Raw genomic sequence first — 122550 nt, forward strand, 5'->3', positions numbered from 1 at the left:
ATATTGCTGCTACTTCTTTGTCTTGTCTTTGCACAATGTCTTGTCTTGTTTGTGTTTTAATTTTAAATTTAAATTTTAATTCTATTTTTAATTTATTATTTGCACATCATGTTGTTACACTGTGGACCCTGAGATTCGCAATTTCGTCTATCTGTATACTTGTATATGGTTGAGATGACAATAAAGTTCACTTTGACTTTGACTTTGAAGTAATTTAACTGTATTCTATATTTTATGAAGAAATAATTTTCATATTTTATATCACTTCTGAAGTGTAGGTGGTAGGGCTACTGGCTATTTTAGGCCTGTCTAGGCCAAAACCTGCAGGGAGCAACTGGGCAATTAGCTGACTTGAGGTGATCCTCTTCTGAACTGGCCAGTGAAGGTTCAGGTCTGCTTTATGGATCTTTTGTAACCTTACATAAATGCCAAGGAATGGACAGGTGATATTTTTTACTAAGCTATCTGGAAGAAGCCTGATTAAAAAAAATGAAACCAAAACAAATAAAAATAAACCTTGCTTCCAAATCCTAGTGACAGACAAGAACAAAAGTTGAGAATGCAGGCAAAGATGTCAAAGCAAACAAAGCTTGCAAGAAGTACCTAAGCAAATAATGCTTCACTTTTTTAAAAGTTTGTAGCCACAGATCAGATAGTGAAAGGAGCCCATGGCCTAAATTCACTGTGTTGGCATTCCTAGTGAATGTCATAGTGTGAACAAGTCAAGTTCTTCTTTAACAACTGTTCATTCTCCCAGATTGCAGATCTTGTCATATGAGAATAAAGTCAACCAATGTCTTGTTGCCCTTTTGCTCATTACATACAGTAAGTATATCTAATTTAAATGTATTTTATATTTTAACCAGTAAGGAGACAAGGGTTCACTTCCCGGGTCCTCCTGGCGTGGAATTTGCATGTTCTCCCCGTGTCTGCATGGGTTTAATCCCACAGTCCAAAGACATGCAGATTAGGTGCATTGGTGATACTAAATTGTCACTGGTGTGTGCTTGGTGTGTGTGTGTGCGTGTGTGTGCCCTGTGGTAGGATGGCACCCTGCCTGGGGTTTGTTTCCTGCCTTGCGCCCTGTGTTGGCTGAGATTGGCTCCAGCAAACCCCTGTGACCCTGTGTTAAGATATAGCGGGTTGGATAATGACTGACTGACTGACTATAATTTTTCATAATTTATTTAATTTCTGAAGTGTAGGTGGTATGCCTGCTGGCTATTTTAGGCCTGTCTAGGCCAAAACCTGCAGGGAGCAATTGGGCAACTAGCTGGCTTGAGGTGATCCACTCCTGAACTGGCCAGAGAAGGTTCAGGTCTGGTTTATGGATCTTTTGTAACCGTACATAAATGTCAAGGAACGGACAGGTGATTTGTTTTACTGAGCTATCTGGAAGAAGCGTGATTAAAAAAATAAAAATAAAACCGAAACAAATAAAAATAAGCCTAGCTACCAAATGCCAATGACAGACAAGAATAGAAGTCAAGAAAATAGGCGAAGAGGTCAAACCAAATGAAACTTGCGAGAAGCACAAAAGCAAAGTCCCTGGCTGACCTTTTATCCTGTCACACCGATGTCATGACCCATGAAACCACACCCGGAGAAATGTGAATTTCTCTGCTAACAATGCTCTCAAATTTACAGTGATAGAAGGACCTGAAAATAGCAGTCATTTCATTAGAATTTACAAAATAAAATCACACAAACCCAATTATGACACTCACAACACCGTAGTCATCTCCCAATTCTAGTTCCTTTCCTCTCACTGCCATCTATTCTCGTGAAGTGTGTGCATTAGTATGTTTGCTAATGGACCGGCGTCCAGTCCAGGACTGTTCATCACCTTGTACCCTATAACCTCCATCTCATGGTCATCCTCTTCAGAAATAAATGAATAGATACTAAAGTGTAATTTGTAACAATCAGAAAGTCTGAGCTACTGCTTGATGGACTGCCCACCTACGGTCCTAAGAAAAGTCTTCTATAAAAGGCCCGACCGCACTAAATCCAGCAGTGTGTTCAGCATTAATCATGGCTTTAAAAGCGTTTATTAATGCCTTGTCAATTGTTTGTACCAAAATAAAAATGGGGCTCTCAGTTTCCTCTGCAAACCAAAGAGATGTGCAAACCATGGTGATTAAGCAGCAGATTAAACATTTTCATTAATAATTAAAAGGGCTGTTTTTGAAAGTTTCCTGTCCTTTTGCACTAATAGCCCCATTAAAACCTGTTTACTAGCCAGTGGTGAGAGTTACTGCGTGCACTTAAAAAATGAGCGCCTTCCCCAGGAGAAGCACTCTGGTCACGTGTGCGTGGCATCAGATCAATAGGCTTCCTAAAGTAAGACTGTCTGTGTAAACCCAGTGGAAACTTATCTAATAATAAAGACATAAGGAACTGGCTCAGGCCCAACTTATTAATTAAGGAGGTACAAGATAGGGGAGCACAATGAGCCGTACTCCAAATCCACAGTGACTGCATCAGTGAAACCAACTTTTCCTGCAGACGTAAACCAATTAGACTTTTTTTTTTTTCTTCCTGCCTTTGACATGAAACAAAGCAGCTTTTTAATTCTAAATGTCCGGGCTGCACAAAGCATAACAAAGACAATTAAAGCATGAAAAAAAAAAGAAATGGATACGTGGGACGTGAATTTGAATTAAAGGCTTCTGTCAACCTAATAATTCAGCATGTGTCTTCATCGGAAGCTGAAAACATTTTTTGTACTCAATTTATAAACTGTTCTGTTTTATCGTTTAACTCAATGGCTCAGCTTATTTAGAGAAGCTCTGTCTTCAAGTGAGTTTTCAACTCTTTTCTTCATCTAGTCTCCAGCATGTGGACCCATAAGAAAAATGTGTTGCTCAAAGGTTGACCTTTGATTGCTCATCAGACTTAAAAAAGATTCCCAGTTATATTTCATTTAAGAATCAGCTGTATCACGGATGTAATCCTAAAATTACTTAGCAGAAATATCTTTAGGCCCTGTCTACACGGGCGTTCAAATCGTGGTTAAATGAATGCGTTCCGAGTGACCAAGACGTTGAACTTGTATTTTGTAGTGGTGCGTAACTGACTTCAATATGATGTTACAGTTGTGTTCATTTGCCTGTGTTAAACGTCAACCTGCAGTCTATATTATAGTTTTGTGTGTTTACCTTTGGGCAGAGTGTTTTTAACCTGTGGGGTTTGAGCTTCATCCTTCATTGGATTCACGTAATTTGGCTTTATTAGACAGATAGATAGATAGATAGATTTGAAAGGCACTATGAGATAGATAGATAGATAGATAGATAGATAGATAGATAGATAGATAGATAGATAGATAGATAGATAGATAGATAGATAGATAGATAGATAGATAGATAGATAGATAGATAGATAGATAGATAGATAGATAGATAGTGCCTTTCAAATCTATCTTTCTATCTATGTGATAGATAGATAGATAGATAGATAGATAGATAGATAGATAGATAGATAGATAGATAGATAGATAGATAGATAGATAGATAGATAGATAGATAGATAGATAGATAGATAGATAGATAGATAGATAGTGCCTTTCAAATCTATCTTTCTATCTATGTGATAGATAGATAGATAGATAGATAGATAGATAGATAGATAGATAGATAGATAGATAGATAGATAGATAGATAGATAGATAGATAGATAGATAGATAGATAGAAAGACACTATAAGATAGATAGATAGATAGATAGATAGATAGATAGATAGATAGATAGATAGATAGATAGATAGATAGATAGATAGATAGATAGATAGATAGATAGATAGATAGATAGATAGATAGATAGATAGATACTTTATTAATCCCAAGGGGAAATTCGCCTACTCCAGCAGCAGCATAGTGATAAAAAACAATATTAAATTAAAGAGTGATAACAATGCAGGTATAACAGACAGTAACTTTGTATAATGTTAACGTTTACCCCCCCAGGTGGAATTCAAGAGTCGCATAGCGTGGGGGAGGAACGATCTCCTCAGTCTGTCAGTGGAGCAGGACGGTGACAGCAGTCTGTCGCTGAAGCTGCTCTTCTGTCTGGAGATGATCCTGTTCAGTGGATGCAGTGGATTCTCCATGATTGACAGGAGTCTGCTCAGTGCCCGTCACTCTGTCACAGATGTCAAACTGTCCAGCTCCGTGCCTACAATAGAGCCTGCCTTCCTCACCAGTGTGTCCAGGTGTGAGGCGTCCTTCTTCGTTATGCTGCCTCCCCAGCACACCGCTGCATAGAAGAGGGCACTCTTAGACCTGAACCTTGACCTCCTTGTGTTAAAAATTCTCCTGATATGGCAACGTAGGCAAAGAAAACATCGCTGCCACTACTGGGATCACCCTCTGACTGCACAGCGTGTGAAGAAAGGAACCTTTTGTGTAATCTATGAAGAAACACAATGATTTTCTCAAATATTGCTGAATGTCACTTTCAAGTTTTGATTGCTTGCTGCAGGTGGTACAACACCATATTACACACCGGTCAACCAATATGTGAGTCAGTGTCAGCCCTGGAGGGTGGCTACTTGTCACCTTGAGGTAAACAATATACAAACAATACTCACATTTGCACTCACCCACCAGCATTAATAATCCATAGTAGCTAAAGTTGCGTCATTAGCACAAACCTACAAACTGTTTTGAATTCTCCCTTATTATTAGTAAGTATGTACTGTACAATACTTATTCCCTGTGTCAATCCATTTTATTACACATAATTTATGGACATTTTTGTTTTGATTTCTGTGAATGTGTGGATTACTTAGGTTGTTACTGACATGTGGTGAAAATTTAATATCAATAGCCCCATTAGGAATATATTTACTAAGAAAAACGTTGACACATTCAATACTTATTGTCCCCACTGTGTGTGTGTATGTATATATATATATATATATATATATATATATATATATATATATATATATATATATATATATATATATATATATATATATATATATATATTTGACAGTAAAACTATATAACATTCTATGATCTGCTTTTCGCGACTGAGAGGGCGTGGCGGACTTTTGCCGACTTGCAGACCAACCCATGGCCCCCACAAGTGGGGGGCTGACAGGGCTCTAGCCAGGGGGCCCGGGATCACAGGGGCCCGGTGCGGGATGAGTGGATATTATGCACAAACAAAACGTATGAAAAGAAACCAAGAATTGATCCTACAGTGTTGAGTGTCAACTTCAGCATAAAATATTTTGAAAACTAAAAACAATATCAAAAAAAGTTTCAGATAAAAAAATTTCTACATACATTTTTCTACAACTTTCTCGCTTTGACATTTTATGAATCCAAATAAAACGTAGACCTCTCCACTGGTTGAAAATTTTGATATTAATTGCTGATTTGGTGTCATATAGTTTTATATATAAACTTCAAGGTATATTTGCCAATATCCGTCTCGCTATTAAATTGTTTTGTACAGTCCCAGTTACTGTTTTTTCAGCAGAAAGATCGTTTAGCAGATTGGCAAATTCATTAAAAACATGGCAAAGAAGTACAACTAGTCAAAAATGACTTAATCATCTAGCGATTCTGTGTATCGAAAATGACTTAGCTAAACATGTTGATTTTAGTGAGGTCATTGAAAATTTTGCATCAAAGAAAGCTAGAAAACAGATTTTGCAATAATTTTTTATACTATTGTAAGTTTTTCATTAGGATCTTTACTTTATAAATATATTCAATAAATGTGCATAATACTTCTTATGTTTTCGCATCCTTAACCTCGCTTATTTTATTTTAAATCCTATTGGGTATCACGTTTTGCTTAACCCCAGGTGAAGGGCCTGCCAGAGATACTGGCCTAGGGGCCCACGTTAGAATGTGGGGTCCATGGACCAACCACATGCGTTACCTTGTAGGTAACCACCCATACAATCAGATCGTGTTTCAGACTACAAATGCTATGAATGTACATACATACAGTAGAACCTCGGGTCACGAACGTCTCGGAACACGTACAAATCGGGTTACAACCAAAATGTTCGCCAAACTTTTGCATCTGTTCACGACCACACACTCGGGTGATGAACAAGTCAGTTTCCCTTTCCGGTTCGTATGCGCCGATGATTTCCGCACATGTTCAGTCTCTCCTTGTACAATGTTCTCGGTTGCACGTGCATGCATTCACTGTGAACTCTTTGTGCTCTATTTTGTGTGCTTTTGCATTCATTTTGCAATTAACCATGGCCTCTAAGCAAGTGAAGAGTGGTAGTGTTGGTGAGAAGAAAGGTTTGAAGAAAATTGAAATTGAATTAAACAAAAGAAATTATTGAAAAGTATGAGCGTGGCCAGTGGCGTAGCGTAGTGGGGGCGGCAGGGGCGGCCTGCCCCGGGCGGCACTTTTAGGGGGCGGCAAAATTTCACAATAAATAATAATAATATCTTGTAAAAATTTGAACCATACCTAAATAAGGGGGCAGCAGAATTTTCCTCCGCCCCGGGCGGCTGACACCCACGCTACGTTACTGAGCGTGGCGTTCGTGTTACTGATCTTGCTGCCGAGGACAAGAAGTCAAAATCTATGATTTTGACTATTGTAAAGCAGAAAGAGGCCATTAAAGCAGCTGATGTTGCAAAAGAAGTTACAGTGTTAAAAGAGCAGAGGCGTCAAGTGCTGGAAGAGGTGGAAAAACTGTTGCTAGTGTGGTTGAACGAGAAGCAACTTGCAGGGGGATAGCATAAGCGAGGTGACGTTATGCAAGAAAGCCAGGAAGATTCAAGGCGATTTGCTGCAAAACTATCCTTCTACGAGTGGCTAGTTCTTCCTCCTCACTTCCTTCATGCCAGAACTCGACTCATGCAAAGTTAGTTTTCTTGGTTGTTTATGGTTAGTTTTTGTATAAATTAAGGATTTTTCAAATTTTCATTTTTTTCCCTGTGCTTAAAACTCATTAAAAAAGTGTTTACAGTGAGCGGTTCGTAAGGCTGTAGTGTGAACTCTTGCAATGTTAGTTTTCTCTGTTCAAGGTTTTCTCAGTGTTATTCAATGTTTTTACATTTAGTTTACTATTACACTGTGCATTCTATGGTATAATTAACTATTTTTGTGCTTAAGAATCTTTAAAAATATATATATTTACACACAGTTCGTATGGTCTGGAATGGATTAATTATATTTATATACAATCCTATGGGGGAAATTAGTTCGGGTCATGACCAAATCGAGTTGCGACCAGAGTTTTGGAACGAATTACTGTCGTGACCCGAGTTTCCACTGTATATATTCATTTTTGCTTTGCGCCCTGCCCCACCTATCATCTATAGAGGAGGAGTGAAAGCTTTAGATTCATCAAAAAAATTTTGATCTCCGGTTTTCAAAGGATCTCGACGTTTTAGGGTCCCCTGATACTGAAAACATCGATATATCTCAATGATGGTTGTGTGTCTTTCTCTGTGTGTCACAGTTTCTTGAGGATGATCTAGAGCTAAAACAGCTGGACTGTAAAATACCAAACTTGAAACTTAAGCCTGTTATGAGATGACGATTTACTGATTAGTGTTTGAGCCAAACCGTGCCAGAGAAAAAGGGAAAATTAGAGGAACCCTCAAATACCATAATTCTGCAAGTAATTATGAATTCTTCTCGTCAGTTGCTATCGTAAAGACCTATTTTATGATCAGAAAGATCAGCATCAGAGTGGTAAATAATTACTGAAATGTTATAGAGTAGTTCAGGTAACTTGGTTCCTAGGGCACAAAGTCTACTGATGTTCAGATCCAAAATTTCTTTTTTCTCTGTTTCTATTATTTTTATTATTTGGCAGCTGGGGAATCTTTTTCTTCCTTACATGGAAAGTCCACCATTCAGAGAATTGTGCATGAAACATATTGTGTGCTATGGGAATGTCTCCATCCTCTTGTCATGCCAGAGCCAACAGAACAGCAATGGACTGACATTGCTGAAGGATTCTACCAGAGATCCCGGTTCCCTACTTGCCTTGGAGCCTTGGATATCCAGTTCTCCAGAACATTAACATGAACGAAATGTAAACGCGGTAAAGACATTTTCTTCGCGATCATCGGAATTTTGGCAGAAATTGACACTAAGAAAAAGCTGCATGTAATGTTTTTTTGATGCCATCCTAACACAAATCCATCTGAAAGCAAGGAGTGAAAGCCAGTGTGGATGCTCTGATTTGTTGTAATGAGCAGTAAAACGCTAGGCATTCGATACATGCTACAGATGGCAGAAAAACTCTCAGTTTGGACGTCCGTGTGAAACATGAGACTCAACTAAACAGCTTTAGACAAAAATGAGACAAGAGATACAATTGAGGTCAAAGGAGTCCAAATTGAGAATCTGGTTTGAAAAGCATGATACATTTTGTGAAATTATTTTCTCGCCTTGTTTTAATCTCTTTCAAGACTTTATATTGTTTACTTATTATTGGATTGATCTCTTTATCCAAAATGGCTTACAGTATATCATAAAAGAAATGATTGGTTGCATTTCTTTCCTTGGAGCACAGGCAGATGAAGTGCTTTTCCTGTAGCCAAATGGTGTCAGCAGTGGGATTTGAATGCACAACCTCAGGGTTTGAAGATCAAAATCTTAAACACTATGCCACACTGCAAGTGTTTTCTTCTAGAATGAGTGTGTTTTAATTGGAGCGCACCAGTATAAATTAGAGCAACTAATCATATTATTCAGGCACAATGACTACAGTTTTCTAATCGTAGTAAAGTGTTTTATTACCACAAACAACTGTCCATACATTTCACCATATATTACTGAGTGCAAAATGGAAATACTTTCAAATTGTTTCAAAAAAAAAAAAAGTCAAAACATTATTTAGAAAATCTGAGCCCCTTGTGTGACTTTGCTGAGATCGCCGATTAAACTTGAGAGAAGATATTTGTGAGACCACTGTGTTAAGAAAAAATCTGAGAAGCACGAGACAAAAGACAATGTCTCCAATTTATTTCTTTCTGATCTCATTGTTGTCCAGGAGAAACTAAAAAGATATTAAGGAGATCTCTTTTTTGAAAATTCGTTCCTATGGGAAAGTTGATCCTAAAACAAAAAAAAAATGGAAAAAATGTGATTGTCGTACAGCGTTCATGCAACATTAATTACAGATGACAGGAGACACCGTCAGCAACCGTTCAATCTGTTCCCTCCACAGCTCCAAGAAGACAGCCAATGAGGGCATATGAGCCGCCCACATCGCCCAGAGAAGGCCCCGCCCCTTCTGGTAGGAGCCTTATAAGAGCAGACATCCCAAAAAGGAGGCCTGGAATTTGAACCTTAGCCTGTTACAGGGTGAAGCTCCCAACCTGACCTGCCCAGACAACTCAGTCCCTAAAGCAGCCATTGTTTTATGTTTAGCCATCGTGCACTTGTTTTTTTTTTTGTTTTTTTTTTATTACCACATATACTCACGTTTAAGTTCTCCCACATATAAGTTGGGACTTGATTTTACCATGTAATTTCTGGTATTTTATAGTGTCGGTTGTATAAGTCGAATGCGGAAAGCTCACGCTATTGGTCCAAGAGATTATGATATGCTTACGTCCATCTGAGAGAGTAACCATGGAGCACATGGCCTTTTTTTTCCTATGTATTGTGCCTACGTGACCACAGGGTAACTGAACTATTCCAAAGCGACATTATCATAAGAACATCCCTTATCCACGATGGAGTGTTCGATCAGAAGACAATATGAAGCTGGTTTTAAATTAAAAGTCATTGAAGTGGCGAAAGAAATTGGTAACTGAGCTGCTGCAACAAAATTCGATGTGTCTGAGAAACTGATGAGAGATTGGAAGAAGCAATAAGATATAAAATAAAAAAAAATTTAAGTGTCGTATTTTTGAACAGGCGTATAAGTCCGGGTCTGATTTTATGATCGATTTTTCTGGTTTCAAGAACCGACTTATACTCGAGTATATACGGTATTTTATTGGAACAAAATAACATTAGATACAATCAAATCAAACTTAAACAACAAACTAGAAAAATAAAATCAAAACATCAGAAAGTTAAAACAAGAAAGCAGGAACAAAAAGAGGCGAAACCTAACAAAGCAGGATTCAACCTCCAACCAGGTGGCTTCAAATTAAACACGGAGGCCAAGTTGGTTCTCCAACCATTCTGCTGCATTCCGAGAGCAGGCCATTCAGCCCAACAAAGTTTGCCAGTCCTATCCACGTATTTCTTCCAAAAAAATATCAAGTTGAGTTTTGAAAGTCCCTAAAGTCTTATTGTTTACCATACTACTTGGTCGCTTATACCAAGTGTCTATCATTCTTTGTGTAAAGAAAAACTTCCTAATGTTTGTGCGAAATTTACCCTTAACAAGTTGCCAACTTTGTCCCCGTGTTCTTGATGAACTCATTTCAAAATAACAGTCTCGATCCACTGGACTAATAATTTTAAACACTTCAATCATGTCACCTCTTAATCTACTTTTGCTTAAACTGTAAAGGCTCAGCTCTTTTAATCTTTCCTCATAATTCATCCCCTGTAGCCCTGGACTCACCCTAGTCGCTCTTCTCTGGACCTTTTCTAGTGCTGCTATGTCCTTTTTGTAGCCTAGAGACCAAAACTGCACCCAGTACTCCAGATGAGGCCTCACCAGTGTGTTATAAAGGTTGAGCAGAACCTCCTGTGACTTGAACTCCACACATCAAGGCGCTATATAACCTGACATTCTGTTAGCCTTCTTAATGGCTTCTGAACACTGTCTGGCAATTGATAGCACAGAGTCCACTATGACTCCTAAATACTTCTCATAAGGTGTACTCTCGATTTTCTGACCGCCCATTGTGGATTCAAACCTCACATTTTTACTTTCTATGTGTAATTCTTTACATTTACTGACATTAAATTTCATCTGCCACAAATCTGCCCAAGCCTGTCTGCTGTCCAAGTCTTTCTGAAGTGATATAACGGATTCCAGATTTTCTGCTAATCCACCTATCTTGGTATCATCTGCAAATTAACCAGCTTGTTACTTATATTCCTATCTAAATCATTTCTATATATTAAGAAATGCACTGCACTCACCTCTGTGGAACACCACTCTTAACATCGACCAATTCTGATGAGGTTTCTCACACCATCACCCTCTGCTTCCTGTGTCTGAGCCAATTCTGCACCCATCTAAAAACATCACCCTGAATTCACACTTCTTTTAATTTGATGCCCAACCTCTCATGTGGCACCTTATTAAATGCTTTCTGAAAGTCAAGATAAATAATATCATATGCTCCACTTTGATCATATCCTTTTGTTGCCTACTCGGATGAATACAACAGAATTTGAAAATGTATGCTGTGTCACGTTTATGTGCCAGAGGGCTCCCAGACCAGCTCGGCTTGGGTAAGTAGTTCCACTCTCGGGTGAGAGGGGGCGCTGTCCTTAATTGTCTCCTCTCCTTTTTCCACAGCCCAGAAAACACACCCAGTGAGTGCAGTCTTCTTCTTCTTTTGGCTGCTCCCATTAGGGGTTGCCACATCAGATCATCTTCTTCCATATCTTTCTGTCCTCTGCATCTTGTTCTGTTACCCCCATCAACTGCATATCCTCTCTCAGCACATCCATAAACCTTCTCTTAGGCCTTCCTCCTTTCCTCTTCCCTGGCAGCTCTATCCTTAACATCCCTCTCCCAATATACCCAGCATCTCTCCTCGGCACATGTCCAAACCAACGCAATCTCGCCTCTCTGACTTTGTCTCTCAACCATCCAACCTGAGCTGACCCTCTAATGTCCTCATTTCTAATCCTGTCTATCCTTGTCATACCCAATGCAAATCTTAGCATCTTTAACTCTGCCACCTCCAGCTCTGTCTCCTGCTTTCTGGTCAGTGCCACCGTCTCCAACCCATTTACAGTAACATAGCTGGTCTCACTACCGTCCTGTAGACCTTCCCTTTCACTTTTGCTGATACCCGTCTGTCACAAATTACTCCTGACCCTCTTCTCCACCCACTCCACCCTGCCTACACTCTTCTTCACCTCTCTTCCACAATCCCCATTACTCTGTACTGTTGATCCCAAGTATTTAAACTCATCCACCTTCTCCAACTCTACTCCCTGCTTCCTCACCATTCCACTGACCTCCCTCTCATTCACACACATGTATTCTGCCTTGTTCCTACTGACCTTCATTCCTCTCCTCTCTAGAGCAGATCTCCACCTCTCCAGGGTCTCCTCAACCTGCTCCCTACTCTCACTACAGATCACAATGTCATCAGCAAACATCATTGTCCACGGGGACTCCTGTCTAATCTCGTCTGTCAACCTGTCCATCACCATTGCAAATAAGAAAGGGCTCAGAGTCGATCCCTGATGTAATCCCACCTCCATCACTCCTACCGCAGACCTGACCACTGTCGCACTTCCCTCGTACATATCCTGTACAACTCTTACGTACTTCTCTGCCACTCCCGACTTCCTCATACAATACCACAGCTCCTCCTTCCTATCCTAAAAAGCAGAACCCTTGGGACGGTGGTGTCATCTTGAGAGGATCACGGAGGAGAGAGAGGAGCTCACAAGAACAATTATGTGCATTATAGTAGTAGTGGTAGACCAGTAACAGCGCACTGCGCGATAACGTGCAGTGAATACACTTGACTTGAGCATTCCTAGTTTTCATCCTCTTTCTCTGTACGTTTACTATTCGTTCGCTCAGAGGTTGATGTGCTTGTACTTTCTGAGCAGCTCTTCTTTACTCCACCCTAGCGGCCCACTTCTTCTCGTCTTCCGTTCAGCATCTTTTGAGCGTTAAAACTGATTAAGTCAGTGTTTGTGTTGTGATTCCTTAATTTTTCACATAAGCTGTCACTTAAGTCTTCAATCTGCCTCAAGAATGATTTAAGATATGAAGAGGTAGGGGAAGTGACACGAAGGTGGTAGGGATGAGAACAGCGCCCATACGCATGTGCCGCACGCCTGCCCTGCTGCCCGCTGCCAATAGTTGATTCTACAATAAAATAAAATAAACCTAATAAGAGGAATAACCTTTGAGGTCAATCATCACCCCAAAAGTGGATTGTAGACGTCACGTAGTATATGTTTACCAAATTTCAGGTCAATAGGTCAAATGGTTTGCAAGCTACAGGTGATTTAAAATCCTGGACAGACAAAAGAACAGCCATGGTTGTGTATTATATAAGAAGATTTACTTTGATTATTTTTTAGTTCTTTGAAGCCAGGATTGTTTTAACGTCAGGACTGTTACTGTTGACGTTTTCACCTTTTTTTGTTTTTCAGTTCAGAAGTAAATGAGGTTACTGGAATGGTACCCCAGATTTTCACGTTGTCTCTCCTGTTTCCTGATCACTGGTCATATCTATGCACTTAATTTCCTCACCCTGTCAGAGTTTGCATGTTTTCCAAGTTTACGCGTGGCTTTTATTCCCACATCCCAAAGACATGAGAGATTTAATTGATTGTCAACCCAAATTTGGCCCCGATGTCAGTGAATGTGTCACTTCTTCACAATAAGTAGAAAAGGGAAGCTCAGAAGAAGGAAGATTTACTTGACACGATTTACTTACAAAATATCAGCTGGAAAAAAAAAAAACGGAACCCACCAGTGCTCTTTTATCAATAGAATTATAGCTAAAGTAACATACTTTCATTTCTTCCTCCGTGTCTGGGGACATTATTATTCTGCAGGGTTGTAACTATGGTTAGGCCAAAAGTAGGTGCTGCCTTATGACCTTAACATAATGAGACTAGTAAAAATGCTGGAGGGCGTACTTTGCCTTCGCTGAAGATAAATTTCAATCTGCTTTAACAGCGGCACATTTTTTTCATGCTGGAGGTCTCCGAAAGTTAAATCCCTGACTGCGATGTAATATACAAACCAGATGTTTAACGGGGACAAGTGACCTTCTATTGACAGATACTATTCTAGGTTAATTGGTGACTTTAAATGGACCGGCTATGAATGAGTGTGGTCTACACACTCAGGCTTGCGTTGGTTGTACCCTAAGATGCTGAGTTAGTTTTTCCACAGCACCTAAAATGATAAATCAGAATCACTTTATTGCTAGCATGTGAAAGAAACGTACCAGAAATAACGTTGGTTGGGTGGCAAACATGGGAAACAAGCCATAACCAAGTCAAGACAGCACCATTTCAACCCACCATTGACCTGGCACTGTGCAAACCACTACACAAATACAGCAATTTCTCGAACAAACAAACTTCAATAGCTAACTCAGATAGATAGAAAAACTATACAAAATAATACAGATACCAAATAGTGCAAGTTGAGCAAGTATGACGTACAGTGCATCTGGAAAGTATTCACAGTGCATCACTTTTTCCACATTTTGTTATGTTACAGCCTTATTCCAAAATGGATTAAATTAATTTTTTTCCTCAGAATTCTACACACAACACCGTGAAAAAAGTTTATTTTTGCAAATTTATTAAAAATAAAAAAATTGAGAAAGCACATGTACATAAGTATTCACAGCCTTTGCCATGAAGCTCAAAATTGAGCTCAGGTGCCTCCTGTTTCCCCTGATCATCCTTGAGATGTTTCTGCAGCTTCATTGGAGTTCACCTGTGGTAAATTCAGTTGACTGGACATGATTTGGAAAGGCACACACCTGTCTATATAAGGTCCCACAGTTGACAGTTCATGTCAGAGCACAAACCAAGCATTAAGTCAAAGGAATTGTCTGTAGACCACCGAGACAGGATTGTCTCGAGGCACAAATCTGGGGAAGGTTACAGAAAAATGTCTGCTGCTTTGAAGGTCCCAATGAGCACAGTGGCCTCCATCATCTGTAAGTGGAAGAAGTTTGAAACCACCAGGACTCTTCCTAGAGCTGGCCGGCCATCTAAACTGAGCGATCGGGAGAGAAGGGCCTTAGTCAGGGAGGTGACCAAGAACCCGATGGTCACTCTGTCAGAGCTCCAGAGGTCCTCTGTGGAGAGAGGAGAACCTTCCAGAAGGACAACCATCTCTGCAGCAATCCACCAATCAGGCCTGTATGGTAGAGTGGCCAGACGGAAGCCACTCCTTAGTAAAAAGCACATGGCAGCCCGCCTGGAGTTTGCCAAAAGGCACCTGAAGGACTCTCAGACCATGAGAAAGAAAATTCTCTGTTCTGATAAGACAAAGATTGAACTCTTTGGTGTGAATGCCTGGCGTCACGTTTGGAGGAAACCAGGCACCGCTCATCACCAGGCCAATACCATCCCTACAGTGAAGCATGGTGGTGGCAGCATCATGCTGTGGGGATGTTTTTCAGTGGCAGGGACTGGGAGACTAGTCAGGGTAAAGGGAAAGATGACTGCAGCAATGTACAGAGACATTCTGGATGAAAACCTGCTCCAGAGCGCTCTTGACCTTAGACTGGGGCGACGGTTCATCGTTCAGCAGGACAATGACCCTAAGCACACAGCCAAGATATCAAATGAGTGGCTTCAGGACAACTCTGTGAATGTCCTTGAGTGGCCCAACCAGAGCCCAGACTTGAATCCGATTGAACATCTCTGGAGAGATCTTAAAATGGCTGTGCACCGACGCTTCCCATCCAACCTGATGGAGCTTGAGAGGTGCTGCAAAGAGGAATGGGCGAAACTGGCCAAGGATAGGTGTGCCAAGCTTGTGGCATCATATTCAAAAAGACTTGAGGCTGGAATTGCTGCCAAAGGGGCATCGACAAAGTATTGAGCAAAGGCTGTGAATACTTATGTACATGGGATTTCTCAGTTTATTTATTTTTAATAAATTTGCAAAAAACCTCAAGTAAACTTTTTTTACGTTGTCATTATGGGGTGTTGTGTGTAGAATTCTGAGGAATGAATTTAATCCATTTTGCAATAAGGTTGTAACATAACAAAATGTGGAAAAAGTGATGCGCTGTGAATACTTTCCGGATGCACTGTATTTACTGTGAAACACCAGGGGCGCTCCAGCTGCCCCAACCCCGACACAGACAGGCAGAGACACAAGTGCAGCACACAACACACTTTTATTTCCGTGGTGAAGCGCTTTCCCTCGCTCCCTATAGCAGCAAAGTCCAGTCCTTTTCTTCTCTCCTCTTTCTCCACCTCCACTCCTCTCCTGGCCAGCGTCGTCCACCTCCTCCCGACTCTGGCTCCCCGACTAGTGGTGACTAGCTTCTTTTATAGGACACTCAGAAACACTTCAGCTGTCCAACGAGTTCCAACTGGTGTGGAGGAAGTACTACCAAACAGGGATTGGCTAACATCCAGGTGCCCCCCTGATGGTGGCTATGGGCCCCAGCAGGGTAGAGTTTCCACCCTCCAAACCCGTGGCCCCCACTGCAAGCCAGGGGGGGCTGCCCTCTAGTGTTTCGGGGGAGATAATGTCCAGAATAAGCCATCTTCCCAGGTCCTTCCATTATTGAGGCATCCCAGCCAGGTAAAGGACCCGGCGGTCCACCCCATTATGAAGATACAAACAGCACAGTTACCAGTTATATGTTGCCAAAACAGTTAGGAGTAACGCCATGTAAGTTTATTTAGGATCTGAATACTTTGAGGAGATAGAGTGTAGTTCGGGTCACAATAGACTCGTACCTCCTCTGTAACAGACTGAGAAAATGATTGAATGGGTGGATGGAATCTCAGTAAATCTAATACAAGAATGAGCCATTTAGAAATTTTAACAAATGTTTTGTTAATTAATTGAGTGGAAACATTAATGGTATGAAAGATGGCTCACTAGAATAGCCTCCTCTGAGAGAGAGAGAGAGCCAGCCTAGCAGTTTTATGAAGGGCTCATAAAGTAGAAATAGTCTGGTCTCGTGGTTTCCTTCTTCTTGAAACTTCTTTTCAGATGATTAAATTGCTTAGTAATTTAAGAATAATAATATTTAAGAATATTTAATAAGAATATTTAAGAATAAGGGGGATGTGCAGGACTGCAGTAACTACAAGGGGATAAAATTGATGAGCCACAGCATGAAGTTATGGGAAAGAGTAGTGGAAACTCGGTTAAGAAGGAAGGTGATGATTAGTGAGCAGCAGGATGGTTTCATGCCAAGAAAGAGCACCACAGATGCAATGTTTGCTCTGAGGATGTTGATGGAGAAGTGGAGAGGTCAGAAGGAGTTGCATTGTGTCTTTGTGGACCTGAAGAAAGCATATGACAGGGTGCCTCGAGATGAGCTGTGGTATTATATGAGGAAGTCGGGAGTGGCAGAGAAGTATGTAAGAGTTGTACAGGATATGTACGAGAGAAGTGTGACAGTGGTGAGGTCTGCGGTAGGAGTGACGAAGGTGGGATTACATCAGGGATCGGCTCTGAGCCCTTTCTTATTTGCAATGGTGATGGACAGGTTGACAGACAAGATTAGACAGGAGTCCCCCTGGACTGTGATGTTTGCTGATGACATTGTGATCTGTAGCGATAGAAGGGAGCAGGTTGAGGAGACCCTGGAGAGGTGGAGATATGCACTGGAGAAGAGAGGAATGAAGGTCAGTAGGAACAAGACAGAATACATGTGTGTGAATGAGAGGGAGGTCAGTGGAATGGTGAAGAAGCAGGGAGTAGAGTTGGTGAAGGTGGATGAGTTTAAATACTTGGGATCAACAGTACAGAGTAATGAGGATTGTGGAAGAGAGGTGAAGAAGAGAATGCAGGCAGGGTGGAATGGGTGGAGAAGAGTGTCAGGAGTGATTTGTGACAGACGGGTATCAGGAAGAGTGAAAGGGAAGGTCTACAGGATGGTAGTGAGACCAGCTATGTTATATGGGCTGGAGACGGTGGCATTGACCAGAAAGCAGGAGACAGAGCTGGAGGTGTAAGAGTTACAGATGTTAAGATTTGCATTGGGTGTGACGAGGATGGACAGGATTAGAAATGAGGACATTAAAGGGTCAGCTCAGGTGGGATGGCTGAGAGACAAAGTCAGAGAGGTAAGATTGTGTTGGTTTGGACATGTGGAGAGGAGAGATGCTGGGTATATTGGGAGAACGATATAAAGGATAGAGCTTCCAGGCAAGAGGAAAAGAGGAAGGCCTATGAGAAGGTTTATGGATGTGCTGAGAGAGGACATGCAGGTGATGGGTGTAACAGAACAAGATGCAAAGGACAGAAAGAAATGGAAGAAGATGATCCGCTGTGGCGACCCCTAACGGGAGCAACCGAAAGAAGAAGAAGAAGAAGAAGAAGAAGAAGAAGAAATTGCTTAATTATGCTTCTCATGTTTTGGTCATTCTATGCTTATAATATTGTTTTTATTATCAGATCATTTATTAGTTGCTAATGACCATGCAGACATAACTTGGCATTTATTTGTCATACTTTAAGCAGTAGTAGTAGTGATGGTGGGGTTCAAGAAAAGCCCTATTTGGACAGGAGACGTTTTCAGGACATACACTACCCGTCAAAAGTTTGGGCACACTTGCAAATTTTCATGCTTTTGATAGATTTATAATTTATCAAGATACCACTAGATTGATTTTAAAATATAGCTAGGACATTATTATTGTTGCTAATGACTATTCCCACTTGAAATGACTCATTTTGTATTTAATATTTTCATACAACTGCAAAGCCCCATTTTCAGTAGCCAGTCCTTCAGTGTCATAATGGTCAACTCCCTTAGCTTATCCTTAATTCATCATGTTTACATGTTAATTAGCTATTAGAGAAACCTCTGTAATTGTATTAGCACCGCTGAAATCTGTTATTCTCTTCACTTGCGTTACAAGGCTCTGCCATTCCTAAATAACATGTCAGTCTATTGTTTTTGCATAATGAAAGTTAGGATCTGTCAGGACAGAAGACAATGAACTGAATCTGACAAGGATTGAAAAAGAGGGGGAAGGCCCAGATGGACAACAGCATAAGAGAAGGAGGACATCAGAGTGTGTAGTGTGAGAAACAGACACCTTATAGGTCCTCAGTTGGCTTCTTCTACAAATGCACTCCAAATGCAAGTTATCTGATATGTTATTTTCAAATAACTACTTCTATAATTTAATTTTAATTATGCTAATGGATATTCCCGCTTGAAATGACTCATTTTTAATTTATTATTCTCATACGACTACAAAGCCCCATTTTCAATAGCCAGACCTTCAGTGACATAATGGTCAACTCCCTTAGCTTATCCTTAATTTGTCATGTTTTCATGTTAATTGGCTATTAGAGAAACCTCTGTAATTGTATTAGCACCGCTGAAATCTGTTATTCTCTTCACTATTCGTAAGTTACATGTCAGTCTATTGTTTTTTTTTTTCATAATGAAGCTTGTTTCCTGTGATAGATTGCCAAAAAAATGAAGACTTCATACAAAGGTATCCATTGCTGTCAGGACAGAAGACAATGAACTGAATCTGACCAGGATAGAAAAAGAGGGGGAAGGCCCAGAAGGACAACAGCATAAGAGAAGAAGGACATCAGAGTGTGTAGTGTGAGAAACAAGCATGGGTCCTCAGTTGGCTTCTTCTTCAAATGCACTCCAAATGCAAGTCATCTGGTATGTTATTTACATATAAGTACTTTTATAATTTAATTTTAAGTATACTTTTCATAATTTTGCATGGTGCAGACATAAGACTTACTGGTCTGAAATTGCCAGGATCCATTTTGTTTCACTAATTGAAGACTGGAGTCACATTAGCAACTTTCCAATCTTCAGTTACTTCTCCTTTCTCAATTGACTGCTCCAATATGTCTAATGTAAATTTATAGATGATGTTTTACAATTTTTTTCACTTTATTTAAATATTATACTATTTTTTACAGACCCCCGTGACCCTGTGTTAGGATATAGCGGGTTGGATAATGGATGGATGGATGGATATTATTTTTTATTTAAATTTACTCACAATGTAGTAGGCTGGAGCCTATCAGAAGAGCACAGGAATAGAGATGCTAGGAAAGGCCACTAGGACCATTTCAGCTGTTTTGAAATATTACACTAGCTTTGCTACCTATCCAAGATTAGTTGAAATCTAAGTAATCACTTTAAACCTCACTGTTAACTTTGCAGTGCACTATCTATTGGAATGTACTTTGCAATGCATGAAGTAATAAAAGGCACTGCATTTGTCATTCTAACAGATGGCGCATCACAAATATTTGCAAATATAAGATGCATTACTGCAAATATTTGTGATGTGCCATCTGTTGGAATAACAAATGCAATGCATATGTCTCTGTTATATGCTATTTGGTATGGAATTCATAAAAGCAGTGCCAATGTTTGTGATGTGCTATTTGTTGAAATGATACATGCAATGCATATGTCTCAATTATATGCTATTTTGTATGGGATTCATAAAAACAGCCTTAATGTTTGCATAGTGCCTTCTGTTTGATTGACAGAGACAGGCACACAGATAAATAGACACACAGGCATTTACTGTAACTTTTAACTAAGGTGAATAATACTAGCTATGCTACCTGCCTAAGACAGGTTGAAATCTAAATAATCAACGCAGACCTTAGCCTTAATGTTTGCAGTGCACTATCTATCTAGATAGATAGATAGATAGATAGATAGATAGATAGATAGATAGATAGATAGATAGATAGATAGATAGATAGATAGATAGATAGATAGATAGATAGATAGATAGATAGATAGATAGATAGATAGATAGATAGATAGATAGATAGATAGATAGATAGATACTTTATTAATCCCAATGGGAAATTCACAATCTATTGGAATGTTGTAAAAATTCGTCCCACACGCTAACACGAGACGATTGATACCACTAAAATGTCCTAGGTGATGGCAGATGATAAAAGGATAGGCCAATATCACACCCCAATAAATTTCCCATATACCCTTTATTCTACACGGTTCAGTCCCAAATGCTGATGCATTTATAGCCCATAAAAAACTAATAGTCAATATCTATCACCACATTACGTAAAATAAAAAAAAAATACAATCCCTTACACATGCACCCCCCCCCCCCTAAATAACCCTTATATTGTAGAGCTACAAATAAATACATATATATATATATATACAATAACAATATTCCTTCCCCCAGTTCCCCTTCCAGAGATGGTAAATAGATCCACAGTTGTCCACAATTCTGCCCCACTGATGCTGACAGGCAAAACGAGGAGTTCTGACAGTTGCGGACTCCTAGCAAAATCACATCTTCGTCATAAAAAACATACAGTCAGTCTTGCGCCATGATACAATACAATAAGTCCTTTGATATAGCTCACCCAAGTCCATAGGAAATAGCAGAATGTTCAATTCACAGATCAAAAGAATCACTTCCACCTTCTGACAGGACTGTAGGAGCTCCTGGACTTCTTACATGGCCCGTGCAGTAGCTGATCTGTTTTTTATTCTCCGATTCTCTTTTTTCTTCCCTTCCTCTTCTCCCTTCTCTCTTTATAACAGCGCACTTTATACAAATCACTCCCCGAAAGAAACAGTAAAACCGGAAGTTCCACTTCTGGGGCACTGCTGGCAATCTCCGGATGTAAGAATGATCCCTACAACACCCGATCAACAGCAGAAAACATATCATCTTTATGTGACAGCGCTACAATGTGTTTTATAATGCACTGCATTTCTCATCCCAACAGATGGCTCATCACATTTATAGCAATAAAATGTATTACTACAAATGGTTGCCATCTGTAGGAAGGACAAATGCAGAGCATATGTGTCTGTTATATGCCATTTGGTATGGGATTCATAAAAACAGTATTAATGCTTGGGATGCACCATCTGTTGGAATGACAAAGGCAATGCATATGTCTCTCTTATATGCCATTTGGTATGGGATTCATAAAAGCAGTGTTAATGTTTGTGATGTGGCATTTGTTGAAATGACTCACTCATCCATTGCCCACCATGTCCATCAGTCATTACCATTACAGCTATAAACTCTCATTCATGTGGCCAGAGTGGAAGCAAGAACATCGCTTTCATGTTGCTTGTTTGCTGGTGTATAATGTCGATTAACAGATAAGACCGATTTTATATTTGAACACTTTATTTAGTATTTTGTTTCCTCCCACAATCCAAAGACATGCAGGTTAGGTGGATTGGCGATTCTAAATTGGCCCTAGTGTGTGTTTGGTGTGTGGGTGTGTTTGTGTGTGTCCTGCGGTGGGTTGGCACCCTGCCTGGGATTGGTTCCCTGCCTTGTGCCCTGCGTTGGCTGGGATTGGCTCCAGCAGACCCCCGTGACCCTGTTTGGATTCAGCGGGTTGGAAAATGGATGGATGGATTTAGTATTTTTATTATCATTTTTTTTGTCCGGACGGACACAGAGATACACAGACACTTGTCCTTTTCATGTTCTGGTGGTTAAGACTTTAGACATCAAACCCCGAAGTTGTGAGTTCAAATCCCACTACTGACACCACTGTGTGACCATGAGCAAGTCACATGACCGGCCTGTGCTCCAAGTGGAAAACCAAAAGAAATGTCACCAATTGTGTCATCAATGTTGTACGTTGGCTTGGATAAAGGCGTCAGCCAAATTAGTAAATGTAACGTAATGTAATAATAATTAAGATGCATTATAAAAAATTCTATTCTATTCAATTCTATCCCTACAGGACACATCCATGTCATAAACCTGTGGCAATAATAAATATAACATCACACTAACATAACACAAAAAGTTTTTTTTTTCTTACCTAGATTATATTAATGCTGCGGTGGGTTGGCACCCTGCCCGGGATTGGTTCCTGCCTTGTGGCCTGTGTTGGCTGGGATTGGCTCCAGAAGACCCCCGTGACCCTGTGTTTGGATTCAGTGGGTTGGAAAATGGATGGATGGATGGATGGATGGATTATATTAATGGGTGGCACGGTGGCACAGTGGGTAGCGCTGCTGCCTCGCAGTATGGAGCCCTGGGTTCGCTTCCTGGGTCTTCCCTGTGTGGAGTTTGCATGTTCTCCCCGTGTCTGCGTGGGTTTCCTCCCACAGTCCAAAGACATGCAGGTTAGGTGCATTGGCGATTCTACATTGTTCCTAGTGTGTTCTTGGTGTGTGGGTGTGTGTGCCCAGCGGTAGGCTGGCACCCTGCCCGGGATTTGTTCCTGCCTTGCGCCCTGTGCTGGCTGGGATTGGCTCCAGCAGACCCCCATGACCCTGTGTTAGGATATAGCAGGTTGGACAATGGATGAATGGATAGATTATTAATATTAACATTCATTAATATTACTTTAACAGCCTTAGTAAAGGCTTCAATGTTATGTGTATTTCCTTGCTTAATTAGTTATTCTTTTTTTTCCCTTGAGAATTATTTTTAATCAGGGAGTTAAATAGTGCAGTGTGTTTTACTATCAACACCATATTATTATTAAAGATTGAAAAACCCTCTAAATTGATTCTCTGGGTGATGGCACTGAGGTGAGGAGCAATCCGCTCTACTTTCACAAACACCCACATTGTTTAACAGTTTGTAAATTAAAATAAAGACAAAGAGAAGTTCACGGATATTAATAATAATAATAATAATAATAATAATAATACTGCGGTGGGTTGGTATCCTGCCCAGGATTGTTTCCTGCCTTGTGCCCTGTGTTGGCTGGGATTGGCTCCAGCAGACCCCCGTGACCCTGTGTTCGGATTCAGCGGGTTGGAAAATGGATGGATGGATGGATAATAATAATAATTCTTTGCATTTAGATAAGTGCAGAACGTCTTTCCACTTTTACATTTAATTTTAACAGCTTACTTTCTCCCAGTCAGAAAATTTGGGAAAGCACATAAGATGTCAGCCCTTCACCAGGCTCACTCTCCGCATGCAGTTGAAGACCCTCCATGAACTGAATGCCTTTGGATTGTATCAGGAAAGCCACGAGCACAAAGGGCTAAGATGAAAACCCAACTCAGAAAGAACTCGCTGACAGACATAATAACTTATTTTGATTCAATCCCGAGTGTTTTCTTGCCTTACATCTCTCTATCCAGCCACTTTCTGAAGCCCGAAAAGTTAGTTGAGTGAGCTTCCTAATAGGCAGAAGTCCAAAAGAAAATCCGACACCACACAATTTGGTGATACTTTCTGTTGTCCGTTTTTAGTTTTATGATATTTAATGCAAAGAAATTTAGGTTGCTTACCTTCCATTGATACATTTTTCTGAAACCATTTCAACCACACATTAGAGCGAGGGTGGTCAACACCAGTCCTGGAGGGCCACAGTGGCTGCAGGTTTTTGTCCCAAAACAGTTGATAAATTAGAAAACAATCCTTCCTAATAACAGATCTTATTTAATATCACAACTTGTTAGTGTTTTAACTCTGTCTTGTCAGGTCATTCTGCACTTGTAGATTTATTTTCCTTTCTAATGATATCTCAAATGATTTGAAGCTGAAAATGGATGAGTAATTCTCAGTTCTTCACTTTCCCTTCGTTTCTTCATTTCAAGTGGGTCCAGATGGAGTATCGCCACGACTGCTGAAAGTCTGTGCGTCGGAGCTGGGGAGTCCACTACAGCGCATCTTCAACCTGAGCCTGGAACAGGGGAGAGTCCCGAGGCTATGGAAAACATCTTGCATCACCCCAGTCCCAAAGGTATCACGTCCTAGTGAGCTGAACGACTTCCGGCTTGTCGCTCTAACGTCGCATGTGATGAAGAGCATGGAGAGGCTGCTGCTTCACAACCTGAGGCCACAGGTCTGTCATGCCCTCGACCCTCTGCAGTTCGCATACCAGGAGAAGGTGGGAGCGGAGGATGCCATCATCTATATGCTACACCGATCCCTCTCCCACTTGGACAGAGGCAGTGGTGCTGTAAGAATTATGTTTCTGGACTTCTCTAGCGCCTTCAACACAATCCAACCTCTGCTCCTTAGGGACAAGCTGACAGAGATGGGAGTAGATTCATACCTGGTGGCATGGATCGTGGACTATCTTAAACACAGACCTCAGTATGTGCGTCTTGGGAACTGCACGTCTGACATTGTGGTCAGCAACACAGGAGCGCCGCAGGGGACTGTACTTTCTCCGGTCCTGTTCAGCCTATATACATCAGACTTCCAATACAACTCGGAGTCCTGCCATGTGCAAAAGTTCGCTGACGACACTGCTATCGTGGGCTGCATCAGGAGTGGGCAGGAAGAGGAGTACAGGAACCTCATCAAGGACTTTGTTAAATGGTGCGACTCAAACCACCTACACCTGAACACCACCAAAACCAAGGAGCTGGCCCAGACCCCTCATAGACCCTGTGATCATCAGAGGTGACTGTGTGCAGAGGGTGCAGACCTTTAAATACCTGGGAGTGCAGCTGGATGATAAATTAGACTGGACTGACAATACTGATGCTCTGTGCAAGAGAGGACAGAGCCAACTATACTTCCTTAGAAGGCTGGCGTCCTTCAACATCTGCAATAAGATGCTGCAGATGTTCTATCAGACGGTTGTGGCGAGCGCCCTCTTCTACACGGTAGTGTGCTGGGGAGGCAGCATAAAGAAGAGGGACGCCTCACGCCTGGACAAACTGGTGAGGAAGGCAGGCTCTATTGTTGGCATGGAGCTGGACAGTTTGACATCTGTGGCAGAGCGATGGGCGCTGAGCAGACTCCTGTCAATTATGGAGAATCCACTGCATCCACTGAACAGGATCATCTCCAGACAGAGGAGCATCTATCTATCTATCTATCTATCTATCTATCTATCTATCTATCTATCTATCTATCTATCTATCTATCTATCTATCTATCTATCTATCTATCTATCTATCTATCTATCTATCTATCTATCTATCTATCTATCTATTTTTATTAAATCGAATTGTGCACAATGAACACACACAGGCATAAATGGATACACGCTAGATGGAGAACTGCTGATTCCTTTGTCATTTGCTTCTTATTGCTAATAAGGAACTATTAAAAGCAGTGAAGACTAAAATAAGCAGTTACGGGTTTTGAAATTTTAACAAGCAAGACCATTAAAATGAAACAAAAAAATGCCACTTGAGCAATTAAGTGTTTCATCTGCAACAAGTGGCTTCTCGATAAATGATGGGGTTGGAACAAAAACCTGCAGACCATTGCGGCCCTCCAGCACCACCAACATTAGTCACCCCTTATTTAAAGGGTTTGAGTCTTAAACAGCAAATCAATTCAATTCAATTCAATTGATTTTCTAATTAAAATAGGGTTGCCAGATTAGAAAATTGGAAATACGGGACACCCTTAAAATCTCTCTCTATATTACTTTGTACAGTATATAAATTAGGGCGGCACGGTGGCGCAGTGGGTAGCGCTGCTGTCTCGCAGTTAGGAGACCTGGGTTCACTTCCCGGGTTCTCCCTGCGTGGAGTTTGCATGTTCTCCCCGTGTCTGCATGGGTTTCCTCCTGGTGCTCCAGTTTCCTGCCACAGTCCAAAGACATGCAGGTTAGGTGCATTGGCGACTCTAAATTGTCCCGTGTGTGTGTGAGTGTGTGTACGCGCCCGGGGTTTGTTTCCTGCCTTGCGCCCTGTGTTGGCTGGGATTGGCTCCAGCAGACCCTCGTGACCCTGTGTTAGGATATAGCGGGTTGGATAATGGATGGATGGATGTATATAAATTTGTACATGCCCCCTACACACCCAGACCAATATATTATATAAAAGTAGAGACATAAGTTAAAAACATAAAGCAAGGATTTTAATGGGTTATGAGGAAAACAAAAGTAAAATCCTTTGAGAATTATTTAATACAAGCTAAAAAAAATTCTGCAAAAGTGAAATCATTTGAAAATATTTATTTAATACAGACAACAGATAAATAATATTATTATTTAATATAGGCAGTTAGAAAATAAGTCGGCCATGGCAAGTAGTAACAGCACACTTTGTTGACCCCGTATGTTGCAATGCTGATCCAGAACTGCACAGCAGCGCGGCTGGAGAGCAAAACGCTAAGAGTGTCGCTGTCCTCAGACAACCACAGCAACTGAACAAATTGCAAACAGGCAGCAAACACTCGTTTCCTCGTTACATTTGGGTTATTTTCATCAAGAGAATCTGAGAAAAGAAGTATAATTACTTATAAAGTTACAACCAAGTACGGTAAGAAGGCAGTAAAAATAAATTTTCATTACGAAATTTGAAAATGAACTAAATACGGGATATTTGGGTGTTCCTGAAAGGTCAGTATGGGACCAGGGACAAAATTATCAAATATGGGACATGTCCTGTATATAAGGGACGTCTGGCATCCCTAAATTAAAAGTTAATTAACAACACAAACTGGTCCCTAATTAAGAAAATGGTTAGAATGAAAACCTGTAGTCACTGTGGCCTAGCATGATCGGAGTTGGACACCCTGGCATTAGAGGAAGAAAAACTGACGTTGATTGTAATGTATATAGCAGGGGTCTCCAACTCCAGTCCTGGAGAGCTACTGTGGCTGCAGGTTTTCATTCGAACCATTTTCTTAATTAGTGACCAGATTTTGCTGCTATTTAACTCTTTGCCTTACTTTTAATTAATGCACATCTTAAGACTCAGGCCCCTTAATTATTTATTTTTTCCTTAATTAGCAACCAAACAATATTAAGACCCAAAATGAACCAACACATAAACAACAACCTGCGTCCATCACACAGTAAATGAAAATAAAGAAAGGTGAAGGCCTCAGTAAAGTTGATCTTCTCAGGTCCACAAAACATTTTGACAGCGCTCCTAAAAAAGAAAATCAACAGTTTTGGAAATGTCTGCCATGGCAGTATGAGCGCCATGGAATTAAATAACGGGTTTAAATAGCAACGAGAATTGGCTTCAAATTAAGAAACTGAATGAAGTGAAGTTGGTTGGAGTTTGAGGCCCCAGTTTGGTTGGTCATCTGTTGGCTCACTTGACATCAAATTTATGTTTCGGTGCCGTTTAAGGAACAAAAGAATCAATTCAGCAGTCAGAGTCTCAAGAAAAGTCAATTAAAATAAAGGGAAATAGTTAATTAGAAGTAAAAACTGGTCACTAATTAAGAAAAGAGTTAGAATGAAAACTTGCAGCCACAGTAGCTCTCCAGGACTGGAGTTGCAGACCCCTGCTATATAGATGTATAAAATTCAAGATTTGTCTTTCTGTCTGTATTAGGGAATCCATTCCCGGACGGGTTTATCCATTCGGGAATCCCACATTTTATTCCTGGGAATCCCGGGCTCCCGGGGATGACACAGTGCACGGGCATCTCACATGTGAACGGTTTTAGAACGAGCGACACTTATTTTTAATAAAACTACTGCAATATGCTGACACCAATAAAAGACTAACCTTATCAACAAGCAGTTCATGCTGTCATATAAGTACCTGTATCTTTAGTTGCGGTAATAAGAGCGTAGAAAGCACAACGTGTCCAGCGTGCAGTCATTCGTGCGAGAGCGCACCTTCGTGCAGAGTACGTCAGCCGCTGAGAAAGCACGCTCTGCCTCCACTGAAGTAGGCGGCACAGTCATCAGATACTGATACACTTGTTCTAAACAACGCCCGCGCTTGCCGTTGCTCCGAAACACCGCCATTTCAGCTTTTACTGATGCATCCAGTTTCTTGTCATCATTCTGTGATGGCAAGTTTCTTGGCACAGATAATGCGGATGCAACAGACTGACGCATTGCAATTTCAAGTTGCTGTTCAAAACTGTTGTCTGATGAAGTGCAAGCTGCAGCAATGGCGCCTCCTTAATTATTTTCAACTATAACTCTGTTATTTCTTGATCAATTTTTACACATTTACACGCTATACATGCGGGCTTGGCCGTTCCCGTTTTCCCGGGAATTACAGCAGTTTCATTCCCGGGAATGCGGGAGTGAAAAATGTCCGGTCACGATCACTGGGAGCCCAGGAATGGACTCCCTAGTCTGTATGTCTGCCCGCTTTTCCTGAGAGAACTACTTAACAGATTTAGATCATGTTTGTTTTCGATACTTGTGTACTAAGCGGATGGCATGGACGGCAGTTTCTACCCATTCTAGTGTTGGGCTCCGTCAGGGAGTCACCCCAGTTGCTTAATTTTTGGAGCTGAAATTATTAGACTGACCTACCCCAACCACAAATACTAAAGTTGGAGCATAATTGCCTATAGGTCCCTAAGGTTAATGTCCCCTTTGGGTGCCTAATGTTAAAAACGAAAATCTGATTTGAGTCACGATAATAGAAAAGGGTACTAGCCATCCATGCCATCTGTTTAGTACACAACTATCTTTTTTTTTATAATTTGCTTGATCATTCCAGCTGATTTTACGACTTCCCTCATCGTGCTAAGTATCATAGTTCACTTGTGGTACTAATTTATTTGCGCAAACAATCCGAGAGAGAGGCTGCGGGCCGAGGCAAGGGGCACCAGCCTCCATTCAAGTCACTCTACCTCTCGCCATGTGTTGGAGCGTAGCTTGCCTCTGCTTAGCTAGTGATACCTGTTTGTTCAGCAGACATTATCATCTAGAGATTGTTAAGGAGTAACGTTTGACATTTTTGAGAGAGAGAGAGATCAGAGTTACGTGTGTTTTAGAGAGTAGCTGCTGATTGCCAGAGATATCATGGCCGTGTGCTTTTCTCCCCACACGGTGGACGCTCTCTTGTCAGAGCTGAACACGATCAGATACAGTGTCGACTGCTTGGCCAGAATTAAATTTTTTTTTAATTGATTTTTAAAGTTTGTCCAGTTTCACTACTATGTGGGTGGAGTCGCGGGGGACTGCTAGTTTAATTCAAAAAAGAAAATTGACTGTTGACTGTGAAACTCATTCGACTTGAGTGAGTGTAGGGAAATGCATGATTGTGCCTGTTGATGATCCGGCCTTCTGTCCAGAGATGACAATTTGAGATCTATGGTTTCAGGAAAGGTTTCATATTTTGTGGCTTGCATGGATGTTCCTGTACATGGCATGAGCGAAGCTACAAAGGGGGCCTGAGGACAGGGCTGTTTTAGTGTATGGGCATGATCAGCACCAGAAGCATAGGGGACCACAATGTTTCTGATACCTAAGTATGTTACTATCAAAACAGGGGCCCCAGTCCACTACTTTGTCTGGGGGGTCTATGATGCTGTTAAGAAGGCCCTGCCTGAGGTGGCCACCCAGAAGACAGCTTCCCCCTGCTTCTGTTTGATTTATGTTAATCATAGGTTGTCTATCATTTGAGCTACTCAATTCAAAACTTTAAATCAATTGGCAAAGATTCCAGCCATGCTACATATTAAGGGTAGACCCCAACTCCTCAAAGTCACCTCCAGTCCACAATACGTTTTAGAATTTTAAAACACCTTATGGCTTGCCCACTCAGTTATTACTTGGCTCACCAACTTTGCAATTTCTAGTCTGGCTGCTGGTATGTGGGTGTATTACGTTGTTCTTCGTGTTGTTATTGTTGTTTTTGTCATTTGGTTTGCAAACAATTGCTACGATGAAGAGTCAGCCACATCAAACAAATCATTTACTTACAGGACCCCATGATCTGAAATGATCTGCCTGCGTATGTTCTGCTTTCACTCTAAGCCATTAAATCAGGCTGAACACTCATACCTGATTAAAGATGCTGATTAGCTAGATGTACATAATGCATCTGTTTGTCAGTCATTTCTATAAAAATACAAGTAATACAATAATTATGAACCTTTCCTAATCCTCCAATATTCTGTTTCTCTTTCTTGGTATCCTGATATGGTACTTGGTGCCACTGCTCTACTGTCAAGCTGTCCTCCTGCCAATGGAAAAGTCATCTGAGAAACTGGGAGCCTTCGAATTAATTGATGGAAGAATTCTGTCATTAGAATGGATGACCCAGCATGGACACCACTATAGAATGACCCTTTGGGGCAGCTGACCAAGGCCTTCAGGACTTTGACTGTGTTTGACTTTGTCGTTCTCTTTGTCATGTGGGACTACCTGATTGCCACCTACACTCTTAAAAATAGTGGCTCCTTGATGGCACTTTACTAGGTTGTGTGGCTCCTTGTAGAACCTTTGCTTGGCAAAGAACCATTTAAACCTGGTAAAAGTTCTTTGCATATATGAAATTGGTTGTTTAGGCTTTGAAAAGGTTCATAGCTATCCATCAATCCATCCATTAATTTTCCCAACTCTTTTATCCTGAGTAAGGCTGTGGGGAAACTGCAGCCTATCGGCACAAGCACTGGGCGCAAGGCAGGAACAAAACATGGACTAAAATGACAGAAATCTTTCATGTAGGCTTTAAGGTAACCAAAACTTTTTCCCTCTACAGCACTGCTCTAAAGAACTACTTTGGCACCTTTTTTTTAAATGTACAACCCTATTATTGACAGCAGTAGCAGTTCTTTATTATCCAAGCTGGGACATGTAATTTTTTTTGTATGTATATATATATATATATATATATATATATATATATATATATATATATATATATATATATATACTAGACAAAGAGCCCGTTTCGACAACGTAAGATGAAATGGACACGAGTAGAATAGTAATAGGTATAAGCACCACAAACCTGATATAGGTGTATTGAATGAATGCGTAATTAGGCCTCAAGCTGTAGTCGAAATCGCCTTTCAGGCCTCTAGAGCTTTAATCGAAGTTGCCTTTCTCTTTGAATTTTTGCGGCTGTAAATCCGCCACCTGCCGCGATGTTGGGGTTGGATGTAGTTCGAAGTCGCCTTTCTCTTTGAATTTTCGCGGCCGTAAATCCGACACCTGCCGCGATTTCGGTCTCGTAAGGTTTTTCGGGCAGCTGTGCAGAAGGCGACTGCGCATTCAGCTTCGGATGGATGTGAGTGAGTGAGTGAGTGAGTGAGTGAGTGAGTGAGTGAGTGAGTGAGTGAGTGAGTGAGTGAGTGAGTGAGTGAGTGAGTGAGTGAGTAGGCTGGCGAATTATATATAAGATATATATATATTTTTTTTTTTTTTTCATTGCATTCATAGTCTGAGTCTCGACGACCTGAATTGTGTGGGTGGTAACCTACCAGGTAATGCTTGTGGTTGGTCAATATATATCTATTGTAAGAAGAACGACCATAAGACATTCCAAAGGTTTGGGGCGGCCACCCGTATAATTTATCCCAGCTGCAAAATTGATGCTAAAACACAGACATGTTCATACAACAGAGTCCAAAACAGAACTGACTAACTGGGAGCAAGATGGTGGCTTTAAAGGCCAGTGGAGGAAGTGATGTCATCAGGACTGGAACCGGAAGTGACGTTGTTGGCTGCCCCTAAGCCAGGAGGGATTTCCCTAGAATGGTCTGCAAAAGATCGAGAGGGAGAATTAATTCACTTCGCCACCCCCTGGTCCGGCATGGAATTACATGTACTCAAGCCCTTTAGTTGTCTCCTAAATATGTGTGTGTGACAATATATATAAATATATATGGTTGAAATAGTTTACTGTCAAATAAATGCAAAGAGTACGCGACACGTGTTTCGCCCTCATACTGGGCTCATCAAGCGTACACACTCCACTGCACTCCCTCTCGGGAATTGAACCTCGGACGTCAGCACTAGAGGCGATGCCCCTAATGTTGCGCCATGGCGTGTGGTTCGTTTATTTGACAGCATGTAGATCGGGGTAATTACATTCACGGCATTCGAAGTCTGTGTCACAATCTGATTGTATGGGTGGTTACCTACCAGGTAACGCTTGTGGTTGGCCAGCAATCTGTATTTGACAGTAAACTATTTCAACCATTCTATGATCAGCTCCTCACAAACTGAGGGCACCGTGGCGGATGTTAGCAGATTGCTGGCCAACCACAAGCGTTACCTGGTAGGTAACCACCCACACAATCAGATTGTGACACAGACTTCGAATGCCGTGAATATATATATATATATACTATATATACTGTATATATATATATATATATATATATATATATACTGTATATTTAGCCAGCTACAGTATACCTGTTTGTTTATTGATTTTTAAAGTTTGTCCTGTTTTAATACTACACAGGCTAGTAATGAAACAGGACAAATTTTAAAAATCAATAAACAAACAGGTATAGCTAGCTAAGCGGAGGTAAGGTGCACTTCAAAATGTGGCAACGGGTAGACTGACTCGAATGGTGGATGGCACATGAGTGAGGAGGGCCCTGCCTGGCTCCCTACTCTTGATGTCATGTTTTCCCCTCCCCTCGGCCCTCAGCCTCTGTCTCAGATTAGCGCAAATAAATCGCTCCTGCAAGCAAACTATGATTCTTAGCACGATGAAAGAAGTCGCAAACACAACCGGAATGTTCAAACAAATTCATAATAAAAACTGGATCTAAATCCATTAAGTAGTCATTATCCAACCCTCTGTATCCTAACACAGGGTCACAGGGGTCTGCTGGAACCAATCCCAGACAACACAGGGTGCAAGGTAGGAATATATCCCGGGCAGGGTGCCAGCCCACACACCCACAAGCACAATTTAGGATCACCAATGCACCTAACCTGCATGTCTTTGGACTGTGGCAGGAAACCGGAGCACCCGGAGAAAACCCATGCAGACACAGGGAGAACATGCAAACTCCATGCAGGGAGGACCCAAGAAGCGAATCCAGGTCTTCTTACTGCGAGGCAGCAGCACCACCGTGCCGCCCCCATTAAGTAGTTCTCTCGTGAAAAGTTGACAGACAGATGTTGAAATTTATATATAAAGATACACACACACACACATACTGTATATATAAATAAAATATTATATAAAATTATATAAAATTAAAAGCAAAATAAAGAGTCATTGAGCTTCGTTGCTGTGTTCTTTCTAGAAGTCACAATATAAGAGCACCGTCCTGCAGTGTGCTTTGCTCACACAGTGACACCTCCTTCTGGCAACCCCGTGATTTATAGTTAGTAGATCAGAAGGGGCGGAGTCAGTAGCCCTCACTGGGCCTCTTCTTGGCACTTTTGAGTGAATGGAAGAGGACATGATTAGCACCAGAGGCCCCTTTCATGCTGGAGTGGTATTACAGTATGTACCTCAGAGGAGCTCGGAGGGTGATCCACTGACTCGCACGTGCATATACTGTATATATTATATATTTTGAGCTTATATACACCCCTTGGGGCCAAATTAGAATATCTATCTATCTATCTATCTATCTATCTATCTATCTATCTATCTATCTATCTATCTATCTTAACATAAATGTGCCTTTATATGCACTTATTCTGCATTTAGTAATTTGTACAATTTTACACATGCATTTTTCCTGAGAACCTATTACAGTTTTGTGGGTCTGCACTGAAGAGCGCTATACAAAAACGAACTGAATAAAATCGAGTTTTTGAAAAACAAACCAGGAACCGAACTTCATAATTTTAAGGTACCGTGAAAGAAACTTACCGATGCGTGTTAATTAAATGGGTTAACTAAACGTCAGTCGTATTGCTAATCTGAGCTTTCTGCTAAGGTAACCAAAAGCAGCTGGCATGCACCAACAACAGAAAGGTAACGGTCTTGGAAGAATCGACCCTCCGATCAAATGATCAGCTCCACTTTAATTTTAAGCTCGCCACACAACATGCATAATTCATGGCGGAGCAGGTGCGCGCCTTCTTTAAGCCAACCAAACCCCCCACCCACCCAACAAGGTGTTGCTCACACACAGCATTTGGCCGTTTCTCTGTGCGTTATATGAGACATCAGAGGGTTATATTTGTTGCTAGAAAGAAAGAGTCATTCTCTGGAAATAAAGGGGAAACACCGTTATTCCAAAAATTAATTACTGACGATTATACCCTAAGAGCTATTAAATTAAGATCTGACTGAGCGTTTCTTTATTAGTTTATTTAAGATGATTCGCAATATTGCTTTATTTTATTTATTATCAAAACTGTGGTTTCTAAAACAATAGTAAAAGATTCTGTATGTACTAAAGACAGGCTAAATTACCGCGAGATTTGCTGAAAACAGTGCTTGAAGTGGACCGGTTACGACCGCTACTCCAAACCGTCATATCTCCCTTCTGCCCGGCACTTACTGTTTATGCGTATAGACTACTGTCACAAAAAGCAACCCGAATTTTAACAAAACCCGTAATTTCAATGACCTTTCGTACTTACAAGAAAGACTCCTCCTAATCCTCCCAGTTACCAATCTTCGTTATCTTATCTGTATATCAGCGCGCAATCGGACCTCCACGTGGGACCCCCAATTGTTTAATTACTTCAGCCAAAAAAAAAAAAAAAAATGAGTACCGCCACTTCTTTATTTCCTCTTCAACCATTGACTGCTAGCAACATAATAATAATAATAATAATAATAATAATAATAATAATAATAATAATAATAATAGAAAGTGGGGCATAGTGGTTGAGGCTTTGGACTTCAAACCCTGAGGTTGTCGGTTCAGATCTCCTTCTGGCACTGTTTGACCATGAGCAAGTCACTTCACGTGCCACTGTTCCAATTGGAAAAACAAAAGAAATGTAACCAGTTGTATCACAAATATTTTAAGTCAACTTGGAGAAAGGAGTCAGAACAATAATAAATAATTATCATCCCATCCATCTATCCATTTTCAAACTGAGCAGGGCCGCAGATGAACTGAAGCCTATTCTGTCAATGAAAGGGCTCAAGACAGGAAAAATCCCTGGACAATGCTATTATTATTATTATTATTATTATTATTATTATTATTATTATTATTATTATTATTATGTGGGTTTAAGCAATAGATGTGGTTTTATTATATCGACCCATTTTCCAAGTCCGTTTCTTCTTTTGTGCGTCCGCAAGCGTTGAAGCGCCTCTTGGCTTCAGTCTGTTTTCTAAAGCCGGGAGACCATGCCAATCCTGGACTCATTCAGCATAGCGCAGGAACCTGAAAAATACCATTAGAGTGCAAATGCGATAATATTTGTCAGGTACCTGTAACACATTTTCACTTTAGTGTTTAGTTATTAGTATTTTTTAATGGATTAATTTAAAGAAAAAGTTACATAAATTATGAAAAATATGACCATCTGTCCCTACTCTTGTTTACATATGCACGGAAATTCGCGCGTTTCAATAGGCATCATGAGCAGAGCATCTTTATTTTTTTCATACCAGATGTTTGATCCTCTCTCACTACCCTGCATTGGACTAAGACGGTATGAAAATGAACAAATCGAATGACTGAACGAGTGATCCCGGGTCACTATACTGCATTGTTAAAGAGGTGCGTTAGTTGTCTTCTGCGGGAGAGGAAACGAACGACTTGGAAAAGTTGAAAGCAGGACGGGACACAATTAAGCGGCGGTGTCGCTGGTTTTTTTTTTTTCTTGCGCGAGCGGTATAGTCGTCAGTATTTTTTTTTTTTTTTGTGAGTCGCTAGTGTGGTGGAAGGCGCTGTGGCGTCCGGCCAAGTCTGCAGTGTTGATTACGAGGATGCGCACGCCGTAACAGGTGAGCAGCTTCACTTTGTTCGATGTTAAAGTGGATTTCCGGAAAAAAAAGTTGCTGCGGGGGTGGGGGTGGGGATGTAGATGGTGGTGAGACTTTTTAATTTGTTAAGCATATTTATTTCTTAGAAGAGAGCTTTGGACCGATCACCTGAGCCCAGCCACCTTGGACGATGTAATCGGTGTCAATCGGGCTGATGCAGTTTTTCGAGTTCCGGATATGTATAACGCACAGCTTAATTGCGGCGAGGGTGTTTGTTAAAATTTCGTTATTAATTATTATTATTATTATTATTATTATTATTATTATTATTACACTCGAGTCGCATACACACACACACACTCATTCACAGATCGCCGATCGGAAGGGTTTGTGCTGCAAACGAACACGTCTGTGTGTTGTGTTGACATCATTAAGGAACAACAGAGTGCGCAGCACACAGCTGCGTTACGGGGCACCGCGACAGACATTACATTGCCGGTGCGGGGAAGGCGATTTAAATCACCTTCACTCTGATGAATAGGGCCCATTATAGAATGGAAATTGGCTTTTGGTGCCCAGTGTTCAATGCTCACATGAAAACGAACCTAGGAATTTGCATTGCTTGCGGGGGTTTGTGCAATTTAATTTAATTTTTGGTTGGTTTATTGAGATAGGGATCCATTTACTCTTTTTTTTTTTCTTTCCAAAGAAAGAAACCGTTTAATGATGATACGGGCACCCTTTTTTTGTATGAGAGCAACTCAAAGCAGGGAATTTGTGCATTTGTCACACGCTACATTAGAGTTGCTGGAAGCGAACAGGCAGTGTGTTCAGTTTTATTGTATTCGGTTTGATTCCCGGGAGAGAGCGAAAGATGCAGTCGTGCGACTGTTTGTGATTGGCGTCTCAGGACAGGCGAGAGCGAGCCGCACTCCGAGTCGCACTCCGTGATTGCAAACTTTACTTCTCTGACCAAAGACCGTCCGCGGCCTTTCAAGCTTCGGAAAGGACGTGAAAGGAAAACAATAAAGGTGAAAACAAACAAACAAGAAAAAAAAAAACTTGAATTATGAAATGTAAGGTTGCTGTACAGGATCGTTTTCCAACTGAGAACTCGATTAATGATGTGTGCGAAGACAGAGCTGGAGGTCATATACGTTAGAAGGCCACGTAAATTGAATTAACTGCTATTTTTGTTTGAAATTTTGAGAACAGTGTCACAGTAATTTCATCATGTTTTTGTTTTTTCTTTTTTTTTAAAAAAGGTGAATATCAATATTTAGTGTTTATAATTCATTTTGCTACGATATATGGAAAAGGGGGTCCGCTCATTCTGTTCATTTTTTAAAATATTTCTTTTAAAGAATCAACTTGTTTTAAGACGCAATACTGAAGCTTTGTTTTAACTTCTGCATAACAGATAACTTGATTAAAAATAAATACACATTTGTTTTCTGGTGATTGTGATTTTCCTGCATGGTGCACTTAGTTCTTTATGGAACTTTATGGCTCTTTACTGGGTTGTGTGGTTTCTCGTATATAGAACTATTGCTTGACAAAGAATCTTTTCATTCTGGTCAGGGTTCCTTGCATATAAAGCTGGTTCTCTGTGCTTCCAAAAACTTCCTAAAATGTAGAAAAGAAACGAAATCTTTAATGTGGGCTACCTATAGCAGGACACCGGTTAAAAAAGCCTGCGCCGAGAATCCTTTTAAAATCATTGCCCATTGGTATTTTACAAATCTGTGGCCATCTATTCATGGTTATTGTCTGCATGGAGTCTGTTACAGATCTAAATAAATAAATGGTTCTTTCTGGAGTCTTCACGTGGAATGGTCTACCGGGAACTTTAAAGGGTTCCCATATGGCATCACTCTGAAGATCCCAATACCTTTATTTTTTAAGTGTGCACTGAAAATATTTCAAAATACAAAAGTCATTGCAAAGATTTTTTTAAAGGAAAGCTGAATTACTTGGCATGTACTGTTCATTTACAATATTCCTTCATTCATGCATACACAGTCCGTAAGGACTCATTAAAGTTTGCATTTTCTGTGTTTAATAATTGCTACGTAATAAGACAGCTGCTTTGTGTTTTTTGAGGTTTTTATTTTGTTAAAGTGCTCATATACTAATAATGACAAACTGATCTCAAAGTGTGCCTATTAATAACGTACAACAGCTCTGCTGTTCTTTACCTCGGAGAAAGTAAAAGAATTAGGATTGTATTGGTACGTTAACTCCAGATTACAGTGCTTCTCTTATATTTACTACACAGTATCTGAAAACGGAGTCCAAGTTTCATGAGAAGCGATCAGCAACCTCTCCATTATGCGTAAAACACACCTCTGTGCCACGATCACAGCAGTACAACACCCGCTTAAGGGTTTGCATCATTCAGTTTACGTGTTTAATGTCATACCTATGCTAGCAGAATTGCAGGAATAAAAAACAAAGTTCCAAAAAAATGTGAATTAAACATTTTCTAAATTCACACTTTCTCACACTTTTAAATGTTTTAATATTACATTATCAGAACACATTGAAACATGGACTGTTGTTAGTAAATAGTTAGAAACAATTTAATTATCATCGAACTATTCACTTAATCTTCTTCTTCTTCTTTCGGCTGCTCCCGTTAGGTGTTGCCACAGCGGATCATCTTCTTCCAAATCTTTCTGTCCTCTGCATCTTGATAATAATAATTAATAGATAGATAGATAGATAGATAGATAGATAGATAGATAGATAGATAGATAGATAGATAGATAGATAGATAGATAGATAGATAGATAGATAGATATGAAAGGCACTATATAATAGATATGAAAAGCATTATATGATAGATAGATAGATAGATAGATAGATAGATAGATAGATAGATAGATAGATAGATAGATAGATAGATAGATAGATAGATAGATATGAAAGGCACTATATAATAGATAGATATAAAAAGATATAAAAAGCACTATATAGATAGATAGATAGATAGATAGATAGATAGATAGATAGATAGATAGATAGATAGATAGATAGATAGATAGATAGATAGATAGATAGATATAAAAAGCATTATATGACAGAGAGATAGATAGATAGATAGATAGATAGATAGATAGATAGATAGATAGATAGATAGATAGATAGATATGAAAGGCACTATATAATAGATAGATATAAAAAGCATTATATGACAGATAGATAGATAGATAGATAGATAGATAGATAGATAGATAGATAGATAGATAGATAGATAGATAGATAGATAGATAGATAGATAGATAGATATGAAAGGCACTATATAATAGATAGATATAAAAAGCATTATATGACAGATAGATAGATAGATAGATAGATAGATAGATAGATAGATAGATAGATAGATAGATAGATAGATAGATAGATAGATAGATAGATAGATAGATATGAAAGGCACTATATAATAGATATGAAAAGCACTATATGATAGATAGATAGATAGATAGATAGATAGATAGATAGATAGATAGATAGATAGATAGATAGATAGATAGATAGATAGATATGAAAAGCACTATATAATAGATAGATATAAAAAGCATTATATGACAGATAGATAGATAGATAGATAGATAGATAGATAGATAGATAGATAGATAGATAGATAGATAGATAGATAGATAGATAGATAGATAGATAGATATGAAAGGCACTATATAATAGATATGAAAAGCACAATAGATAGATAGATAGATAGATAGATAGATAGATAGATAGATAGATAGATAGATAGATAGATAGATAGATAGATAGATAGATAGATAGATAGATAGATAGATAGATAGATAGATAGATAGATAGATTGTCCTCAAGCAGAAATTTAAACTTGTTTAGAAACAAGTGTTAAAGAACAAGTGAAGAGCTCATAACACAATGAAAGCAAGCTACAAAACCAAACAGACAGAAATGTACTCAACAACAGTCCTTAGAGTCTTTACATATATATGGGTTTGCTTTTTTGCCTTTCCTGTAACAAAGTATTTTCAACACAAATATCTATCTATCTATCTATCTATCTATCTATCTATCTATCTATCTATCTATCTATCTATCTATCTATCTATCTATCTATCTATCTATCTATCTATCTATCTATCTATCTATCTATCTATCTATTATGAAGGAGCTGAGTGGTATTTCACAAATCTGTCGTCGTCTATTCTTGGATATTAATTAAACCTGTTACAAATCTAAAATTAAATAACAGAAGTGGTCTTACTGGATCTTTAATAGAATGGTTTTTGGGATCCAAAATGATTTGTCTATAGCATCTTTCTGCATAACCACCTTAGCACCTTTATTTGTAAGAGAGTATATTATCATTTGGTGCAGGCCTGGCTCCAGGGGCGTCACTTAGCCAAGCCAAGCCAGTCCCCCAGTCTCACATCAAGCCACTCACCCACAGTGTCCAGTATAACTGTTACTTTTTGGTTTACTGTTTGCCTGGCAGAAATAACCTGCATCTGCTAAAGCAATGGAAGTAAATAATTAGACTATGTTATGACATGCATTGTATAAAGTTGCGTCAAACACTATATGCATTATTGTGTGTGTGTGATCAACTTTTTATTAAATAAAGAGTACTGAAAATTCTTGTAATGCTCATATGCCTTAGATTATAAGTATGGACCAATCTTATCACATGGATGACTACAACTGGTTGTATTTCTTTTGTTTTTCTAGTTGGAACCTGGGCAGGTGAAGTGACTGGCTTGTGGTCATGTGGTGTCAGTAGTGGGATACTCACTGCCTCAAGGTGTGAAAACCAAAGCCTTAACCACAATGCTACACTGCCTATCACTATTTGGGCTGCACAATGTCCCATTAAACGCTGCTGCCTCCTGAGCTTGTAAGTTTTTCAACAGATTCCTCATTAAGTTAATTCCGCAGACTCATAATAAGATAACATTTGACCCCCTTCAAGCACAGGCTTTGAAGTCTAAAGCCTTAAGCACTACACCTCAGGTGTACTGCAGCAAATGAAAAGACCCATTTGTTGTCATCTTCTGTGAGTAACATAACACGTGCATATGAGAAACAGCTTAGCACCGTTTGAACATTTGGAAATTAATTTATTAATCAAATTTCATTCTTTTTTTCCCCCCAGAGATAATTTGTGCTTTACTTAAACAAACTAGGCATGACAAATGTGCATTGTCAACTTGGTTGTAGGTTACTTTTTAACAATGTGTTGTTTTCTAATGAGCCAAGATGTTTCACCTTCATCCTTTTTAATGTTCTCCGCACACTGGCACGATTGAAAATCGCGTTTATTTCTTCTTTAAGGTCACTTCTACCTGGCGGCCACTTAAAACCCTCCCTAATGTTAATAAGCATACATTTTATTTTGGTATTTCATTTTTATTATCTGCTTTGCAAAACAATAAGCTTAAGTTATTAGAGTGTTCTGATTTTCAGAATTTTTTTTATAAAAAGGGAAAATGATTGAACACTTAACTTCAAATGTTGATCTTTTTAATACGCATAAACAAAATTCAGTTGAAACAGCCTGTTGGAAATACGTGTGATCTTTAATTACAAACTAACTTTTTGTTAAAATATTTTTTTTTAGTTTCTTTGGACAAAACTTGAGTGTTTGGCTTTTTTTAATTAACTCAATCTTTCGTCTATTTCAGGACCCTCTGATTCTAACGGAGGGTCGCATAAAGCTATGCTCGGCACCACCACCGTATAGCTGGAATAAGGGCGACGGGGCGCCGCACATTGACTGCAGGACAGCGACTGCATCCCCAGTAGGTGGCGCTACTGCGTCACAGCTCCTGAAGCCTACCTTTGAAGTAAGGCGACGATTTGCGTCTGTGGTTGGCGTTTACCTATTGTGCCACCTTCCTTCTCAGATTTCCACTGGAGGTTAGGTTGAAATTCGTCTGTATGGGAATCCAACACAAGTAAGCGTGAGTATGTCAGCTTTAGTATGCCTTCCATGGACTGGTTTCAATCCAACGCCCGACGCTTCTGGAAGAGGGCTATTCGGTTTTAGGAAATTAAAGAGCTCATATAAATATGCCTGCAGATAAAGACATGAAACTGTTGCCAATATAAAGATATTCTGTATAAATTTATTTAATATGGAGGTAATAAGTAATTACGGTGCGGAAAATCGCATGCGCACTTTACTGCTTTAATTCAGACATACAGCATACCACCTCCGTCAATCAATCAATCAATCAATCAATACACGTTTACAGTATTGTAAATAAACGAAAAAAGGTTGTTCATACTTTGCCTCTTTTTGTAACAATATACTTAAGTCACTTGATTGGAAACTCTGGAAGATGCCTACTAAGTACCGTCACCTTAGAACACGAGTGAAGAGCCATTTATATTTAGTGTGCGCTCTTCCAGTGAAATGTGCGTCTCGTCTCATTCACAATACATGAGCAGTCGGAGGTGAGACGAACAGTTCGACCTCGCAGAGGGTCTGCTAATTGCTTCTCGTCATTTCCTCGGGTTTGCTAAATTAGCCTGATGGGAACGCCAAGCTCCTGAACCACTTGTTGGTAAAGCTTTCAGGTGCATGAATTAAGGTATCCTGTCCGTGTAATGTCTTTCATAAAAAGAAAAGACACCTTTTATAGAAAGGTGCTAGCAAAAAATCAATAAGTAAAGGGATTTGTAATAAATCTTTCTTCTTCTTCTTCTTCTTCTTCTTCTTCTTCTTCTTCTTCTTCGGTTTCGGCGTGAGAAGGATGTGTTCTAATAAACCGTACTAATTTATGAATATAAATATTTTTGTGTCATCAATTTTTTTTTAAGTAAAGGCTAATTTACATGATATATCAATAAACAGACATGGCACACAAAGTAACCCAACCTACTAATTTATAAATATTTAGGTTATTACATTTCGCCCCTAACCTGTCCCGGCTCCAGACCAAAACGATTATTGGCGGGTTTTGAAATATTTGAGGTCCCAGTAATCCATAAAGTAATAGTTACAGCATATTGGACAGCGTGAGTGAGGGAGCTTTATGTAAGATGGTGGTTTCAGCCTGTCCATTACGGTATGGACATTTAAAAATAAAGGTACCAGAAGTGGTTCTTCAGAGCGATGCCGCATACGATGTTTAGATCACAAAAAGGCTACGTAAATAGCCATGAAACAGTTGATGGGTTCATGATTTTAAATGTGCTTTGCTGCATACAACAACACGGGGAAAGTGCAGGTGCTCTTGTCAGTATCCTTCCATACTATATAAGTTAATAATTTCTGTTTTGTCCACATATTGCTTTTCAAAGCCCAAACAATTGTAACAATTGTTCCAAAACCCAGTAAATGCCCGTATGGAACATTCATTTTTAAAAGTGTCATCATCCCGTTATACAATAAAACTGTGCCTAGACCAGTGGCTCTGCTGCCCAATGGATATCGCGCCCGTCTGTTATCTATGTCGAATTAATACCTACCCACAATGCACGCGTGTAGGTTTTCCTCAGGTTTAACCACATTTCTCCCTTCGCTGTCAAGTACGTGCAGGTTTAATTCAGTGGCTATGGCAAATGTGTGTGTGAATGAATATGCCCTGCTATGGTGCGACGTCATGCCCACTGCTCTTTTCCTGCCCATGCTGAAGTGGATTAAGCGAATTTGAGAATGTTACGTGTCCCGATAAAAATCGATTTACTTTATTGTTCTGAGCGGAATGACTGGAGTTAATTGTTTCTGTATGCATCGCAAAACGCTTTAAGACCGCCGTTAATTTCACGTGTGTGATCCTGACGCCGTAAATTACCAAATTTGTTACCTACAGAGACCCACAAGGTTTGTGTAAACTTGTGTGTTAATTATATTAGGTGCGCATTATTCAACATCAGCCTAGTAGCTTATATCTCAATTACTCGGAGCTCAGCAACAATAAAACAATAGGTGGGCATCAAGAACTGATGGATAGCAGAAGCCTTTCTTAATTGTTTTCATTGCATGACTGAAAAATGGCTGAAAGACTTACTACATGCACACGTTTATTTATGACTATTACTTATTATATAGATAAAACCATTTACACTGCGATAGTTTAAAATTCAGGCACACTTTCACTTTTAAAATGCAACAAAGGTAAAGTTTGTATCTTAAATGGAAAACGAACGAGTCTGTTCAGATATACCACAGATGTAGCCTTTGGCTGCAATCTTTAAACTAACGGTTCTTTAATGGCAGAATCATTGCTTGAGAAAGAACCACTTCAAACTTATTTATTTATATATTAAAGTTGTTAGTTTGGGCTTTGAAAAGATTTCTAGAAAAAACATAATATATAGCAAGCTAAATAGCTGGGTAAGTGGCCGATCAACACAACCCGAACTTAGCCATGTTACTGTATGCAGTAAGAGTCTTCTAAAAATTGTGAACCTGTTGGTGTTTCCCAAATCTGTTAGCATCTATTGATGGTTGCTTTTATAAAAGCTCTTTCTGGCATTTTCGTGTGGATGGTTCTTTTCGGTACCAAAAATGGTTCCCCAATGGCCGCTCTGAAGAACTACTTTGTCCCTTTTTATTTTTAAGGGTGTAGTAATATTTCCGAAAACGTTCGGTTTTTGCTGCTGGAGTATGTGAATTTCCCCCTGGGATTAATAAAGTATCTATCTATCTATCTATCTATCTATCTATCTATCTATCTATCTATCTATCTATCTATCTATCTATCTATCTATCTATAAAATAATAATAAAAATTGACAAAGAGAAGACTCTCAACTTAGGCGTTACACAATGTAGCACAATATTTGAAATTACACCTCCACCACTTAAACTGAGCTAATACCTGGACTGACGTCAACTACTGGAATGAGTCCGGCTAACGGAACTCACGAATAGTTGAGAGTCGGTTAGGGTTGCTGCTTTACACATTCATGGCATCTGCGTGGTATATTTGCATGTGCACCTGGTGTGTAAGTATTACTCCAGTTGTCCGATTATTCTGATTATTGTCTGTAAATAGCTCCAGGCAGGGTATGTGTGTCTTACAATAGGCCTGCCTTGATCCCGACATTTGCTCTGTGTCCCTGAATGGGTTAAGAAAATAGACGGAAATAATCGGGAGAAAGCGGCTTCATTACTGGTTTTTCCGCTGTTATAACATGAAGATGCTGAATGTGTAATTGGATACGATGTTAAAATATAAAAAAGCTACATTGCCAACATTTTACTTTTGAAACTAAAACAAAATTATTAACTAAAATTACGTTAGTTATACAAAAATCATCAGAATGTGCTTCAGTTAAATTTGACTTGTAATTTAGGAAAGATAATTGTCAACGATCGCACCGCATAACCCGCTTAATCCCGTGCAGGGTCGCCTGGCCGGCGTCTATACCTTTGGACTCAGGTGCACCGCACGGTACGAAACAGCTGTGAATGCGGCGCCAGTCCATCGCAGGGCCCCCTCGAGTGCACTGGACCGAATTACCGCTAACTAACCGAACATGTGTTATGTGCGGGGGTGTGGGCGAATTGTCACGTGGAGAAAAACCCCGCACAGGCGCGGGAGAGATGATGGGGTCCGTGAGGCAGCTGCGTTAACTACCCGGGGGCACAATATTGAGGGGCTTTAAAGTTTTAACTAATTGTTAGTTATTTTTGTTTAAAGTAATTTCATCAATTTTTTTAACAAATAAAAACTAGTTTACAAACAGTTTTACTTTTCTTCTGGCAGAAAAACGTTGATTGTTGAAAGGTCAATTGTACCTCAGTGTCCAGTTAATCTGTAAAGGCTGACAGGGAGTTCATTTATATGTTTTAATATGTCTGCGTGCATGATGAGTCATTATGTGGTGTGAAAAGTCAGTCACCAAGTGATACTTTAGGGTTATACTGGGTTCATGCATGACGTCTTCCCCAAAACCTGAACGACTGCAGGCATTGTGTTGTGATTAACAGCGCATTTATACACAAACACACACTCACGAACATAACTTCATATTAATTATAGTTTAATTCTAATATACCTTATCTACAATTAGACAATTTATTGACAAATATTCTCAAAACTGCTAAATCCAAATAACAGTATAAAGGTGTACCTCATCCCGGCCGTGTCGCACATAAAGTAAGAAATATTACAGGGCTTACTCATGGACGTCCATACACAGAGTAATTTGGAATTGTCAGTGAACCGAAACCGCACGTTTGTAAGAATATGAGAGGTACTGGAGCGGCGCGAGGAAAGCCCACGAACACACGGGCAAACCACCGCGCCACCGTGCCTCCCATTTCGACATACAATCGAACACTGTCTGTCAGTCTGTCTGATCGTCTGTCTAATATTGTGCTTATCTATCTATGTAGTATATAGTACATTTCACACCTCTAGATAGATAGATAGATAGATAGATAGATAGATAGATAGATAGATAGATAGATAGATAGATAGATAGATAGATAGATATGAAAGGCATTATAAAATAGATAGATTATGTATACTCTTCAGTACGATTCCATAAAGGCTCCCAAATGAAGCGTTCTGAAAGTTCCAAAAATGACCTTTTATTTAAGATCCGTGACAGGTTCGGAAAATAACCATGGTATTTTTTTGAAATATCAATGGGTTCCTGAATTTAAAAGGAATCTTGCTGCATACAATAAGACATGATAAGTTAAGGGTTTGTTGATCTGTCAGTAGATCAGTAGAAAGAAAGAAAGAAAGAAAGAAAGAAAGAAAGAAAGAAAGAAAGAAAGAAAGAAAGAAAGAAAGAAAGAAAGAAAGAAAGAATATAATAGAAAGACAGACAGACAGACAGACAGACAGACAGAAAGAAAGAAAGAAAGAAAGAAAAGCACTATATAACAGAAAGAAAGAAACTATATAATAGAAAGAAAGAAAGAAAGAAAGAAAGAAAGAAAGAAAAGGCACTATATAATAGAAAGAAAGAACGAAACTTTATAATAGAAAGAAAGAAAGAAAGAAAGAAAGAAGGCACTATATAATAGAAAGAAAGAAAGTATATAATAGAAAGACAGACCGACAGACAGAAAGAAAGAAAGAAAGAAAGAAAGAAAGAAAGAAAGAAAGACAGACAGACAGACAGACAGAAAGACAGACAGACAGACAGACAGACAGACAGAAAGAAAGAAAGAAAGAAAGAAAGAAAGAAAGAAAGAAAGAAAGAAAGAAAGAAAGAAAGAAAAGCACTACATAATAGAAAGAAAGAAACTATATAATAGAAAGAAAGAAAAGGCACTATATAATAGAAAGAATGAAACTATATAATAGATAGAAAGACAGACAGACAGACAGAAAGAAAGAAAGAAAGAAAGAAAGAAAGAAAGAAAGAAAGAAAGAAAGAAAGAAAGAAAGAAGGCACTATATAATAGAAAGAAAGAAAGAAAGAAAGAAAGAAAGAAAGAAAGAAAGAAAGAAAGAAAGAAAGAAAGAAAGAAAGAAAGAAAAGGCACTATATAATAGAAAGAAAGAAAGAAAGAAAGAAAGAAAGAAAGAAAGAGAAAGAAAGAAAGAAAAACGATAGATAGATAGATAGATAGATAGATAGATAGATAGATAGATAGATAGATAGATAGATAGATAGATAGATAGATAGATAGCATTTGTGTTAAACGAAAATGTATTGTAGAGTAAATTCAAGACGAGGTATGTAAAGTAAGGTAATATTGTTTTTGCTAACAGTTTAATCATTTCCCAGAGAAAACAAACCCAAGCCAAAAGAGAACTAAAACTCTCCCTGATTAGGACATTCTGGCCGCCTAACTCCGCTCTGGCCGAGTATTTTACCCTCCATTGGTTAAAGTCCAGTTCTCGTCTGCATCGCCAGGTTCGCTCGGATGCATCCGCAGGGTTTTTTTCCCCACACTGATGTCGAAGGTCTCCTTTAGATCCAGTTGTATAGGAAGAATGAGCCTATTCTATCGTGCGGACTTTTTAACAGTGTGCTTAATTTGTGACGTTAAACGTGTGTGAATGCAAAAACATTACAGATAATCTGGCATTATGTATTTTTTCTTTATAGCATCTGACACAATGACTTGACTTCAGTATTACAGTGACGTGTTTTAATGAGCAGGGTGATGGCCGTCTTTTCTTGATTTTACTTGTGGTTGATATTTTAAACTTTTAATACATGACAATTGACTGATATGTCAATAAGTTAAATTACATCGATTAGTTACGTTTGTTGTTAGATGCTATTGGCTTTACATTCATTTGCACCAACGCGTACTTTTAATTATTATTACCTTACTGAAACGTTAAAAAAAGCCTACAAAAATCCTTGACACGCGCGTGCTGAATTACGACAGCGTGCACACATCGACATAATGAATCATTTCGTCTGAGTGAATGGGGGGGCCGTTGGGGAGAGAGGGCGTTGTGATATTTAAAAATTCAAATGAATGGCCTGAAGCATATTTGATTTTTTGTTGTCTGCTTTTAACTAAACGCACCACAGTTTAGTCTCATTCAGCTTTTGCATTAGAATGGGCTTCATTCATTCGTGTGTCTGTATTTTTTTTTCGGCCCAAATAAAGGACCTTACTGCATTTTAATGTCTGCTAACACGTGCATTCCAAATTATTCCGAGTTATTCGCACATAGACTCTATTATCACAAGCAGCATGAATTATTTTTGCGATTTGGTGTAATAATAATTTGGTGTAATTATTATTTTTTCACAATCTGAATCCAATTATTTCCTTGTTCCTTATAGTAAAACGGTATTTTCCGTATGTGTGTGTGTGTGTGTGTGTGTGCTTGTGACTGAATAATTTGCTTTGCAATAAGAAGCGAAGTAAAATCCCTAGAAAGCCCCATGGCTCAGCCGGCGATGTTTACAACAAATGAAAAATAAGTACACCGCATGTGCAGTGTTTATTTCCATTTATCTACGCGCACAATGGGTGTGCATTAGTGTATCTTTTCAGCAAGTGAAACTTAAACCAAAATGGTACTGTGACGGGATGCTTAGCAAAAAAGCATAGACAAAAGCATAAGTGATATGCTCTAAATGAGCCGGGGGACTTTCCAGATGGGACCCTCTTTGCTCTGCCGGCAGTACCCTTTGGCTTTCAAAAGAGCCAACATTTTCTCTTCATTTCGCCGTTGTTTTGTCTTGTTCTCTGTAACGGAGTGTTTATCGCTCTTAAAAAACAAAAAACTAAAAAAAAAACAAAAAACGGGAAGAGTCTCACTCTCGGACGAATGGTGACATCTGTCGCATCCCAAATTAATATCCTTTATTTTGTTTCATTTTATTTTATTACTACATGGGTTCGAATGTTTTGTTATCAGGGCGTATTACATATGGTTTAAATCTACAAAACGTGGTAGCATGGAATAAGCGTACTGTCGAATACAAATTCTGCAGAAATTTCCAGAAAGGAGCAAATTAGAAAGGCGTTTTCCATTGGCGTTCATCACCTCTTCATTATGCAACACTGACAACCAAAACTGGTTTGAGAAAAACAAGGCAGGTTTAGGTTTGTTTTAGGCACTGCATGTGTCCGTGTTTGTCTGCGGTCTTAGATTAATTATTATTATTATTATTATTAGTAGTAGTAGTAGTAGTAGTAGTAGTAGTAGTAGTAGTAGTAGTAGTAGTAGTATTACTGTTGTTAGTGATGGTTTTGGAGTTGTTGTCGCTTACAAATATTCTAATGTGAGAAATTAAACGCCCTATAGCAGCCTTTAAATAGAGTCAAATAATAAAAACGATCAAGTAATTCAGAAATTCGTGCAATGTATAAACATAATCATAATTGTAATACAGAATCCGTCAAATTGAACTAATGAAAACACGGATGATTAACTGATTTCTTGATTGGATTAGGAAATTAACTGGCACTTTGCTTGATCGGATCCTTGTATGTCATTGGGAATTACTGTATTTGCCGCAAGAAACGGAACTCTTACATGATAACAATTTAAAAAGTACATATTTATTAACGATTTCCATTATTATGACGAATCTATGAAAGGTTTTGCTCACACGATATGTTCCCTTTAAAAGGAAATATTAAAGGAGAGCACATGTACACGCTCTCATTGAAATGATCAGTTGTATTATTATTACACAGAACTTCATCAAAAGTGTACGCAAAGCAGCACCAAACTTCACACAGGCTTTACAGACTCAAGGCTCAAATTTTAGGTGGACAATTAACGAAACCAGGAATTTTCGGAAAAACTTGCCAGCTCCGCGAAGGCACTGGTGAGGTCAGGAGTTGAACTCGGGATACAGTATAGCGCTTAACGGGACGTCCGAATGGTAGGGTGTGGCGTAGTGGTTAAGGCTTTGGACTTCAACCCCTGGAGTTGTGACGCTAGTGACAGTGAGTGACCATGAACAGCTCACTTCATCTGACTGTGTTTCAACTAGAAAACAATTTATAGTCCTCAAATACTGCAAGTCGAGTTGGATAAAAGGCGCCAGTCAAGTGATAATAATACCTATATGCATTAGGGCAATATATGAGCATATTGAGAACCTTTATGCATAGTCTCATTTGGTACATCCCATTGAACCCTAAGATACAAACCCTTTTGTTATCATTCCATTCAGGAACACGCGTTAGTGTCGCAACTTAGTGTAGCAGAGAGACGGAATCCACCCTGATAAAAGGACGGGTCGCAAATCAAAAACAAAAGAGCGAACAGAACGACTGTCACATATTCAAGTACAGTCCTAAGCCAAGCCGGTTATGTGTTGCCTAACAACATTTTAAGAAAATTACACGAACACACAGGGAGAGCACGCACACTCCACGCACAGCGCTTGGAAATCCGAGGGTTCTGACGCTGTACGGCGTGTAGGACTTATAAAAGATGACGTGGTGGTGCAAATTTGGGATTCGGGAGTCATCATCAATAAATCATGCCGCTAAGAAAATATCGTAAAGAATAAAAAAAAAATACATACAAAAATACAAAGGTTTTGATATAATTACAGAAGAAGGTGTCATGGCTAGGCAGCTTAATCATCGCGCCGCACTGTAACCTGTCTCCCAGTGGCACCCACAATTGTATCATGACAGCAAGCCAAACAAAAGTAATTGTATGGTTCACTTTTAATTATACATGTGCATTTAGTTTGCTAAGTGATGTCTTTCTCCGCTCCGCTTTATCACAGCCCGGTTTTCTTTCGCATCTGCTGTGCCTTTTGGGCATACCCGTGACTTCACTTTGCTTGAACCCCAAGTCACAAATGATGCATTTTTCACAAATGGTATATATTTCGATCTAAATTATCGGGAATCGCTCTGCACGCAAAATAATGTTCTTATAAGCGAGCCTTCTAATGTGTTGTTACAACGCGACCGCTAAATTAAATTGCATATTTGAATTATACGTTAATAGTTTAGAATAATGTGGCCATGTCACTGTGTATACAACTGATAATAAAAGCCACCCGTCACTAAAATATACATACAATGGGCAATAACACTCAAAAATGAATGACAGGTTACCGTAATAACAAATGTGTTCGTTTAGGTTGTCCTTGAATATTTAGCAAATGAGGCTGGACTGAAAGGGGGGTAAGCAATATACAAAAAGGTGCAAGTTTGAAATATGTCCATTCCATTTCTTCCTCACAAAAAAAAGCACACTCTTATATGAGCCAGTAGTGGCAGCTCATTTCAAAGCAGTTCCTTTGCTTAGTATTTTTTTTTTATCTTTTCCACACTTAAAACCATTTTGGGTTGTTATTTTTATCTGCAGACAAACTGACGGCCATCACCCGCACATATTCACTTCACTCTAGAGCGCTTTCTCTGCTTCCAGCTGTTTATGTTAATGACTCAATTGAAGTTATTTGACGCTTAACGATTTTAATTATTTTTAGGATATTGCAATCTGTAGACATTAACAAAAACTACTTTAAAACACAATTAACCAGGCTATATGAAACCGAAAGTTTATTTTATGTATCCAGCGGGCTTATTAATAACACGGGGTGGGCAGAAAACAGGCATTTTACTTTGCGAAGCTGTCTAATACAGTAATTGCTGTAAGTTTAAGAAAGAGATGTGATGAGCAAGTCCGCAGGTCGTTCCATCATTTACTTAAATGGATAGCGGATACGACGGTTCACTTGGGTAGTATTCAAAAATGCCGATCTGTTTGCGGTCTGTCACAACAATGGTATAATATCAAAACAAAAACGTAACAAATCGAAATCAACCTGCAAGAGACGGAGGACTTCGTGCTAAAAGAGCACCGTCCCCTGTCCTTCCATCCTTCCTTTTTTCTACGTTACGAAAACCATGCCTCGAATGCTCGTTGGCTTTTCAGTTGTAACTCTTCTATGGTGCATGGCAAACGTGGTCCGGCTTGTGTCCTGAATCCGCCCAGCACCACCTGGTGTGTCCCTCTAGTGCCGAAGACGAAACGCGAGAGGCTGAAGTACCGAGAGACGTCACTGCCTGAGCAAAGAAACCGCTCTGCTGCGAACCAATCATCGACGCGCAGCCGGCCGAGCGGACCATTCAGATTCCTCAGCAGTCTGCAGCCGCTGCACAGACTAGAGGGTTAACTGGACAGGTGCGGCTGCCAAAACATCGCGTCAAGCTGAGGCAAGTCAGGGATCTCGCCGCGATTCGGACATGTGCAGCGGGCGGCTTTCTTAAAGGATACCCATCGCAGTTCCCGCTGGAGGTACGGTCACTGCACTTATTTGTATCAGATTGCTGGAATTGAAATCGCTTAAGTGGAATCCGACAAACATTGTCTGGGGGCATCCTGTGTTTTTATCGGACAAGTCATAAGTACCCAACGGCAGCTGACCAAGTTGAAACATCAGATCATGGGTGACAGTGCATAAGTGTGCTTTTTTATTTAATTTTATTTAATACAATATGTATCAATGGTGTTGTTTTGTTAACGAGTATCAAAATGTGAAATATTAATGTTGGTTTGGCTTCTAGCGGTAACTTACATTTCTTTTCTTGTTTTGATCAAATGAGCATTTGTTTTGAAGGTTTGATTATTAAATGCTATTTAAAGTAAATGTTTTTTTTACTACAGCGTGTTTATCTTTCTTTAAATGTAGCGAGTATGTTTCGTAAATTAAGTAATAAATATACAGTAGTTATAACTGACGTTCTAGATCAAGTGTCCTCGTTTCGCTAAAAAAAAGTGCTCTGTTTAAAATAGTTACGCAGCCTTCAAACCCGGCGTGTTTAAATATAAATACATTTTAACAATGCTTTATATTTTTATATCCGAGATAATTGTCTTAAATGAACCAAGCCTTATGGTATATATTATTGCAAAATTGACTTTACTTTTCACTAACGCATTGCACAATTTACAAAAAGCAACCTTTCATTGCATTTCTTAAGAATAATCTGCAAAAATCATTTGTAATACATTAAATATCACTTAAAGGTCACCTTAAAATTTATTTTCACTGCAATTAAAAGATTTGAAAGCAGGCATTTAAAATGTTTGAAATTAGCTAATTAGTAACTTTCATTTGCTACATCACGAATAACGTTTATTTCTTGCTATTTTTAGTTACATGTATAAAAATAAAATATCGGCAAATTATATGGTTTAGTTGATCGATCTATCTATCTATCTATCTATCTATCTATCTATCTATAGTAAAGTTACATTTTAAGCAGAAATTTACACAATTATTTATTTTGTTAGTAAATACTGCACGTGTCAATATTACAGTACCTTAGTTGTTTTTTCTCTATAACAATCAATTTGTTATGTAATCTATCTAATGATGTGTTATATAGTGCGCTATCTATCTATCTATCTATCTAACCAGTCAAACATCACAAATATTAGGCAATGCGTTGTTGCATTTTTATCAATTGTTTTAAAATTAATTTGATTATTTAAGTTCAAATTTATTGCTACATGTGTAGAGCATAACATAATTCCTACTTAATACAGTTATCTATTATACAGTGCTTTACATATCTATCTATCTATCTATCTATCTATCTATCTATCTATCTATGCAAGATTTTTCATTTTATTGGTAAATATTGCATGAGTCAATATTAGCTTTAACGTTATTTTGTAATTATTATTTCAAAGATCTGCGCGCCGTAAAACTTTTGCTTAACAAGAAAACCAGCAATCCCGTAATATGTTAGTTTTCTTACGTTTTAGTTATTTTTCCCTCTGAATGTTATTAATACGTACCAACTGTCGGAAGCAATGTGTAAAAGAAATTTATATGTTTTATTTATTCTAATATGAATTAATATTTTGTAAAAGAAATGGTCATGTACGAAAAGACAGGAAAATCCCATCGTCTGATATACTGGGTTTTTTACCATGCGAATTTGTTTTATTTTTATCACATTCTACTTTATCTGCTGTTTATCTTTATTTGGATGTTTACCTGTAAAAGTATCAAAAAGGTTTCCAGAGCAGGAGTATTAAATAAGGAAAAATTTCAAAAGGCGTTCGCTCTGTAATAGTTGGCTGGCATTCCAAATTATACATCGTTGCTTGCAAAGCAGAAGTTAACTTAGCAGAATAAATTCGACACTTATAATTACAAATCTATGTACGCGTGTAGCCGTAATAATTAGATCTGATAAATGGTTCCGCGCGGATTCTACAGTTCCGTGAAAAGGTGTGTGTGTGTGTGAGAGAGAGAGAGTGAGTTTATTTTGAACGTGTTAACAAGTCGCCTTTACCTTCAACAATTAATCCAGCAGTGATAAAAAGCGCGACGGACACTTCAGTAGAAGCAGACGTCACTTACCTCGTGGCGTATTCTCAGGTTTAACTGTTATCTTTGTATTTCTCGATGTGTCTCACAACAATGGGCTGCTTGTAATCTAAAAACTGAATCAACTTGGGCGCCATTCTTTTTGAAACTTGGAAATCTGCATGCACCTCTCATTTTGTGTTCGCGAATATGCCATGTAAATCATTTCAAATCTGTCAATTTCATACGTGAACGAAGAAAGACAATATCACTGGCAAAAATGTCTCGTCTGGCTATTGCTGGAAACGAATTTTCAGTGCCTCGATCGTTTGCCTTGTTAACAGTTACGATTAAGACTTCGTGGCACTTGGATTAAGAAGGTCTGAGCTTGTCATTTTACACAGAATGAAATGGGATTCTTGATAAAATGTTAATACACGAATTGGTGTCTTTTAAAGTTTCTTATTACAGTTATGAACAATGGGAGCCGGATAGGTTTTAACAGTGCTTTAATATACCTGTTCATTTCATTGTATGTTTATTATTCATCATTTTAATACAATTTATATGTTGCTTTTACAGGAAAGAAAACCAAAGACTTCATTTCTACCAATTTACGGAGATGGAAAAGACCCCACTCCCTGGACCAAACGATATTGTAATGACAGCAGTAGCAAACACCTATCCACAAGAACCTATAACTCCACCAAGAACGAACCATTCCTCTCTGAAGCCCAACCAAGTGGGTCAGGTTATACTGTACGGAGTTCCAATTGTGTCGTTAGTGATTGACAGTCAAGAGAGATTGTGCCTAGCGCAGATCTCCAACACTCTCCTGAAGAACTACAGCTACAATGAGATCCATAACAGGAGGGTGGCTTTGGGCATCACTTGTGTTCAGTGCACGCCGGTACAGCTGGAAATTCTGCGGAGAGCGGGCGCCATGCCCATCTCCTCGAGGAGATGCGGCATGATCACGAAAAGAGAAGCCGAGAGACTTTGCAAGTCATTCTTAGGGGAGAACTCACCTCCAAAACTCCCTGATAATTTTGCTTTTGATGTGAGCCATGAATGTGCTTGGGGATGTAGAGGAAGCTTTATTCCAGCTCGATACAACAGCTCTCGGGCAAAGTGCATCAAGTGCTCCTACTGCAATATGTACTTTTCTCCAAATAAATTCATCTTCCACTCTCATCGCACCCCAGAAGCTAAATATACTCAGCCCGATGCTGCTAATTTCAATTCTTGGAGGCGTCACCTCAAATTAACAGATAAAACTCCACCTGACGATTTGGCTTTTGCTTGGGAGGATGTGAAGGCCATGTTTAATGGAGGTAGTCGGAAGCGGGCCCTGCCCCAGGGGCAATGTTCTTCTTTGAGCCAGGTTAAGGCTGTGGGTAGTGTACTACCACATATGATAGCCCCTGATTTGGCTCAGAAAAGGGCCAGGTTTGAAGAGGATGAAGATGTCAATGGAACTAGTTTATCTCCTCGGAAAAATCCCCGTAATTACCCAGTCATACCAGTTCCAAGCAAAAGCTTTGGAATGTTACAGAAGTTTCCTGCAACGTCCTTATTCCCGAACCCTTACACATTTCCTGCTTTTAGTTTATGTCAGAAAAAAGATGACGGGGAAAGTGGTAATGGACAGAAGCCAAGTGGACTATCGGGACTTCTTTGGCCTGGGAGAAAGGATGCTTTCTACCCACCCTTTTGTATGTTTTGGCCACCTCGGACTCCCGGTGGTATTCCTGTCCCTACTTACCTTCAGCCTCAACCCAACGCACTCACATCTCTTACAGAAAATGCCACTTTGAGGCAGGCGTTCCTTGACCTCTCTGACCAAAGTGATGCAGTCAATATAGGCAATCCCAGGGGAAACCTGTTTGAAAGTGACTGTCCTCCAGCAAACGCCGAAGTCAGGACATCTTCAGATGGACGATTGAAGCTCCTGGACATGTCCTCCTTCCAAACAAGAAAGCCAAGTTATCACTCTGCTTTTAGACCGGTGGTTAAAGATGCAGAAAGCATTGCCAAACTTCATGGTAACCTTGAGGAATTTGGACCAGATAGGCACCTGTCCCCTGGCACCAGTTGTAGTTACCAGAGTGACAGTGCAGATAGTGACGAGGAGCAGGAGGTGGACGTAGAGACCAACAAGCAGCAAGAAGAGGAGGACGACTTTGGCAGTGGCCAGTGCACCCAGGTTAGACTTCCTCCAGAAAGCAGGGACCAGAGGAGCAAAGAAAGGGTTCACTTTCCTGGTGCTACCGATGAAAGCAATGAAGACAAAACTGTCAACAGAGAGAATTCACCGGCTAGCTTAAAAGACTCGGAAAGTCCTATTCACGCCTCAGTGGAGGAGCCGAGCTACAAAGATGTAAATATTCCCTTTAGGCCATTTAGCTAATTATTATTTAAATGCTGCTTTAGGCTCAGTTGATATATATGCATAATAGGACTGATAAGAGGGGGCTCCCTGCAGAAATGAAATATTCAGCAATCTTTGATTTCCCCTAATAAGCTGAACTGCATATTGTTTAACAGTTTGATTTGATTTGGTTATTCTTCGGTATTACTCCCGATTAGCTTTCTTCATTTTCAAATATTGTTTCCCTAAATAAAGGCTGTAATTGTATTTATAGTTGTCTTGATAACATGAATTGTTGCTTTAGAATGTAATGTCACTTTAGATGTTTAACATCTGAAGATAACTAGCCAGATAGAAAATAAATGGACTTTATATATTTAAGACTTTAACTATTTCTGTACATACTGTTCCTGTATAATTACATATATATTTTAGATTCTTGCTCATGCAGGCCTTCTATGCAGTAGCTCATTTACAGTATGGAATACATAAATTGTGGAAGTATCAGTACAATTAGTATGAATAGATAGATAGATAGATAGATAGATAGATAGATGATGCTATATGAAACTAATAAAATAATCATAATAACAATAATAATGGAAAAAGATAAGAAATATTTATGCTTTTCTATGCTAATAGATAGACAGATGCTATATGAAACCAATACCATAATAATAATAATAACAATAATATAATAATAATAATAATAATTGGGAGAGGAAATATTTACACTTTTCTATGCATAGATACAAAAGGCGCTATATAATAAATAGACAGATAGTCTATGAAACTAATATAATAATAATAATAATAATAATAATAATAATAATAATAATGGAGAAAGAAAATATTTACACTTATAGATAGATAGATAGATAGATAGATAGATAGATAGATAGATAGATAGATAGATAGTATATTAAACTAATATAATAATAATAATAATAGAGAAAGGAAATATTTACACTTTTCTATGCATAGATACAAAAGGTGCTATATAATAAATAGATAGTATAAGAAACTAATAGAACAATAATAATAATAGAGGAAGGAAATATTTACACTTTTAGAGATAGATAGATAGATAGATAGATAGATAGATAGATAGATAGATAGTATATGAAACTAATAATAATAATAATAATAATAGAGAAAGGAAATATTTACAGTTGTCTATGCATAGATACAAAAGGCACTATATAACAGATAGATAGACAGATAGATAGCTTTATGAAGCACATAGAGCCACAACAACAGTAATAATAATAATAATAATAATAATAATAATACTGTAATAATAATAATGAAGAGGTAAAATATTTACACATAGATAGATAGATAGATAGATAGATAGATAGATAGATAGATAGATAGAAAGTAATAAGAAGACAATAACTCACAGAAAAGAAGAATACCTTTGTTAGCCTTTGTCCTTGGCAGCTTTAATGTAATGTCTGAAGTTGATTTGGTTTTTTTTATTTAATTTTATTTATATTTTTATTTATTTTTTTCTATCAGAGTCATAAAATCAGAGGGAATACTCAAGCAGTTTTCACAACCAAAGAGAATAGCAACTATTCAGGTAACAACAATATTCTTTTATTGTCTTTATAATGATTATTTGACATTATTTAGAACATAATACAGTACATCTGATATGTGAAGAGGGTGGCCTTTAATCATATTTCATCTGCAGATCATAAAAGATTTGGTTGCATGTTTGAAAATATCCCAAAATGGGTGCTGCCTTTAAGTACGAGAAACCAGAATCATGTTATAAGATGATAATGATGATGATTATTATTCTGAATCATTATAATTATTTCTGTCTTGAGATTATAATTATTGTTACTCAAAGTACTTGAAGACACAGGGTAGTTGTATGTGTCGTGTATATACTTTAGGGTATATATCTTTTTTGGTTACATTTAGAAATTTCATAAATATGTGACTGCTTTACTGCGGTGGGTTGGCACCCTGCCCAGGATTGTTTCCTGCCTTGTGCCCTGTGTTGGCTGGGATTGGCTCCGGCAGACCCCCGTGACCCTGTGTTCGGAGTCAGCGGGTTGGAAAATGGATGGATGGATGGATGTGACTGCTTTAAAAAAATGTAGAAATGCAATATTATATTATATTATATTATATTATATTATATTATATTATATTATATTATATTATATTATATTATATTATATTATATTTGAGCGCTGCTGCCTCGCAGTAAGTAGACCCGGGTTCGCTTCCCGGGTCTTGCCTGGATGGAGTTTGCATGTTCTCCCCATGTCTGTGTGGGTTTCCTCCGGGTCCTCCGGTTTCCTCCCACAGTCCAAAGACATGCTGGTTAGGTGCATGGGTGATCCTAAATTGTCCCTAGTGTGTGCTTGGTGTGTGGGTATTTGTGTGCCCTGCGGTGAGCTGGCGCCCTGCCCGGGGTTTGTTTCCTGCCTTGCACCCTGTGCTGGCTGGGATTGGCTCCAGCAGACCCCATGACCCTGTGTTAGGATATAGTGGATTGGATAATGGATGGATGGAAGGGTATTATATTTGACGCTGTGTTGGACTGGCACCCAGTGTAGGGATTGTTCCTGCCTTGAGCCTGCTGTTCCTTGGGGTCGGCTCCAGCTTCCTCACGATGCTGCTCAGTATAAGCAGATTTAAAAATGGATGGATGGATGATGAACTATTATTATTATTATTATTATTATTATTATTATTATTATCTCATCATCTTAAAGTGCTTTTCCTGAGGAGGGTTACAGTGTTTTATTATTATTATTACAATTCCATTTTAGTATTAATTTAAATACTTAAGTATAATAAAAATGATGCATTGATAGTTTTCTTTTCTTCTAGAAGAATCTAAAGAGCAGAATACTTTCTTCATTACAGACACTGAGACATCTGGACCTGAATTCTGGAGAGATACATCAGGTATCATTTTTGAACTCTGTTATGTAATTTAAACCCTTATATTAAATGAGAACATTAAATTGAAATTCAAATAAAGATGTAACAGCATATTTGCTGATACCATACACAAAAAAAAAAAAAAAAAAAAACATTGTCCAAGGGTATTAAAAGGAAATGCATCCAAATGAAAATAAATAAACAAATGCAGAACATGACCAAATCTGTTCTATTACATCAAAATTCTATTGGGACACATAATGGTTCAAAAAGAATATCAGCTAACACAATAATGGTAATCAGAGTTTGAATGATATAAAATGGAAATAATTGCATTTTCCTCTAAGAAACCTTCCATTAAAAAGATCACAGCTTATTGCTTTTAATATGTGTCAGAAAGACATTAAAAGTGTTTTATGACATCTATGCCAACATTTATATTATCTACACGATAATGATCTCTTCACATAATGTATAATACATTTTAAAAATTACATGAAACAAATTAAATGAAACCACCTTTCCCTGATTGCTAAATGTCTCCAAGGGCTAAGGGAGGACGTGATTAGAAGTTTTGATTCCAAAGTGTCTATTGCAATGTCTTAAGGAGAGTTCTGTTTCTTGGGAGAAAAGAATCTAATTTTCCATTTATGTAATGCAAACTGCTTTGGCTTTGACTATTCACGGTTAATTGACTGTCAAACGAGGTTGTTATCCTCAGGCAATGTCTGCAAATTTGCCTGTCAAATGAGACAGAGAGAGGAAGAGAGCAGGAACGCTGGGGTTTGAAATGAAGAAAACGTTAGAGGCTTAAGCAGGAGGAAGGAGTGGGGTGGGCTGGGGGGGGGGGGTGACAAAGGCTTCGAATTAGCAGTGTACATCAATACTGGGGGCTTCTCGTTATTTTGTGGTCCGTATAAACAAATCAGGAATAGCAATGAGAGAGAGTGCAAACTATGAATTTGAAGAATTACCTGAAACTAAAGCTGCAGTTGTATCGGCACCAACACAAAACATCACCAATTAATACAAATTAAACGAACATGTGGGAGGCGTTACAAAGCCATACTTAATATATTATTTTGTATTAATTTGTATATGGAGTCACTGTAAATTAAGTTCTACTATTTTTATCTTTTATTGAAAATGACTTTGTGTGGGAAAGTAACATTTTCTTTTTTTCCAACTGAAATGTTATGGAGCAAAATATTCATTAGAAAATTGACATAACATCATGTTATTTGATATGCGTCCTGTGCTTTGGATGAACGTTTTAAGTGCGCGTTTTAGATGATTTCTTTTGAATGAATTGATAAACTTACATTAATTGAGTGAAAAATGACAATCATGCATTGTTTTTACCTTCACTTTTTCAAGTATAAAATTAAAAGGTCATTTGCATTGGAAAATATTATTTAAAATGCAGCACAGTAGCGTTCATTCTCAAAGTTACGGCATACCTGTTTGGTCATAACAAGCGGCAGCACATTGTTTTACTTCTGTTTATTTGGCTGACGTCTTTATCCAAGGCGACCTACAACATTTGAGATACAATCTGGTGCCTTTCTTTTTTAATTTTAACAACTGGAGCACAGACAGATGAAGTGACTTGGTGTCAGAAGTGGGATTTGAGCCTACCCATTCAGGTTATCAAAATCACGATGCCACACTGCCAATTGCTACTCAGGCTGCACAATGTCCCGTTAAAACAATACTGCCACCTCCTAAGCTTGCAAATCTTTCCGAAAATTCCCAATTTCATTAGTTACGCCAACTCGTAATGATATCATTTTATTTTCAGGTGACTCAGGCCAAGAAGAGCACCCACCAGTTTCACTAAAAAAAGACGTGGAGAACATGGAAAAAGGTAAAACATGCATTTATATCTCAACAAACATACATGTGGCTGACAGTGGGCAATATCTAGGGGTCTTCTTAACTGTTTAATAATTGAAATATAATATTTTGTAAGATTTTTGTGCAGCTCTCCACATTATCTGCATAGACGTCCTACTGGTACATAACGGCTCCCCCAAGCTGGGTCTTGTAAATACATAAATGACAAAACATTTATGCGCCCTAATAAAACATTATGATAATATGTGAAGTCCTCGTGTAATATATAATTGAGACAAATACGTTAATGTCACGCGTGTTATTGTCATTCACTCGCTGATCTGGCACTTTATTACCTTGAATCAATAATATATTGCGCTGATTTTTTATTCATAGACTTGCAGTCAGTGTTGTTTATTATTCTGTCACCAGTCGAGGTTTCAGGTGATCAGTTTGTTCTTGTCTTCAATTTGTTTTATTTATTTCTTACAGCACATTTATATACATTACATTTTCTTTTTCTTTCTTTTGTTTTTCAGAACAGCTCCAGAAAGTGTTATTAGAGCAGATAGACTTACGAAGGAGGCTGGAGCAGGAATTTCATGTACTTAAGGGCTCGGCCACATTTCCAGTTTTCAGTAAGTTATCCTTTTTATTGAAGTTTGAATCATTCGTCATTCGACTTTATTTTTTTCAAAATGGAGTTTTATTTTAGTTTTTTGGAGTTACTTGGTCTTTCCTCATGTTATAAGGTAGTGGTGATGGCCAAAATACTGTATGTCTTCATTCCAGTCATAGCACGATGGAAGACACTAATATGTGCACAGTATTTTACAAAGTGCAAGACAAAAACCTAGCAATGGCACTGACTAATGAGGAAACACCACCTACCAATGAAAACGTTGGATTAGGATCACGTGATTTAAATGCTGCGACTGCGTGATTTAAATGGCAGGTGTTGTTGACTCTTATAAAAAAATAATATTGTGTATGTGAAGTTCAGGAAAAATTAAATCTAGAGATTGTTAATTATAGCGGCGACATCATTTTGTCAATTTGCTGAAAACTAGCCATTTTCTTAATGAGGCTTAATTCAATATAGAGCCATGTAGAGATGGTGAGGCACTGGTCTTAAAGCTGACACTAAGACTGCACTGGACACCAGTCCACCAAGGGGCACTCGAAGTCACATCTGATGACACCATGATGGTGGGACGCATATCTGGAGAAGATGAAAGCCATTACGTAAATCATTCGGACTGTGCGAAAAGAACTGTCTTACTCTGCATGTCAAAGAGACCAAAGAGATGATATGTGACTTTAAGACGAAAAAAATCTGCAGGTTTTCCCATCATTGGTCTGGGGGAGAAGGTAGAAATAATAACTGAATATAAATACTTAGGAGATATCCTAGGGACAAAACTCAATTGGAATATCATATCATGTCATCCATGACATCCAGGCCAGGGTTGTAGGAGGTGCCGGAGCCTGTCCTAGCTAGCATAGAACACAGCGCAGGATCAAACTCTGTACAGGGCACCAGTCCATCATGGTGCGAACACACACACACACACACACACACACACACACACACACACACACACACACACACACACACCCAAACACACACTAGGGCCAATTTAGCATCGCCAGATCAACTAACCTGCATGTTTTCAGACTGTTGAGAACACCAGAACACCTGGAGAACCCCCACATAGACACACAGAGAACATGGCAAAGGTATATGAACCATGGTCTCCTCACTGCAAGGCAGATGCCAACCTAATTGGAATATAAATGAAAAAAAAAAAAAAAACAGTCTAAATGCAATCGGCACTCATTCTCCTCTGTAATCTCCAACTATTAAAAAGTGGATGATGACCTCATGTTGTCCTTTTATCGCAGTGTGATCCAGTCTGTCATCACTTCCAACTTCATTGCCTGGTTTAGTAGTCGGACAAGCCAAAATCTTTAAAAAGCTCCAGCAGTTTACCAAACTGACTGACGCAGATAATTTGCTAAGTGTGTTCCACAGGCCAGTGCTGAAAAAAATGGAAATCATCTTAACTGATGACGGAGACCCATTACACGTCAAACTTAACTTCAGTAAATCAAGGAGGAAAGACGCTTTAAAGACCAACACAATTTCCTTCATCCCAGTGCCATGCATTTTTTTCATAAAGAATATCCAAAATAATAAAAATACCCGGAAGTGTAGAGTTTTTTGCATGTATCAACCGAAACCTTCAGGAAGCAGAGGGTGTTGATGGGAGGAACCTTATCAGAATTAGCTGACATTATGAGTGGTGTCCAGCAGGGCCACTTCTATTTTCAACATATAAAATGATTTGGATCGGAGTATAAGTAACAAGCTGGTTAAGTTTGTAGATGATACCAAGCTAGGTAGATTGGCAGATAATCTCGAATCCGTTTTATCATCACGGAGGGACTTGGACAGGAGACAGGCTTGGGAGGATTTGTGGCCAATGAAATATAATGACAGTAAATACATGTAGGAAGTAAAAATGTGAGGTGTGAATACACAATGGGTGGTCTGAAAATCAAAATTACTCCTTAAAAGAAAGACTTAGGAGTCATATTGGACTCGACACAATCAACTGCCGGACAAATTCATAAGCCATTAAGAAGACTAACCGACTATTATGTTATATAGTGCCCTGATGTGTGGAGTACAAGTCCAAGGAGGTCATGCTGAAGCTTTTTAACACACTGGTGAGGCCTCATCTGGAGTACTGGGGGCAGTTTTGGTCTCCAGGCTACAAAATGGACATAACAGCACCAGAAAAAGTCCCAGAGAAGATGGATGAGGCAGATTCAGGGTCTACAGCTGATGAATTGTGAGGAAGAATTAAAAGAGCTGAGCCTTTACAGTTTAAGCAAAAGAAGATTAAGAGGAGACCTGATTGAAGTGTTTAAAATTATGAAGGGAATTAGTGCAGTGGATCGAGACGGTTATTTTAAAATGAGTTCATCAAGAACACGGGGACACAGTTGGAAACTTGTGAAGGGTAAATTTAGCACAAACATTAGGAAGTTTTTCTTTATACAGAGAGAGCCATAGACAGTTGGAATAAGTGACCAAGTAGTGTGGTAGACAGTAGGCCTGCACCACCATTAAGGTGAATTATTCATTCGTCTGGGGTGCAGATTATAATAGGGGGAAAAACCCAGCCGCACAGGTTAGCCACCGAACGGTCAGTTCTCAGGTTCATTTTAGGGAGCAAAATAACGTAACAGCAGCTCTGGGTAGACAGTAGAACTTTAGGGACCTTCAAGACTCAACTTGATGTTATTTTGGAGGAATTAAGTGGATAGGACTGGTGTGTTTTGTTTGGCTGAATGGCCTGTTCTCGTCTTACTTGTTCAAATGCTCTAATGTAATTATTTGTTATAAAAATGCACAATCCAACTGCTAGAAGTGATTAGCAAACAATCTGTTTTCAAGTGATGTGAATATTTTAGGATTTCTGTGTTAAGTTTTAACCCATCTTGTCTGCTTATTTTATCTTACTTTATTTCTGTCTGTTATTGGATGCAACTGAGAAGGCAAATTTCATGTTTTCGCCTGTAAATGGAATTAAATTAAAACACTGAACGTTGAAAATTACTAGTTAAGGTCATAGGCACAGGTTCAGGATGGGAGATGAAATTGGAAAAAGTCCGCACAGACATGGGGGGAACATGCAAACTCCACACAGGCCCCGGTCAGGCTGAGGGTTTACCTGAGTCTAGTGATGCGATTAGGCAGCAATGATCTCCACTGCATTATTAAAACATCAGTATGGGACAGTCCGTACAGGAATTCCATGTAAATTACACTTCATCTCAAAAAGTACTCACGCAAAAATTTTGCAAATCAAAAGGCCTGGTCCTATAACTGAATAGAGCAGACTGCAAAAAAATCCTGGTTAAATTAGGCAATCCCTGTGGCAGGTATCACTGAACTTTGGTCAAACTGTTTTTGAAAGATATATAGGAATAAGAACCGAACCAAACTAGACCAAGAAACAATAGGCCCGGAGCCTGTAACAGGACAACTATAATGCAACTTGTTTGAAGAACATTGGTCCATTTTTCCAAAACTTAGCTTAACTTTAGCATTTAGGGCAGATATCTTGGACACCACACGTTGTCAATTTTTTTGTATCTGTTAGGATGTAGTCTTCCAGGAGCTCTGGATTCTGATGATTGCTCACGTTAAATGGAATAACCTAGTAACTGCCATTTTTTTCAAAATTGAGTTTTATTTTAGTTTTTGGAGTTACTCGGTCTTTCCTGAAGTTATAAGGTAGTGGTGATGGCCAACTATGTCTTCATTCCAGTCATGGCATGATAGAAGAAGCTAATATGTGCACTATATTTTATAAAGTGCAAGACAAAAACCTAGCAATGCCACTGACCAATAAGGAAAGACCGCCTACCAATGAAAACGTCAGATTACGATCACGTGATTTAAATGCTGCAACTGCATGATTTAAATGGCTGGTGTTGTTGATTCATATGAAAAGAAATAATATTGTGTATGTGAATCTCAGGAAGAATGAAATCTAGAGATTGTTAATTATAGGGGCAACATCATTTTGTCAATTTGCTGAAAACTAGCCATTTTCTTAATGAGGCTTAATTGAATATAGAGCCATGTAGAGATGGTGAGGCACTGATCTTAAAGCTGAAACTAAGACTGCACTGGACACCAGTCCACCAAGGGGCACTCTAAGTCACATCTGATGACACCATGATGGTGGGACGCATATCTATATATTATAGGGGTGACATCATTTTCTCAATTTGCCGAAAACTTGAAAGATGTGACCTACTAGGTTTATCGTTGTTGGTGAGAATGTTGCAATTTTAAGATTTGAAAATCTATTTTTATCTTCCACAGATAACACATACACACACCTTGCTAATATCAGCCTTTTCTCGATTCTTCGTAGAATCAGCCTTCAGGGAGGATATCTTGTATGTGTGATATGATGTAGACATCCAGAAGCCTGACTCAATATAAAAAAGCATGATTTTCCCCACAAAATTGTAATTTGAATCTGTGAAAAATTAGTCCCAGTTTTACAGAGGCACGCATACAGGCAACATTCTGAAATTAACGTTTCTCAACATTTTTTTTTTTTTTTGTTCTTTATTTCATCTTATACAATTTTTTGCATCAGGAACTTGTCAGTTTTTGCATAACCCTTGGGCTCAGAGCACAGGGTCAGCCATTGTACATCACCCCTGGAGCAACTGCAGGTTAAGGGCCATGCTCAAGGGCCCAGCAGTGTAGGATCCCATTTGGCAGTAATGAGAATTTGAACCAGCAACCTTCCGGATACTGGCACAGATTTTTAGCCTCATAGTCACCACATCATAAAATCAGAATCTTAACTTAACCTGATAGAAAATTTTTGACCCCCTCACCAAACTTCTATTTACATCAGGGGATTCCAACTCCAGTCCAGGAGTGCTGCTGTGGCTGCAGGTTTAATAGTCTTGTGGGGCCAGACGTCATTCTCAAACGTATGGCTTCAGTGAGACTACAGGTTTTCATTCTAACTCCTTCCTTAATCAGTAATCAGCTTTTGCTGCTATTATCTTATTTTGCCTTCATTTTAATTGACTTGCCATTTAACACTCAGACTTCTTATTTATTTTTTCTATTATTAGCAGCCAAACAATAATGAGATACAAAACAAGATAACACATGGCCAGCAACCTGTGTCCACCTTACAATGTCTGAAAATAAAGAAAGGTGAAGGTCCCGGGAATTTTGATCTGCTCAGGTCGACAACACATTTAATGGTGCCCTTAAGAAAAAGAAAATCAGCAGCTGTGGAAATGCCTGCTGTGGCAGAATGGGAGCCCCAGCAAACCATAGAACTAAATAATGGACTTAATTAACAATAAGAATCGGCTTCTCATTGACAAACTGGTTAGAGTGAAATTGGAGTTTGAGGCTCCGACCTTGAGTTACTTCACATCTCATTTCAGTTTGGATAAAATTTAAGAAAAAATAAAACATGAAGCAATTCAGAGGACTGAATCTTAAAAACAGCATGCAATTAAAATGAAGGGTAAAGAAGTTAGCAGCAAAAACTGATCACTAATGAAAAGAACAGTTAGAATGAAAACCTGCAGCCACAGTAGAGTTCCAGGACTGATGGTAATTAACTGAAAGTGCTGATTTGCAACATACTGTGCATATTGCTATATTTTATATATAAAGTGAATAGATAGATAGATAGATAGATAGATAGATAGATAGATAGATAGATAGATAGATAGATAGATAGATAGATAGATAGATAGATAGATAGATACTTTATTAATCCCAATGGGAAATTCACATTCTCCAGCAGCAGCATAATGATACAATAAATAATATTAAATTAAAGAATTATAATAATGCAGGTGAAAAACAGACAATAACTATGTATAATGTTAAATGTTAACGTTTACACCCCCGGGTGGAATTGAAGAGTCGCATAGTGTGGGAGAGGAACGATCTCCTCAGTCTGTCAGTGGAGCAGGATGGTAACAGCAGTCTGTCGCTGAAGCTGCTCCTCTGTCTGGAGATGACACTGTTTAGTGGATGCAGTGGATTCTCCATGATTGACAGGAGCCTGCTGAGTGCCCGTCGCTCTGCCACAGATGTTAAACTGTCCAGCTTCATGCTAACAATAGAGCCTGCCTTGAATATAAAGTTCAAATGAAGTTGTTTTATTAAAGTTACTATGTAATACAGATAGATAGAAAGATAGATAGAATTTAAATTTAATGTTCTCATTTAATATAAGGGTTTAAATTACATAACAGAGTTCAAAAATGATACCTGATGTATCTCTCCAGAATTCAGGTCCAGATGTCTCAGTGTCTGTAATGAAAAAAGTATTCTGCTCTTTAGATTCTTCTAGAAGAAAAGAAAACTATCAATGCATCATTTTTATTATACTTAAGTATTTCAATTAATACTAAAATGGAATTGTAATAATAATAATAAAACACTGCAACCCTCCCCAGGAAAAGCACTTTAAGATGATGAGATAATAATAATAATAATAATAATAATAATAATAATTCATCATCCATCCATTTTTAAATTTGCTTATACAGAGCAGCATCGTGAGGAAGCTGGAGCCGACCCCAAGGAACAACAGGCTCAAGGCAGGAGCAATCCCTACACTGGGTGCCAGTCCATCACAGAGTCAAATATAATATCCATCCATCCATCAATTATCCAACCCACTATATCCTAACTACAGGGTCACGGGGGTCTGCTGGAGCCAATCCCAGCCAACACAGGGTGCAAGGCAGGAAACAAACCCTGGGCAGGGCGCCAGCCCACCACAGGGCACGCGCACACACACACACACACACACACACACACACACACACCAAGCACACACTAAGGACAATTTAGAATCACCAATGCACCTAACCTGCATGTCTTTGGACTGTGGGAGGAAATCGGAGCACCCGGAGGAAACCCACGCAGACACGGGGAGAACATGCAAACTCCACGCAGGGAGGACCAGGGAAGCAAACCCGGGTTTCCTAATTGTGTGGCAGCAGCGCCACCCACTGCACTACCGTGCCACCCTCAGTAGAAAATCAATAGTTCTATAAAAAGAGAAACATAATAATGTAGAAGACATTTTACAATATACAGTTAGATAAAAAAGGAACAGACAGACAGACAGACAGACAGACAGACAGACAGACAGACAGACAGACAGACAGACAGACAGATAGATAGATAGATAGATAGATAGATAGATAGATAGATAGATAGATAGATAGATAGATAGATAGATAGCCATGAAAAAGTATTTGCCCCTTCCCAGTTTCCTCTATTTTTGCTTATTCGTAATACTTAATTGTTTCTGATCTCTAAACAAATTTAGTATAATACTTATGTAGAGAGTTAGATAGGAAAGACATAGCATAATAGGTGATATGTAATAGATAGATCTATATTAAGACATAGATATTATTAATTTCCCGCATTTTTCTTTTGTTTTGTGCTTCCTGACGATCTGAATAGTTTCACTTTACTTAACCAAAAGCGAACTAACACAAAGGTGCAAAAGACAAAGTAGCCAACGGACCTGTGTTTTAACGTAAAAAACAGGAGAGAATAAAGTTGAAGAAGATTAAGGACTAAATGTTAGCTCCAAAACAAGTATTGTCTAGGATATGTATTGGAAAAATTTGCGATGCCTCGGCTAGAGCGTAGTAACAAGCTCTTTAATGAAATGACATTCCATTAACAGAAAGAAATTTGTTAGATGCGTTACAGCCTGTGCAGCCCCTCAAGACCAAATATGCAGTACGTCACTTTACTTTAATGAACCTATAGTGTTATTTAATAAAGCAAAAGAAAAAAAAGTAATAAAAGTTTATGTTTTATCATAACAATAATAATATCAATATTTTAGTAACAAATAATAATAACAGATTTTTTAATAAAGCAAAAGAAAATAAAAAAGGTCATGTTTAATCATAACAATAATAATATCAATATTTTAGAAACAACAACAACAAATAATAATAATAACAATAATAATAATAATAGGTGCAAAACTAAAATAAATATCAATTTATGCAAATCAATATCAAACATTAAACACTACATAATGCCTGTTAATTATATTATATATTAATACATGAAACACAAGGATTTGACTAATAAAATAAGCAGGAATAAAATATGCACAAACACACCTTGTTAAAAGAAAACCATGAACAAACAGCATCATTTGTGTAAGCTAAAATGAAGGAACATTAAACCACCCGTAACAATGAAAACTGCCTGTGAAAGAAAACTTCGCCGAGTTCGCCATTCGCTATTTTCCGGTGTTTATGCGCTGATATGTTTGTCACTACTGCTGGGGCCCCTAAAAATTTAGTTTTTCTTTTTTCTTTTGCTTTAAAGAAATAAGATGGAAAAACAGACAATTAAATATTAAGTAAAACAATGTAGTGTCTTTGGCGGAGTCACGCAGATCCACGTCGCCTTTTAAAGTGCAATGTGCATAAATGCAGCAACAGCGACATCCAGTGGAAATAAAAACGACATTAAAATTTGTGCCTGAGAATGTTCTTCAAGTGTGTGATGCTTTTTAGCCACGTTTTTCATAGAGCCATTTTAGTAAAGCAATACTATAATACTCCATAGCAGAAAATTCAAAAGATGCATAAATATTCCAGAACTATTCACATAAAATATGCAAATACTTAGCGTTATAAACTGGCAAATTAAAGACTTCCATCTATGCTCTAAAATTCACATTACATATACTTATTCCACTGATAATGTCTGTCCATGGAGATTGCATGGCTATGTGCTGATTTTATGGACCTATTAACATTGAAACATCATAATTCAATAATTTGGAGGGGGCATTCATGTACTTGTGGCCAAATACAGTTGATGCACGCAAAGTAAATGCCAAATCATTTAAGCTTCTTCATATTTCATGGCCTTTACAAAGCACCGATACTTTGGCTGAAGAAAAAACTCACAAGCAGGCTTCAACAACATGCTGCGACCTCAGCCTTTGAATTCATTTGGTGGCTGACAGTAAGACAGGGCTGGCACTCTATGCTGTATAGAACATAAAACAGATTTATGGATGGCAGTTTACGAATTGAGCTTTGAGAAGCATTTTTTTTTTATCACTCATGAATCTTTTTGTTCTAACAGATAACTTCCAAGACCAAATGAAGAGGGAGCTGGCATACAGAGAAGAGATGGTACAGCAACTGCAAATGGTAAATAGCAAGCATGGCATCATCTTTATTGTACTTATGTATTACAAGTAATGTAGTGTTGTGAATCAAATTCCTTATCAATTACTACACACTGCTACAAAAATAATTGCAAATCTAAGTTATTGAAAAAGATCTCAGCAGGAGATTTATATAATTGTCAGTCTTTTTTATTCAAAGGGCCTCAGAAATGACAAAAGCAGTGTAAGGGAAAATATTTCGAATCTAAATATGCATAACACCTTCCATTATATGTCATATAGTGCCTTTCATTATCTGCTCAATTGCAAGGGGAAAATTATGAACTCATAGTTTGAGTCAGATTTGGATTTTATTATGAGTCACTTTTATATAAGGGAGGTAGTAAGGAGACCAGGTTTCGAGTCTCAGGTCCTCCCTGTGTGGAGTTTCCATGTTCTCCCCGTGTCTATGTGGGTTTCCTCCGGTTGCTCCGGCTTCCTCCCACAGTTTAAAGACATGCAGGTTAGGTGAATGGGCCCATGTTTGTGTGTGGTGGGTGTGTGTGTTTGCCCTGTGATGGACTGGTGCCCTCTCCAGGGTTTATTCCTTCCTTGCAGCAGCAGACCCATGCGACCCTGATCAGGACTAAGTGGAATGACTAACTGACTTTTAATATAAGTTAACATACTCTTACTCTTAAATATCTGTTAAGCTGTCAACGTGCCTATGATAACTAAGCAACAAACTGTTATCACCACTTAAGGATCACCATATGTCTTTTTTTTTTTTTTGATATACTTAAGTAATCCCTGAGGAGAAATTGTCTGTTCATATGGCCTTTGGAGGTCAGAGTGTAGGGACAGCCATTGTACAATGCCCTTCGAGCAATTTTCAGACTAGACCCAGAGAAGGATCGCTTCTAGTAGTAATAGGATTTGCACCGACAACCTTCCAGATACCAGCACAGATTGTCAGCCTCACAGCCGCCAGCACCACCTCCGGCCTACACTCTTAAAAACACTGCTTCTTTAACTCTTTCAGGGCTGATGTTGACTTTTGTCCAAAGGAGGAGTTGATGATGGTAATCACCTGTAAACTGTGGCCAAAACCCACCATTACATTTTAGTTGGACTCTCGTTGCTAGAAAGAAAGTTAGATTCATTCGTTTGACCGAGATTCCCTGCACTCTCATGAGTAGCAAGGCGCACACAATGGCAAAAATGGTGCTGACATTTGGTGAGAGATTAAAGCGAATGTGTAAAGCAAAATACTCTGTGGACGACATTGTTGCCTAGTATCTCTGAACTGGACTATGACTTGCTGGACTCAAGTGTTTGATTGAAGCGATCGAAGATGAATGTGAGGTTCCAGCTTCAGCTGATCAGTTCCCAGCTAGTCGTGGTACTAAGAATGTCCGCTAGGGAGAACTTATCACTTAACAATGATAAGAGGTAGAAACCAGATTGTAATGCACTGTGACCATGTCCCAGCCATGCAAAGACAGCCTGGCAGCAAGCAAGCCGCTCATTCTTGGCAATCTGATAGCCACAGCATGCAGCAACCGACGTTTTATGTTGACTTCTGAGTGAAACCATTGCTTTTGGGAAAAAATATTCAGTCCTCAAAGAGTTGATGGCACTATTTGGTTATTTCCTGGGTTGTGTCATCCCTCATAGAGCCGTTGCTTGACAATGACCCATTTCATTCTCAGATGGGTTCTTTGCATATGAAGCTGGTTCTTTATGCTTTGAAAAACTTCTTAATATGCAGAAAAAAATTAAAAATCTTGAATGTATGAAAGGCTACCTAGCAGGACTCTAACAGATTAAGAAAACATGGACTTAGTCTGGGTGACTGTATGCAGCGTATTTCACAAATGTGTGACCATCTAGTCTTTGTTGTTTACTATATGGAGCCTGTTGCAAGTTTAAATAATTCAAGGTTCTTTCTGGAACCTTCATGTGAGTGACTCTTTTGGGAACTGAAAATGCTTCCCCTATGGCATCGCTCTGAAGAACCACTCTGGCAACTTTATTTTTAAGAGTTGTAAAAGCTATCCCGGCCACAGACAGACACGACAATGCAGTGTCCAACACACACACATTTATTTACAGCAATTATATGCAATATTTACAGTTCACAATCCTTGGCTCCTTTGGCCGCCTCCACTCCTGTCCTGCAAGCTCCGTCCTTCTTCCACCCGATTCCAGCTCCCCGAATGGAGTTAGGCGGCCCCTTTTATTCAGCCCCGGATGTGCTCCAGGTGCCTGATGACCGACTTCCGGCAGCACTCCCCAGAGTGTGGCGGAAGTGATGCCCTTGCACCCGGAAGCACTCCGGGCATAAACCATCTCTGGTTTGTCAGCACTTCCTGGTGTCCCGGAAGTGCTGTGCCCCAGGGATCAAGTACCGGCCAGGTACCCAGGGAAAAGAAGTGCCGCTCTCCCGGTTCCTCCTTCCTCCAGGCATCCCGGCGGGGCAGAGTTCCTGGCCTTCTATCACAGAGTGTACTTGCCAATACATAAAGAGTGATCTGGCTTTTTCAAGTTAGAAAGACAAGAAAAGCATAAGTGATGTGCTGCACGCTTACTTCTTGTCACACGTATATATGGGTTTCTTTTGAAGATTTATCTTTTGTTGTTGTTTAAAGATAAGAAACCCATACAAAAGAATTAAAGTATGTGGTCATTCGAGGGAATAACAGGCTCAAACAAAAATATATTTTGGGGTGCGAAAAAAAAATGGCGAAAAAGGAAACCAAACAAACACTACGGCCACCAGAATAACATGGCTGGTGCTATGATGGCTTCCTCGTCTGCCGTCTGAAGGTTATGGAGCTCCTTAGCTCTGGTCGGCCTGGAGAGAAGTGACACCTCCTTTTGGGTGGTCGTGTTTTTATAGCCCAGGGACCCAAAGAGGTGGAGTCATTTGTTCTCATTGGTTGGTGGGGGATGAAAAAGACATAACAGTTAACGGCAGCGCCCCCTCTCAGCCAGAGGTGGTATATCATACCTGGGTAGAACATGGAGGGTGATCTTCTGACGTGCATGCAGGACAGGTTATATTAACATATTAACAGACCCATTGTGAAACCCCCAATCAGAATTGTTCAGGGACAACAGAAATTAAAAAAACACATTCAAGCTCCAAATTATAGATACCCTCTTGAAAATATCCACTATGTACTTGTCATTACCTATCACAAAAGAAACTTTAATAACAAAGCACTTAAAATACTTGTCAAATTACAATTATAAAATTTCACTTTTCAGCATCTGTTAAATATATCTTTATGTATATGGATGAGCATTTACAATGACCCTAATAAATGCTGTGCTTCATTATTGTCTCCATGTTGTCCACTGTAAATGGACTTATTGGCACTCTGTCCAAAACGTGTTAATGTAAATGGCAGGCAAATAGTCTGATGAAGTTCCAACATAACTGAAATTTTGACAAGCTTTGAAGAATCCCACAGCATAATAAAAAAAAAACTTATAAAGTGAAATTGAGACACCAATGTCTTGACAGCATTAAGGCTTAACATGTTCAGGATATTTTTCCTCCTTCATCTTTTTTCAGAATTTTCATACATGCCTAATTTAATTTCAAAGTGTTTTTAAACACACTGAGGGAGTCAGATGTAGGAATGGAGGTGGGCAGTTTGTTCCTCCAGCTAGGAGCTACACAGGAAAAGAGTCTGGATTGAGATTTGATACCATGCAGAGGTGGCATCACCAGGCGCTGAGTGGACAAGAAGGTGCATAGGACCACACAAGTGTCTCAATATATATATATTGTAGAAAGGTGCTATATATGCGCCCAAACTGACACAGATTCACACCTGAGGCACATGTATAAAATAAATAAACTTATTATTTTCTTCACCTGTGGGGCACGTCTTCCCCGTAATCCCCATAGGCACAACACAGTCCCAAAAGCACCAAGTATACCGCACACTTCTTCTCCTGCACCACCACTCCTCCCAGGCAAGCTCGTCCTCCTCCACTCGACTCTGGCCACTGAGTGGTGGTCACTGGCTCCTTTTATTGGGCACCCGGAAGTGCTCCGGGTGCTTGATTGCCGACATCCGGCTGCACTTCTGGGTGTGGCGAATATGCTGCCCAGATGGGCTCAGGAGTCCCAGCTGTAGTACCCCCTGGCGGCGCCTGTGGAACCCAACAGGGCTGCACAAAACTCCAACCCCCATGAAGCCCTGGGGGAGTTCGAGGCACCGCTGCAACCCAGGGAGGCTGCCATCTAGCATCCAGGGGGAGATACTGGGTTTCCCATCCTTGCTCCCACAGAAGATATGGGCCCGGCCACCTGCCTCTATCTATCTATCTATCTATCTATCTATCTATCTATCTATCTATCTATCTATCTATCTATCTATCTATCTATGTATGAAATCCATCGTCTGTCTGTCTGTCTGTCTGTCTGTTTCTCATGAGCGAACTACTTAACGGATTTAGATCGGGTTTTTTTCTGTAATTTGCTTGAACATTCCGGTTAATTTTGTAACTTCTCTCATCACGCTAAGTATCATAGTTTGTTTGTGGTACCGATTTATTGGCGCAAATGCAACAGAGAGGCTGCAGGGCAGGGCCCTCTTCACTTACGCATCAGCCTCGATTCGAGTCGGTCAACCTCTTGTCACGTGTTGGAGCATATCTTGCCTCTGCTTAGCTAGTGAAACCAATTTGTTCAGCATACATTATCATCTACAGATTGTTAAGGAGTAACATTTGACATTTTTGTGAGAGAGATCAGAGCTACGTGTGTTTCAGAGGGTAGCTGCTGATTGCCAGAGATATCATGGCCATGTACTTTTCTCCCTGTCAGAGCTGAACACGATGAGATACAGTGCCAAGGTTTGACATTGTAGTGTACCAACCTTTTGCTTCACCAGAATTACATTTTTTAAAATTATGTTATTGATTTTTAAAGTTTGCCCTGTGTCACTACTACATGGGCAGAGCCACAAGGGACAGCTAGTATATGTGTGTGTGTATATATATATATATATATATATATATATATATATATATATATATATATACTATATATATTATATATATATATATATATATACTATATAATATATATATTATATATATTATATATATATAATACTATATATATATAATATATATATATATAATATATATTATATATATATTATATATAATATATAGGTGCTGGCCTCTTGAATACCATCCATGCAACTATCAATGGCTTTTAATTTAATACATGCTGCTACAGAGAGCCAAAAGTAATGATCTGAAAAGTGAAGTGAATTGGCTGGGTGAACACCGCCAGAAGTGCTACTTCATTTTGAATCATCTGCTGTGACTTGGTAACACCTGCCAGCACTCCACAGTAGTCCAGACATGAAAGACCACAGCCTAGGCCAGCAATTTTGCTACATATTCTGTCAGATCCAGTATGAACTTGCTGATGTTCTATGGCGTGAATCTGCAAGACTATAGTAAAACGCTTTTTGAAGGACAGCTGATCCTTGGTCACCACTCAGCTTGGTGTTAATGATAGTGAGTTGAGCGGAACAGAGATGGGGTGCTAAATAGAAGGATGAGCCTGGATAACAAGAAGGTCCACCTTTGCCTGGTTGAGCTGGAGATGACATTCCTTCCCTCCAAGTTGCAATAAAAGTGAGACATGCAGAGATTCTAGATGATACCATATGGTCCCCTGGAGAGAATGACAGGTACAGCTGCATATAATTAAAATTACCCTAATTAGGAAAACCATAGGACTGGATGATAGGGCCTAGTGAAGAGGTGTATAGAAAGAAGAGGAGATGGCCCAGCACCGATCCTTGGGGCACCTCTGTGCTTGCCTGGTGGGCTCTTGACATCTCTCCACTTCTTGACACACAGTAGGATCTCCCCAAGAGGTAGTCATCAAACCACCTGAGGGCAGTCCCAGTCGTGCTAGAGTCAGAGAGGCTGGCAACGAGGATCTGTGTTGAAAACAGAGGAGAGATCTAGCAGGATGAGTACAGAGGTAACTCAAAGAGCAAGACACTTTTCAAAACGGCCTGAGTTTGAGAGGGCTTGGACTAAACAAGCTTGTCAACACTGCAGCTTATGAGCACTAGTCCACGTTTATTACAAAAATATTCTAAATTTGTTACAAAGTAGTGGAACCTTGAAGAATCTCTACTTTGAAGAGTTCATTCATTCTTTGTCACTGTCAGATATTCAATTACAGACCACAAATTCAATTTATTAATTTTGCCAATAACGTATAGGGTTTGATTTCAAATTTTTTTCTAAATATCTGATGTCACACACAATGAAAATTTGGGAAACGGTTATGGAAAGAAGGCTGGTGAATGGATAAAATAAAAAAGGCTGGTGAATGGATAAAATAAAAGAAGATCTGAAGGAAAAGGGTCTGGCTGGGGAGGAGGTGCAGGACTGAGCTGCATAGAGAAGTTGATCAAGCACATTAACCCCACATAGAAGTGGGAAAAGATGATGATGAAGAAGAAGTAGAAGTTCTAATTATTGAGGGCAATCTATTTTGGAACTTTTGTTTTGTGCCCTTGTTCCTGTTCTATATTAAGACAAGTGCATGCCTTTGAGTTGAGAACTGATGAACGTTGTAAGGTGACTTGCTGCAGTGTATTGTATGTCCTTATGTAGGCCACCACCTGCATCAAAAGCTGGTATAGGCAGTATATGAATGGTCTATTAGAATATGACCTCATCTGGTTTCTATTTCAAATACCGTATAGACATCCGACTACAGCATAGACATTCCAATGTATTTTTTTCACTAAAAATGCATATTTGAGTACAAAAATGAGAAATTTCAAGTATAGAATGCCCATGCAGTAAAAAAATGCAACATAGCAGTACAAGAGTGTACCATTTGTACTGTAGAACCATGACATTTGACAGTGTAGGTCCTAATGGTTAGTAAACACACCTTCAGGTTTGCAAAAATACCTTTACAGTCATTTAGCTTTTCTTGAGACACTCCACTTTTGGTATAAAAACATTTTTGAATTTGCTGGTCTAGGCTTTTATGCCGAGTTACTGTTAGCCAGACAGTGGGGATAAGGGCAGGTTGGATTCTAGTAATAAAACACAGACTTTAGTAAGGCAGGGTTTGAACGAGTTTCTCCAATTGATGGTTAGTCAAATCTTATTAGCTTTGTTTAGACATTGTAGATCATTTGGAGTGCATTAGGAACCTGCCTGTCATACAAGTTCATCATTTCTAAAGGCAAGATGCTGTCTGTCTATCATACAGTGTATTTCATATCTATCTATCTATCTATCTATCTATCTATCTATCTATCTATCTATCTATCTATCTATCTATCTATCTATCTATCTATCTATCTATCTATCTATCTATCTATCTATTGGTAATATCTTTCGTAAATATAACATTAGCTTCCACTGTGATGCTGATGACACTCAGCTCTATCTCACTAGCAAACCTACTGCTTCCTTTCCACCCTCCTCACTTATTGATTGCATAGCAGAAATCAAATCCTGGTTTTCTTCAAATTTTCTTAAATGAAATAGTGACAAAACTGAGGTTCTCCTCATTGGTACAAAATCAACATTATCCAAAACTAATCATTTTTCATTTGTTCTTCCTCTGTCTCCCCTTCCCCACAGGTTAAGAGTCTGGGTGTCATCCTTGACAGTACTTCATCCTTTCAGTCCCACATCAATAACATCTCCTGGTCTCCATATTTCGAGCTGCTTAAGATTAATCGTATTCGCCCCTCCCTCACTCCCCACACCACTGCTATCCTTGTTCATAGCCTTGTCACTTCTCATCTGGATTATTGCAATTCCCTTTTTTTTTGGTCTTTCTAGCAAATCTCTTTATAAGCTTCAACTGGTCCAGAATTCAGCTGCCCAGATCATTACTAGAACCCCCTCTATTCACCTTATCTCTCCCGTTTTGCAGCAGCTTCATTGGCTTCCAGTTAAGTTCCACATTCAATTCAAAATTCTTCTGTTAACTTTTAAGGCTCTCCACAACTTTGCCCCTCCATATCTGTCTGAACTTCTCCATGTTGCCATTCCCTCCTGTACCCTTAGATCCTTACTTCCTCCATCCACTTGACTGTCCCCTTCATCCGTCTTATCACTATGGGGAGCAAAGTAGAGCAGAGGTGGCACTGTTGCCTCATAAACTCAATAGACAGACATGCAGGACACAGGATAAATGCACCAAGAAGTATTTTTAATTAACTTTTCTTCTTGTACAGTGCCCTCCAAGCACCACAGCCACAACGGACAATCAAATAAATACAATAAGCACAATATTCTTTCTCTCTTTCTCCTCCACACCTCCCAGCAAGCTTTGTCCACCTCCACCCGACTCTGGCTCACTTGCTGGATTTTCAGCAGTCCTTTATATAGTCCTAGACCCGGAAGTGCTTCTGTTCTTTGTCCTATGTGACTTGCCACACTTCCAGGTTAGATAGAGAATTTAACTTCTTTAATCAGGGCTTCTGTCCACGTGACTTCCTAGTACATCTGGGCTACAAGGGAGGCATGACTCCCCAGGTCCTTCCACAGTACCCCCTGGCGGCACCTGCAGGAATCCAGGGAACCTCTACACTCCAGGGGAGCTGCCATCTAGCGTCTTGTCGGAGGCAGTGTCCAATAGTTGCTGCCTTCCCCCATACTTCCATTTTTGGGGCGTCCCGGCCGTGCTAAGCTGCCGGCCGTCTTTTATACTATCTATCTATCTATCTATCTATCTATCTATCTATCTATCTATCTATCTATCTATCTATCTATCTATCTATCTGTCTGTCTGTCTGTCTGTCTGTCTGTCTGTCTGTCTGTCTGTCATATAGTGCCTTTCACATCTATCTATCTATGAAAAATAGAATCTGTTAATGTTATTGAGTGGTAAAACACACATAAATTATATTAAAATAAAATATAACTTTTAAACCCATTAATGTAAAATAATTCATACTGACAATGTGCTGAGATTAAATATGTCTATAAAATATTAATTTATTACAGTAAGATTAATTTAATATTAATTTATCAGGACATTTACCGTATATACTCGCGTTTAAGTTCTCCCGCGGATAAGTCGGGACTTGATTTTACCGTATAATTTCCGGTATTTTATAATGTCGGTCATATAAGTCGAATGCGGAAAACTCACACTATTGGTCCAAGAGATTATGATATGCTAATGCCCACCTGAGAAAGTAACCACGGGGCACACAGCCTTTTTTTTCTATGTGTTGTGCCTACGTGACCACACGGTAATACCCGAAGTATTATGAAGCGACATTCGCTCTATTTTGTATTTTTTGTATCTCACACCCTCATACACCTTTATCATAAGAGCATCCCTTATGGACGATGGAGCATTATATGATATATATATATATATATATATAATATATACACATACCACCATTATTCCATCCATGCCTTTTCAGACCCACTCAATCCAATTCATGGTCACGGATATTAAATTTGCATGTTCTTACACTCCAGTTTTTTTAATAGACCCATCTCTAAAGGTTATATTCAACCCCAGAGGCCTGAAATCCTGAAGCCCCTAATGAGGACTTTTGTAGTTATCCGACTGTGAGCTTATTCCTACTGCAGTACTTATCATGTTATCATTTGCGGTAATTTCATGGACTTGTGGTCACAATTGACAATTGAATTTTTGAACACTTTGTTTTTTTCTGTGATATTTACTTTCCCTAACTCTGTAATGCGCAATACCATTGTAAAACAGTACCTGTGGTTTAGTGTGTGTGCGTTTGAATGGTTCAAGTGGCATTTGTCTTCATTCATTTTTTTTCTGAGCTATGATGCAGATAAGTGTCTGCTAAGTAAACAGATATACTGTAAATATAATATTTTTAAAACAGATAGATAGATATGAAAGGCGCTGTATAATAGATAGATACTTTGTTTTCTCTCACATCCTCATAAACGCACAGGTTAGGTTAAGATAAGATAAGATAAGAACTTTATTTATCCCGAGGGAAATTCTTTTGTCATATACATGCTCAGTGCAACAAGAGGAATAAAGATAAGGTAGTCAAGAGTTTAAAAAGAACAGTAGTAATAGTGCAAACAGAATAACAACTCTAAACAAAGTAACAAATAACTCTAACTAATAGTTTGTATTATAACTGTATAACTAATTTGTGCAAAGCAACAAACAACTATAACTAAAACTATAACAGATATAATAAAACTACAGATTATTAGTGCAAGTGGTTATGAAAAGTGACTTAGTGTTTGTGCCATGAATAAATGAGATAGCAGCATGTGATGATGGGATGAAACAAACATTCAGTAACATACAGATGAGTAAATAATAAAAAAAACAAAACAAATGAGACCTAATGACAAAAATTCTGAAAAAGATCACCTACAGAATGAGGAAGAGTTATACAGTCTTATTGCCACAGGTAGAAAGGATTTCCTGTGCCGTTCGGTTCTGCATTTGGAGGCAATGAGTCTTTTGCTGTGTGTGCTCTGATGACCCATCAAGGAGGCGTGCATGGGGTGAGAGGGGTTGTCCATGATACCGAGAAGCTTTTTCAGCATTCTCCTCTCAGACACCTCCACCAGGTTCTCCAGTCTGACACCCAGGACAGAACCAGCCTTTTTAATCAGCTTGTTCAGCCTGTTGGCATCAGCTGTCTTCACCCCACTGTTACTTAGAGGTTCTGCTGTGGCTCAGTTTCATGGAGTTTTGGTGTGTGTGATTTTGCCCTGGGACAGACTGACCCCCATTTAGGACTGGTTTCATATCCTAACCTCAATGAAAATGGAATTGACTGAAGCATATTGAGGTCAGGGCGGCACGGTGGAGCAGTGGGTAGCGCTGCTGCCTCGCAGTTGGGAGACCTGGGGACCTGGGTTCGCTTCCCGGGTCCTCCCTGCATGGAGTTTGCTTGTTCTCCCCGTGTCTGCGTGGGTTTCCTCCGGGCACTCCGGTTTCCTTCCAAAGACATGCTGGTTAGGTGGATTGGCGATTCTAAATTGGCCGTAGTGTGTGCTTGGTGTGTGGGTGTGTTTGTGTGTGTCCTGCGGTGGGTTGGCACCCTGCCCAGGATTGATTCCTGCCCTGTGTTGGCTGGGATTGGCTCCAGCAGACCCCCGTAACCCTGTGTTCGGATTCAGCGGGTTGGAAAATGGATGGATGGATATTGAGGTCATGTGATAGAAATTTGTTGCAAAATGTAAAGAGGAGGAGAGAGGAGAGGTTAGGAGCACACGCTGATACAACGCATTGCCGCACCATCCACATGATAAACCAACACAGGATCCCAGATTAGGACCTGAGTGCAGCCATGCAACCGGTGACATCTCAGCACCACACTAATTTCATTTGTCTTGGGCCCAGAGCCAATGTCAGCAACATGGCACACTATTCTGAACAAAGCAGCAGTCTATCAAAGGGCACATTAAACACATACCCACACTTAACTCATATGGGGGGGCAATTTAGAAATGACAGTTGATGTAATATGTACGTCTTTGAGAGGATAGGGAAGATCCCACTCAAACAGGGGGAGAATGTGGGAAAAATTTCTCATTGTGCTTGTGTTTGTCTCGTTGCAGATTCCCTATGCAAACTTGATTAGGAAAGAGAAGCTTGGCACTCATCTGAACAAAAGTTAAAAGGTAAATACTATCAAAGTAATAATTTATAAATGTGAAAGGAATTTGATCTGAATTGTATTTATTAATGAAAAGTCAAGAAGAAGAATTTTGAAAGCGCTCGTCCGACTAGATTAGCTTATCCTTTTAAAAATGTTTGTTATTTTTCTGCTGTCTGCCTTCAGTTCTCTGCTAATCCTATACACAGTCAACCCTAAAAAGCAGATGTTTTCAAATAAGATAATTCTGAATAAATACTGAGATTGTAATGTTACTTCCAGACCTGGGGCCTCATGTATAAACGGTACGTACGCACAGAAATGTTGCGTACTCCCGTTTCCACGCTCAAATCGCGATGTATAAAACCTAAACTTGGCGTAAAGCCACGCACATTTCCACGGTAACTCATATCTTGGCGTACACAATTTCTCCGCTCGGTTTTGCAGACTGGCGGCACCCAGCGTCAAAGCAGTGCTACTGTTCCTGTGTGATCACCCTTTCTTTCTTAGCTCCACATTCCCGACGCGGCTTTATAAATACACTGAAATTAACTGCATATTGTTTATTAGTGTAATGCATCTGATTGTAATTAACCTGTAGCAATATAATGGTCCAGGGAATAGCCATAATATTCCAAATACCATAACTGCTTTAGCGTTGTTACGCTCACTGCATCTTGTTCTTCTTTTTGCTGCTCCCGTTAAGGGTTGCCACTGCGGATTATCTTTTTCCATATTACTCTCACTGCACCACTCGGAGTATTTATATCACTGTATCTGAGTATGAATCACAGCAGCAGCTGATCGGAAAGAGAATTATCGGTATACAGTGTCAAGTACACACTACCTCAACCACGGCAAAAAGCGTCAAAGCCTTTCCTGTACGGACCTCGCTTTTCAGAAACAGTTTCATCCCAAGAACTATAAACGCACTCAATCAGTCCATCAAGTGCTCCTTGTAGAACTGTTTGTACTTATAAGTACAATTACCTCACTGTAAACTTACTCTACAGTTATAATATTGCACAACCTGCGCTACTTTATAAAGCGCGTATGATGACAATATCATTTTTAAGATGAAATGTAGCAAAATATGTTGCTTATAGTATACAGATAAAACTTTAACTTCATTTAAATAATCTGCATTGTTAATAATTAAACATGTGAGGACACGGTGCCGCAGCGTATAGCTAGTTCACGGATAGCTCCTGCCTTGCGCTGTATTATTGCTGGTGCTGACGCGACACTGGAAGGATAGACGGATAGAATACTTAAACATGTACTACGAAGATATTTCAGTGTTCCTTAAAAGTTTTGAAGAATCGGCGTTCTAAACTTACAGATGGCTTAACGTCTATTACAGAGCTGATTGTGTGGCGATTGGGTATTTGGAGAAAGAAAAGCACGTTTGAAAGAGACAGTACTTCTGTAATAAATTATTTCATCGAAAGTCGCACATAGTGCAGCAAGCCTCTTGCGTGAGATATGAACAAGCACTGCGCCACCGTGTTCCCATGTTTAATAACATGCTTTCATTCCTATCATCATGAAAATGATATCACGTATACATCTCAGTATTTTAATTATTCAGAGAGCTGTAATATCTCAAATGTAATGGATTCTGTGTCCTGTCGGAGAAAGAGAAAGAACGGAAGCACGTAGTGATTCACACACATAGAGCACATAGAAGATCAAATACAGAACAAAGCATTTAACGTGCTACTTGAGAAACTAGTAAAATAAACGATTTTAAGATGAAGTTTATGATGTTCTACTTTAATGGCAAAATAAACTATGTGATTAAAGTGGAAATTTCGAGATTAAAGTTGACATTTCGTGCTTTTTTCCCCACTGTGTGCCTATTTGTTTTGTCTGTACCCTAATAAGCTTTCATATGACACTCAGACGGTGGGCTACGAGTCGCCTTTTCACAGCGACTTTGATATGTGATTTCTTTTTTATTTCGGGCACTGTGCGACTTTGTGAATTTGATCTTTTGAGTTTTTCCGACACTCTGTCACTCGATCAACTTCCTTTTGTTGTTTATATCACTGTTTAAACCAACAAATAGTACGTTTTTCCTTTACCTCCACTTGGTATTCGCTGAAATTCTTATATTTTCCCCCGTGCTTTTCCCATTGTCTTTTCACAGAAGGCTATTTATATTGATTTGCATATTCAAAGAGGCGTAATTCTGGGAGGAGTTGTGGCGGGACAGAAGGCGCGTGCACGTGCATTACTTTTCAAGCTGATATGGATTTATGTAGTGGAAGAACGTGAAATTTTTGCGTGCGCACAGATTCCTGCATCTGGATTTTTCTGTGCGTACGCACAATCCCGCTTTTGTGCTTACGCCATGTTATAGTGTGAGTTCTACGCACGGCGTTATACATGAGGCCCCTGGTGATCCAACCAGAGGTGGTTGCTGCCTTCTGCCCATTGTTGTATGGATACTGTTTGTGTTATGATGTGTCACTCTTTGCCGATTTTTTTCTGGTCTTAATTATCTTTGGGCTTCAGAAAAAGTTTTACTGATTGTTTTCAACATCAGCAAATCCAATGGCACGATCACTTTGATATTTGTTATATTTTGAAAACTTTTGGGCACACCGTTTTGTTTTTCTTGCTTTGGCGCAACGACCCACCAGTTGGCGTGACTCTAGATGTTTCGTGGTGTGATGTCACTTATGCGATTGTTTCTAAGCTGGTATCGCATGTCTTTCTGCATCCAGGATTGTGGATGATATGTAGTTCTAAAAGTTTCGCTGTGACTAAACAGACTCTCGTTTGTGATTTATGAGTTGATCACTTCTTCTCTTGACTGGTGACTTTCACTAGCCTTTTGGTTTGATGTTTTTTTTCTAATTGTGACTCTGACGTGTTACGGCTATGGATTCATCTTCTGGTCCTTTACTTTATTATCCTCATGGCCTACCATTTTACTAACACGCGACAGAACAGCATGCATGTTTAAAGCTGGCGGTTTGAACCAGAGACAGAGACAGAGGATAGGAAAATCTCATGTCTGCCTTGTGTTTGCTCAGTGGTGGTATATGTTAGTGAAGGAGAAAGAAGCTTCACTTTTATCTGTTCAAGTCAGAAAGGTGACTACCTGCTATTTAATCCATGTGACTAGCAGGTCTCTAACAAGCACTTCGACGGATCAAAGGCAAACACGTCATACTGATATCTTGCGGAAAGTGTCAACATTTTTAATTAATTACTGTGCATTTTGTCGACACTACCCAGTCCAAAGAGAAGCTGCCACCTACAGGTAAAAGAACTTACGGAGTTCACACCAGACTTCAAAAAAATTATGGACGTCGCATCCAAGAGGCAACAGCTCCAAACACTACATACACCGCCATGCTGCAACTACACTTTGTAGTTGGGTGCGGTAATGACAGACTCAAAAGGGGTGAGTTTTTGGGACACCAACTGGGTCATCCCCTTTATTCATCCAAGGATGAGAGAAAAATAATAAAAGGCAGAATGAAAAAGGCGCGTCTTTGTGCTTCTCCCCTGGTCTGGGGTATTATTGAATCAAAAGGTGGTCTGGCTTGACAAAGCAGGCTTGGGACAAAAGCGACATCTCCTTTTGGGACATCCGGGATTTATGGCATTTATGGTGGGGTTAGGTGTCTTCATTGGGTGGTTTCTTGGCACTACAAGGGAAAAAAAGAGAAGACAGTGTTAGTGGTAGCATCTCCTCATGTTATTATGTACTTCGACAGAATCCGTGAGGGAATCCTCTGAAGCACATGTGTGACAACTTCTATTTCTCTATAGTGGCCTTTTCTTTACAAAAGTTGACACGGTCTTTCCATAAGCAAACTTGCATTTGGTTTAATTGAAGTAATGCCTGCAATGCTAGTAATTGTTTTTTTTTTAAATTAACTTAAAGAGATGGCTGGCATGTGCTAATTTATTTTGTGTCAGTATGCCCTGAGGAATTTACCCATCTCATTCCATTTCCTTTCCACAGGAAGCTTGGAACTCATCTCTTGTAAAAAAAAGAAAATAATAATCATCCTCTGCCAGACTGATGAACTTTGCGGTGTCTTTCTGGAAGAAACCACGTCATACATTAACCTGGGGTTTACCTCTCTAGACCCTGAACACAAGTGACCTCACAACAATTCATGGACTTCTGTGTGATACAGCAACCTAGAAACGTTGCACATGAAGATGAACACTTTTTTTGGATATTAAAATAGCTTGGTGACTCCTTCTTCTTCCAAAATGTATATATATTTTTTTTTTCCGTTCTTAAAAGCAAAAACTTGTTGGGTTACGTAACCAGTTGTATATTGTGGGAAAACTGTAGATATATTTAAAAAAATATAAATTTAGGCCTACCAATGGGGCCTTTCTTTTTTCGTTTTTGGTTTTGTTTTTCAGGCAAATAGCTGTAAAGGGAAGAACATTTTTGATCAAAGACCTTACAACTACAGTAACACAGAGGATTTAAATCTATGCCATGATTCCATAGGAAATGCATGGAAAGAAGCTGCATCACGGGCCCTTTTCAGGATTACTACTTGCTGCTGAAACCAAGGGAACTGTCTCTAAGGAGACTTTTAAAAAATATATAAAAATGGCGTTATGGTGAACAACAAATGTATTTTGAAATGTTCTTGTAGTTTCTTTTCCATTTATGTGGATTAATAAACTGTAAAGTACGATTCAGTCGAGAAGAATGTTTGTTATTCCTATGTGGATTATGAGTGTAGCTGCGTCTCTCCAAGATTTCCGGATTTCTGCGGCTTCGGCTTGCTTCATAGAAAGATTCAGGCAGTCAGTGTGACGCGTATGCAGAATACCACAGCCCAAGTATCTTTGTTTTAAAATTTGAAATAATTTAAAGTTCACACAAAAATAAAGAGAAAAATTGATATTACATACAGAAGAAAGTTCTTGGATAAGATGTTTTTTATATAAGGCTTGCATATCTTCTTACACTTCTTTTGAGTTCTGATTTTATACTTATAGGACACAGGTCAGGAAATGCAGTCAGAAAAGTGTATGCCATTGTTCTGTCTGAAAGGAAATCTAGCAGTTCATGCTCCTAGCAGAGGAACAGCTTGTATATTTATATGCACTTTAATAAAATGGTTATTATTTATAGAAACCTGGTTTCAGACCTGCCACGTACACCTTTATTCCAGTTTGAAAGACTAGGCTACTGGTCTCTGAGAAACAGAGTTAACATATGTAGATGCTTCCATGAATAACCACTGTGAGAGGCACCATTTTGGAACTGGCACACTGGCCGGGATGCCAAGATAGATAGATAGATAGATAGATAGATAGATAGATAGATAGATAGATAGATAGATAGATAGATAGATAGATAGATAGATAGATAGATAGATAGATAGATAGATAGATAGATAGATAAAGCACTATATAAATGTAATGAATCCATCCATCCATTTTCCAACCCGCTGAATCCGAACACAGGGTCACGGGGGTCTGCTAGAGCCAATCCCAGCCAACACAGGGCACAAGGCAAGGAAACAATCCTGGGCAGGGTGCCAACCCACCGCAGGACACACACAAACACACCAAGCACACACTAGGGCCAATTTAGAATCGCCAATCCACCTAACCTGCATGTCTTTGGACTGTGGGAGGAAACCGGAGCGCCCGGAGGAAACCCACGCAGACACGGGGAGAACATGCAAACTCCACGCAGGGAGGACACGGGAAGCGAACCCAGGTCCCCAGATCTCCCAACTGCGAGGCAGCAGCGCCACCCACTGCGCCACCGTGCCGCCCATGTAATGAATTATTATTATTATTATTAGATAGATAGATAGATAGATAGATAGATAGATAGATAGATAGATAGATAGATAGATAGATAGATAGATACGATGGGAGTTATAAAATTAATACTTAAAGCGAAAGCTTTGGTAACAGCTGAAGACGGAACATTAATTCAGATTAAATGGAAGACTGTCGCTGCCCTGGAAAGAACACACGCAGCTGCCAAACTGACTTTCCACCTTAACTAAATGAGAATGCAGCCAATGTGTATAAAAGTAAGAAACACACATTCAGTGCTGTCGTTGTCCAGCAGAGGTCACCAAATCACTGAAATATTAAAGTTGGGGAAGGCCTTATCACACATAGGGAGCAGTACTGCATGTACTGCATGTGCACTCCTCTGAAGAAGCTGAAACAGCAAAGGAGGAGGCTTATTAGCAGGGCTAGTGTATGTGTGGGTGTAAATTAAAAATCTCTATTAAAACTGCAGATATTTGACTGTTTATTATCAGTTACAGAAGTGGCGCTGTATAACATAAAACAAAAGCTGGTAAGCAATTGCATGTGGTCTGTAAAGCAACTTGTAATGATAGGTGTAATTTAATATATAAAGAGGGTGGCACAGTGGTGCAGTGGTACATTGGAAGCACTGCTATCTTGCAGTAAGGAGACCAGGGACTCCTGCGTGGAGTTTGCATGTTCCCCCCATTTCTGCATGGGTTTGCTCTGGTTTTCTCCCACAGTCCCAACACATACAGGTTATGTGGGCTGGCGACACTAAATTGACCCTGTGTGTGTGTGTGTGTGTGTGTGTGTGTGTGTTCACCCTGCGATTGACTGGTGCCCACTCCTGGGTTTCCTCCTGCCCCATGCTAGCTGGGATAGGTTCCAGTTCCCCCTGTGACCCTGTTCACAACTAAACAAGTTAGAAAATGTCTGACTAATATGTAAAGCTGACTGTGTGTTTGTGTTTGGCTGCTTTGCAAAATCCACACTTCTTCTTTTTCTTCTTTTGGCTGCTCCCATTAGGGGTTGCCACAGCGGATCATCTTTTTCCATATCTTCCTATCCTCTACATCTTGCTCTGTGACACCAAGCACTTACATGTCTTCTGTCTTGCCTCGGGGACAGAAAAGTTTCGGCCACTTATCATTGGGAAGTCGGCGAAGCCTCGTTGTTTTAAAAATGTGACGTTTCTCCCGTGTGAATATAAAGCCAACAAGCACATTTGGATGACTACCCCAGTCTTTGGAGAATGGCTTAAACAGGTTGATGCTTCTTCTTCTTCTTTCAGCTGCTCCCGTTAGGGGCTGCCATAGCGGATCATATTCGTCCATTTCTTCCTGTCCTCTCCATCTTGTTCTGTCACACCCACCACCTGCATGTCCTCTCTCACCACATCCATAAACCTTCTCTTAGGCCTTCCTCTTCTCCTCTTGCCTGGTAGCTCTGTCCTTAGCACCCTTCTCCCAATATACCCAGCATCTCTTCTCTGCACATGTCCAAACCAACGCAATCTCGCACACTGTTGAACCAAATTTTGCACAGTAAAAATAAAAGGTTAAAATGGGCAAAAGTTTAGAACCACCTGGAACTCCACCATTGAACTTCTGTATTTCTTGGTGATCCCAAATGTTTGCACATTTTAACTTTATCTTCATATTTTCCAGTTTCGAATACAGTGCCTTCCATAATGTTTGGGATAAAGACACATTTTTCCTAGATTTACCCCATGTATAAAATGTGGTTTTGTAATTTCTACATGTATGCAAATCCCCTTAAATTAAAATCCACAATGTGCACTTTAATCACAAATTAATTGCTTGATTTGTGATTTTAAATTGTGCAGTAGAGTGGGGTAAATCAAGGAAAAATGTGTATTTGTCCCAAACATTTTAGAGGGCATTGTGTATTTTTATTTTCTTTGAAACTCTGCCTCTAAGGCCAGCATCTTGGGGTCATCTCTTCACTGCTGCAGATGACACTTGGCATCTGGCGTGCATTTAAGGAAGAAACCAACCTGTAAGCCAACCTTGTTTCTCACACTATACACTCTGATGTCCTCCTCCTCTTATGTTGTTGTCCATCTGGACCTTCTCCTTTTTTCTGTCCTGATTAGGTTCTGCCATCTTCTCTCACAACAGTAATAGACACTTTTGTATCATTCTTCAGTTTCTTGGCAAACTTTTGTATGGAATAACCTTTATTTTATAAAACAATAGACCAACATATTTGTTGAGAGAGCTGCATCATTTTGGCCATTTCTGAACCCAGACCTGAACTTTAGGAATGCCAGTACCTTGCGACCCAAAGAAAGATTATTTACTTGTTTAACTGAACAAAATAACACAACCATACAGGCTTCTCGAATAACCAGCTAGTATTTTAACATGATTAATTCAGGATGACTAAAAACAGCTGGCCATTAGGACATGGAAGGAAAGGCTGCTGAAAATGGGGCTTTGCAGAGATACGTGAGTAATAAATTTATATATCAGTCATTTGAAGCAGTAATAGGCATTTGAAACACTAGGGATGTCAGTATTTTGACATCAGTTCAATGGTACCTTAGTAAAAAATATGAATTTCTATAAAAGACATAACAAAACAGAATATCTATCAAAAAATCGGGAGTGGTCTCTCCTAGACTTTCTCATACACTCAGATATGAGGACAGATATTTGAGGAGTAAACCACAAGACAATGATTATATTTTTATATTATTTACAAGAACCATCAACAACAAATCAAATCAAATTAATAATATATTGAACAATTATTATAAAAGTAAAGTTGAATAAATAGGACTCTGCAGCTGCATGAATAAAAAAATTCCACTTCTGGTTAGCGGAAATAGCTCAAAAGTTGATAGAAATCTACATTTTGCATCTAATACTTGTATGCAAAATTTGGTTGACCTAAGTGAAAGCCAACTCAAGTTATCGTATTTACATACACACAGACACACACAGAAATAATATTAAAAAATGGTAATTTTTGGACTCAGGGAGGTCTAAAACATCAAGATTCTCGAAATCAATTTTTTGGATGATTACAATACCTTCCCTATTTGAAAGAAAATTGGACCCAGGGAGGTCTAAAATATCAAGATTCATCAAAATCTCAAGGTTGAATTTTTGGATGATTTCAATACTTTCCCAGTACTTCGCATACAAGAAAGTAAAAATGGTGATTCCAAATTTTTGAATGCTAGATTATATGTGTATTATATAGTGCCTGTCTTATATGTCTATTGGAGTGGTGGCACTGAAATTAGGGATCTGCGCCGGCAATCAGAAGGTTGCCGATTTGAATCCCGTAATTGCCAGAAGTGATTCCACTTTATTGGCAAGGTCCTTAATCTGCAATTTCTCCATCCTGGGTATGACGTTAATCTGCATCTAACTTGCAGGGAAATCTTAGGGGTTAGTGGCAGGATTGGCACTCCAGCTACTGTAAAAAACCTCACGCTGTTCCACTCCTTTCAAACTAGTCTGGTGCTGAAGTGTCACCCATTGCATGGTGGTTTGTCATGTGGTGAGTGCTGCAGTGCACTGTAATCAGCACATGCTCCAAACCTATTTGTCTCTCAGCTGATCTGTTAAGTAGTATTTTTCATATCTATCTATATATATATTATATACTTTCTTTTATATCCGACAATATATCTATCACATATCCTTCTTATTTAAATCAAATCAAATCAAATTTTACTTGTCAAATACAAATTATTCATACAGTACAATATGCTGTGAAATGCTTAGTCACTCAACTCCTATGACTGTCAGGTCAGGTCAGATTGAGGAGCATGCACTGGTATAGCGCATTGCTTCACCCACCACATGACAAAACAGCTCAGGATCCTGCTTGGCACTCCCCAGCCAGACACGTGGTCCAGTCCCACCCTCTGGAAATAAACCTCTATCTGCCACAGCCAGGTGTTACGTGGGCATCCCCTTGGCCTGGTCCAGCCACTCCTCAACAATGAGGATTCTGTGAGCCGGATCACCCTCGGGTAATCGCGCCACATTGTTGTAGTGCTGTAACTGACGCTTCGTCACAATGCAGGTCATGTGCCTCATTCAGGACTCCGTGAGCAACACAAAGTCAAACCGGCAGTACCCAAGGATTCTCCGAAGCGACAGAGTACCAAAGTAGTCTGAGACAAATATAAAGGGACAATAACAGTACTTTACATGGTAAATTCAAGGAGAAGTCAAACAAAATGCCACCTTTTATTGGCTAACTTGAACAGATTACAATATGCAAGCTTTCGAGGCAGCTTTAGGCTCCTTCTTCAAGCAGGTTGATTGGCCTGAGTTGCCTCGAAAACTTGCATATCATAATCTGTTCAGCTAGCCAATAAAAGGTGGCATTTTGCTTGACTTCACATTGCATCCATAATGGCTAAAATGGTACAACACCCTACTACTACTACAAGCTGTTGCATACACTAGTACTTAAGCATGCCAGGCATCTCATGTGACATGCGGCCTCCTTGCTACCTGTACGCCACGTGAGTGATATTGAGGCAGAACCACTTCAACTTCGGCAGGACTCAACCCCTGGTATTCCTATGTGATGCGCACTCTGTCAGATGGACATACCACTGGGTCCCAGTCTCCTCCTCCTCCTCCTCCGCTTCTTCAAGCACAACACTGCAGGGTGAGTGACAGCAGACCTGCAGTTCAGAGTCCAGTAAGTGCATGAGTCCAGGCCAGATCTCCTTGTCATAGCAACCACCTGCTTGGCTTGTTCCTCGGGTCAGGAGGTACAGAGGTGAGAGAATGAGCCTGATTAGGGGATGTACTGGAGGTAAGAGCACTGGCACTGCAGCAGGGACACTGTGGCCGCAAAGAGTATATCACGTGATGATGTTATAAATGAGTTTGCTGCCAGAAAGTCAAGGCGTGTCCAATTTTAAAAATATTTTTATTTGCAACTAGCTGTACCACGTGGCTGCGCCCACATAGTAATGAAACAGGACAAACTTTAAAAATCAATAGACGTTGGCACTGTATCTGATCGTGTTCATCTCCGACGGGAGAGCGTTGCCCGCGTGGGGAGAAAAGGACAAGGCCGTGATATCTCTTGACAATCAGCAGCTATCCTAAACACACGGAGCTCTGATGTCTCTCTCAAACACGTCAAACGTTACTCCTTAACAATCTGTTGATGATAATATCTGTTGATCAAACAGGTATCGCTAGCTAAGCGGAGGCAGGGTGCACTCCAACCCTTGGCGAGACGTGGACCGACTCGAACAGAGGCTGGCGAGTGAATGAGGAAGGTCCCGCCCCCCTGCTCTCGACCCACAGCCACTCTCTTGGATTTGCATAAATAAATCGGTACCGCAAGCGAACTATGGTACTTAGCGCAATGAGAGAAGTCGCAAAATACAAGCAAATTATAGAAAGCAACCAGATCTAAAGCCGTTAAGTAATTCTCTCGTGAAAAGCGGACAGACATACAGACAGAACGCGCTTGGACCACGAAGTTTATAAAACCGTTTCTTAGCGAGCACCTATGGGCCAAGGGTAACCTACATTCCAAATTTCAAGTCCCAAGTCATCATGGTTCGGGAGATTTCATCATGAGTGAGTCAGTGGTATTTGGCTTTTATATATATAGATTATACGTCCCTCCATCTACCAGCGATGTGTTTCTGATATTATTTATTTGTTGTTACTTCCTTTACCTATATAAAGTCTGTTGAGTATGTTAAATAAGTTATTTACATGCAAAGTGGTTATATTTTGTTATTTTATTGCTCGATACAAGTTTTGTATGTTTTGGTACATACACAATTTACATGCAAAAGAGTTCTATTACTATTATTTTATTATTCTATTTACATGTATTTATTTTCAATTAAGTGAATGACTTATGTTAATAGCATATTGTGTGATCGTGTGTGTGTGTGCGTGTGTGTGTGTGTGTGTGTGTGTCGGTGTCTGTGTATGGTGGTGTGAAGGGGGGGCAGATTTTCTTGCCTGGGGCACCAAATACAGTAATCAGAAACGCCCCTATTTGTTTTACTTTACCGCTTGACCTAACCTCCTAAGAGACACTCCCAGAAGGCTAAAAATCAGTGGCGTAGCAAGGTCTGGTGGCACCCGGTGCGGAGTTTAAACTTGTCACCCCCATGTCAACCAAAATATAAAAATGAAATTTATTGAGAAAGCAATTTTTTTATTCAATTGGTTAAGTAAAGAGGGCATAATGTTAATTATTTTGTAAACAATTTTTTATGAATAAAAAAAAAGTAAAATGCCTTTTTATTAATAAGCCAGTTTAATGTACAATGTAAGAAATCTTTTTTCATAGTGATAGTACCTAGTGCATAACTTTATTATTATTATAATACAATTTAATGAAAACTCAATTGTTTTCAAGTTTCGTTGTCTAGGCTCTAATCCAACAAACTGTACTTTAACATGATACTTAGAATCTCTTCTTTCTAACTTTTTGTTCTGCAAGTTTTGAAATTGCGCCATCAAAATCGATTCCTTCAGCTACACTATTTTCAATTGACAAAATGGCTAAGCTAGAGAGTCGTGCTTAGTTCATAGTGGATCTGAGATAATTCGAAAAACTCCTCTCACATGATGCAACAGAAACACATAAAGTTAAGAAAAATCTTAATGCTAAAGTGAGATTGGGAACAGAGTCTAAAAGTTCATATTCAACCACAAACTCTTAAGAATCTTAAGGAAGTCCAACCAAGAGACTCTTCTTTTGGAACTTTGGCAGGTTTTAGAAATCTTCTTAGGCGCTGAATTTCTGTAAGGATACCATCTGCAGAAAGCACGCCAGCAAGATTACTCCAAATCGCCAATTAACCAGAATTGTGACACATGATTTCGTCATGTGTCCCGGCTCGTATATATAGGGGCCTTAAGATAGTGGGATGGGGAGAGAGATATTGTCCGTTTGCTCGTAGAACGATCCTAAAGTAAACTTGTTTACTTTATGGTCGGTTCTAGAGCGGACAATACCTACCCACCACACTGTCTAAAACGTTTCGCGCCGACTATATTATTATGATGCTCAGGTTAAAAATATCATCTTGTTGCACAGAACGACTTGGGGCGATCATATATTTGTGGCAGGGCCGTGTCTGCGTGGGTTTCCTCCGGGCACTCCGGTTTCCTCCCACAGTCCAAAGACATGCAGGTTAGGTGGATTGGTGTTTCTAAATTGGCCCTAGTGTGTGCTTGGTGTGTGGGTGTGTTTGTGTGTGTCCTGCGGTGGGTTGGCACCCTGCCCGGGATTGGTTCCCTGCCTTGTGCCCTGTGTTGGCTGGGATTGGCTCCAGCAGACCCCCGTGACCCTGTGTTCGGATTCAGCGGGTTGGAAAATGGATGGATGGATGGATGTGACAATGAGTCACAGGACCGGTTGTTTGTTTACTTGAGCACTAGCACAGTTCAAAAGAAACGAGCCAGAACGCCCCCTCCCCCCACGCACCACACAATAATACTACAGTAAATCATTACAGCATCACATCGTTCACCCGCAATTTGCTGCAATTAGGGATTGTTAAAGCCCATGCAAATTATTTGACATGTTATTTTATGTAACAAAAAGGTGCATTAATACAAAACCCGCAATTTTTTGTCACCCCCTCAGAGCTGGTACCCGGTGAGGGCCGCACCCACTGCACCCGCCTTCCTACGCCTCTGCTAAAAATGCCAAATTTCAAACATTAGCATGTGGGCAGGGCCGTCTTAACATATGGGCATAATGGGCACTGGCCCAGGGACCCCAGGAACATAGGGACCCACGATGTTTTTGATGCCTATGTAAGTTTCTGTTTTGAAATCAAAACAGGGGCCCCAGCGCACTACTTTGCCCGGTGGGCAATGATGCTGTTAAGACAGACCTGCATGTGGGGTGTCATTTTAGACTATTTCAAGGTCAGTGATTACGAATACGATGTTATTTTTGATTCTTTTACTACGGATCTACCTCTCTATAGACTGCATTGAGAGGGTGAAAAATGACAAGTTTCTATTACAGTCGAAAATACTTGAAATGTTTAAATTGAAGAATAGACTTTAACCAGGGCCGGATTAAGAGCTTTGGGGGCCCGTAGCACATTTCAAACTTGGGGGCCCTTTTGGTCTGCATCATCTGAAGTTTAGATTCTGAACAGTTCAAACCGGACTAAATAATTATTTTACTCTCGATTATAATAAGAATCTTATAATATTTATGTGAATTTTAGGTGTTGGGACCCTAAAGTTTTGTTGTGTAAGAAATTTACAGTTTAAAAACGTAAAGATAATATTTTTAAAGACCAGTTTTTCAATGCTACACTTTTTCATTAAATATTGGGTCCACCATTTGGGGGGCCCCGAAATTGCGGGGCTCGTAGCATATGCTACATGTGCCTATTGGTTAATCCGGCACTAACTTTAACATTTCAAATATATGATGTAAACCTTTTTTGTATATGATTGTTCAATTATGCTTTTGTCGATCATTATGTTCAGGTATTGATTACTATGGTCTCCGTCATTTGGGACGTTTGACGTCTTGAAGGAAGTGTGTGTGTGTTTTTTTTTAACGCTGTACGGAAACTTAGTTTAAAGGGGTTAGAAACAACATTTTTAACGTTATTCTGAGTGTGTCTCTACTTCACCCTAAAGAACACTACACACTTCTTGTTTATTATCTACCTCATGAAGTAAATCAGCACATTTCTTATGAACACCTCGAATTAAGATTTTTTTGTGCTGTTTTATATATACTGCTGTAACTCTGCAATTGCCTCCGAGATCAATAAAGTATCTATCTATCTATCTATCTATCTATCTATCTATCTATCTATCTATCTATCTATCTATCTATCTATCTATCTATCTATCTATCTGGTCGCGTTTTCAATTGACGGGAGAACGAAACAAAGTTTGACCCTGCTGGCTTTCTGTTTTAGTGACGTCATTACGCTTGTGACAGCGTCATCGGCCTCTGGAGAAGCTAACAGGCAGTGCCAGCATGGCGTTCACTTTATATTCTTTGATTCAGGCAGCGATTTTATGTGTTAATGCAGTAGCAGTCCTTCATGAAGAGAGATTTCTCAGCAAAAGTAAGAACCCACCTTAACTTTGTGAAGTTTTCTGTGTTTCAAGTGTGCTCACGTGGAACCTGTCTTGTCTGGAAACTTACTTCAAAGTAAATTGATTGCTTTATTTTGATTTCATTCTTGGCTTGTTGTATTAATTCTGGGAAAGGTTACAATCATTTAGCTACTATTTAACATAAATAGGTGACAGGTTTTAAAAAAAATGTAGTTCGTGGGATGAAATGCCAAAAGGCGACGCCCTGCTTTCATTGTTCCGGTGTAGATTTGCTTTGATTACAGCTGACGCTCAGTCAGTAAGTAACTCCGTAAAAGCGATGTGTTAGATTTAAAATATTACCCGTATATCTGAATAAAAGTCGCGATCTCTTCTGGCATAAGGTTTACTAATGTTGTATCAGTCTCATCTTGCTTAGTGCTGAAATTTGCATTACAGTCGTGGACGTGTTTGAAAAGAGCGTGAGCAGTTTGCTCCCCATTATTTATTCGTACAACACCGATATAAATAACAGGGCTTTGCAAAGCTTACAGTGACTTGTGCCCTTATGCTTTTCATTTTTTTGCGACCGGAACGCTTCGATGTTTAAGATCTCAGGTGAAGTTTGTCTGCTAACAGACACAGCAGACGCGTTAACTGGCGAAAGTCCCACATAGCCAGAAAGCATAATGAACCTTTTTATTATTCGATCTTTGAAATTCTTTTAATCCATGTCTTCAGAGCATGATGTCAAAGACGGGCAGTGTGGTGTGGTGTGGTGACTATGGTTCAGGACTTTGAACGAAAAGGTGGCCAGTGCATAGCTGAAACTACAACTGATAGTGTGAGCCTGAGCCAGTTCGTTAACTGCCTTTGCGATTTAAACAGATTACTGTTGTTAAATACCAAACTGTCAGCCATATATTCAATAGTAATAATTCAAGACTGAACGGGGTGCCAGTCTGATATACAAGTGATGCATCACGCAGGTCCAATTTTTCTATTTACAGTCTTGTAACAACAAACCGTTCATACTACTGGCCATTAGAGGGACATTTTAGCCAAATTGGCACAGGACCCCAGATCTGTGCCACTTCAAGTTTAACTCCTTTTGAACTGTCTTGCTTTCAAAGACAGATGCTGTTCTAAATTTTAATTGGATTTTAGTTGTCATAATGGTGCTGGTGTGTATGGCTGGGCAATATACTGTAGATTTAAATCAATACTGCAATTGCTGTAACCTAAAATGCAATATTTAATATTTCTCATGTGGGTGTGTTTGTGTGTGTGTCCTGCGGTGGGTTGGCACCCTACCCGGGATTGGTTCCTGCCTTGTTCCCTGTGTTGGCTGGGATTGGCTCCAGCAGACCCCCGTGACCCTGTGTTCGGATTCAGCGGGTTGGAAAATGGATGGATGGATGGATGGATATGTTCTCAAAACACCATAAAGAATAAAGATCAACACCATATAGATGTATATATAAACCTTTTCTGTACAAGTTGCAAAATTTTGTCCCATTAATGGTATGTGATATTAGCAAAAGAAATCAGTTTTGTTTTTCAGAATTGAACAATGTCATGAATAGCTGTGCCTACAAGAAACAGTCACCTCAAATAACATGTTTTTTCCCCCCAAACATTTTTGTTATGTCACCTCTATTTATATTTGAGTTTCCATTGTATGTATTGTGCTCAGCACTTTGAATGCCTTGATGGCATCTGTGCCTGCCAGTCAATAGACATTGCGTGTTGTCTTTAGCTGTTTGACTGTTTATAGAAGGAAAGAGAAAGCTCATGCTTCATTACTGTGCCAATCACAGATCATAATACGTGTACAAACGTACTGTATATTATGCATACAGTATATTGTTTTATGGTTTACATCAGGGGTGAGCAACATCAGGTCTTGAGGGTCACAGTGGCTGCAGGTTTTTGTTCCAACCCAAATGCTTAAAGAGATTTTAGTTATTCCTGATGAAGTACTTATTGCTCAAGTTAGTGCTGGGCGGTATACCGGTTCATACTGAAAACCGTTTTTTATTTTTGTTATGATATGGATTTTTCTTATACTGCAACACCGGTTTAAATGGCCTAAACAACGTTCAGAACGTGGTGCAGCGGGAAACTGTTTAAGGGGGACCTTTTTCACTGCTACACCGCTAAACACACATACAACAGAGTACATGTGGTAGTGGAGGTATTGCATGGTGAAAATGGACAGAGAACATTCCGAAACTGAAGCTTTTAGCAGACGATAAAGTTGAACATGATGACACAGAAGAACTTTTGCTGGAAAAAGGAGTCACGTCTGTTGTCTGGAGATACTTTGGATTTAAAAGATCAGATGTTGACCATTATGTTCAAGTGTGTGAATACTGTTTCTATACCACTGGATAATACTGCAAGCCAAGTTGTATTTGTTTTCAATACTGTGTAATGTACGTGGGTACTGTGTAATAGTGTGATGACATGTCGACATTTCCACTTTAATCTCAACGCTTATGACGAAAATAAAGTCGACATGTTGACTTTATTCTCGTAATTTATTAAAGTAGGACATCATAAACTAAACTTCATCTTAAAATGAATATTTAATTTACTAGATTTTCTCAAATCCCATCATAAGTTATGTAGCACATTAAATGTTCCTGGAGCCATGTTAATCGCTACATGCTTCTTAAACTGACTTCCTCTTGCACTAAGAGGAGGCGCAGGCAGCACACATAATATATTAATATCATGATATTCCTGCTCCCTGAACATTTAGAATGCTAAGATAAGTACTTGATATAATTTTCATGATGAAATGCGTTAAAGCATGTATTAATCATGTGGGGGCACGGTGGCGTGGGGGTTGCACTGCTGCCTCACAGCAATGGAGTCCCGGTTGTTCCCTGCTTTGAATTTGCATGTTTTTCTGATGGATTTACTCGGCGTGATTCAGTTTCCTTTCAAAGTCATGTAGGATGCGGGGTTTTGTTATGCTGTATTGACTCTGCTACTGTATGTATTGCTCATATTCACTCTGTGATGTGCTGGTGTCCCGTTCAGGATTTGCTCCTGCCTCGCACACAATGCTTACTGAGATGGGCGCAACCCTGAATGGATGGAATAATTAAACATGTATAACGAAGAGTTTTTTTTTTTTTTTTAAAGTTATGAACACTCCGTGGTCTAAGTTTATAACTAGTTTTAATTTCACAAAGACGTTTATCGTGTGGTGATTGCTTATGTGGAGAAAGAAAATGGAAGGATAGGAACTGGGGGTTTGGTACGTCAGACGGATACAGTATGCATGCAATAAAGAAAGCCCGCTCAGATGAACATCCACTGAATTCTGTGTTCGTGTCTCCGACCACCAGATCACGAACCCAACAGTTACACACTATTTAAGTTAAACCTATGCGATACCCATTCATACATCCAGTTTTTTGGAGCCTCGTCACACCTGCCATAAAGTTCTTTAAACTGAACGTACACCTGGGAACCCCTTACTGCGAGGGAGCAGCACTACCGCCACACTACCGTGCATGTATAATACGTGCTTTAATGCATTTCATCCTGAAAATGATATCAAGTGTTTACCTTAGCATTCTAAATTTTCAGAGAGCAGGAATATCATAAAGTGAATGTATTCTGTGCGGCAATCGCTGCCTGTGCCTCCTCTTAGTGCAGAGGAAGTCAGTTTAAGAAGCACGTAGCGATTAACAACTGGGTCGGGGAACACTTAACACAAAGCATTTAATGTGCTACATTAACTCATGATGGAGTTTGAGAAAATCTAGTAAATTAAACATTGATTTTTAGGATGAAGTTTAGTTTACGACATTCTACTTTAATTACAAAATAAACTATGAGAATAAAGTGGAAATGTCGACTTTAATCTCAACGTAAGCGTCAATATTAAAGTGGAAATGTCGAGAATAAATAATTTTTTTCTCTGTGTCCGTATTTTTTTTTTTTTTTCTTCTTCACTGTGGCCCTAATACGATTCCGTAGGGCTATACCACAAATAGCAGTATAAATGCAAGTTGCAGTTTTATTATTTATGTATATATCTTAGCTTGAAGCAAGGTCCATATTAATGCAATTTGCCTTAATGATGGTTCAGTTGGTAAAGATGTCATCATCAAGTTGCACTTGTTTTTTTTAATTTTTATTTGGTGAATACTGTATAATGCACCTGGGCTTGAAGTAATAGCATTATTACTGGATGTTGCACTATTATTTATTTTATTGTTTATTAGTTTAAATATTATGCAGTTTAATGATGGTAAAGTTGTTTAAAAAGTCACTTTAACGTGTCAGTGGACAGAAATTGTTAACATTAATAGAAAGTGTAGTTGGTTTACAAAACATATTTACTATTTATTCCTTTTCTAAGACATGTTCACTGCAATACAACTTTTGACAAGCACCTCTGGACACTTTACTAAGTCTAAATGCCTCTTTGGATGGTTGAAAATGTGTTGTCAAAATTTTTGTTTAAGTTGTTAGCAAAATTTGTTCAATAAAAAGGTTCTATATTTTGACTGCAACTGTCATGCAATGTGATTCCTTCTCTTCTTTAGTGCTACCCCCTTGAAAACTATGACTTTATGGGGCCATGCAAACCTGTGTTAATACTTGTGTGCCCATTAAAATGTTTTTTTGTACAATGTACAATTTTCATGACAGTAGAATAGTTTATTCTTAGCCAGTCTACTGCAGTAATTGCAGTGGAAAATGTGGTTAACATCCACTCATGCATGGGGGAAAAAATACCGTCGAATACCATGAAACCGGGATAATTTTGAAAAATACCGTGATATAGAATTTTGGTCATACCGCCCAGCACTATTTCAAGTGACATTTTTTGGCCTCGTTTTAGTTGTCTTGCTTGTTAAGGTTTCATACCTTTTAATTGCTTATTTTAGTTTTAAACCGCTGCATTCAGAGTTTTTAGTTGCTTCTTTTCAGAAATAAGATTTAAATGACAAAGGAACCAGCAGTTCTTCATCTACACTTGTGTGTATTCATTGTCCACTGGCTGGCGTAATAAGATACTTAGAAGGAAACTGAAGAGAGAAAAAAAAAAATGAAGGACCAAACATTACTCATCCATTTTAGGCTTCAAATCCTTTGGATGCTATCCTTAAATCTACAGTATATGAATGACCTGACAAGACAGACATAAAACACTAACAAGCCATGAAATTAAATAAAATCCGCTACTGGCAAGAATTATATTCTAATTAAGCAACTGGGTTGGAAAAAAAATCCTGCAGCCACTGTGTCCCTCCAGGACTGACATTGCTCACTCCTGATTTACATAATTTGTAGTGTTTCAAAATTGTGTATTTGCACATATCTGGTTTTTCTTGTCAGTAAACAGTATGATGCATGCAGTTGTTTATTTTGCATTCACCAGCACAGTAAGTCCTGAATTTGCATCTTACAACTCATATTTTGTATCCAGTATATGTAACGGCTTCTCAAATCCTTATTTCTCTGCATTATTATTCAACATTTTACAACTGCAAGATTCCCTATTTATTTCATGTCTGTCACGTTCTGTGACCCTGAACGAGCCTTTGCTCCAAAGGTATGCATTTGGGTGTCAACAGTTGTGCTCTTTACATCTACATATGTGAAGTGATTCCAAATGGTGTTCAGCAAAGAAAGGTGCTATAAATATAAAGATCGATGATTCATTGTTTGTTTGCAGTATTTAACTGAAAGAGGTGTCACATAGGTAGTCCTTTTGGTGAACTTCTATGTAATGGAGATTATGACTTGCAATTTTCCTTTCAGAGCTTGTTCAAAACACATCCACACAATGTTAAAATGGTTCTGCTTGGCTAGAAATGGATGTATTGTCAACTTAAATGGCAAATACCCACAACTACAGATTAACTAGCTGAAATACCCAGCGTTGCCCGGGAGGAAAACAAAGTTTAAAAAAAGTTTGAGAAAAATATCTAATAAATTAACAAACAATGAAGACTCACTAATGTGCTTGTCTTGTGGTCTTGCATGTATGTTATCATCCAGCTGACACTCAGAACTGGCCAGCTCTAGAGGTGGGCGGTATGACCAAAATTCTATATCACGGTATTTTTTTAAATTCTGCCGGTTTCACGGTATTAGACAGTATTTTTTTCCCCATGCATGAGTGGATGTTAACCACATTTTCCACTGCAATTACTGCAGTAGACTGGCTAAGAATAACCTATTAGACTGTTATGAGAATTATACATCGTACAAAAAGACATTTTAATGTGCACACAAGTATTAATCCAGGTTTGCATGGCCCCATAAAGTGATAGTTTTCAAGGGGGTGGCACTAAAGAGAAGGAATCACATTGCATGACAGATGCAGTCAAAATATAGAACCTTTAATTGAACAAATTTTGCAAAAGCTTAAACTATGATTTTGACAACATATTTTCAACCATCCAAAGAGGCATTTAGACTTAGTAAAATATCCAGAGGTGTTTGTCAAAAGTTGGATTGCACTGAACACGTCTTAGAAAAGGAATAAATAGTAAATATTTTTTGTAAACCAACTACACTTTCTGTTAATGTTAACAATCTCTGTCCACTGACATGTTAAAGTGACTTTTTAAACAATTTTACCATCATTAAACTGCATAATATTTAAACTAATAAATAATAACAATAAAATACATAATAGTATTACTGATAGTTGCACCATTACTTCAAGGCTTCAAGCCCAGGTGCATTACACAGTATTCACCAAATTAAAATAAAATAAAACAAGTGCAATCTTGGTGATGACAATGTCATGACATCTTACCAACTGTATCATCATTTAGGCAAACTGCATTAATATGGACCTTGCTTCAAGCTAAGCTATATACATAAATAATAAAAACTGCAACTTGCATTTATAATGCTGTTTGTGGTATAGCCCTATGGAAGCGCATTAGGGCCACTGTGAAGAAAAAAAAATATGGACACGGAAGAAAAAAACATGATGAGAGGGTAGCCTCCCTTCGCCTTCGGGTGGGGGGACGGGTCCTAACTGTTGTTTGTGCGTATGCACCGAACAGCAGTTCGGAGTACCCACCCTTTTTGGAGTCCCTGGAGGGGGTGCTAGAGGGCATACCTTCTGGGGACTCCCTCGTTCTGCTGGGAGACTTCAATGCTCACGTGGGCAATGACAGTGAGACCTGGAAGGGCGTGATTGGGAGGAATGGCCCCCCCGATCTGAACCCGAGCGGTGTTTTGCTATTGGACTTCTGTGCCCGTCACGGATTGTCCATTACAAACACCATGTTCAAGCATAGGGGTGTTCATATGTGCACTTGGCACCAGGACACCCTAGGCCTCAGTTCGATGATCGACTTTGTGGTCGTGTCGTCGGACTTGCGGCCACATGTCTTGGACACTCGGGTGAAGAGAGGGGCGGAGCTGTCAACTGATCACCACCTGGTGGTGAGTTGGCTTCGATGGTGGGGGAGGATGCCGGTCAGGCGTGGTAGGCCCAAACGTGTTGTGAGGGTCTGCTGGGAACGTCTGGCAGAGCCCCCTGTCAGAAGTAGCTTCAACTCCCACCTCCGGCAGAACTTCGACCACGTCCCGAGGGAGGTGGGGGACATTGAGTCCGAATGGGCCATGTTCCGTGCCTCTATTGTTGAGGCAGCTGACCGGAGCTGTGGCCGTAAGGTGGTCGGTGCCTGTCGTGGCGGCAATCCCCAAACCTGTTGGTGGACACTGGCGGTGAAGGATGCCGTCAAGCTGAAGAAGGAGTCCTACAGGACCCTTTTGTCCTGTGGGACCCTGGAGGCAGCTGATAGGTACCGGCAGGCCAAGCGGAATGCGGCTTTGGTGGTTGCTGAGGCAAAAACTCGGGCGTGGGAGGAGTTTGGGGAGGCCATGGAGAACGACTTTCAGACGGCTTCAAGGAGATTCTGGTCCACCATCCGGCGTCTCAGGAAGGGGAAGCAGTGCAGTGTCAACACTATATATGGTGGGGATGGTGCGCTGCTGACCTCGACTCGGGACGTTGTGGGTCGGTGGGGGGAGTACTTCGAAGACCTCCTCAATCCCATTAACATGCCTTCCAATGAGGAAGCAGAGCCTGGGGACCCAGAGGTGGGCTCCCCCATCTCTGGGACTGAGGTCACCGAGGTGGTTAAAAAACTCCTTGGTGGCAGGGCCCCGGGGGTGGATGAGATACGCCCGGAGTTCCTCAAGGCTCTGGATGTTGTAGGACTGTCTTGGTTGACACGCCTCTGCAACATCGCATGGACATCAGGGACAGTGCCTCTGGATTGGCAGACCGGGGTGGTGGTCCCCCTCTTTAAGAAGGGGGATCGGAGGGTGTGTTCCAACTACAGAGGGATCACACTCCTCAGCCTCCCTGGAAAAGTCTATTCAGGGGTCCTGGAGAGGAGGGTCCGTCGGATAGTCGAGCCTCGGATTCAGGAGGAATAGTGTGGTTTTCGTCCTGGTCGCGGAACAGTGGACCAGCTCTACACCCTTAGCAGGGTCCTGGAGGGGTGCATGGGAGTTTGCCCAACCAGTCTACATGTGTTTTGTGGACTTGGAAAAGGCATTCGACCGTGGCCCTCGGGGAATCCTGTGGGGGGTACTCCGAGAGTATGGGATACCGGACCCCCTGATAAGGGCTGTTCGGTCCCTGTACGATCGGTGCCAGAGCTTGGTTCGCATTGCCGGCAGTAAGTCGAACCCGTTTCCAGTGAGAGTTGGACTCCGCCAGGGCTGCCCTTTGTCACCGATTCTGTTCATAACTTTTATGGACAGAATTTCTAGGCGCAGCCAGGGCGTTGAGGGGGTCCGGTTTGGTGGGCTCAGGATTGGGTCACTGCTTTTTGCAGATGATGTTGACCTGTTTGCTTCATCAGGCCGTGATCTTCAGCTCTCTCTGGATCGGTTCGCAGCAGAGTGTGAAGCCGCTGGGATGAGAATCAGCACCTCCAAATCCGAGACCATGGTCCTCAGCCGGAAAAGGGTGGAGTGCCCTCTCAGGGTTGGTAGCGAGATCCTGCCCCAAGTGGAGGAGTTCAAGTATCTCGGGGTCTTGTTCACGAGTGAGAGAAGAATGGAACGTGAAATCGACAGGTGGATCGGTGCGGCATCCGCAGTAATGCAGGCGCTGCATCGGTCTGTAGTGGTGAAAAAGGAGCTGAGCCGCAGGGCGAAGCTCTCAATTTACCAGTCGATCTATGTTCCTACCCTCACCTATGGTCATGAGCTATGGGTAGTGACCGAAAGAACGAGATCGCGAATACAAGCGGCTGAAATGAGTTTCCTCCGCAGGGTGTCTGGGCTTTTCCTTAAAGATAGGGTGAGAAGCTCAGTCATCCGGGAGGGGCTCAGAGTAGAGCCGCTACTCCTCCGCATCGAGAGGAGTCAGATGAGGTGGCTCGGGCATCTGATCAGGATACCTCCTGGACGCCTCCCTGGGAAGACCCAGGACACGCTGGAGCGACTATGTCTCTCGACTGGCCTGGGAACGCCTTGGGATTCTCCCGGAAGAGCTAGAAGAAGTGGCCGGGGAGAGGGAAGTCTGGGCACCTCTGCTCAAGCTGCTGCCCCCGCGACCCGACCTCGGATAAGCGGGAGACAATGGATGGATGGATGGATGGAAGAAAAAAACAAAGTATATGTCGAGAATAAATTCGACATGTTGACTATGTCAAGATTAAAGTCGACATTTCCATTTTATTCTCAGTTTATTTTATAATTAAAGTAGAATGTTGTAAACTAAACATCATCCTAAAATCAATGTTTAATTTACTAGATTTTCTCAAACCCCGTCACAAGTTAATGCAGCACATCAAATACTTTGTGTTAATCACCACACGATAAACGTCTTTGTGAAATTAAAACTAGTTATTAACTTAGCCGACGGAGTGTTCAGAACTTTAAAAATATCTTCGTTATACATGTTTAATTATGCCATCCATTCAGAGTTGCGCCCATCTCTGAATGAGTCGATAGCACATCGCAGAATGAATACAAGCAAAACATACACTAGCAAGTACAAAAACAAGTACAACTTGGCTTGCAGTATTATCCAGTAGTATAGAAACAGTATTTACACATCTGACCTTTTAAAACTAAAGTATCTCCAGGCAACAGATGTCACTCCTTTTTTTCGGCAAAAGTTCTTCTGTTCATCACATGTTCAACTTTACTTTTAGTTCAGTTTCAGAATGCTCTCTGTCCATTTTCACCGCGCAGAATACCTATGCTACCGCCCACTATTTGGTGGTGTAGTAGTGAAAAAGAGCCCTAGTGCAACAAATCTGTGTTTAGCAGTGTAGCAGTGAAAAAGGTCCCCACTTAAAACAGTTTCCCGCTGTGCCACGTTCTGAATGTCGTTTAGGCAATTTAAACCGGTGTTGCGGTATAAGAAAAATCCATATCATAAAAAAAATAAAAAACGGTTTTCGGTATGAACCGGTATACCACCCAGCACTAGCCAGCTCTATTTAATTTCAAAAGCAACAGGGGTGCGGTGGTACTCAAACATAAAGAATGCTGGCAGTCGCCTCCAGTTCACCCTCTGGTGGTCGTTCCTAGTGTCAACTGGATGATAAAATGCATACAATACCACAAAATCACTCCCACCCTACCCAGAAGGGGGTGGGTTAGGGTTTATTTCACCCTACAGTATTTTTAGTCGACCAATGAGAAATGTGTGTACCAAGTTTAGTGAAAATCACTCCAGCCGTTCGGAAGTAATGCTGGAACATACATACATGCACACTGACATATATAATATAAAAAATATTAGAATACTAATTAATTGTGGACTGAATCCTCACTGTGGTGAAGGAAAAGCCTGAAATTCCTGTCTGTCAGTGACGATTATCTGCAGAAGACTTCATGAACAGAAATACAGAGGCCACACTGCAAGATGCAAACCATTAGTTTGCCACAGAAACAGGATGGGCAGATTTACAGTTTGAGAGAAAGGACTTCCAAGAGCATGCAGAATTCTGGGGAAAAAGGTCTTTTGGATGGACGAGACAAAGATGAACCTCATCAGAGTGGTGGCAAGTGCAAAGTGTAGAGATGAAAAGGAACTGCCCAAGGTTCAAAACAGACCACCTCATTTATTAAACATGGTACTGGGGGTGTTCTGGTTTGGTCATATATGGCTGCCACAGGTCCTAGCACACTTCTCTTTATTGATGATGGCAGTGGCACAATGAATGAGGGGTAGAGAAATATCTGATCTTCTTAAGTTCCAATGAATGCCTCCAAACTCATTGGATGGCATATCATCTTACAACAAGATAATGATCCATATATACTTCTGAGTCAAAACATGAGCTTTTTCAAAGCTAGAAAATGGAAAATTCTTGAATGGCCAAACCAGTCACCCGATTTAAATCTAATTGAGATATCATCCATACGCTGAACAGAAAACTTAAGGGGACAAACACCCTGAAATAAGCAGGAGCTGAAGATGGCTGCATTAAAGTCTTGGCCAAGCATCACCAGAGAAGATCTGTAGCATCTGGTGATGCCTACAAATCACTGACTTGAAGCAGTCCTTGCATGTGAGGGATATGTGATAAAGGACTAAATATGATTGCTTTAATAGACCTGCCATTGCTGTGTGCCAAACCTTATGGTGCCCTGAAATTTGGGGGGGATGGGGGGGGTTTTGGAGACCATGTACAAAAAGTGTTGTCGTTTCTACATGCTGTGACTGAAATGTATGTAAATCACCTTAAATGAAAGTCTGCAATGTGCACTTTTATCACATCAGAATTGTTTGATTTGTAATTGTAAACTGTTAAGTAGAGGGATAATTCATGGAGAACTGTGTCTTTGTCCCAAACATTATGGGGGCACTGTATAAACATGTAGCGGCACTCCTGCGGTGCTCACTTTGCACCGTGCAATGGCCTTTGTTACTATACAGTACATTACAGTTAGAGCAATCTACCTAGGGCTGGTAATGAGCATTTTTAGTGCTTGAAGGATTCAGTTTGGAATTTTTCAAAGCTTCAGATGACAGAATAAATACGCATTGACCTTTTTTTTAACTGTGTGTTTCAGTTGGTTGGGGAGCAGATCATGGAATTGGAGGATTTGGTGATGAACCAGGAATTAAATCGCAACTTGTAAATCTCATTCGCTCTGTTCGAACAGTCATGAGAGGTAAAGTAGACCCTTATACTGTCAATTATTCTTTAACAAAACAAGCACTTTAAGAATACTGCAATCTTAAGTATATAGAAATATTTGCAACTTAAATTGTGGAAAAAGCAAGTAACTAAGTATTAGCAACATTGGTATAAATTCCTTTGCAAGCAAACACCACACATAACTCTTAACCAGAAGTATATTTGTATTTTTCAGTGTTTCATATAATATTACACAAATATTGAAAATTTTCAGTTTAAAGTGTAACACCATTTAAATGAACAAAATCAGATGTATGAATATAGAAAATGCAAAGCTTTGTGTGTTTTAATATAAGTATCAATAGTTACGTATCTCTTCTATCCAATTATATTCATATATTAAACATCTTTAGTATGCATACTCTTCTGTGTGCTTGTGGCAGTGAAATTAAATTATTCTAAATTACATTTTTGTAAAATAGGTGCTTTTACATGAAAAGCATTAATATTTTTGAAATGTCCTCACAGTGTCCTGCTTTCTAAATTACTCATCCATTTTAGGCTTCAAATCATTTGGATTCAGTCTACAGTATAATAATGTCGGGACACCTTGATGTCAGTAGTATCTTCCTTTCTGTAAAAGAATGGTCTGCACCTTTTATATAATTTTTTTTCCCATCTTGTTTTATATGCATTTTTATTGTCTCACATTTTAGTCTTCCCTATACTTTTCGTCCATCATGATATTTATTTGTGTTCATCAATTGTATGTGTTAATGTAAGTTTAAATAGACACTTTCTTTAATGCACATCATAATGTCGTGTGCAACTGAAACTGTTTGTGTTGCCAAACTTTGTCCTTCAGATATTTCTTGCACTCCGTAATGCACTCATGATAAATGATACAGTTAATTCCATCATTTAAGTAATGACGGAATTAATATTTCCCAATGAATTGATTTCATCAATGAAAGATATGAAATTCTCATTCTATGCTTAAATGTGTAAAATAATTGAGTACAACAGTTTTGTTCTTTATCTTTATACTCCCCCCACAGCGCCTTCAGTGCCTCGATCTTCATCTAACTTAATCACTTAAATACAAACATCAGTGTTATGAATAATTTTTTTTAATGGTTTGTTCCTGTGAGAGAAAGTTTACTCGTTCAAAAATAAAATCCACGACTTTCTTGATATTAAAAACCACAACTTTCTTGATATTTTAGTTTATAATATAAAAGTGGAATAAGAATCTGAAAATCTAACAACATCACATTAAAGTTCGATAAATTCTGAAAAGAATGATACCAAACATTTATATGTAGGTTTTAAAATAAGCCCAATTTAAAGCGTGACATAAAACGTCACATAAAATCGTTGCACTTTTAGGCTTAGAATTTTTTTTATATATATATATATATATATATATATATATATAATATAATATAATATAATATAGAGTAGATGTTTTCCATCAGCTGTTTGTATTGTTCAGAAACGTAGCTGCACCAGCACGCCTGTATCAGATGCATAAGGCAGTTAGATGTTCTTTGGTGAGCACTGCTAAGTAGCATATTAACTTGAGCAACACCATAACACCCACATTTCTGAAGACCAGAGGTTGGGTGGTGTACAGTCTTTCATTTAGCATTCCAGGTATCTGATGATACAGTCAGGACTAAACTTAAAAGATATACCAACATGTCTGTATCTTTGAAGATTGAAAATCAGTAGAACAAGTTACACGTGAAATTATTTAATAATAATTCCTTATATTTATATAGTGCTTTTCTCACTACTCAAAACACTTTTACGTAGAGGGTATGGAGCCACATTCAAGATTCTTTATTTGTCACATGCATAGTTATACAGGACAACACACAGTGAAATGCATCCTGATCCGCTTATCAAAACTGTGCAAAGTTAGAAGAATATAAGTTAGATTAACAAAAAGTCCTAGATTGAAAGATAACAATATAATAGGACATAGATAAATAAAGTAAAATTAAGTGAAATAAAGTAGAATTAAGTGTTAAAGTGCGATATTGCAGTGATTATTGTGCAAAACCAATGTTAGACATGTGCATAGTATTAAAGGACAGACCAATTTCCAAACCAAGGTAAGGGTAGACGGCATGGTACAATTACAGTCCAGTTTAAGTATGTGGAGGGTCATGGATGAGATGGCATGTTCTGATTTAACAGTCTTATGGCTTGAGGATAGAAACTCCTTCTGGGTCTCTTTGTCCTGGCCACTAATGTACAACATCCATCTGGATGATGCAACGGCAGCAATTTTGCACCTGTATGCTAACCTTACATTAGCTGTTAGGTGGCTTAGGGGTGAGAGATAGTTAGCCAATTAGAGACAGTTGATTATTAGGGGGCCAGAATGACTAGGCCATGGAGAGTAATTTAGCCAGGAGATCGGGATACACCCTACTTTTTATGAAGGATGCCCAGGGATCTTCTGTGAGCACAGAGAGTCAGGACCTCGGTTTTACATCTCATCTGATGGACGGCACCATTTTTATGGCACAGTGTCCCTGTCACTGCATTGGCCATTTGGATCCACATTCAGTCCACAGGGTAAGTGCAACCTGCTGGTCTCACCAACACCTTGACCTGTTCTGAAGTACACGTGGTGTGGCTGCTGGCTAAGTGTAGAACAATGAAGATTGCATGGTGTACCCTGTCCTCTACAGTATCAGTCATATAGGTGTTGGACTTCGCCTTCACTAATGTTGTAATATTATACTTTATTGCTTTTCAGCCATATGTACATTATTTTTATATTTTCTGATTTCTTCTTTTTTTATGTATATTTTCTGATTTATTCTTTGACTCATTTGTTTTGAGAGAACCTTTCATGGGAAAACTAGTCTGGAGATATTTGGAAATAAAACACTAAAAAATGTAATCATCAACCTAATCGGAATATTTAAAGGTTGTGTTTATTTGAATATATTGTTTAAACTGTCCAGTGTAATTGTTTAGCAAGCATCTGTATAAGATGACACAGATTTCTTTCATCAGGAAATATGGAGTTTTGACTAGCAATACCTTGTTATTTAATGAAATGTTAAGCCGATCAGTTGAATATTTGCATCAAATAAACGTCAATGAATTACTGCATGATGCATGTTAATGCTCATCCATTAAGTGCTCATGGCCACTGCACTGATAGCTGGGGTCATTCTGAAGCTTCCTAGTCACTGTTTTTATATGATTCCGAAAGTTTTCCAGAAGTTGCTCTTACTGCACCAAATTCATTGCCTTTATTTTGTGATTTTGACCAGTTTTACAGTAATTATTATTATTATTTGGTGTCTTGTATATCTATGCCATATTGCACCATAAATGTACAACAATAAGGGTTTTTATGTCTGAATTTTGTTTATCAGCTTTGCTGTATGGAATGAGTTTTTATCCCAATATAAATGATCATTTTGCATGATTTGCACCAAATTGGTGCACTTCACTGTTTTGGGCAGACAATTATACAGTATATTGAATTCTTAGCAGTTAATCTGGCCCTGCCAAAGCATTTCACTGAAGTTACTGTCACTTGTTAATTTCCTATTGACTATAATTCAATACTAACTGGGTGCTGCACATGTAGCAATCGGCAGTTTATTCTTATCCCGAAATTTACAGACGACTCTGTTATTGTGAGTGTTTTATGAGATGAGATAAGGAAAGCCATGGAGTAGTTGTCGATGAGTTTGTTCAATGGTGTGATTGAGCACTACAAATACCTGCGGACAATCGTTGGTAACAGAACAAACTTGTAGGAAGAAGCAGACACAGTTTTCTTTCTTAGGAAGCTCAACTGTTTTAAAGTGGACAAAACCATGGTACTTTTTTTATATAAAAAAAAAAAGTCATTTTTGAATCTCTTACATTTTCTTTTATACAGTATGTTGTTTTTTTGCAACCTCGGTATTAAGAATATAAACTATTTTAACAGCATTACAAAAAAAAAAAAAATAGCAGCAAAATTATTGGTTCACAGCAGACCTTTTTCACTGAGCTGCATTACAAACAGGTTTGAAAGAAGGACCACTCAGTTCTGTCAGACAGACGCCATCCTCTTTTTCATGAATTTCAGTTGCCGGCATCAGACTGCAGATTTATGTTTCCAAGGGTAAAGAGTAAAAGATTTAAGAGCTTTTTCATTCCTAGAGCTGTAAGCATTTTGAATTCTGTTACTTGTAGGGATGTAGCTAAATTTTAAAATGTTGCCTTTTGTACTATTACAAGTAATTCTTCTTCTTTGTACTAATCTTGAGCGTGCATGTGTATATATAACACTGGTTGTCAGTTGCTGTGTCTGTTTATTTTATTGAATTCGTGTAACGATGCCTTATGTTTTGGTACTTTCCTGATACAAACCAATCTGCCTAATCCAGCACTGTGTTCCATTTACCTCGGAAGTTGGATGTCCCATCGCAGTTGATCGAAAACCTTTATTGTTCTTGCTCCAGCAGAATAAATTGCAGTCGATGATAATGCATTATACAGTATTTTTGGCTCAGTGGTAGTGCTGCTGCTTTGCAGTAAGGAGACTGTGGAAGATTGTGGGTTCGCTTCCCGGTTCCTCCCTGTGTGGATAGCGCTTTGAGTATTGAGAAAACCGCTATATAAATGTAATGAATTATTATTATTACTTAAACACTGTAGCAGCATGTCCACAGATAGAAGTTGGACAGTACAGTGTGGACGACTGATTTATTGAGACACAAATGGACAGAAGTGCTAATCAACAGTATAATGCTATAGCTCTCACTAAAGCTCTTGGTGTTCATTGCCATTTTGGATTGACGTCATGATCTGAAGTTGGAGAAACTTAGATTTGACAGTCTGGCCACGAGTTTCCAAGTTGGAAATCTGACTTAAGGGGGCGTTCCAATTGAAAATTCCTACTAAGAACTTGGTAATTTAATTGGAACGCAGCATTATTCCATTGAGTTTTGTCAACCTGCTTTTATTCAGTATGGGGTCACCATGTGTGCCCTTTCTGACACCACATCCCTTGCTCGGAAATATTCTCTTGTACTTGTACCTCAAGCTCATGTGGCTGGACTAGTCAGCCTTAATGAGCAAATACTATCATTAGTGATGTCTTACTGTAAAAAACACAATCAGTATGAATATTAGGCTAGTTAAAGGAAATTTGAACGAAGCCCAGATGATATTAGACAGAGTTTTCCTTGTGCTGCCATTTTAGCTTGTGCTCCAGTGAGAACTGGTTGGCTGTCTACACTACTAGCACTTCAAATAAAAGTACAGTAAATGACGGGGCTTCCACTTACTAGTGTAGGAGCATGACCAGAATCCCAGGGAATCGACTAATTGATGCCTATTAGTCATGAATGACCTTTTTTAAATAACCTGCAGCCATTCATTTGAGTACCATAATTTAAACTGAGTGGCACCAGTTCCCCAGACTGCCCCATTGTCTTAAATTTATAAACTATGGATGAGCCCAACACTGTTTTTTATTACATTTGTTGACATTGTCTGCTAGCTTCCACTGTATAGACAGTCCATGAGGATACGGGGGACTCATTATACCTACAACATACATACTGATCAATCAACATAAGAGTCTGTGAAAAGGGATGTGTAGGGCAGCAGACATATAGACGACACTGCCGAAAACAGTAATTGCTTGAAGGCAAGCAGAAGCACAATGACATGGTGGTGTTTGAGGAGCATTTGAGGGCTATGGGGGGTGTCATCCTCTAACATTTTGCAGTGGCATTAGTGCATAGCCAGCAACTTTTCAGATCTGCTTGTCAGAATCCCATTGCATAACAAAAGATATTCAATGGAGCCAAGTAGTGCTGTTAACGGCAAGTCAACGTAATCATCATAGTTATTTAAATACTAGTCATTTAGCCCGTTACAATGACAGGCGCTAGAACAGTAGTGCATAAACATTAGTAGGAACAGTCTATATTAAATGGCAAGGGACTTTGACCTCATTCTTTTTGTTGGTTGTATTTTTCTTTCTTTCAGCCTTTCTTTTGTTGATGTTTACTTGCTGAGCTGACCGTTCTTCGTGGGCTGCTGCCGTGTATTGTGTGTCTTTAATTTTCTGTGATAATAATGCTGGCTTGTACGTCCGTAATATACCTTTAATTTTCTCTGGTGGTAATACAGACATGCGCGTCGGTAATATGCCTTTAATCTCCTCTGACAGTAATACTGGCTTGTATGTGGCTGTAATATGCATCACTGTATTGTGTACCTTTAATTTCCTCTTGCAGTAATACTGGTTTGTATTTCCGTAAAACGCCTGTAACTTTCTCTGACAGTAATATCGCGCATCGCACCGTGCCCTGCGCATGCGCACTTCATCAGAAGACACACAGACACGGACACCTGGACGCACACAGGGATTTTAGTAAAGAGGATGTCTGTTGGTGTGGCATTCAATGATGCGTCACATTTTTACCATCTTTCAAGAGATCAACACGGCAGCACCTACTCCATCTGCAGGTCCTTTGTGTAAAAGACCGCGGACTTTTAGAATATGGGAGTACCTTAAGCAAAACCCAAATAATACTGTGTTCTGTACACTCTGTACATGTGAAATGGCATATCATAGCAGCACAAAAGTTATACAGAAGCATCTAAGATGGACGCATTCTGGAATTTTCTGTGAAGAAGTTCTAATTACTTTTGTTATTTTGGATTGGTAAATTGCTGTATTATACAGTCATTTATTTTCCTGAGTGCTGGACTTCATAATGGACCCGTCATCCCAGCAACAATGCAGTAGTAGAATGTTTTCCTATATGAGGTTTTAGCTCCTCGGAAATAAGTTCTTTTAAATTGCGGCATTTTAATTAACATGGATTTAAATAATTATAAATTAAAAAGGTGTTACCCCCCCCCCCCCCCCAGCATGCAATATGACGGTTTACAAGATTACATGACGACGAAGATAAACTTAGCTTTTGTTTAATATCGGCTTACGCTGCATAAATAATGGGGGAAACACACCACAGTACTCAGTCCAAGGGTGGGGGCCTTGCGTATGGAGTTTGCAGTCATCGTCACAGCACAGGAAGGATTTCTCGGACCAATTTAGTAGTAAGTAGTAATGTAGTAGTAAGACTTTTTTTCCCCCCACATGAAGCTTATTAGTTTAAAAAAAAAAAAAAAGTATTCTAAAAAGTAATGTATGGTGTGACAGAAGTAGTTTATTACTAAAGACGATAACATATTTTTAGCTAGTGATTATCATGAGGTTTATGATCTGTCACTTTATCTCACTTTATATTAGTTTGGTTAGCTACTACTAATATAGGTCATACACATGTATACTCTATACTGACAAAACATTTTTAGGGTGGAGTGGTGGCTCTGAGGCTAAGGTTCTGCGCTGGTATCCCAAAGGTTGCCGGTTCGAATCCCGTCACTGCCAAAAGAGATCCTACTCTGCTGGGCCCTTGAGCAAGACCCTTAACCTGTAATTGCTCCAGGGGCACTGTACAATGGCTGACCCTGCGATCTGACCCCAAGGGGTATGCGAAAACTAACAAATTCCTAATACAAGAAATTGTATAAGGCGAAATAAAGAACAAAAAAAAAATTAGAGTCCAGTGACCCAGACTTGCACAGAAACTGTAAAATACGCCACTAATATACTATGATTTACATGTTTCTTTTTAAGGACAAAGCAAAGCAGTGTGGTTTGTGTGTTGATCTGATTCAGATTGCCCAAGTTTTTGTTATACAATTTGAAGTCTTACTTGAATTTCCAAGTTGTGTTCAAGTGTTACCTAAACTGATCTTTGCACTAATGTTAGACCGCTAAACAGATGATATGTTTGTGTGTTACTGAAGTCCGATTCAAACAAACTCCAATGTTACTTGATCTCGTGTTTTTTGTACTTCTGTTGTACCGCTGAGCAGGTCTGGTCTGTAATATCTGAGTCAAACTCCACTACTTTTGTTATCGAATGTTTATTCGTGAACTGAAATGATTTCGATTGGGAAAGGTTTTGAGTTTGCATTCCTTTTTGCCCTTTATGAAATAATACAGCGTTGATATTGATATTCTAATGACAAAAGCTTTTCATGTTTTGATTTTTGGTATTTCTTAGACTTTAAATTGAGTAATCCAAAATTATTATTTTGACCAGCAAGTTATTTATTAGATTAGTTGACTAATCGAAAAAACAATTGCTAGACTAATCGACAAACAAAACAGTCGATAAGTGAAGCCCTAGGGCCAAGTTTTCTCTTTTCAGTTCAAAATTAGCTGTGCACAGTATAAATTGAATTATTGATTATTCAAACCCAATTTCAGAATAGACCGGGGCACCTGGGCATAAATGCAATATTTTGCTGATTTTAATTAAATAAATACTTTGACTAAACAATTGTCCTTTGTGTACCTTGTACCAAGAAAGAAAATTCTCCTCACTCTCATTGTAGGTTGACTGGTTTATACATTTGAGAATTTGTGCCTGTTGTTAATTTGATTTCTATATAAGTTTACTTTCACTTGGATTATTCATTTGAAGTTTACTCTAGACTTGGTTTTCAGTTATAAATAAAGTTCATTACATTTGAGAATTTATTTCTGTTGTTAATTTAAGTTTATGTACGTTAACTTCCACTCAAATTATTCATTTGAAGTTTATTCTCGACTTCCTTTTCTTTACAGTGCCTTTAATAGCAGTGAACTCGGTGACCATTGTATTGCTGTTGCTGTTTGGCTGAAGAAAGAAGAGAAGATGCTAAGATTTTTGTAACATGGACTATTACAACATTTTTGAAAATTCCCGCTCTCTAAATGGTGATAAGTAAAGGTAGACCCAATATATTTTTTCTGAAATCCCAAACACACGTTTGTTTTAATATGTTTATGGAATCATTGTTACCAAACACATTGTATGAACTGTTGCATAGCTTCAAAGTCAGCTGTATATTTTATTTTTTACTGCTAAGAAACAAAATTTGGTTTATCAATACATCCTTAACTGGAATCGGGGAAAGTGCTGCTGTGGTGAGCTAAAAGAAATAAATGCTAACAGACAAGGCACTAAGAGTAAGCATTTTGTGTTTTGCCAGTGTGTTCATTTAAGCAAGAGGTAGCTTAGATACTTATTTTAAATTAAACACATTTCAAATACCTTTTCAAGCAGTGTGTTTCTATTTTTCAGCAAGTGATCAGGAATATTAACATGTAAACGGTTTCAGATAGACCTGAGAATTGCTAAAGACAATATTATTCAATATTCACATGATACTTGGGTCACAATGCAATGTTATTATATTTTACAGTATTCAAGGTTGTTAATTAAGGTTTGTCAGTATAATATAATTCGGTTGAATATTTCCTTTTTTTTATTCAACTGAATCAGAAATTAAAATTATATTCCTACAGGTAAATATGTGTCTGTCCATTTACACTGCTAAAGGTCACTTTTGGTGGTTGACGGACCTCTTGGTTTTCGTTTTTTGTAAGTAAAGCTCCTTTTTTCCCCGAGGTGAATGGGAAATGTGAAATTAAACACCGAGCTTTTTGCATCAACACTTCTGCAACAGCAACAATAATATTAGTGATTTCCATCTCTTTTTTTTATTAAAGAAAAAAATTGTTCTCTGGCTGTTTCTCTTCCCTCAACAGAAAATAAAAAAAATTCAGTGCACCATCTCAGTGACGTTAAGATGTACTGTAATGAGGTTTGTTATGGAAGTACAAAGAAGAATAAAAATAAACCTTAAAGTGCAATGAAATTCTGATATATGTTGATGTATCAATAAAATATTGACCAAAAGTAATTCACTATTATACTGTTTGTAACTTTCTTCCCCTAGCGCTACCATTAGAGTTCTCCTGCATACAGCATCCTGCAGAAAAATAACAACTCAAACAGTGCGTTTCTGTCACTGTGGTGAACTTTCAAGTTAGTCTCCAAAAAAAAAATGTCGTATTATCACTTTTGTGCTTGCATCCCTTTTTTTAACTGTCTCTTATATGAGGGTAAATTAAAAAGTAAAGGCAATTTGAAAATTATTCAGTATCCTCAATGGGTAGAAGTTGGTGCAGTACAGCACAATCACAGTGGCTTATGGGTAGTCTGAACACGCACAGTGCAGCACTCTGCTCTTCGTGTAGTTGAAGCCAACATCAAATGAACATGGATGCTTTGCTCTGGGATTACACCGTTGTTGATCAACACCCCGCAATGAGATTTCTTTGGGCAGAGGGAATGAAACCTGATGAAATTCACCAAAGGATGTTGGCGCAGTAGAGAAGTGAAGACAGCAGTGACTTGGCGAAAAAAAGTATATGATTAGGTAGAAAGGTTTAAAATGGGAAGAACAAGTGTAACCGATGAAGCCCAATCTGGTTGACCCCTCAGCCCAAATCGATATGGCAAAAAAGACCGATGGATTACATTGTCCGCTTTTGCTGCACATCTGGATGTTAGCAGTGGATCTGCACATGCCATAATGCGTGATGACTTGGGGTACCGTAAAGTCTGCACAAGATGGGCACCCAAACAGCTCACTGATCAGCACGAGCCAACATTGTTCAGTGAATTTCTGTAGGATTCACTTCCCCTGTCCATAGCAATCTCACTACGGTGTGTGTGGTTCAACGATGGCAAAATCCTGCAGCAGAACGTCCATGTTTGTTTGACTTTGGCTTCAAGTAGAGAAACAGAGTGCTATGCTATGCATATTCAAAGTACCCATAAGCCATAGCTAAGGTGTTTTATTTCATCAGTTTCTATCTGCTGCAGTTACGACCTAATTTTCAAATTCTGGCTGGGTGTAGGGGATCAAATACTTGTTTCTCACAATGACTTGCAAATCAATTTATAACTTTTATGGAATGTGTTTTTTTTCTGGATTTTTGGTTGATATTCTGTCTCTCTTCATTAAAATGAAACTACCATAAAAATTAGGGACACATTCATTAGGGGATCAAACACTTATTTCTCCCACTGTATGTAAAAACTTCTGCTGAAGGGGGCAATGCCAGCTTCTGAGGCCCCTGTAGACCATTACATCTATTGATATTTTTGTTGAATAAATGATTGAAAAGTCAGATTTCCCTTGTGTTTTTATTTAGGTTGATCTCTTTTACCTGAGCACAGAGTCTCAGTGAAGATCTACTATTTGCCGGTTCAAAAATGTTGAAAAAGTCAACAGTTTCCATGGGGTGCACTTACTTTTTCCACATGAGTGTATGCATGCTCATCCACAGCTTGCCTTAACATGGAGTGTTGGGGAAAAGTATAAATCTGTAGATTATCTCACGCATTGTAAGGATTGTTGAAAGTTTGGTGCAAAATTTGAGAAAGGGTTGGTTGTGACGTACCAAAATCGTTGCTATTGCAAAGCAGCATGTTTCCCATAATGTTACCAATGCTTTCATTTCAACTGACAGCACCTGGCTTCTCCATGTACTGTAAATGGATTGATTATGTGACGTACAAGGTTTGTGTGGGCATTATTCTGTCTCTGTTAGATTGGTATCTTTTTACAGTTTATTGTTGTCTCCAATTTCCAAAACATTCTGCCTTTCCCAGAATGTGCTTGTCAATCTCCTGCCTGAACAGCATATTCTCGGTGGTCCGGGTAAGTTAGGACAGCTCACAAGCTCTCCTAAATCCTGGTGAAGTTAGGAGTCATTTCCTAATTTAGGAAAACTGATAAATGTTTTTTACTTCTACTCCTAAGTATAGAGCCAAATTTACATCACAACTCTATCTAGAGCTGGATGCCAAGCCAAACGGAGCAATTCAGGGAGACGTGCCATGGTAAGAGAGGTGATGAAGATCCTATGGCGGACGGCCGGGATGCCACCATGGTGGAAGGACTTGGGTAGAGAACATGCACCAGGTATTCTCTGGAGTGATTGATGGCAGTCCATCTGCGTGGTGAGCAGCACCACGGTTGCCCACAGGCCTTCACGGGAATTGGAATTCTGTAACTCGGCCCTTTTAGGTGCCACCATGGGATGCTGCGGTGAGTGGGGAGCTGTACTCACTGGCGCTCCAGTCTTACCCAGAAGTGCTCCCGAGCCAAGCCTTTGGGACACCGGTAGTACTTGCGGGGATGACTTAAAAGGAGCCACCTGCCTTC

At 39.3% G+C, this 122550-nt stretch overlaps 2 protein-coding genes across 2 annotated transcripts; both read left to right on the forward strand.

The window, feature by feature from the left end:
- The first annotated feature begins 52934 nt into the window (after nucleotides 1–52934).
- Nucleotides 52935–83496, forward strand: skor2 (SKI family transcriptional corepressor 2). The gene is made up of 8 exons (XM_051929782.1): nucleotides 52935–53094; nucleotides 55537–57334; nucleotides 58847–58910; nucleotides 60182–60259; nucleotides 62037–62102; nucleotides 62611–62709; nucleotides 71793–71860; nucleotides 83437–83496. The coding sequence occupies exons 2-8, from the start codon at nucleotides 55577–55579 to the stop codon at nucleotides 83494–83496; spliced, it is 2193 nt and encodes a 730-aa protein (XP_051785742.1). The 5' UTR covers nucleotides 52935–53094; nucleotides 55537–55576.
- A 14676-nt stretch (nucleotides 83497–98172) lies between these two features.
- ier3ip1 (immediate early response 3 interacting protein 1) lies at nucleotides 98173–121507 on the forward strand. Its single transcript, XM_028805020.2, has 3 exons — nucleotides 98173–98340; nucleotides 110360–110461; nucleotides 119114–121507. The coding sequence occupies exons 1-3, from the start codon at nucleotides 98250–98252 to the stop codon at nucleotides 119167–119169; spliced, it is 249 nt and encodes an 82-aa protein (XP_028660853.1). The 5' UTR covers nucleotides 98173–98249; the 3' UTR covers nucleotides 119170–121507.
- Nucleotides 121508–122550: the final 1043 nt, after the last annotated feature.

The sequence above is a fragment of the Erpetoichthys calabaricus genome, chromosome 7 (assembly GCF_900747795.2).
Source record: "Erpetoichthys calabaricus chromosome 7, fErpCal1.3, whole genome shotgun sequence".
NCBI classification, from domain to species: Eukaryota; Metazoa; Chordata; class Cladistia; order Polypteriformes; family Polypteridae; genus Erpetoichthys; species Erpetoichthys calabaricus.

Excerpts from the sequence above, each read along its gene's own strand:
- skor2 (XM_051929782.1), top strand. The coding sequence starts at position 55,577 with ATGGAAAAGACCCCACTCCCTGGACCAAACGATATTGTAATGACAGCA. Across the intron at positions 57,335-58,846 it reads AGGAGCCGAGCTACAAAGAT|AGTCATAAAATCAGAGGGAA; the intron begins GTAAATATTCCC and ends TTTTTCTATCAG. Across the intron at positions 62,103-62,610 it reads CGTGGAGAACATGGAAAAAG|AACAGCTCCAGAAAGTGTTA; the intron begins GTAAAACATGCA and ends TTTGTTTTTCAG.
- ier3ip1 (XM_028805020.2), top strand. The coding sequence starts at position 98,250 with ATGGCGTTCACTTTATATTCTTTGATTCAGGCAGCGATTTTATGTGTT. Across the intron at positions 98,341-110,359 it reads AGAGAGATTTCTCAGCAAAA|TTGGTTGGGGAGCAGATCAT; the intron begins GTAAGAACCCAC and ends TGTGTGTTTCAG. Across the intron at positions 110,462-119,113 it reads TGTTCGAACAGTCATGAGAG|TGCCTTTAATAGCAGTGAAC; the intron begins GTAAAGTAGACC and ends TTTTCTTTACAG.